This window comes from Myotis nattereri, assembly GCF_964212035.1.
Source record: "Myotis nattereri genome assembly, chromosome: 12".
In the NCBI taxonomy this organism is placed as follows: Eukaryota; Metazoa; Chordata; class Mammalia; order Chiroptera; family Vespertilionidae; genus Myotis; species Myotis nattereri.
The window spans coordinates 55,453,520-55,577,947 of record NC_138087.1 but is presented as its reverse complement, the minus strand read 5'-3'; the positions used below and the strand labels follow the sequence as shown (position 1 = coordinate 55,577,947).

The following is a 124,428-nucleotide window of genomic DNA, read 5'->3' as shown; positions in this document are numbered from 1 at the left end:
TTCCCACTTAGCAGGGCTTGCAAAGTGGCTCAAATGGTCTCCAGTGCCTCCCACCACATCTACGCCTTGCACTCAGCCATATTGGATACCCTTTGCCCCTCTCTGACACTGCTCTTATGTCTCTTTACCTTTGAATGAGCTCGTGGCTACTTCCCCACAGCAAAGGCCTCCTAGCTGGTTTCACTGCCTGCTCCCCCAGCCATCCATTTGCAGACCCCTCAGTGGCTTTCTATCATACTTCGATGTAAAATCTGACCTTCCCAAGGCCTTGCACAGCCTGGTTCCTGGCTGCCCCTCCAACCTCATCTGTCACTCTTACTCCAGCTTGATGTGTTCCAGTCACACCTGTCGTCGTCGTCTTCTTCTTCTTCTTCTTTTTTAATTGATTTCAGAGAAGAAGGGGGAGGAAGAGATAGAAACATCAATGATGAGAGAGGATCATTGATTGGCTACCTCCTGCACGCCTCTTTTTTTTTTTTTAAATATATTTTATTGATTTTTTACAGAGAGGAAGGGAGAGAGATAGAGAGTTAGAAACATCGATGAGAGAGAAACATCGATGAGAGAGAAACATCGATCAGCTGCCTCCTGCACATCTCCCCCCGGGGATATGCCCGCAACCCAGGTACATGCCCCCGACCGGAATCGAACCTGGGACCCTTCAGTCCGCAGGCCGACGCTCCATCCACTGAGCCAAACCGGTTTCGGCTGCACACCTCTTATTGGGGATCGAGCTGCCGCAATCCGGGCATGGCCCTGGCTGGGAATTGAACCGGGATCTCCTGGTTTATAGCTCGATGCTCAACCACTGCGCCACACTGGCCGGGCACACCTGTCTTCTTGAAATGCTTCAAACACACCAAAGACCTTTGGAGATACTGTTCCCTTTTCTCTCACTTTCTCCATGGCTGGCTCCTTCTTATCCTTTAGGTTTCAGCTTAAACATTCTTTCTTCAGAGGGCCTTGACTGATCACTCTAGGTAAGATTGGCTCATCCCACCCGATCTTGGCATTCTCTTCATTTTCTTTATACCACCTATCAGTCAGTCATCTTTTTCTTCTGTGTCTTTATTATAAGTTCCTTGAAGGGACTATATCATGTCGATGATTGTATTCCCAGTGCCACTACACAGTAAATATTTGTTGACAGAATAAACAACTGAGTGATTTTTCTCTTTTCTTGACACATCCAAAACTTATCTTCCTATCTATCAAATCTAGGGCATGGCACACCATAGCTACTCAAAAATATGTCCTGACAAACCAGTTCTAATTAATGCTGCCTCCTACAGGAAACCTCCCCTGATCACTATTCTGCTCCCACCCAACAATGACTTCTCTCCTTTAAGCTCGCATACACTTTATCTGTTCTCTTTGGTTGCCCTGAGCATTACATGCCTTATGTTGTAGGTCTCTATTTCTACATGTCCTTTTATCTCTTGGACCAAGAATACTTGAAAACAGGATCTCTCCCAATTATTTACATCCCTAATCCTGCATTAGGTATTACCTGGCATGGGTGTGCCATAAATGTTTTTTGAAAGACATGAATCAGCCGATAATGGGTGGGAAAAGAAAGGAGAAATGTAAATGTCCAGTAGTTTCTCAGTCATTAAACAACTATTACATTGTGGAGTAGGCAGTCCCACTCTGCTTATCTCATGTAGGAGTTGTGTATTTTAAAGAAAGTGCTAATCAGGGTACCTCCCCTGTACTTTAGCATCTCAACAAGCAATGGGGGTTTCTCAGAACTTCTGGGACTTAACTGCTCCTCATGGAAATTACAGAGCAAAATGCCAGCTCCATACTGTAGCAACCCAAGGAAGTTCATGGATTTGAGGGGAGAGGAAGCAAAGAAAGAAGGAAACCATTATTTGAGTGCTTGTGCTGGAGGCTTCAATCTTCTTCCTATGAATTATTTCCCATAGTAATGCTGAATGTATATTATAGATATAACAACTAGAGGCCTGGTGCACGAAATTTGTGAATGGGTAGGGTCCCTAGGCCTGGCTGGCGATCAGGGCCAATCTGTGGGACGACTGGCGGGGCGAATGGAGGGGGGGGGGGGTACTGGCACCCACCTTGGGCAGCTCCTGCGTTGAGCATCTGCCCCCTGGTGGTCAGTGCACATCATAGCGACCAGCCGTTCTGTCATTCAGTTCATTTGCATATTAGGCTGTCATTATATAGGATGTCTGCTTTAGGGTGTTGTGTGGACAAGAAAGTGTTGTCAGGGCATCTTGCACATTGTGGACCCTCACTAAATGGAGACTAGTATTTCCTTTTGTCAGTGGGGAGACTGAGATTCAAACAAGTGCCTGTAATAACACTGCCAGGATTCAAGCCCTGATCGACCTGAAGTCCCGAGCTCCTTCTCTAAATTTGTGAGCATATGGATGGTGCTCACATAAACAACTCATGTAGCTCTTTATAGTTTTCTGCTGGTAAAAGCATTCAGGTCCTTCTTAACATCATACCATGTTTATTATTTCGGTGTCCTATTGTTCCTTTTTTTCATGGCCATGAAATCACTTCAAATCTGTGTTCAAGAGCCTCATTTAAATTTAATTCCAAGTATTCTGTGGAAAGAAACAGGCCTCTAAGAAAAGAAGATATTTTCCTGGCACAAGTACTGGTTAACTGTTTACTAGTTAACCAGTAACTGGTAACAGGGGATGGGAAGGATGTTTTTCCTCTTCTCCCAAGGCACTGCTTTCCTTCTGATTGGAGAGCACGTGGGTGCGGGACTAAACACCTACAAATCTGCTCCTGCTCTTGCTGGGTGAAGAAGAGGAGGAATTGGGGAGTCCTAGAGGAGAGGACCCACAGAGGCAGCACTGAGCTCACCACTGACCAGGAGCACCAGAGGGGCAAAGGGACCCCCCGGATGGACTCTAGCCGTCCAAGGTGAGTGTCTACACCCCCTTTGGCCTGGACAGAGAAGCCAGGGGCAAACAGCTCCCAAGGTAGCTGGAAATCAGTTTTCCTGGAGTCAGAAGACAAACTCAGGGCAGGATTTCAGACGAGGAGGAGCAGCCACAAAGCTGGGCGTTCGTTACTTCCTGAGTATTTCCTAGATTATTTACTAGGTGTCTACCCTACAGAGCAGGCACTATTCGTGTCCCCATTTTACAGAAGGGAAAACCAAAGCAACGAGAGGCGAAATAGCTTGTCCAAGGTCCCCCCAGATTAACTGGGATTAACGGGCTCAGCTGGGATTGGTGAGAAAGGTACTAAATATATTTTGTGCTAATAGTATTCTCAGAAAGGCATATCTAGCTCAGGGCTTTCATGTTCGCCGTTTAACGATTTAAAACAAAAATAGGACGCAAGATTTAGGGGTGCAGTCAATTTCAGATAAAGCACGGAGCACACCCGAAGAGTGTAGCGACACAGCTAAGGGACTTACTGCCACCTAGTGGCAGTCTAGGCTTATCACAGCGAGGCCGCCAAGATCACCAGGGCTCCTGGTGCAGGTGCTCCTGAAGATGGAAGCCTATCAGATACCACATGTATTCACTTCGTTTGTGAAAGTTATTGCCGAATAGTGTGGCATAAGAAAACTTTGTTTTTTGGTGACCCCCAGCTTCCTTCCTCACCCCTGCTTCTTGGGACAGTTTGTGACTTCTTGGTTCCACACCCCAGGAAATGCTCCTTTTAGGACACACTTCACTGATGGTAATCTACTTATCTGTATCCCACAAGGTCTGTGAGCATCCTGACCTGGGAGGGACTTGTCTTATTTGTCTATAATTACCCTGAGCTCCTCGCATACGGCCTGGCCCAGAGGAGGTATTCAGTAAATGTATGTTGAATGGATCGGAGTGAATGTTTGGACCCAAACTTATGATCATTCTGTCTGACTCAGACCAAGATTAAGCAGCAGTTTATTTAAATACTCTAAATAGTAAACATCTGAGAGGGCGGGTGGAGGGACGGAAGAGGCTTCCCGGGAAGCATCCAGGGCAGGGCCGGGGGTCTGGGCAGCCAGCCTGCTCACAGGGCAGTGGATGCCCGGAACTTCTGGGTCAAACAGAACACGGCAGCCGTGAGGGCCGTGCACTGACGGGCCAAGAGTTTCACACTCAGGTCGTGGTAGCCTCTCTCGCAGGTCAGCTTGGCGGCCTCCACAAACTGGTGGTAGGTGTACACCACGTCCCTGAGGTTCCCGGCTGCCTCCCTGTGCCGGGCGGAGCAGCGGCTGCAGTCCGTGAACTGGAAGCACAGGCCAGCCAGCTGGACCAGGTACTGGAAGGTGTCGCGCACGGCACCCTGCATCTCTTCGGGGGACTGGTCCATTCTGATCACATGCTGACAGCTGGACAGGAGCTTCTGGGAGCCCATGCAGAGGTGGCTCCGGCTTTCAGAAAAGTGCCAGGTGCACTTCTCTGGGGGGTGCTTGTCCCCATTCCCCCAGGAAGCTTCTAAAATGTCTTGTAATTCCAGCAAGCTCTCCGAGAGTCGGATGAAGCCCTCGGGAGTGCTGGCGGGGGCAGCTTTCAACCGCGTCAGAGCCCTGGAGCAGTACTCGGGCCAGATGTGGCTGTTCCTCAACAGGGGCTCTGCGCTGCAGCTGTGGGCCCGAGCTGGCCTCCAGGGCAGGGCCAGCCCGCTTCCTGCAGAGGGCGGTGAGGTGAGGGGGGCGGTGGGGGGTGCCTCCGAGTCCCTGTCTTCTTCCTCTGACTCAGGCTGCAGGCCACGGAAGCAGGTGGCATAGGAGAGCTGGCAGCTGCACTGCTCCATTCCAATCCCGGGGGCCACTGTCTCATTCACCCCCGCAAACCCTAGAGATGTGGCCATCCTGAGACTGGCAGAAACTTTAGGATGGCTTTCTGGGGAAGAGCACAGGAAAGACTTCTCAGCTGGGAGGCAGATGCTAGGGGTTTTGTCTCTGCTTTCTGACAGCGAACATTGGGTTGAACCTTCTGAGTGGGGACATGGGAGTGGGTGTAGCGGAGAAGGCCTGGGAGTAAAACAGACCTGCTGAGGGGTGTCCCTAGGGCCCGTGTCTTCCCCTGTCACATGGTTAAGCGGCTCTGCTTTGCCCTCCTCCAGAGGGGAGGCTGATGGAATGGTCTGGTTCTCAGGCAGGAAATCCGGGTCTAAATCCAGCTCTGCCAATAGTTTTTGTTCTGGGGCCTGGCGAGCGTGGCTTGGGGTTTCTCTGCGTTGCCCTTGGAGTTCGGTGGGGGAGTGTGCTGGGGTCGGGTCCGTCCCTGTTGCAGGAGTCTCCCAGGAGGGGGAGGCTGCTACCCCACCACCTGGAGCACCGACATCAGTCGCCTGCGGAACAGCACTTGACACATCACCCTCAGGGTCACCTGGATCCTTGCCAGGTTCATCATGAAGTAAGTTGGTGCCATTTTTGTTTGTGACTCCTCCATCACGGTCCAGAGATCGTTGTCCTTGTTGCTCTTCCTTTATTGGGAAAGGAGCTGCCTTCTCTCCCGAATTTATTCCACATTCACCACTTCCAGGCCTGTCTCCAAGAGGCAACGAAGGCCCGGTGTTTTGGGGGGCAGTCTCTTGCGTAGGATTTGTAAACAGGGATCCCAATCCTGCTTCCAACAGGACTCCTCCCAGCTCTAGTGTGTCTCCTGGAGCGGCAGTAGGTGGCCCCTGGCTGACGGCCAGGCAGACGCTGCCTGTGTTCGGCTCAGCACTGGAGACGGGGGAGGCGCTGCCCTCGAGCTCCACGGAGAGTTCTTCAGGGGCACTGCCATCCGAGTCTAGAAATGCAGATAAAGTTTGGGAAGACTCCGTCTGAGCAGTGTCTGGGCCAGATGAACCTGGGTTGGGACAGTTAGGGGTGCTTGCTGGGCAACTGGCAACAGTGGCCGGCACAGGGGCACCCCCAGAACTCTCTTTAGGGCCGGGGTCGATCCGGAGGCGAATGGCGGAAATAGAAGACACTCGGGAGTCGATGACCGATTTGGTTTCCATGGTCTCCGGCTCCATCTCCATGACCCGGGCGGCTGGGTTTTTGCTCTTGGCCTCCCTCAAGGGAGCCAGCAGCCCCAGGGCCTTGGTCTCCAGGAGGCCGGGCTCACCTTGCACGTCCTGCAGAGAGGACACAGTTGGGGAGGGTGCACCAAGGGCCAGGTAGGGCTCCCGGTCGTAGTAGCACACGTCGTCCATGTTCTCCAGGGAGGCTGATGGCACCAGGGGAAACGAGACCTGACAGGTGTAGTCGGTCTGTAGGAAAGACCTTCTTTTCCTCAGGGTCTTGGCATACTTTTTCACCCCTCCCCTCCTGCGTGCCTCTCTCCCGTCCGGTCCAGTTCTCAGGCCGTCCTCGGGGCTGCAGGAGCTAGCCTCACTCTGTGTGCGTGTGGCACTGGGTTCTGCAGCAGAAATAGCTCCGGGCCCTGAGGATCAAGAAAGGAAAAAGTACATAAGAAGCAGGAAAACAAAGAGGCACTCCGAGCTTGGGCTCAGGACTCAGGACTGCCTGAGTTCAAACCATGGCCGGGCTGCATGCATAACTTTGGGCAAGTTAAACCTTGGTCTCCTCAATTTCCTCCTTAGAAAGTTGGGGATAGTAACTGTGGCAGACAGTTTGTGATTCTTAGTTGCCCAAGGTCCGTTTCATTGTCCTTCATTTGTCTTTTAGGGACTGGCATCTCCCCCTCCCCCCAACAATGGTTACAGGTGCTGGAACTATCAATGAAGGCACCCCGTCCCCATCAGCCAAGTGGTCAGATTTATGACCCGGAAAGTCAGCCATACATTTCCTAGAACTTTAAGTTGAAACACCGATTTAAAAAAAAATAATAATAAAAGTAGAGGTCATTCTTTATACCCACATTTTCCTGACACTACGACAAGGAATCCTGCTACCCAGCCTCCTGGTCTGGTTGCTGCGTGTGTCGGAAGCAGGTCTTCACCTTTGCTAGCAATTTTCTAAGCTTTCTTACATCCTTTCCCACTTTTCCTTTGTGCTGTGTTAACCCAAGTCAGTCAGCACCAAGGGACCAAGCAGCACGGCCATGCAGGTTAAATGAATGAGTGCGTCTCTGGCACCCGGCACAAGGCCTGTGCCTAACGTGTTCACCGGAGGGAGCTGCTACCGTGGTTGTTCCTGTCACTACGTCTGTGAGGTTCTGAGGAGCCTGCTTTTGACCACGTGGCATGACTCTCAGACGTGGGGAAGGGTCGTGTGCGTGCGGGATGGATCTCCCTGAGCAGAGAAGCACCCTGAGAAGAAGGCCTGGGAGTCAGCCAGAGGATGGGGTCCCAGGCCGGCACTTGAGACTCAGAGGGCTCTCACACTCAGACCGTTGATCCCAACAGGCTGCCCCTTATTAAACACCCGATGGGAGGCTGCTTCTCAGACCTCTTACGTCAGAATCTCTGGGGCTGGGACCCAGGAATCGACAGGCTTGAATCGAGGTCCCTTGGGTGATTTTGAGGCCCAGTCACATTTTGGAGCTGCTGCCTACGCCACCAGCCGCCACCGACCAACACTGTTTCTGAGGCCCGAAAAGGGAGAGGCTCCCTCAGTGAGCTGGGCCAGGAGTCCCAGTTCTGGGCGGTCTCCCCAGGCCCACACTGGCACTCTATCCAATAGGGAATGTCCAGTATGGTCCTATGTCCTTGGCTAGAGGAAGGCCTTGACTGATGGCCTGTCTTGCCCCCATTGTGCCCCCAGCGCAATGCCCAGCCCAACAGGGCAAGGCTGGGGCATGGACGCAGTTGGAGGGCAGTGCACAAGCTGGCCATGGTCTCTCCTTCCCCCAGGGGCACAGTCAATGAACTCAGTGTGGATGGTGGAGAGTTCATTCATTCCCTCAGCAACAACTGCCAGGTGCTATGTGCTGGGACACAGGCGAGTGAGTTTCCAGTGTAGTGAGGGAGAGAAACATCAACACCAGATCACACAAGTAAACACATAATTACAGGCAGTGCTAGGTGCCAAGCAGGAAGCACCTAGGTGCTGTAGGAAGGTGTGACAGGCCTGGGGAGACCCGTCCTACTCTTGGTGGTCTGGTTAAAGTTTCTAGAAAAAGGTGAATTTTTAGAGGTGGTGGTGGAGGGGGTCGGGGTGCTGACAGATGAATGGGCATCAGCAACCAAAGATCAGGGTGAGGAGCAGCATGCGCAAAGGCCAGGGGTGGGAAAGAGCCTGGCCCTTTTATTTTATTTTTTTAAATATATTTTTATTGATTTCAGAGAGGAAGGAAGAAGGAGAGAGAGATAGAAACCTCCATGATGAGAGAGAATCATGGATCGGCTGCCTCCTGCAAGTCCCCCTACTGGGGATCAAGCCCACAACCTGGGCATGTGCCCTTGACCAGAATCAAACCTGGAACCTTACAGTTCGCAGGCCGACACGCTATCCACTGAGCCAAACCAGCCAGGGCGAGCCTGGCCCTTTTAAAGAATGGCAAGGAGGCTTTGTGGCAGGAAGCAGGGAGAGGGCCCAGGAGCAGAGAGGCAGACAGAGGCCGTGTCTCACAGGGCCTCAACCTAAGGCGCTGGCCTTCCTCCCGAGCAAAGGGCAACCGCTGCAGGCAGGCAGCACCTGGAAAGGGCGGGAGCAGAACTGCAAGGGCTCTGGCCTCCCCAGCTCCTAGTGGGTCACCTTCCATGTCTGTGCGTGTAAATGTCCTGGGAGGCTCTCGGGTCAGCTGGGAAGTCACTTGTATGGAAGGACTCGCCCACTGTACAGGGAGGAAGGCAAGAGGAACCTGAGAGAAACAGGACCAACAGGCCCCCCCGTCTTCCTACGTCAGAGTCCCTTAAGGGGCCACCGTAGCCTGTCAGGTGGGTTCTTCTTGCTTCAAGGCCTCATTGAATGTAGCTTCAGGGTCGGTAATGACACATCTGTTACCTTCTGCTGGGCACCCCTGTCAAACCCGTTGCTTTCTATGTAAATTCTGTCTATCTCACCAGTCTCAGCACTTTGCCACCTCTTCTGGGAAGCCTTCCCTGATCCCCACTGTGAATGCCTCTCATCCTTGCCCATCGCTGCTTGCCCACAGTTCTCTGAACCTTCCTTGTAGGTCTGACTTGAAGTCATGATTCCTTCTAAAAAATATATTTTTATTGATTTCAGAGAGGAATGGAGAGGGAAAGAGATAGAAACATCAATGATGAGAGAGAATCATTGATTGGCTGCCTCTTGCACACCCCCTACTGGTGACTGAGCCCACAAACCAGGCATCTGCCCTGACTGGGAATCAAACTGTGACCTCCTTGTTCATAGGTCCACCCGACCCTCAACCACTGAGCCACACCAGCCGGGCGAAGTCATGATACTTGTAATTTAGTCCACGGACCCCAGGGCAGCCTCCTCAGAAGAGGACCATGACCCGGCTTTACTCATGTGTTTCCCCCCGTAAAGCTTGGTCCCTGCCTGCGAGTCTGCAGACCTGCGGGGGGTGAGGTAGGGGTGGGGGGAGGGCGCTCACCTGAGAGGGTGTCTGGGGGTGTGAGCTTGTCAGCTGCATCGTAGTATTCCTCATCCGAGCTGCCCTCCTCGTAGGCAGGGCCCAGGGCCTCCAGCGTGGAGCTGGGCTGGGCCTCAGACCAGCCCTGCTGGCCCCAGGCTGGCGGGCCCCCACCCTGCCGGGAAGCTGTGCTGTCTGAGCTGTCACTCAGGTGCCTGGCCGGGGAGATGCTGGAGCACAGGCTGTAGTAGTCAGTCTGGCTGCCCTCATACAGCCCGGGGTCCAGCCGGGCTGCACTGGGGTCTGGAGCCCAGCCGCAGGTCCCGGGAGCGGGGCTCTCAGAGAGCTCCGGCTTCTGGGGCTGAGGGCTGGCTCTCTGGGCCAGGTCCAGGAGACAGAGGAAGCCGCTGGTCTCCACCCTGCTCCTCTCCTCCTGGCTGTCAGATTCGCCTCTCTCCGGGAAGCCTGGCGAGCCAAAGTGGAAGAAGCCGGACCTGCTGGAGGAGCAGGCGTCCAAGTCATCCTCCTCCAGGGCATCCATGGACTCGCTCGAGCCGCTGGTCCTGCAGCCTCGGCTCTCGGTGTTGGCCGAGTCGGACGCCTCGGACTCGGCACTGTCCGTCACGCTGCTGGCCCCGCAGGCGCTCGGGCCGCTCCCGGCCACCTCGGGCGCGGGGCTGTCCCCGGGGGGCTGCTCCTCTTTTGCGGGCGATCTGCAGGCGCCCGGCCTTGGCAGGTGTTGGTCAGAGAGGGGCTCTAGCACGCAGTCCACTTCGGAGGACTCCTCTGAGTCACTGCACGCCCTGGACTCGTAGCCTGCAACACAGGGGACGCGGAGGGTCACAAAACAGCCCCTGGGGACTGGCACATGCTGCCCCCGCCCCCCACCCCACTGCTGGCCCTCCAGTTTCCAGATTAGAAAGCTGAGGTCCAGGCGGGTGACTGGCCCAGATCACGCTATAGTGACTGGCACGGGGTCCGTGGCCACACAACATCAGGCCTCCTTTCCCACATCCATGGGAACCCCCTGAAAGAGACAGGACTACCTCCACCCCCACTTCCAAGGAGAGCTATCTGTCCCCAGACACTTGGGGGCTGTTTCTTTTTTTTTTTTTTTTAATATATTTTATTGATTTTTTACAGAGAGGAAGGGAGAGAGATAGAGAGCTAGAAACATCGATGAGAGAGAAACATCGATCAGCCGCCTCCTGCACATCTCCCACTGGGGATATGCCCGCAACCCAGGCACATGCCCCTGACCGGAATCGAACCTGGGACCCCTCAGTCCGCAGGCCGACGCTCCATCCACTGAGCCAAACCGGTTTCGGCGGGGGCTGTTTCTTTGATTGGATTTCATTTGGCTTGGGCAGTATTGCACAGGTTTCCTCCCCAAATCTCAGCTCTGTCCTGTCTGGGATCAAAGTCACATGGGAATCATGTTTAAAATCCAAAACAGCCCTAGCCGGCTTGGCTCAGTGGATAGAGCATCCGCCTGCGGACTGAAGGGTCCCAGGTTCCATTCCGGCCAAGGGCACATGCCTGGGTTGTGGGCTCCATTGCCAGTGTGGGGTGTGCAGGAGGCAGCCAATCAATGATTCTCTCTCGTCATTGATGTTTCTATCTCTTTCCTTCTCCCTTCCTCTCTGAAATCAACAAAGAAATATATTTTTAAAAAAATCCAAAACAGATCCTTGACCTTACCCCCGATGTACTGGGTCAAACAGTTAGGGAGCGGGGCCTGGGAATCTGTGTTTTAGCACCTCCGTGGGCGATTCTGAGGCTGCTCGGCTGGCACCACTCTGAAGCCTGGTCTTGGGGACCCACTGGTGCTCCAGGCTTTCGGGAGAGTGACAGCTCATCCAGCTGCTGGTACTCAGGAAGGCGCCATGGAGTGAGGGTGGGGAGTACTGAGCCAGGTCCCCAGTCTCTCCTCTACCATAAGCCTTCTGATCAACATCACACTCTACTTAAACCCTCTGATGGCTTCCCCTGCCCACAGGGAAAGGCCTAAGCTCCCCCACAAGAGCGAAGGCCTCCCAAGACAGCCCTGAACCCTGCTTAGCAGCCTGGCCGCCCCCGCAGCTTTCCCATGCTCCAGCCACTACAGACAGCTTCTCACACTCATGACTTTGCCCTCTGTGTCATGCCTCCATGCTGCCCCCCGTGCTTCAAACGATCTCTCCTCCCTCCTTTGTCTGGCCTATGCCAGCATGTTCTTCGAGATCTGTTTCAAATACTGCCCCCCTTCCCCCAGCATCTTCTCTGACTCTGCCACCTGCCCTGGTAGAAGCAGGCCCTCCCGCCATCTGACCTCTACGACTTCACTGCTCCCACTCTGCTATGTCTCCCTAAGGCATCACCCCTTGTTTTTAAATTGTGTTAAAGGCCAAGTTCACAAATACCCAAAACTCGTCACTGCCTGATCATTTTACTTTATCTTACTATCATATAAGCTCTTGAGATTATTTATGTTTTATCCACATGGAGGAAGGGCTACATAATGATATGCTATTGAGCATCTCTCCCCATCTCCACACAGTGACATCAAGTCGGTAGCTTGAAATTAGCCATGGTGGGAGTGTCTGTACAATGAAAATAGACAACTGGAGAGAGAGAGAGAGAGAGAGAGAGAGAGAGAGAGAGAGAGAGAGAGAGAGAGAGAAACATTGACTTTTCCCACTTATTTATGCATTCATTGGTTGATTCTTGTATGTGTCCTGACTGGGGATCGAACCCACAACCTTGGTGCATCAGGATGACACTCTAATCAACTGAGCTACCCGGCCATGGCTGGCCATCTGAACTTGCTGAACAAATAACTGACAGCACTTTCTGATGGCAAATAAAGACCTGATACAACGGATCTTAGAGATGGTTTTAGGAAATTCTACAGGGACTCAGAGACCTTTTATATTTTTATATTTTTATTTTTTAAATATATTTCTTTATTGATTTCAGAGAGGAAGGGAGAGGGAGAGAGAGAAACACCAATGATGAGAGAGAATCATTGATCGGCTGCCTCCTGCACACCCCCTCTTGGGGATCGAGCCCACAACCCAGGCATGTGTCCTTGGCTGGAATCACCCGGGACCCTTCAGTCCGCAGGCTGACACTCTATCCACTGAGCCAAGCCGGCTAGGGCAATCAGAGACCTTTTATATTTTTAGGGACTTTCAGGTACAAAGAAAGCTTCTCTATTTAGGACTTTGGAAAGATCAACTGTTGCCCAAGCTGGTTTGGCTCAGTGGATAGAGCATCAGCCTGTGGACTGAAGGGTCCTGGGCTCGATTCTGGTCAAGGGCACATGCCAGGGTTGTGGGCTTGATCCCCAGTAGGGGGCGTACAGAAAGCAGCTGATCAATGATTCTCATCATTGATGTTTCTATCTTTCTCTTCATCTCCCTTCCTCTCTAAAATCAATACTTTTTTTTTTTTTAAAAAAAGAAAGATCAACTGTTTACAAAGAAATAAATGGAGAAATAGCTCACATCGACTTGAATGGAAGTGTCAGCTCAACTCAATTCTCCACCTCCCTTTAGGCTGCCCTTACCCACAGGGCAGTGAAACGGGCCCATCCTTACCGGGGCTGCCTCAGTGCCTTACCTTCCTCAGCAGACACTCGGTGCACCTGCTGTTTGCTCCCCGGCCAGAGGAAGATGGAGGTAACCGGGTCGACAAACAGCCTGTAGTACCCAGCAACCAGGCAGGCCAGGTCTTTTGCACTGTTGGATTCCAGCAGCAACGTCAGGACCTTCGAAGGTAAAGAGAGCTCTTAAGCCTGGGAAGGGCGAAGGGACAGCCCGAAGCCTGACAACAAGACCCTATGGGACTGATGAGAAATCCCAAGCAAACCCAGCCCTGGTCCCCAGGCAGGCTTCACGTCCTGTATTCTCACCTTTAAGACTTGAAATGAGCAAAGGCATGTGTGGGTTCCTCTCATCGAAACTCCACAGTATCTCCTGCCTCTCCATCTCTGACCCCTATCCCCGCCTCCCATCCAAACCACCCACCCCACTCTGCTCATTCATGTAATGGGGCCCCTTCAAGACCTGACCTAGAAAAGGAAGCAAAAGCAAACAGAGGAGAGAGAGGGTGGTAAGAATCAAGCACCATCTCTGATCATGTCGATATGAAAGCAAAGAAAGGCAGGACAAATGCAGGACCTCCCCGGGAGGCTCAGGAAGTTCACTACATCATTTACCCATTTTAATTGCTGTCACTCAAAACTCTTGGACAGCCTTTCTGGTCCCATCTGGTGTTCCCATCTAAGTTTCTGAACCCATCAGGAAAGCACAAGGTCAGGCTCAGTTTATACGAAGAAACCTTTCAGGACCTGCCCGGGAAAATGCACCGTGGTTACCACTTTCCCTTTGATGGGACAGAACGGACAAGTCATCCTCTTAAGCAAATGTTGGACTTTAGACTGTAAATATCCACACGCATATAAACTACCCTAAAATAAGGTAGCCCCCAACCCCAGGAGCTGGATGCAGAACCTCTCCCCGGTGTGTTACCTTGATGTCCTGCAGGTACACTTTGACCATGCTCACTTTCTCAGACTCTTCTGTCAGCTCCACACGGCTGATGTTTGCAAACTCGGCCAACGTGGACATGATGTTGAGTTTGCTATTGATAATTTGGCTAATCCCATACTTGGCTCCCACTAGAAGGGCAACATAGGATTCTCTATCCTGTAACTGCAGAAGGGCAGAGGAGGAATTAGTTCCCACTCACAGCTAGTAAAATACACTGCACATGTAAGACAAGATACCTCTCTCCGCAAACTCCGGATTCTTATTTCAGGTCCCCACCGCCACTCCCTGGACTACCAAGTTAGGCAACAGCCTGAACTGGGCCCCAGTGACAGATAAATTAAGTATAAATGATCTCTTCAAGACCCTTCACAACAGAGAGCCAAACCAGGCTATTACCTGTTCCGTCAAAGCAACCTGTATTTTTCTTTTCTTTTTTTAAAACTTTTTATTGATTAAGGTATTACAAACGTGTCTTTATGCCTCCATTGTCCCCTCATCCCCCCAGTCTTGCTCTCACCCTCACCCCCTGTTGTTTGCGTCCATCGCTTATGCTTATATGCATGCATACAAGTCCTTTGGTTGATCTCTCCCCCTTTCCCCACCCTCCCCTACCTTCCCTCTGAGGTTTGAGCATCTGATCGATGCTTCTCTGTCTCTGAATCTGTTTTTTTTTTTTTTTCTGAATCTGTTTTTGTTCATCGGCTTATGTTGTTCATTATAGTCCACAAATGAGTGAGATCATGTGATATTTATCTTTCTCTGTATTTTCATACCTATGTGCCTATTTCATTCCTCTTGGAATCCCTTTCCTGCCATCATTACCTATAGAAATCCTGACTTTTCTTGAAAAGCTTCCATCAAAACCTACTGCAAACATTACAGAAACTACCCGCCTGATCTCTGGCTCCTCAGACCAGAAGAGTCCTTTTCCTCTGTGCTGTTACCACACTACTTCCTGTCTGTGTCTCCCATAGCACTGAGCTGGGACTTCTTATTGTAATTATTTGTACTCAAGTCTCAGATTCCCTGCCAAGTTCCCTGGCGACAGACTGTGTTTATCTACAGTGTAACCCCAGTGGCCAGCAAGCACCCTGAGCCAGCTCAATGTCGTTTCTTTTCCCATTACCAATTATTTCCTTAGATAGTAATGGTAAAGGGGGGCTGGGGACAGCTGGGAGAGGGCAGGGTTGGCCCTTGGGAAAAGTGGGAAGCTTTTCTTGTACCTTCAAGCCTTCCTTTCTGTGCTCTGGTCTCTCTTCAACCTTTGGGTCATTTACTCGTTTAAGAAGCCATCTATTTTTCCCTTCCCCTAACTATCTGACTCAAGTATGTCAAACTCAAAGGCTAACTCGGGCCAAATAAAGGAGGCATACGGCCCGCGGGCCTCGAGTTTGACAGGCTTGATCTGATTGCTCTATCTTGCTCTCAAAACATGGATTCTCTTTTTCTATCTATACTGTTAAGTCAGCAATCTGATTAAATGGACCCATCACTGTAAATGACCGAGAGACGTACTAAATCCACTAAAAGAAGATTTGTTAATGTTTTTTTAAAAAAATCTCTCATTGGTAAATTGCCTGGCTTTGTGCTGGAGCGTTCTGGGCTGACTGAGTGGTGGGGAGCGTTCCCTGCAGCCACAGCCCCATCACTGACGGCGGAGAAGCACACAGCTCTGGGCCTCGGGTCCAAGAAGGAAGCAGGGGGAGGACCGGGTAGCAGAGCAGAAGGCTCCTTTGCTTCTCTTTTCCCTCCTTAGTTCTTCGCTTTTTCTGCATAATCGGGGCCCCAGCCTGGCAGTCAGTCTAACATTCTTATCTTTCCACTTTTCCCTCTCCACCTTCGTATTCCCAAAGCTCCAGAGTCAATAGCTTACAGTACCCTTCCCTCCAAATGCCTTTCCTCTATACGGAAATCTGGCCAAATCCAACCTTCTTGCCTTTCCTTACCCCCTGCCCCTGCCATTCTTGACCTGAAGCTGGCAGTGCTACCTTCTGTCTTCACACCCCACAGCCACCGCCCTGTGTGTCTCTCGTGGCTCTGCTTTGTCTTGTGGCTACTTTGTTCGATCATTGGAAGGTGGAAATCATGTCAGCTCTGCCTCCCCCAGCACCTACCATAGGGCTAGCACAGGGGTGGGCAAACTTTTTGACTCGAGGGCCACAATGGGTTCTTAAACTGGACCGGAGGGCCGGAACAAAAGCATGGATGGCGTGTTTGTGTGAACTAATATAAATTCAAAGTAAACATCATTACATAAAAGGGTATGGTCTTTTTTGTTTTTAGTTTTATTCATTTCAAACAGGCCGGATCCGGCCCGTGGTAGCCGCTAGCACCAAGCGAGGGCACAAGAAACACTCCCCAATATTTTACTTCCCCAAACAAATTCCAGTACTTGACAGAGTTCTCAAAAATGTTAGGCCACAAGGTTCACCGAACTTCAGAGGACTTCTAAGGTCCCTCATAAGGGTGGGATTCCACGGTTCTCTAACACGTACCATCAAAGTAGCATTAAAGATCTTCCCGCCGTATGTCTTGAGTTCCCCAAGGATCTGTAGATAATTTAAACGTAGCTGGGCAGCGGAAATAAGTTGCTTAAATAGAAGAAAAAAAAGACGTAAGTTAGAGTTATTCACTTGCTACAATCAAGGCAATGTTGCAGATGCAGTCCCTAGACAGCTGGGTGGGTCGGCCGGGGCCAGGGCTCCATTACCTTCTGTCGGGGTTCCAGCAGGTTCTGGTTCCTCTTCATGTGGAAGCTTATGGCTTTCTTGATGTCTTTGCCTTTCATGTTTCGGAGTAACGTTGGAGAAATGAAGTTCTCTATGCCCCAATCTTTCCTGCCATGAGACATGGGAGACAAGGAGGCTCATTTTTACAGTGTACTTGGTGGCTCTGCCGAAGAGCATAATTACATCGGACTCGGTACTTAGCGTTCTCAGAATACTGCAGCTGAGCCTCTTTCTCAACAGAAGATACATACACATGTACATTTATGTGTGTATGAATACATAGAAATATATAGAAATATCTTAAATACTTACTAGAGGCCTGGTGCACGAAATTCGTACACGGGTAAGGTCTCTAGGCCTGACAGGTGATCAGGGTCAATCTGTGGGGTGACCGGTGGGGCGATCGGGGGACCCCCACTGGCACCTGCCTTGGCCAACTTGACGCCGCCCCCTCACTGGCCCTTCCCCCACTACCCTCTCCCCCCCAGCCCCGACTGCTGCTAGTTGGTTGCCTCCCTCTGCAGGGCAACCGGCGGGGCAATCGGGGGCCCTGTGGGCACCTGCCTTGGCTGGCCTGGGGCTTTCAGGCTGAGGGCAGCTCCTGCATTGAGCGCCTGCCCCCTGGTGGTCAGTGTGCATCATAGTGACTGGTTGTTCCACTGGTCATCCTGCAGTTTAGCCGATTTACATATTAGTCTCTTATTATATAGGGTATTTTATGTAAGTGCATAATATATATGTTTATAAATATATTTATATATATTTCTTACCCCTCACCCCAACACATATACAAAAGCCCCAGCTATTCAGGAAAACCCCACTGATCTTTCTGGGAGATTATTACTCTTGGCGCAGTGTGATATTTTGTTAATCAGAGCAGGAGACCTTGATCTTTTTTTTTTTTTTTAAAGCTCTTCAGATTATAGTTTAATTTTATTTATCATAGTATTTTTAAAATATATTTTATTGCTTTTTTACAGAGAGGAAGGGAGAGGGATAGAGAGTTAGAAACATCTTTGAGAGAGAAACATTGATCAGCTGCCTCCTGCACATTCCCTACTGGGGATGTGCCCGCAACCAAGGTACATACATGCCTTTGACCGGAATCGAACCTGGGACCCTTCAGTCCGCAGGCTGATGTTCTATCCATTGAGCCAAAATAGTTAGGGCAACCTTGATCTTTTTTCACTACAATGTACTAGTACGTGACAAATAATGACCCAGCATGTATACCACACTCTCAGGGGCAGCACGTAGCACCTGTGAGTCCCTGAGGTCGTGCTTCAGAATGGTGCTATCCTAACAGCCTCAAAAGTCTCCAACAAACTTGTTAAAATACAGATTCTCAGGTCCGGCTCTCTAGAGATTTGACTCAGTACATCAGGGACAGAGCCCTAGATCTGTTTCAATTTTTAAATTTGACTCTCATTTGACTCTGATGCCAGATAGGACAACAGAGCTGAGATTTGGTGAGGGGGTTAGCAAACCTGGGTGATACTGCCAAGAGCAAATTTTCAGCTAAGAATTAGGTGGTGTTGGAATCCCAGGATCTGAAACTTCCTTAGTCAGAATATAATGCAACATAATTGGTTCACACATTAATTTTCAAGGCATTCCTGCCCTTATCGGAGCTTTTCATTGAAGTTATCAAAAGACTTCCCTATGCATTCTCCAGGGAACTGGGAACTTACAAAGGGATCCTGTGTCACTCTATCTGGACTTGGCATCTGCCCCAGAGGGAGCAGCCAGAGTCTGACATCTGGGGGAGCCCGGCTGGGTGGGAGAGGGTGGAGAGGAAATGGGGTAGAAAGACAAGGGACAGAAGGCTAGGTAGGTGAGTCTCAGCTTTCTGTGGAATCTGGCCGTTCTGGCCAGGGGCCAGCAGATTACCCACACGGCACAGCACAGCAGCTGCTGAGGGGTCAGAGAAGCCCCTGCCACTCACTCTATGTACTTCAAAGAGATCTTCTGGGGCTGGGCGCAGGCGTAGATCCGCTCCTGGATGTGCAGGGCCGCAAGTCTCAGCGCAGAGCTGCATTTCATTTCCACAGCAAAGCGCTCCTGGAGCACGTCGCTGCAGCTCTGGAAGAGATGGGATCAGGGGAACTGGGAACCAGCAACAGAGGAACTATGTTCCTAGTTCTCTCAAGCCAAAGGCAGCAGGACCAGGAGCTCAGCCTCGAGCCCTGGCTCTGCCTGTGCTTGGCCGTCTGACCTTGGTTAAGTTACTAAGACGCTCTGAACATGGCTGTCCCTCCCATTGCTAAAGGGGGATAGTTACGTCTACCTTGGGGGGTTTCTGTGGGGTTTAAATTAGATAACGCTTCTGCAAGCAGGTATGAGGGGCACAGTACTACGCAAAAATAAAGTATTGCTGTTATTAGTTGCTACCGTCATTTCTGTAAGACTTTGGGCAAATCAATCCACCTAGTGTGAGTTCCCTCATCTGTAAAAGATTGATGCCTCCCAAATGATTCCTTTTCATCAGAATAAAAATGACATAGTAAATTTCACCTATGGAGGTAGAGGAAGGGCAGCAAAAGGCTACAGAGACCAAGGAAGCCATTTTTGGCTTCACCACTAAATGGGTGACCCAGGCAAATCACGTGACCTTTCATCATTTGTAAAATAAAGCTTTGAAGCACTAAAGCCTCTTTTAGCAATAAAAACTGTAACTCTAAAGATCTTAAATGGCGTTAGGAAATGTAGCATCTACATTGAGGACAGCCTAAATTTCATTAATACATCACTAATCTCCAAAGATCGCAACTCCTTGATGGAAAAAGGAATTGTAAGGGATATTCAGGGCCCATTCTTCTTCAGATAAAGATAATCTACACCAGGGAGTTGCTTAATTGGCTTGAGCTCATGTTCAAAATAACCCAATCTCTAGGTCCATCTAAGCAAAATAAGCCGGGCAGAGAAAGACAAATACCATATGACCTCACTAGTATTTGGAATCTAATGAACAAAATAAAATGATGAACAAAATAGAGCCAGAGGCATGGATACATTGAACAGACTGACAGAAGTCAGAGGGGAGGGAGGCTGTGGGGACTGGTTAAAGGAAGGTGAAGGGATTAGCTAATGAACATATATGCATAGCCCATGGACACAAACTACAGTGTGGTGAAGGCCTGGGGAGGGGGGCGGGGATGCGTGGAGGCGGGCACAGGGGGGCGGGAAATAGGGAACACCTGCAACAGTGTCGACAATTAAAATTTAATTTAAAAAAAAACACCCAATTTCAACTTGAGAACAACCACTGTTATTTTAGGAAGCACAGAGCCAGTCACCTGCAGATAGAGGTATTCAAAGGCCACGGGGTCTTCTTTCAGGAGGTCCAGGGGGTCCTTGGGAACAAAACACACCCTGAAGAGGCAGCGGTAGTCTTGTAACTCTTCCTTTTCCACCACCTGCGATGGGGAAGGGAGATACTATTAATCTTAGCTGCCTTTGTTCCTGCAATTATTCCACACACAAAAAAACTAAAAAACAACAAAAACACCTAAAAAAAAAAAAGACAATGAAAGACAGTTCCCAGAGATTTCAATTTAGTGTTTCCCAAGGCAGCGCAGCCCTTTGCTCCTAATTTGACTTTCCCAGGAGTATAAAATGTAAAAGGCTCAAAAGAGCAAAGTTTCCCACTGACTCCGTTAACCTATTCCCCTTCCCAGGAGAAATTTTTGGAAAGAAATCTCCAGTTTCTTATAAGCCCTTCCAGAAACAGTCTCTGTATAAATATCATACATGCTCCTATTCATGCTTTCTTTCCTACAAATAATAGTATAATCTACATTATATATATATTCTGTACCTTTCCCCCCCACTTAAACTATCTTAGGGATTTAATGTGTTTCTCTTTTCCAATGCTAATAGAACAGAAGTGATTTTTTAAAAGACGTGTGCAGTAATGGGAGGAGGGTGAGTAGAGTCAGACTCCATCTGCAATGAGGAATGCTGAGAGTGGCTTGCACAAGGTCATGTCTTGCTCATGCTGTTGCCCTGCTTAAAGAGCCCCCTTCTCCTTTTCCAATTGTGGAGATCCTACTCCTCTTGGTAAGAGGACACACTCAACAAGGATTTGTTGAACTGACCTGTGTTGGCTTTGAACAGTTGGTACAGCAAATCACTGAATGGCCAAAAGACTGCGTGGTGCAGAGGGACTGTTTGTTCTGTCCTGCCCTCAGGGACCGGCACTGGGGTAAGTCTCACAAAAAGGGCTTAGACACAGCAACAAATGCTTCCCTGACATCTCAGAGGCAGCACGCTCAGGGGAAGTTCATCCGAGCTGAAGCAAAAGATGGGGCTCGACTGGCTGTGTTACCTTGTGTACGTCACCTTACCTCTCTAAGCCTCTGTTTCCACATCTGCAAAATGGGGCCACATGGGAAAATCAGGCCTGACTCTAGTCCTGTTACCTCCAGGCGGAGTGACTCTGTGCCTTCTTGGCACAAGAAAGTGCATCAAACCTGCCGATGTGCTGAGCCCTGTGCCCCAAGGTCCTGGCTGAGGCGCGCAGCTGCCCAGCCTGGATCTCCTCACCAGGAGCAGGAGCCGGAGCAGGAGCAGGTCGTACCTGCTGGATGAGCTCCTCCTCATGCAGCAGGTGCAGCCGTGAGACGTTGTACTGCTCTTCCAGGACCAGCGCAAAGTACTCCGTACATCGGATCGACAGCTTCTCCTTCACCGTGAGGATGATGTCCTGCCACACAGAGAGGCATGGGGGTCACCTGAGGAGCAGGCTGGCCCTCAGGCTCAGGCCCAGAACAGGGAGGCCTTCCCTGGCCTTCTCTCTTCTCCTCGGTGCAGCTGGGGAGAGAAAGGCGGGTGCTCACTGGGTCCACTGCCAAAGCAGGCAGCTGAATCTCGACAGGACACCCATGAGACTGCTCATGCCCCTCCTGGCGCGGCACCCCCTCCTCAGGCCGCCCATACAGCTCTCCTCTCTTGCTTTACTTGGAAGACCACAGTCACCCCTCGGGGGCTGATGCCTCCCTTTAAGGTCAGCGGATTCATCTTCCCTCTGGAGTCTGCATCTTCAACTGCCTACCAGATTGAACCCCAGCACCCACCTGCTCTGTAGCTGTGAGAAATTAACCAGATGCTTCTGAACCTGTTTCTTCCTGAGAAATGGAGGATAGTGATGCCTATTTAGAGTCGCTGATCGGATGGGATAATTCATACTGTGCCGATAGAGCTGCTATGCCACAGCGGCCCCTGGCCATCACCAGGTCTCTGCTGCCTCAAGGCATTCATTCACACATGCTGTTCCCACTGCCGGGTACACTTCCCCCGTTGCTGTTCACAAGGCTGCTTCTTTCTCTTCAGAGAGGCCTTCTCTGGTCACTGTATCTAAATCTGACCGCCCTGCCATTTTCCGTCCTAGGGTCCTGTTTATTTCCCTCATCACTATTTAATATTATTTTCTTCAACATAAGCTATGTTCTTTTTTTTATTATTGATTTCAGAGAGGACAGGAGAGGAAGAGAGAGAGAGCTAGAAACATCAATGATAAGAGGGAATCATTGATTGGCTGCCTGCTGGACGTTGGACTGAGCCCACAACCCAGGCATGTGCCCCTGACTGGAATCGAACCTGGGACCCTTTGGTCCACAGGCCAATGCTCTATCCACTGAGCCAAAACTGGCTAGAGCTAAGCTATGTTCTTCAGTGAAAGACAGTATATTAAAACTAAGTGAATGGGTTCTACAACTAGACTACCACTTACTAGCTGTATGTCCCGGGATAAACTGCTTCCTCTCTTTATGCCTCATTCTTTTTTTGGTCTGTAAAATAATAACAATGTTAACACTATCTCATAGGGTTGTTGTGTACATTAAATTAATTTCCCATATAGGGCACGTAGAACAGTACCTGGCAGATGGCAAGTGTTCAATACACACTAGATTTGGTGTCTTGCTTATTGCCTCTCATCCACTGAACTCGCTGAGAACGTAATACCCCGAACAGGGCAGTGCTCATCTGACTGGCTCTCTGCATCAGTTAACGTGACCCCCTGAGACTGATGTGCCCCCTCCACCCCTACCCCCCAGCAGCCCATTCCCACCTGCTCTGGTTCAATTCTTAGTTGCCCTTCAAAGCTCAGCTCAGATCCAGCTTCGTTCCAAAGCCTTCTCTGGTGTCCTGACCGGATGGAACAGGTGGACTCTTACCCCTACACTGAGCACTTCCTTGTCCCTCTCCTTACAGCCCTTATTTCATCCTGCCCTCAACTACTGGGTGCTCCTTGAATGTCTTTCCTCCCTCAAGTAGGGAGTAAGATCCTGGAATACAGTGCCCACCCTTTGCCTCGCTCTCTACCTCACTCTCTGCCCAGAGCATCTTGTAGGGGGAACGTGTTAAATGTAAGTGAAACTGATTTCAACTCAGGACAGAATATGCAGAGGCCTGGGCCTGCCCTGACATCTCATCTGGGTTTTGAGCTGCTTTATCTTTTGGGTAGCAGATGGGGTGGGGGATCACATACAAGAGGCAGGGAAGTCCAGTGGTTAATGGTGAAAGCAAGTCACTTCACCTCTCTGAGCCCTGATTTCCTCCCCTGCAAGATGGTGATGAAATCTTGCTGGGTGGTTGTACAACTAATGAGATAACACAGTGCTTGGCTTCTTGCAGGTGCTCAGACTATGGTGGTTGTGAGACCACCAAGGCAGCCGCAGGGCAAGATGCGGGGGATCCCGGGAGCCAGCAAATTCTCACTGGGGAAGAGATTCAGGTTTACTCTTAATACCTTCACAGTGGTGTCTGCTTCAAACTTGAAAGCTTTGGTCTGTCCATTCTCCAAGTACAGCTTGAGCACGTTGGGCATACACAGCAGAGAATTTCCCTGGAAAACACAAGGGTAGGGGTGAAGCTGGCCCTTCCTGCCTCCGGCCCTGCGTGGTGCGGAGAACAGGTCCTCCCTCGCCTCCTCCTCATGCCACGGCGTGATTCCTGCATCTGGAGATTTCTCCAATGGGCGCGGCCTATGCCACAGAAAGAGGCTCGATTTGTTCAAGTGACGTGGGACCCGAGAGACGGGGGCATACTGATAGCATCGCACCAGAATCATCAGCTGATACTTCACTGCTGGCTGCCATCCTTAGGGGATGCAGTTTAACAAGTCAGATGACAAGCAGGTACAATGAGATGAGTTCCTCCTGTTTATTGCCTGCTGCAGGTACGACCTGCTCCTGCTCCTGGTGAGGTTGGAGTGAAACCCTTGAGACTCCCGCTCCCCCTGTCCCGTTTCACTGCAGTATTCCCTGTAGGGAAGCATCACCGAAGGGCAGAGGGCTGCTCTCTGCCTCCACTCATCCCAACCATCACCCCATACTCTTGGGATCTCCTAAGGAATCGCCACTCTCGGAGGGCTTTTGGGAAAGGAGGCAGAGGCCTGGTCAGTGTTTGGTGACCCCACGCCAGCCAGAATTCCCGAGGTGGAGCAGGGCAGGGGATGTTCCCTTTGGGTCTGGAGAATGCCCCAGGGCCAGCGCTCATAACAACGGACCTCTGGGTGTTTAATGCAAATAAAGAGCGTCCTTGGGGCTAGCGTCCTCCAGAACCAGCGAGAGGTTCTAGAGCAGGGGTGGGCAAACTTTTTGACTCGAGGGCCACAATGGGTTCTTAAACTGGACCGGAGGGCCGGAACAAAAGCATGGATGGAGTGTTTGTGTGAACTAATATAAATTCAAAGTAAACATCATTACATAAAAGATTACATAAAAGGGTACGGTCTTTTTTTTTTTTTTTTTTTTTTAGTTTTATTCATTTCAAACGGGCCGTAGTTTGCCCGCGGCTGCTCTAGAGTCACCGAGCTCCAAGCCGGAACCAGTGTTGTTAGTGGGTTCTAGCCCCTACGTCTCATCGCTGTGTACTACTCTTAAAGACACATGTTGAGCCCGGCTGGTGGTTGAGCATCGACCAATGAACCAGGTCACAGTTCGATTCCTGGTCAGGGCACATGCCCAGTTGTGAGCTTGATCTCCAGCAGGGGGTGTACAGGAGGCAGCCCATCAACGATATCTGGCCAATATTTCTCATCACTGATGTTTCTATCTCTCTCTCCCTTGACCTTCCTTTCTCTGAAATCATTAAAAATATTAAAAAAAGAGAGAAGGAAATCTTACATTTAAAACAACATCACATGTTGAATCTAAATTTAATGTGATGAAGAGGTTCAACTCATTTTCATAAATGTGAACACACAGAGACTCCAATATTGCTGAGTGACAGATCTTGGGTCTTTTCTGATTAATGCATTGGGCCTCCCATGGGCCCTTTCCTGAACAAATCCACCTTTCCCTCTCAGGTCGAACGTAGTGTGGTCTGTTAAGCAGCAGGACATGTAGAAAATAAGGGCTCTGCAGATGTGAACCTGATCACCCGGATCTCTTGTTTAAATGGCCAGGACTCCCCATTTGCTGGTCTCTATGTGAGAAGATAAGGACAAGCTCTAACCTGGAAATTTCAAAATCTAATAGTGGTTGCTGAATTCAGAATGGCAAAAGCTACAGATGACTGGAGGAAAATGTGTAGATTATGAATGAGTCTTTTATCTAACAGTCCACATTAAAAACATCAAACTTCGGCCAATATTTTCTCTTTACTGATATGTCTTCTGAACCCACAACCCTGGCTCCCTTCATATCAAAGGAGCTAAACAGCATGTCAAGGTAGAACACAAAAGAAGGGAAGTAACAGAGACCTGGGCTCCTGTTGTTTTTTTGTTGTTGTTTTGCGATGTGATCTCAGAGGTTAATTCTCTTAACCTCTGTAAGCCTCGCTTCTTCTTTTGTTACAATACCTTCCTTGCAGAGTATTGTGGTGACTAAGGATTATGCACACAAACAGTTTAGGTTCACACAATAGAGATTCAATAGATGGGCTCTTAAAAAATAAAAAAGCCATTCCTACTACCATCATCACTACCGTTGTATATCACCTTCAGCGGGAATACTGAGTTTAAAGACTCAAAAGCAGAATTTAACAGCTGGAATCTGTTGAATTTCATGGGCGGGAGAATGGCGCCACAGAGTAACAGAGAGCCACACCCAGTGCTTTCCTCCCTGGTCCCCTCCCAGAGCCCCCAGAGAGAACTCTTCCCATGAGTGCTTGCATCTCCCTGGGGGTGCACAGAGCCTCTAGCAAACCCATTGCACGTCCTCTGCATCCTCTCCATGCTGTGGGATTCCAGAGTCTTAGGCTGCTGTGTGCCAAGAGGGCAGCTCACCAGCCTCACGCAGAGTCACTTCAATGCCCTGCCCAGGACGCACCTGGCTGTGTGCGCTGACGAGCACTTCCTCAGCGAAGTGTACCTTCACAGGGTTGGTCTTCAGCCTGGCTCTCTTCTCCTCGGTCAGGAAGGATGACTTGGGGACTCCCTGCAAAGCAGTAACGTGACACGTTTTATTTTTATTATTATCATTTTTTTTATTGTCTAAAGTTTTACATATGCCTCCTTTTTCCCCAATTGACCCCACCCCCCAACCCCAGCCATTCCCATCCTGGGCAAGCCCCCACCGCCCCAGTGTCTGTGTCCATTGGTTATGCTAATATGCATGCATACAAGTCCTTTAGTTGCTCTCGAATTCCCCCTCCCTACCATTTGTCTCTAGATCGATCTATTCTTGTTCATCAAATTCACATGACACATTTTAGAACAGGACTTTCACAAGAGCCACACACACCTTCTCATTCTTAAAAACAAAAACTCCGACAACTGCTAAGGATTCAGTTAACACCCACAGAGAAGGATGTCATTCCATTAAAGATCTCTTTTCATAAAATCTAGGGATCCTAACACACACGATGTTCTATGTGTCTGAGAATGATCAAATATTCAATACAAAAATGACTGTGGTCTGATGAAGACAAAGAGAACTGGCCTGTGACTAAGGGGACCTCAACTGCAATTCGAGTTCTGCTGCTCAGCAGCTGTGAGAACTACCTCAAAAACAAATTCTTATGGAAGGAAACTAGTTTGGTGTGAGTGTGGCTCGTGTGTGTGTGTGTGTGTGTGTGTGTGTGTGCGACTTTGGCCAAGCCATTGACCCTCTTTGGCCTCCAGTCTTCTCTCCAGCACAATGTGGGAAGTTGGACCAGAAAGACCACCTCCAGGGGTCCCGGAAGCTCTCACCCCTGTGATTTACTCTTGGCCCCTCTTTGCTCTTCTCATCTTTTGGTTGGTACCTCTTCTCCTCAGAGGTAAAAAGAGTCATCACAGGTTGGTAGAGTATGTGGTCAAGCCCTTGGCTTAGATCATATCAGACTAAATTGTGACACTTACAATAAACAGTAACTTACATGGTTTAGACCCGTGGTCAGCAAACTGCGGCTTGCGAGCCACATGTGGCTCTTTGACTCCTTGAGTGTGGCTCTTCCTAAGCCTTAGGAGTACCCTAATTAAGTTAATAACAATGTACCTACCTATATAGTTTAAGTTTAAAAAATTTGGCTCTCAAAAGAAATTTCAATCGTTGTCCTGTTGATATTTGGCTCTGTTGACTAATGAGTTTGCAGACCACTGTCTAGACCAGCCGTGGGCAAACTACGGCTCGCGGGCCGGATCCCGTTTGAAATGAATAAAACTAAAAAAAAAAAAAAAGACCATACCCTTTTATGTAATGATGTTTACTTTGAATTTATATTAGTTCACACAAACACTCCATCCATGCTTTTGTTCCGGCCCTCCGGTCCAGTTTAAGAACCCATTGTGGCCCTCAAGTCAAAAAGTTTGCCCACCCCTGGTCTAGACCAATAGGATGTGATCTTCTTGGGTGAAATCATGATATGCTATTTCCCGGTCTGAAATCCCATGTCCTGAACCTGGAAAATCCTTTAGGACAGCCTCGAGAATGTTTACATGTGTAAGAGTCCCAGGATGGAGCCACATTCTGTGTAGCTGAGGGAAGAGACAGAGAACAGCAATCGGGGAAACTGCTGGAAACAATGCTCATAGACTCAGATGTCACTAGGCCAATGCCATGAAACACAGGAAGTGAACACGTGGCCCTGAAGTTTTAATGCAAGCAGATAAATAAGATCTTATGGCAACTAGGGCCTTGGTGTGACAGGGTTCATGACTATGATTCAGTATTTCGAATATATAGTTTTTTTTTTTTTTTTAAAGTTCCGTAGACGGTGAGGGGGGAATAGCAATGTTTCCAGAGAAGAGATACACCCTCAACTGAAGAAATTACTTAACCTCGATTTGCTTTTTTTTCAAACAGAATGATTTTCCAACCAGAAGAGATAGAAGGAATAAAGGAAAGAGAAAATTACAACCCAAAATAGTGATGAGACTACCACACTGCTTTGAATGTATTTAAGACTCCTATCCCAGTGGCTATAAGGGGTTGATGGGCCTATTATATGCATCAGTCGGCATCACCCACAGAACAGAGAATGGAAGAAATATTAAGAAACTAAAAGTGGTTAAGTGTCAAGTTTCCCAGGAAACAAATATGGAAGATTCAAGAAAACACATATTAGTAAGCTTGTTAATTCTTGGCAAAATCCAAGACAAGAGATGGTCAGAGAGCTTTCAGACATTGATCACTAAAAACCAATACCGAGTTACCAAAAACAAGTCAGAGCTAACCAAGGTCATGTTTCTTTTGATGAGAGGACTCCAGATTAGTAGGCCAGGGTCCTGTGGACATAGTAGTATTCCTTCATTCTTGCAAAATATTGGGTAAGGTCTCCTATAATCCCCCTGTGGAGAAGGCCAGATGCAGAGCCATTAGGTGGATTCAAAACTAGCTGACTTCTACTCAAAATTGTTCTGATTTCTAACTAAGCAACTCAGGATCCCTTTGGGCTCAATCTTTGTCAATGTTTAGCAACGCCTTAGATGAAGTCAGAGAAATGGGACTTACCAAGCCTGTGAATGACATGGAGCTGCAAGGTGTCATCAGATCTCAGGCAGCAAAAAATTGGGAGGAAAGGTAAAGGGACTAGGAATCTAAAAAGGGTATAACAGAATCTTGAGGACCAGGGGCAGCTATGGGTCAGAGGCCAGGCAACCATCAAGAACAAATGTAAGAGGGCGTAGGGGGGCAGGGCTGTCAAGAGCTGAAGAGAACAAAGTAAAGTGAGGGATCAAAGCAACAAGTACAACCACCACCACCCTAAAGACCCAAAGGAGTGGGAAGTCAGGGGCAGAACAAGGAGAGATGCAGAAAGAAAAGGCATCTGTGGAGGCAACTGCTATTCTTCCTCACCCTCGGGAAAGCAACCCTGCAAGAGTCAGGCCCAGAGCTGGAGCAGGATAAAGGACACCCACTGGCTGGATAACGGAAGAAGGGGCGGAGACTTGGGAAGCGGCTCCTTGACAGGGAGACTGACCATAGCTGATGACTGTACAAATCAGCCACAACTCCCTGACTGTAAAATGCCAGCATGCCAGAACACTAGGCCGAAGCAATGCGAAGCGTGGTACTGAGGATCAAAAAAATCAATTGCACAGTGTATGATGGGGGCGGGGGACTGAAAAGCAGCTCAGTTTTTGGTCAACCACAAGTTTCACCCAAGCCAAAAACATGATTGGGCCTGCTAAAATGTTAACCCAATCTTGAGCTTCACTAGTATTCTTGGTGCATGCTGCAACTTCCCCCTCTGTTCCCTGTGGTACTCATAAAGGTTGACTAGAGATGGTGCTATTCCTTTCTGGGTGCCATCATTTGGGAGGGTCGCCACAAAACTGGAATCTGTCCAGAAAGTTATCAGAGAAGAGAGAATTCAGAGAAACATGCCATATAATGAAGACGTGATGGGGAAGAGAGGGCCACACTTCCAAAACTTTGAAGAGCTATGTCATACAAGGTTGACTTGTTCTGAGCTAGGACTAGTTGGTGGGAGACACAGGGAAGAAGGGATTCTCTCCCATGTGGAATCATCCAACATGAAACGAGCTGCTGAAAAAATACGCTCCCTGTCATGAAAGCCCAACCCACAGCTCCCGCACTTTATACCTCAGTGTCCACTCGGCTACCTGTGTACCTTGGCATCTCAAGCCACCCACCTGAGCCGTCTGATATTAAAGAGAGACCATTTAAAGGCTAAGACCCATTATTCTCAGTTCTCCCTGGGTTCTAAATTAATCCATCAGAAAGAGGCAGACCTAAGCTGATAAAAGCTCTGTGTGCATGTTTTTGAAGAACTAAGAATTAATGCTTAAAAGAGACCTGAAGGGACAAGTTGGGAAATATTTCCTTATCTTTATGCAGTTCCTCCCGGCACCCTGCCCTGGGTTTGCCAATGTCATTTTATGACAACGGTATGGTTTTAGGAGGCAGAAGAGCATACTGCTAATGAGCGTGGGTTCTGGAGTCTAACTACCTGGAGAATAACCCAGCTCCACCCATTTCTTCACAGGAGATCATGGGTGTGTGAAGCCCCAATGTTCTCATTTGTAAAAAAGGGGGGGGGGCTTACAAATTTATCTGCCTTGTAGGATTTTCTTTTGGTAAAAATTAAATCAGACATTAAATATTAGTGTTAACATTATAACAATATATAAATAACTCATATAAATGCAAATCTACATAATTAAACCCAAACATTTTTTTCCATAAAATTCTATGCATTAGAGAAGCAGTAATTGACATATCAACTTTGGATCTTATCATTCCTAATCAATTTCAAGTTATTTGAGGGCCCTAAGAATCTACTCTGCCAAAGATGAGCGTTCCTTGCTGAAGCAAGACATATGGTCATTTGTCTTATGATCGTAAAAGTTCTGCTGAGAGGAGGGGGCTAGACAATGTTCAGAGCATTTCTGGGAGGCACCGAGGAGCGTTAGCAAGGCTAATATCAGGGCTCCCTGCAGGACCTCCAGAGCACAGCAATCACACGCCCCCTTTCTTGGCACCCTTGGGACCCTCAGGAGTGGTAGTGGAATATGTTTTCCTCTCCCTGTATTTTTCATATTTTAAAGGATGCAGCTATATGCCGTTTCCCTCTCTCCTTACTTAACAAGAGTTATTTTTTTTTGCTTTCATTTCTTGGAAATAGAGAAGAAAAATAACCACCTAATTAAGATTAAGATGTTCTCCATTGAGATGATAATCAGCTAAATAAAAAGAACTTCTGAACACCTGCACAGTCATTTACAGTGAATAGCTTTCATTATACAGTACATTAATATGAGAAAAGCCAATGTATTAATAATAGTCTTCCCATCAAGGAACATGATATGTATCTCCTTTTATAGAAAAAATTTTTAAAGCATCCTTCAGTAATATTCTAGTTTCCTTCAAACAGGACCCACATGTTTCTTTTCCCTTATGTTTTCCTATTTTCTTATAGTCTCCCTTAAAGAACTAGCCCTTGGATCTATTTATCAACTTTATCATTTTTCTGTTTTCCAATGCATCATTTAAATTTTAATTTTTATTATTTTCTTTATTCTGCTTTATGTTTGTTTTATTTGTCTTTTCTTTCAACTACTTTTTTTTTTCTAAATATATTTTTATTGATTTCAGAGAGGAAAAGAGAGGGAGAGAGAGATAGAAACATCAATGATGAGAGAGAATCATCAATTAGCCACCTCCTGCATGCCCCACACTGGGGATTGAGCCTGCAACCTGGGCATGTACCCTGACCAGGAATCAAACCAGTGACCTCCTGGTTCATGGATCGATGCTCAATCATTGAGCCATACTGTCTGGGCTCAAATTCTTTCACTGAATATTTACTTGACCTACATCCCTATTAAATAAAATTATTTAAGGCTATTTATTAATTTTACTGAGTATAGTTTTAGCTGCACATAAATTTTAAGAAGTAGAAATCTAATTTTTAATTATTTTCTAGTCTTACAGGGTGTCCCAAAAAATGCACACACACTTTAACAGCTGATAGCTCAGTTTTGAAAGTGAAATGTATTTTAATAAACACTGCCTTTATAATTATTCAAAGTGTGTGTGTGTGTATACATTCTTTGGGACACCCTATATAATGGTAGTTTTGCTTTTTGACTTGACTCCATCTTTACGTAAGACATAGCATTTTTATTTCCAAATGGGTTGATAGTTTGAATTCGTTTTTGATTATTAATTTCTATTTTATTGTATTCTGGAAAAAGAGACCTATAGAGTTCCTTATTTGGGGAATTTGTTGAGTTTTCTTGGTAGCCTGATATGTGGCCAATTATATTAGATCATTAAGTGCATTATTAAAATTCTCTATGCCTTTCTTTCTTTCTTTCTTTCTTTCTTTCTTTCTTTCTTTCTTTCTTCCTTTCTTTCGTCTTTATGTGGCCAAAGTCTCTCAGAATGAGAATTTTATTTCAACATTTCCTCCTTGGTGGTTTTCTCTTATAATTTGTTCTATACTCTCCCCCATATCACATATGAAGGGCCCCTGGATGTGGTAGTTCAGGATGGTTGTTGCCTCATCTATGCCACTCCTTGACTTGTGAGGAACCTCAGAGCTGATAAAATACTTCACATCCAACACCTTGTCTGGCCCTCAGAACAACCCATTGGCATGGCCATTACTGTCATCACCATTTTTTTACAAAAGCTACAACTGAAATGAAATGACTTGCCCAAGTCATACCACTCAAGTCTGTCTCGAGACCCCTAGCTGGGTGCCCTTTCACTGTCCCACTCCGTATAATCACAGGTCTGCCTCCTCGGCTGGACCTCGAGTTCTTGAAGCCTGGACCCACACCTGCTTCCTCCACAACAGGGTGCATGGGCGACCGGTCTTCCCTGCTTATCCTCTGAGGGATATCTCACAAGGGGGATGGGGTCTTGGGGTTGAGGAGGGTGCAACTGACACACAGGACATAGAAAGAGATTTACCGACGTGCAGCGAACAACTGTTATGGAAAGAGAATCTTCAGCTTCCCTGAAAAAAAAAAAAAAACAACACAAAAAACTTTCGTCATTCTGGGTAATGTGAGTGTGTGAGTGTGTGTGTGTGTGTGTGTGTGTGTGTGTGTGTTAAGTAAAAAAGGCTGGCAGAATTACAGAGCAGCTGCTCTCTCCTCAGCCTCGTTGGCTCAGGAAAATTGAGAAGGACGTGAGGAAAGCAGAGCTCTGCGAAGGAATTTACGCAGTCCCAGAGTGCCCCATGAGGGGATCTTCAGATACCTGCCTCTAGCTAGCATCTAGTCTATGCCTACAGCCACTGAATTAAGTCTCGTAGACTTAATTTCGTCTGTATGATGGAGAATTCTTCCAGTTGCTATGACCACTTGCTAGGTTTATGTTCAGAGAAAGCATAGCAGTAACGCAGATATTTTAGGTTGCTATATCAGAAAATGTAGTGCCAACCATATCCACTCGTTTAACTGAGCACCCACTGTGTGCTTGGTCTCAAGGAGATCCTGTCTAGGCAGAAAGTGAGGCGTTTACACAAATCTCAATGACACCAGGTAGAAGGTGGCAGGTGCCATATCGATGGAAGTACACATACACCCATCAGGCTGTATCTGCAGTAACATTTAAGAAGAGATATCAAAAGGGTGAAAGAAGAACAAAGAGACGGAGGATCAGCTTAGCCCGATCTTTGGCATGTATTACAACCCTACACACTCTTAAAGGGCAGGGCCTACGTATTATTCATCTTTACATTCCCCGCAGCATCCAGCACAGTGTCTTGGCCATAGTGAGGGGTTGACAAATAGCATCCTGTGCCTCCCAATTGCTTCTGTCGGCGGACGAAAGAGAGTAGATCGTAACCGAGATGGAATTCTGAAATGAGGCTGTTGTTGATGCTCTACGGGATGCGGGGTCCTACTAACATCACGGGGAAACCATCCCTGTCATCCACCTCTGCTCTGTGAAAACCCGTGCGACTTTGGATGACGGGAGGCATTTTGTACCTCAGAATGTCCACTGCTCGTTCATAGGAGAGGTCTTCTGCCGGCTCGTTGTTCACTTGGAGGATCTGATCGCCGGGGAAAAGCTTGCCGTGAGCGCAGCCTCCTGTTAGACAGAAAAGCAGTGACTGGTGCTGGCCCTGGAGCACCCACACCCGAATGGCAGCCTGATGCAGCCCCCAGAGCTCTGGATCACCCCTCCCCCATCCTGAACCCCCAGACAGCCTCAGGCCCATGTTGATCTCAGTTTTTCTGTTTATAAATCTTGGATAATGTACCTACCATCCATCATCTTCAAGGGATGACGGGAGACTGTCCTGGGAAAGACGACGAGCAGGACTCCCTGACCAACAGAGCTGGCCAGTAAGTCCACTACCTTCATTTCTAAAGCACTGTGTTTGTGTGAACTGAAATGAATAGATTTTTAACTAACACCAGATCCAACATCAATACATAGCTGGAGTGTGAAAGCAAACATTAAACATTTCCAGCCTGCTTCTCTTCACTGTGATACAGCCTATATTTTACAAAGACTCAAGCGAAAAGAAATCAATAATTTCTATTACTGTCTGACCAGAAACTGTCCCCAGCTTGGCGGGTTCGAAGAGGAGCACTGGTGGATCCAAATACTGTCCCTGCCCCTGAGATGGGCCAGGGAGCAGAGGGTGGGCAGAGCCCTGCTTGAGGCCAGCAGGAGCCTGGGGTTCAGATCAGCAAGTGCACTGACGCTTCCTCCCCTCCTTGCCAGCACCAGAGGAAGGTGCAAAAGCCCAGGAGGGAATTAGGCCAGAATTAGGTGTGCCCTTTCTAACTCCCTGGGGTAGCATTTTCTGCATTGTGTTACAGGATAGAGAGATGGGAAGAGAACCAGGGCTTTTTGCCCCCAGGAAGCCAAACTCCTTTCCAATTTCCCAGCCAGCGCCTACCTGGTGTGACAGCCACCACTGTGAGGGGAAGGCTCTCGGAAATGTGAAACCCATAGTCCTGCAGGAGGGCATCTTTGTCTACTTTTACTGTGTGCTTCACAGGGATGAGGGCCTGGGTTGGGATCCCAGGGGACCCATCGGCTGCAGCAACTTTAGCCCTGGAAGAGAAGGAGAATATAAATAGAGAGGGACAGGGGATCCTAAGTGGTGGCTACAAACCAGGTCAGCCCTAGCATCCTGGGGGAGGAAGAGGCAGAGCTGAAGAGGCAGAGCTGAGTGGACCACTCTCCTTGGACAGATAAGACAGAAACACCCGGAGATAAAACACCAAGGAGCACCATGTCTTCAACGGCTATGGGCACTCAGAGGGGAGAGCAGCTTTAACTTTGTGGGGCAGGGGATAAGGAATCAGGGAAGCATTTGCTACCTGGAAGAGGTGACATTTGAAGGATGTTGAGGGTATACCCTCACGGCCCAGCTCCTGGCATAGTAACTGCTGCTGAGCGGAGGGGTGGGTGGGCGGGTGGATGGATGGATGGACAGGCATTCCAAGCAGAAGGCACCACTTGAGCCGAGGTACAGAGAGGAAAAGCAGGGACCGCGAGCAGGGCTGAGGAGTTGTTTGGCTAGGATGTCTGATGATGCCCACTTCATGCTGTGTCTTTGCTGAGTCTTTTACCTGTTTTGCTTTTTGATGGATTTTGCTTTCCTTTCAACTTTGTAACTGGATTACAGAGCAGCTGCTCTCTCCTCAGCCTCTGTGGCTCAGGAAAATTGAGAACAGGATTTCCAACATGAAACCCCCGACAGTGAAGACTTTCTCTATATTAATTTTTAAAAAACATGTATGTTCTCTATATACCCAAAATCAGGTCAGTTGAAAGTTGTATTTTCTATCTCTCAAAACCACAGAGTGAGTTACAAACGATCGTTTATCGGATTGTAGCAAATGATTTTTCTCCCTCTAAGAGTCAGTGGTTCTTTCTGGGGAAGGTCAAATTGTGCCGGGATGAGGTGTTTATTGTCACTATAAACTACAGAAACGTGGAGAAGGAACAGCTCCTCGGGCCTCTGCAGTTAAGGCCTGTCATTCACTCTCAGCCATTTCCCAAACTCTGTCTGGATCTCTGACTAATGCAATAGGACCTCACCCATCTGAGAATCCCCTCTCCATCATTTATCACAATCTCCTATTTCAACAAGGACCAGGAAATATGAAAAACAGTCTCGTGGAGCCAAAATGGCATGGGACAAGTCCAAGTGCAAAGCCTCCTGCTCATTCTCCACCCAGGAGCTCCTCAGACAGCAAGCGTAGGCTGTCCGAATAGAGGGTGACCAGACCCACACAGCTTAGAAGCAAAGAGAAGATTTCTTCTAGGCGAGCACATGGGTGGTACTGAGAAGTGTTAGCAGATAGACCTAACGAGAGGGAAGAAATAGAAAGCTGTGAAAATTTGTACAGAATCAAACCCATCGCTATTCCTGATTTTAAAAAATAATGCCTTGTAGCTATGAAAGGGGCCTTCTAAATATAATAAATAGCATAGTACACTGATGGCCAAAAATCAACACCTACATCCCTTTAAAAAAGGAACAGGAAGGATGCCTTAGACACTACTCCTATTTAATGTAGCAGGAGGAATGCTTGTAATAATTTTCACAGAAGGAAAAACAATAAGAGGCACAATTAGCAGACGAAGTGGAAAAGTACCACTTTTTAAAAAAACACACAGATGATGATATACACCGAGAAAATGACCAACAGAGAATTGCTAGTGCTAAAAAAATAAGTTTGGTGAAGCTGCACGATAAAAACACAACCACAAAAAGCATTCAGCAAATTCATTAAAAACAGATTAGTTGAACGTGTATTAGGGGGTAGGCAATCTTAATGAGCTGATGCAATAGAGGACGACACAAGTAGTTGGAAGAAGTTATGCTGGATTCCAAACTAGTCTCCCTGGAGTTCTCAAACACATTGGCCTTTGCACAAGCTCTTCCCTCTGCCTAGAATCCACCCCACCCCAACATACATACTCTCTACAGATTCCTCCAACACACCTGACCATGCACTTGACCTGCCCAACTCCTACTCTGTCCTCTGGTTTTGGCAGAAATATCCGCCTCTTGCCCTAACTGGTTTGGCTCAGTGGATAGAGCATCGGCCTGCAGACTTGAGAGTCCCAGGTTTGATTCCGGTCAAGGGCATGTGCCTTGGTTGGGGGCACATCCCCAGTAGGGAGTGTGCAGGAGGCAGCTGATCAATGTTTCTCTCTCATCGATGTTTCTCACTCTCTATCTCTCTCCCTTCCTCTCTGTAAAACATCAATAAAATATATTTTTTTAAAAAAGAAAGAAATGTCTGCCTCCCCCTGCTGAACACACCCACGGAAACTGTACTTTCCTTTTTGAAGCGTACAACATATTTGTAATGACCAGGGTGAAGTCTCTTGTTCGACTATAGTTCGTATGGCAAAAACTATGTCTTTCTCATCCCATGTACTGAATCCAATGCTAGGCATGGAGCAAGGCTTGGTAAATGTTTGGAGAACAGAAGAGAAAACAAACCTTATCCTGTGGTTAAATAGGACCCATTTTGATGCTTTTCCAATGGGTAGGCTTGTCTGACTTGTCCATTTGGAAGGGTGTGTTCCTCAGCAATAGTAGACAAATGAAGCCCCACTGTGTTGACTAATCCCTAGACAGTGCCAGTAGCTCTGGCCCAAAGTCTGGATTTGACATCTTCCCCGAAGGCCACGTTTCAGCTTTTGTTTGGAAAGGGATTGCTTAAGAATATGACCAGACCATGGCCTCTCCTCACACACACAAAATGTTCAATATCTGACGGGAGCTGAAGAAAATGGTCTCTGTAGCAAAATTTTCTTCTGATGCAAAATTTTATAAACGTCAAACTAAGGACTGGTAATCCAAAAACCTATGTCTGCTGCCTTCCCCTGCTGAACACGCCCACGGAAACTGTACTTCCCTTTTTGAAATGTACAACTATTTGCAATGACCAGTGTGAAGTCTCTTGTTCGACTATAGTTCGTATGGCAAAAACTGTCTTTCTCGTCCCATGTGCTGAATTCAATGCTAAGCATAGAGTAAGGCTTGATAAACGTTTGGAGAACAGGAGAGAAAACAAACCTTATCCCATGGTTAAATAGAATCCACTTTGATGCGATGTAATAATTTCAAATCGTAACTCCAAAATCGTTCCTATGATATTACATTGGAACAGAAATAAGACCTGTGGTTACACTAATGGAATTCCTGTCCTATAATTGAATCTAGCCTAAGGTAGAACCAGGAAAAAAATGTTAAATTTATCATGAACATAGTCTCATGTAGACCAATTCCATATTTTATGGGCTATCAGTTCATACTGAGCTGATCAATAACACAAAAAAGGAAAAATACCAGATTATGCTTCAAATATTCTCTAGCTTTTTATCTGCTTTTTATATTTTACCTCTCTGTTGTAGCAACAAAGAATTCATCTTTGAGTTCTAGCAGGATGTGGAGAAACTATTTTGAATCTATGTTTAAACACTGTATTATGTTCAGCTCAAGTGACTTAAAAACTAAAGTCTGGTATAAGCTGGATTTTTAATCTAAAGTTTATTCAAGGAAAGAATAAATAGAGGTAGCAGCACCCTATCCCAGAAAGAAATGCTTGTGGCTGTGACAGTTCCTAGGGGGTCGTTGAACATATGTATTGTGAGTAAGTGCTATATGTATTGTGAGTAAGTGCTACAGTAAAGAGAAGGAGAAGTTATTCCATTATTACTTTTAAAAGGAAATTCGGGAGACAATGGCAACTCTGCACATGCAGTGCAGAGCCTCTCAGCCTCCTCTCCTCAAACCTTTCCACTCTTGCCCATGGGTCAAAATGCAATAAAAACTGGAACCATTATTGGGATAGTAGAAAGTCTAATAAGGCCATCCCTATCATTAGCAAACAGACGATGGTGGTAATGAGCAGGTCAGTTTGGAAACCAACGGCAAGGGCAGAGACACTAAGCTGCCATGGTGCATGTGTGTGCACACGTATGCCTGTTTGTGTGCACATGTGCACAGGCATGTGTGTTCATTAGTAGTAGGATTCAAGATAAGTTGAAAGAAATCACCTTATTCAGCCCTGAGGATGAAACCAAGCACCAAGAAGAAGACATCAAGTTGCATTCAGCTCTTGGTTTCTTTAAATCTCACTCTATAAAAGTAACATTTCCAGATTAAGCATAAGAAAATTCAGTAAATCTTATGCTGAATTGTTTTAATGATAGAATAAACTTATTTTAAAGTTCACATGGAAAAATAGGCAGGTAAAAAACTAAAAACAAAGAGTAATAAAAGTCTCACTTAATAGATAATAAATGTAAATAAGTTTAATACAGGCGTGTGATACCAGGCAATTAGACCAATGGAACAGAAGAACTAGCCTGGAAAGAGATCCAGTCTTCCACTCACAGACACAGGGGTTTCCGAGATGATAAAGAGGGGTCATAGGTCAGCAAAGAAAGGAAAGATCACTCACAGTTACTGGTAAGTCAAACTACTTGCTACTTTGGAATAAATCAAATTAGATCTTCATCTCATAGCCTATACTAAAATAAGCTCCATATAAAATAATTAAATATAAAATATTTTAACTATTAAGTTGAAAATTAATTAACCTAATTTCATTAATTATCGGATGAGGATTTTCTAAGCTTAGAAGCAATCAAAGAAATTGCCAAGAAAATACCATTTAACTACATAAAAAAAAAAATTTTGCAGGAGAGAAAAAGTTGGTATAATTAAGGAGATAAGTATACTATAACTCTTTCTCATTTTATCACTTCTACAGTTATATAAAGCTGTTAAGAAGATGACAATGAGCCGAAACCGGTTTGGCTCAGTGGATAGAGCGTCGGCCTGTGGACTGAACGGTCCCAGGTTCGATTCCGGTCAAGGGCATGTACCTGGATTGCGGGCACATCCCCAGTGGGAGATGTGAAGGAGGCAGCTGATCGATGTTTCTCTCTCATCTATGTTTCTAACTCTCTATCTCTCTCTCTTCCTCTCTGTGAAAAATCAATAAAATATATTTAAAAAAAAAAAAGAAGATGACAATGAAATTCAAAGCAAAAGGCTTACAAATTAGTTTGTGATTTAATGTCACTGTGCTGCAGCTTTTACTAAGTAGTCTGCATTGCATTGTTTATGCAGAAATTCAAAACACGTCACAGAGACCATTTGGGGCGTTAGCTATTTCTAAAAGAGCACTGATACAGTAAATGTTATTTTTATATTGGAATGTGAAATTATGTAATGAGAGAGTAGTCATCTTCATCATATCTGAATAATTTTGCATCTGAATAATTTTGCATCTAAATAATTTTGTACCTGAATAATTTTGTATCAGATATGATGAAGTTGACTACTCTCTCATTACATAATTTCACATTCCAATATAAAAATAATATTTACTGTATCAGTGCTCTTTTAGAAATAGCTAACCCCCCAAATAGTCTCTCATTCAAATTGAGTACCACTGTCTGAATTTGACTAGTGATTGTAAATAGCCACCCACTGAAAATTAATTTTAAATGTAAGCAATCAAAGCAACTTTGGAAGTTGACACTCTTCCCCAGAAAAGCACCATTTTTGGATGCTTTATAAAGTCCTAACATTACCCAGGTTCACAAAAGTTATCAATTTGTTTAGTGAGTTTTGGAAATGAACAGTTATTTTTAACTAATTTGCTCCCAGATGACTCAATTACACTCTGACATAAGGTTTAACATTTATGGGGAAAAAATGGCAATTATAAGTAAAGTACAACCAGCTGAAGTGAATGGGAGATTTTTAAAGTCTGAAAAAAATAACAGGATTGCTACAAGATACATGCAAACTTATAGGGCTGCAGATGAATTTGTTTCCTTTTTCTGGACTTTAAAAACATTTCAATGTACTTTTTAAATTTCTTGCCCTGGCTATCAGGAAACTCAGAGTCAATTTTTGTATTCAAATGTGAAATCCTACTTCTAATTGGTTTACCATTTACTCTACTCCAGGGAAATTGCAAAAATTGTAATTATCCACCTCAAACTTAGCTTTTCAGTTCTTAAAAAAAAATTTTTTTTATTCTTACCCAAGGACATGTTCACTAATTTTGAGAGAGGGAGGGGGAGAGGGAGGGGGAGGGAGAGAGGGAGGGGGAGGGGGAGGGGGAGGGGGAGGGGGAGGGAGGGGGAGGGGGAGGGGGAGGGGGAGGGGGAGATGAATTGGTTGCCTCCAGTACATACTTTGACCAGGCATAGAACCCAAAACCTAGGTATGTGCCCTGACTGGGAATTGAACCCATGACTTTTTGGTGTATGGGGATGACGTCCCAACCAGCTGAGCCAGGGCAGCTTTTCAGTTCTTGGTCATCAAGTAATCTGAGGGCACAAAGAACCCAGACTGTATCGAAGGTTCAGGGTTAGAGATGAGAAGCAATTTAAATAAGGCTACTTGTGGTTTATCCTAGAAACACAGAAATTATGTCTTCCATGGACAGTGCTATGAACCTGTCCCTCTTTTTTCTTCTCTTTCTCAAGCACTTGGCAAACAAAACTCCCTAGACCAGTGATGGCGAACCTTTTGAGCTCGGCGTGTCAGCATTTTGAAAAACCCTAACTTAACTCTGGTGCTGTGTCACATCTAGAAATTTTTTGATATTTGCAACCGTAGTAAAACAAAGACTTATATTTTTGACATTTATTTTATATATTTAAATGCCATTTAACAAAGAAAAATCAACCAAAATAATGAGTTCGCGTGTCACCTCTGACACGTGTGTCATGGGTTCGCCAGCAATGCCCTAGACACATGGGAAGATGCTCAGCATCATTAGCCATCAGGAAAATGCAGGTCAAAACCAGAGGAGATGCCACTCTACACCCACCAGGATTGCTACAATAAAAAAGACAGATGATAACAAGTATTGGCAAAGATGTGGAGACACTGAAACCATAATATTCTGCTGGTGTGAATGTAAAATGGCATAGCTGCTTTGGAAAACAGTATGGCAATCCCTCCAAAGGTTAAACATTGAGTTTCCCTATGACCTAGCTGTTCTACTCTTAAATATTTACCCCAGAGAAATGAAAACATGTTTAAACAAAAAGTTATTGACAAATGTTCATAGCAGCATTATTCATAATGGCCCCAGAGTGTAAACAACCCAAGTGTACATTAACTGCTGAATGAACAAAGTAAATATTCCATAATGAAATGTTATTTGGCAATAAAAAGGAATGAAATGCGGATACATACTATTATATGGATGACATGCTAAGTGAAAGAAGCTAGTCACAAAAGACCGCATATTCCATGATTCCATTTAATGTGAAATATCCAGAACAGGAGATTCTATAGAGATAGAAAGTAGATGAGCAGTTACCTGGGGGCTGAGGGAATGGCAAGTTGGGAATGACTGTTAGTGGGTACGGAGTTTCTTTTTGGGTTATTGAAAGTCAGAATTCTAAAATAAAAATTCTAAAACTTGATTCTGGTGATTGTTGTACAATTCTATATAGACACTAAACATGTTACCTTTTATTTATATTCTGTGAGAGAAGCTGGATATTAGAGAGTTCCAACGTCAACTATTTAGGCAACATCAAGTTAAAGTTATACAAATCTCTTTCCTGCAGGAGTTCTCAGAGCCTTTACTGTGCTAAAATGAATCACCAAGTGGTGGTGGGTTTGAGTGGGATATAGGCTGTATCACTTCCCAAACAGATCTGACCTTTCTTAAGGAGCAGCATAACACTAGGTTTTGCAAAACCCACTTTCGAAAACAATGGACCTAGAAGTTTTCCCATTTGTTCATCAAGCACTACTTCACCACTTGCAATCGCCTGGAACTCAATCCTCTGGGCTATGAGATGGGGCTGATGCTTCCCCTGCCCTCATAGAGCTTATGCTAGAAGAAAGAAAAGGAATATGCTCGAATAAGTTGAACACATCAGAAGAAGCACAATGGCAATTCTACAAATCAAATACTATGGGGCCCTGTGGGAGAAATTAATTCTGACTGTGGGCCGGGGACCACTTCATGGAAGACAGAGCACTTTAGCCAGACCTTGCACTGTAGGTGGGTTCTGGACACATGGAGATGGGGGGAAGGGATGTGACACAGAAGCTTGGGTCTAACTACAGGGTGGAAGGGAAGGTGAGGTGGTTACAGCAAGGGAATAATCAGTAGGTCACGTTAGCTGGAGTATGCTGTGAATGAGGCAGAGTAATAAGACAAAAAGCTGTAGAGGATAGTGGGTTGATCATGGAAAACCTTGAATGTCAAACCCAAAATGTTTAAACTCATCCTATAAGAAATGAAGACCCATCAGAGGTTTCTGAACAGGGGAAGGGGGGTTGGTGATGGTCCTATACAAGTCACTCTCTGAGACTTGGCTGTTTCATCTGTAAAATGGGCTAACCCTACCAGCCTTATCTCATCGCAGTGTGTGAGGATCGGAGCCCTTGGCCGCAGTGCAGCCCTGAGCAAGGCTTATTGCTCAGCAGTACTACAGCTGTTTCCAGTTCCTTCGGAAGAGTGTGTCTCAGAAACACCTGACACGTGATATTTCATCTCTGTGGCAGGGCCAGATGGGAAATCTGAGATGGAAAAGGAACACTTTGAAACAGAACATATTTTAAGTTCTCTTGTAGCAGTCAAATCAGATCTGTATTTGATTTCATTTTGTTTTGTTTAGAAAGAAACAGGGACTGCAAGGAAGGAACAGCTGCCAGAAACAAGGACTGGGAAGGAGTATCAACAGCAGATTGTGTGATCTCCTCACATCAAGGATGAAGACAAGGGGTGTGTGTAAGACAGAGAGCGAGCATGAGTGAGGGTGTGTTCGAAAGTGTGTGTATGAGTGTGTGTATTCCAGAGTGCACATATGCACGCGTGTGTGGGTATGAGTGTGTTGGTGTGTCAGTGTGTCTGTCTCTGTAAAGGTGTGAGTTTGGTGTGAGTGTGTCTGTGTCTGGGGGTACACGTTTGAGGGACACAGCGGGAAGCGTTGAAGGGGGACAGAGAGAAAGGCACTCCAGCAAAATTGCTGACCTGTTTACACCTCTCCCACCATGTGGGGTACAAAGAACAAAGCAAGCCAGAGACAGTGATCCCCAGGCGCTGCCAAGACTGGCAAAACCTCCTCCCACAGGGACACCAGAGCTTTACAGACAGAAATCACTGCCAGCCCAGGAGCCTTACCGGGCTGAGCTGTCCCGGGAGCGCCGAAGCCATCTCGCCACCATTTGTTCTATTCTGTGGGCTTTCCGTGTCTCCAGCTCTTCCATTTACCTAAACGGAACAAGAGTTTCCTTGAGAAGCTAGCCCACACATTTTGAAGAGGATTCCGACAAGTCACTCCGATGCTTCCTGTATTTGCCCACTTTGAGACACGCTCATCACAGTGTGAGGGCCCTCCTTCTAGCTGGAATGAACACACACAGGCGCTCCGGGGCCACCTGAACAGCGTTAGCAGCCCTCGGCCCTGAGGAGCCCTCGGTCTCATGGTAAGCAATCGGCTTCCCAGCTAAACAGTTAAACATCAGGATGAGGGAATAAACTAGATAAGGCTTCTCCGGCTGTGACTGTGACCTCCTGGGAGAGAGATACCTTACTGCGCGACACGGCCCCCGCCCCCGACTGTGTGTGCACCCCGACAGACAGCGCGGCTCAGTGCTGCCAGCATCAGCAACTGCACGCCGCGCAGGCCTGTTCTTCTGAGTGCTGCTTCTTTTGCTCCGTGTTTTATATTTAATTTTTGAATAGGTGATTCACTGGCATAATTCAAACCCTACACCGTAAAAGGATATACAGTTGCTGTATCGTGCACTTAGAATGTTGTTAAGAGGGTAGATCTCATGTTAAGTGTGTTCTTACCACAATTTAATAAAAAGTACAGTGAGAGGTCTCTCCGCTACCCTTACCTGCCTTCATCCACCCAGTTCCCACACCCCTATGTCATCACTGCTCTCCTCCTCTATTTGTCTTTCCAGACTTTCTTTATGCCGACACAAGCAAATATAGGTTTCATATTTCCTCCTTTTAACATAACACATGTAGTACACCATACACATTGTTCTGCACCATGCTTTCTTCTCCTCAGAATATAGTATAATCATGATAACTCTCCACATCAATACATAGAATGCTTCTTCATTCTTTCTGACAACTACTGAGCATTAAATTGTATGAATGTACTGTAATTTAAAAGTAGCCCTCTCTTGATAGATGTTTGGGTTACTGCCAATCTTTTACTATTTCAAATAATATTGTAATGTATCGTTTCTGCATGTATGCAATTATATAGCTGGATAAGTTCCCAAATATTGATTTGCTAGGCCAAAAGTTATATGCATTTGTGCTTTGATAGATGGGTATTGTCAGATTCCCAAGAAAAACAATACATGTGTTGAGATTCCAGTTCATAAAACAATATATATTTATATTCTTTTCTAGTCTAGTCTATTTCACTTTCTTAAAATACTGGTCTCAAATCACCAAGTTAATTTCACAACACAATAAATAATCACACAAAATAAGATATGACATTGGGAAATAACGAGGAAACAGAGAAAATATGAAAGGAATTTTAAGAGGTTGCATTACTTAATAATACACAAAGACATTTGAAAACCTTGATGACAAAGATGGTTTTCCAGGAAAATACAAAATGACCCTAAAAGAAATAGAAAATCTAAATAAACAATTACCATAGAAGAGAAAGGTGTTAAAGAGCTATCCCTCCTGTCCCCCCCAAAAAAGGCCCAGACACAGACAGGTTGAAAGGTGAATTTTAAATCTATACAATGTACCTTATTCCTGATAATCTTTTTGTTTTATTTTAAATATAAACTTATTATTTTGGAATAATTTTAGATGTCTAGAAGGTTTCAAAGATAATATGGAGAGTTCCCATATATACCCATTATGAAATTTTCCCTAATATTAACATCTTACGTGATCATTGTACCTTTGTCAAAACTAAGAAATTAACATTGGTCCAATAATAATTGACTAAAATATAGACTTTATTCAGGTTTCACCATTTTTCCCACTAATGATCCTTTTATGTTCCAGGATCCAATCCAGGATAATGTTGCTTTTAGCCAAGTTAGTTTGTTTTCCCCCAAATGCTATTTTAGCTATTCTAGAGCATGAAGAAGGAAAGCTTCCAAGTTCTTTTTAAGCAGCCAGTACAATTGTTGATACCAATTCTGTTAAAAACAGTGCAAAAAGGGCTCTGGCTGGTGTGGCTCAGTTGGCTGGAGTGTCATCCCATGTAGCCACATCCTCATAAACTCTGGATATTATAATTTAAACATATTTGCTAACTGGATGGAACGTAACATCTAATTATTGGTTTAAATATATATATATTTAAAAATTATGTAAACTAAAAATTATATAAAATAAGCATCATATTTTAAGCATCTAATACAGTCCCTCAGAGATTACCACTGTTTGGTGGGTATTCACACTTAACTTTGCCCTAAATCTGTAGAGACCCAGAGTATGTATATTAAAATATTTAGCCCACAAACATAGAATCATGCTATACTCAGTGGTCTGCACCTTGCAGTTTTTAACCTGTGAATATATCAGGACATCTTTCCAAATTTGAGCTCATTACTGTTTTGAAATTATTTAATAATTAATACATCTAAAGATTTGTCATTCACTATGGCCATTTGCATTTATTTTTTCCTACTTCTGATTTTCCCTTATTTTCCTACTGGAATGTTTACCTTCTTGTTATTGTAAAAGGTCTTTTATAATATCGATTATTTAATGTCCCTTTCCCAAGGACACAAAGCCACATCATATTTCTGTGAGACTTAGTATGGAGGGTCAAGGATGTAGATTCTAGTGTCCTGACAACACAGAGACTGATCACAACGTGTAGAAAAGGACAGCCGACTGAGTCCACAGGATACTGTCTTCAAATAGTACCAATTGCCTCATCAGGCCCTCAGTGGGAGTAAATGAACTGGCAATCTAGGATGTGGGCATTAATCAGGTTTGTTTTATGTCTGAGCATCACATTTTCAGCACCTTTTCCTAGGGGACTAGGATGGTAAGGAGATTAAAGCCAATTCTTTGAAAAACCAGAGAATGTTTGTTGGACAATGGCCTGTGGGATCATGGTTCACAAACAGCCACCAGGCCACCAGGTGGAAGAGACATATCCCACATAATTGTGGGGAGCAGAGTCAGGACTAATGGGGGTAATGCCACAGAGAGGGAGACTTCAGCTTGGCTAAGGCTACGCCTCTTTGCTGTTCCTAGGGATCCGAGGACGGAATGAGTTTTCTCAAGAACTAGCAAGATTGCCCTAGCCAGTTTGGCTCAGTGGATAGAGCACTGGCCCTTGGACTGAAGGGTCCCGGGTTCAATTCCGGTCAACGGCAGGTACCTCCGTTGCAGGCTCTATCCCCGTGGGAAGCAACCAATCGATGCCTCTCTCATGCCGATGTTTCTCTCTCTCTCTGTATCTCCTCCTCCCTTCCACTCTCTCTAAAAATCAGTAGAAAAACATCCTCCGGTGAGGATTAACAACAACAATAAAAAAGAATTAGCAAGATCCAGGTCACTGAAGGCAGTCACGCAGGGGTTGAATAACTAGCTGCACTACGATGGAACACAGGGACACGACACCGGAACACAGCGGCCGGGTGACTTCTGCAGTTCCTCCCACCCATGCAACTGGAGGTCTAAGAACCAGGCCAGATGATATTTGTTGTGTTTTGTCTTGAAATTCCAAGACCCACATCTCCTGGAGTTTCTGGGAATCCTGAAGTAACCATGGCAGTGGAAGACACAAAATCTCTGATCTCTACGTTCTTTCAATCTCCAAATGACTGCAGAGGTGTCAGGGATCTCAGACATATCCTTAAGGACTACAGACTGTCAAGCCTGATATGGCTCAGTGGTTGAGCATCGACCTATGAACCAGGAGGTCACGGTTCAATTCCCAGTCAGGGCAAATGCCCGGGTTTCAGGCTTGGTCTCCAGTGTGGGGTGTGCAGGAGGCAGCCAATCAATGATTCTCTCTCCTCATTGATGTTTCTATCTCCCTCTCCCAATCCCTCTCTGAAATCAATAAAAATATATTAAAAAAAGAAAAAAGAAAAAGACTGTCAAGCCTTTCCGTTGCTTTCGAAGGTCACCAAACTGCAATGATTACTTAAAGGGGATTGTTAGGAAGTTGCTGCCAAATACAATTTAGCTAATTGATTTCTATAAACATATATAACTCTAATTAAGAGAATTAATTTGCATTATATATCTGGCCTGTGGGTAGGCACATGCCTTCATCCAGGGATCCCCAAAGACCAAATAAATAACTACATCAACCGAGCCATTAGAAGTGCTCCCTGACTCAGCCAGGTCTGAGCAGGAAATTTTAAAGTCAAGAAAATGACCTTCTAATGGTTTTAGTATTAGCCTCTGAATTGTTAGGCTAATGGAAGAAAATAAGAGCCAAGATAATCCCCAAACATTTGACTCTTTTCTACAATTCCACTGCCAAGAAGTCATCTGGCCTCTAATTGTTCTGTCACTCACTGTTGGACCTATTGCTAGAAAGCTTCTTTACATAAAGCTGAACCCCACCTCTCTGCAGCTTCAGTCCTCCACAGCAGCACTGCCCCCGGGCCCTCCCACCACCACCATCCAGAATAAATCAGCTCCCTCTTTCATACATCAGCCTTTCTGGACTTGAACATAGCAATCTTTTTTTTTTCAATTAGTTTACTTTCTCCTTTTTTAAAATATTTTTTTTGTTGATTTCAGAGAGGAAGGAAGAGGGAGAGAGAGATAGAAACATCAATAATGAGAGAGAATAATTGGTCGGCTGCCTCCTGCACACTCCTACTGAGGATTGAGCCCACAACCTGAGCATGTTCCCTGACTGGGAATTGAACCGGTGACCTCTTGGTTCATGGGTTGATGCTCAACCACTGAGCCACACCAGCCAGGCTGGACACTGGTCATTTTTAAAGACATTTCCCAACCCCATCCCCAGTGATTCCAATGTACAGCAAAGTTTGAGACTCACTGCACTAAACACTTGCCAGGTGATGTCATTTACTCCCACAGTTTCAGCTGCTTTAAGAACCAACTGCCTCTAAGACAGTGTTCTCAACCTTGGCTGCACGTTAGAATCACCTGGGAATCTTTTTAAAATCCTGATTTCTGGGCCCCATCCTCCGGAAATTCTGTTTCTTTGTTACTAATGTGTGGCCCCGCCCCATAACAAAGAAACAGAATTTCCGGAGGATGAGGCCCAGAAATCAGGATTTTGAAAAGATTCCCAGGTGATTCTAATGTGCAGCCAAGGCTGAGAACCACTGCTCTAAGATAGCTCCACCAAGATGTGCATGCAGTAAGCACTTGAGCCGATTATATTGAAAACAGAATTCACTGTGCTGTTGTTTTTTTCTCCACTCTTCAAATTTCCACTCGAAGGTGGAACATTTTGTTGAAGGAGACTACCTTTTCTAACTTCCCAAGTCAAAAATTTGGGAATCATTCTTGACTCCCCCCCCCCCATCCCCCCCTTTCATGCCCCACACTGAGCCAGCCACCAAGTTCTACTGACTTTGCTCCTGGTTATCTTAACCTCTCCCCTCCTCTCCTTTCTTAGGGCTAGTACTATAGTTCAAATGTTGATTCTGTCTGAGATACTATAATAACCTTCTAGCCAGTATCTTTACTTCTAGAAGCACTCTTCATCAATCTGTCCTCCACAGGCTGCCAAAGTGATACAACATGTCATTCAAATCATGCCACTTTTATTTGCAAAATCCTTCAGTGTTTCCCCTTCATCTTTAGGATAAAGTCTGAGCTCAAGAATTACAATAATATTACTAATAACTACATTAACAATATACTGCTTGCTGTGTGCCAGGAATGGGCTAAGTAATTTACATGTGTTATCTTATTTAATTCTGATTACAATCCTCATTTACAAAAAGGAAACTGAGGCATAAAGACGGTACGCATTTTAGCCCAGAAGTGGAATTTCAAATCAGGCTAGCTGGCTTGTCTCTGGAGCTGGATCAACCTTTCCATCCCCCTGCCTCCCTCTGGGCCTTGGGATTCAAAGCCTTTTGTGATCTGGCCCCTGACTATCTGTCTATCTCATCTCCCTCACACTGTCCACTCCCACAGAACTGAGTGACCTACTGTTCCCCAAACAGGCCCTGATTTCTCACACCCTCATGCCTCTCAAGATGCTTTTCCTCTGCTTGTCCTTTTTATACATCAAGTCCTATTCGCTCTTCATGAGCACTCAAGGTAGTGCACGGGACTAGCACAGACCACTTCTCTCTCCAGCTCTCTCTCTAAAAACTGACAATGCTCCATGCCCAGCTGTGCTCCAGGGCTGGCCTAAGGCTTACATTCCATTATGTTGTGACAATTCTTTAAAAACTATAAAGTGCTATGCAAATGAGCCCCCCAAAAGTCAAAAGCTAAATGAAATTGTTTTATTTTCGTTCCTTATTTTGGATCGACACCACACATCATCCCTGTTCCTCCTCTGCCTTTCCTTTTAGCCTCTGCCTCCGACAGGAATCCCCTTTTTATAGAAAGGACATGGAATGTCCGAAAGGAGGTTTATCATGGACCGAAGAACAACCAGTGTCTCACAGCTGTTTCTCCTGGTTTTCTAAGACCCTGGGGCATGTAAAGGAACTTCTGGCCATCTTACATTTTTACAAGGAAAGTACCCTAGATCATCATCACCCCAGAGTGACAGCCCCCAAATGAAACTTGACCTCAACCTGTCCTTATGACTTTTGCCATGTCGGCAAACTGCCAGACTGCCACACCTGTAACGTACATAGCCTCTGTAAAAGGATTCTACTTTAGCTTCACCCTAGACCCGTGGTCGGCAAACTGCGGCTCGCGAGCCACATGCGGCTCTTTGGCCCTTTGAGTGTGGCTCTTCCTAAGCCTTAGGAGTACCCTAATTAAGTTAATAACAATGTACTTACCTATACAGTTTAAGTTTAAAAAATTTGGCTCTCAAAAGAAATTTCAATCGTTGTCCTGTTGATATTTGGCTCTGTTGACTAATGAGTTTGCCGACCACTGCCCTAGACAACACTATTCATTAAATCACAGGTTTGATCATGCTGGAGTTTTCCTTCCCGATACACATTAAAATAAATATACAACTATTTAAACAAAAATGTTCATCCATGTATCACCTAAAATCATCTTGTGCCATGTGGTACAAAGACAAGCCTCTGGGAAACATGGGTTCAGGACAACATCATGCCACTCAGATTTCATATCTGCATAACAGGATTTGATGTCTGTCAGGAAGGGCTTAGCTTCTTATCTAGCTCTGTACAGATGGCCTCTGCATGGCCCTCTGGGAGCTACAGGGCAGCACGAGGCACAGTCAGCACTAATGGGGCCTAGGCTGTGCCTTTCTCTTGCTAGTAATCTCAGGACATAGGGACCCAGGCCACCCCAAGTAGGAGACTAGAAGCTGATCACACAAGCCACCCACTTTCTCAGATGGACAGTGAACTGGATGTGGGAAAGGGTTGATGCTAACAGTGATGCTACCTGCAAGGTCTCACCTCACCACAGCTATACCTGAAGGGGCCCCATAAGTAGCCTCAAGGTCAATGGCAGAATGACATTGCTTGGTCAGCTGTGGCTACTAAACCCCTTGTGTCCACCCTACGCAGGAACAGAGCGCTGTACAGGGAGACAGAAGATCTGAAATCAGGTTCCTGCTTTGTTACCAGCAGGACACATGGCCCAAGTCATTTCCCTTTCCTCCCTGAGCCTCAACTTTCCTATCTGTGAAGTTAAGGGGTTAAGCATGGATAAACCTTGAAACCATTATGCTAAGTGAAAGGAACAGTCATCAAAGACCACATACTGGTGGTCCCTTTCACTGAAGGAGAAAACACAGGGAGAGGGCAGGTTGTGAGGAAAGATGAAGGGTTTGGTTGGGAACAGCTGAACTGGCGTACTGGAGGACCATTCATGGATATGTCCAGTAGACCATTGGAGCTGAAATAAAAACTAGATGGTCATCAGGTTGAAACCATGAACACGAATGATTATCCTGAGAGGAGCTACATATCCAAATCACTGAGGTCCTTTAAATGACACCAACGCCCAGTTCCACATAGGATTTCTTTCATTTGGAAGTCCAGAATAGGCAAATCTATAGTGACAGAAAGCTACTAGTGCTTGCTTAGGTCGAGGGAATTGGGGGATAGAGAATAACAAAATAGACAAAGCTGAGTACCCTCATGACGCTTACATTCTAGGGACAACTCTCACTAGACAAGAAACAATAGACATAATAAAGGAAATTAATTAAGAATATTAGAAAGTGATAAGGGCTAGGAAGCAAAAAGAATCAGATTATCCGTGCCATGGAACAGGAAGTCAGAGGTTGGGCTGAAGTCCATTCCCTTGGAGATCTTGTTATGGGTTCTCCCACTCATATCTCCAGAGAACCCCAGAGTTCCTCTCTTTCTTTCCAGTTCTCTAAGTCAAACCTCCAGGGAAGTGCTTAGCTGTGACATCCCTGGACAAACACCACCATGGCTCCCACTTTCCGTTCTTCCTCCCTGAGTCAACTCTAACATCCACACTTTCATTCAAGAAACGCTCATTGATTAGCAGCAAGGTGCCAGGTACAGGGGCTGAGGGAGACACTGAGATAAGCAAGCACAGTTCTCACCCTTAAGGAGTCCGGAATTCATCCGGGGAATCAGAGATATAAACACCTACCTGTAATTCGGAGCAGAATGGAAGAGGAGGTCTGCTAGAGACATGAGCAAAGGTTGCAAGGGATCTGCACCACCCTCTACAGCAGCGGTTCTCAACCTGTGGGTCGCGACCCCTTTAGCGGTCAAACGACCCTTTCACAGGGGTCGCCTAAGACCATCCTACATTTCAGATATTTACATGACGATTCATAACAGTAGCAACATTACAGTTACGAAGTAGCAACGAAAATAATGTTATGGTTGGGTCACAACATGAGGAACTGTATTTCAAGGGCCAGAAGGTTGAGAACCACGGCTCTACAGTTTTCAAAGCACTCCCATAGCATGGATGATCTCAGTTGGTGGTCACATCTGGACCCGCCTCCTTCCACGCTATGACAGTGCTGCTGGGCTCATGGCTCTTCCCCAGGGACCTCTCACGTCAAGAGCACAGGCTTTGACATGACCTGAGTTCCAATCCCAACTCTCACTAAGCATGTGCTAACCACCATTCTTGACAAGTACTTTAGCCTCCCTCAACCTGTACTGTCACATGTGAAGTGGGCTGCCTTCACCTACCTCACACTAAATTAGATTCTATATACATATGAAGTATTACCAGAATACACTGGATGCACAAAGAAAGTCCTCATAATGGTAGTTATAATAATGTTGCTGTCAATTTCAGGTTATCCTCTCATCTATATTGTGACTTATGTGTTCCATCCATGTCTTTTTTGTCATCCTAACATAATTCCTAGGCTGCATGTCCCTCCAATTGCCCTCGGTCCTAACGACTGGGCAATAAATTATTGAATAAACGAATCAATCAAAGGGAAATTGGAATAACAGAGAGAGAAAAGGCATAGATAAGTCTCGAGTGTCTGGTCTGGATGCCTGGAGATGGTGGTCCCTTTCACTGAAGGAGAAAACACGGGGAGAGGGCAGGTTGTGAGGAAAGATGAAGGGTTTGGTTGGGGACAGCTGAACTGGCGTACTGGAGGACCATTCATGGATATGTCCAGTAGACAGCTGGAGCAGAAATAAAAACTAGGCGGTCATCAGGTTGAAACCATGAAATGAATGATTATCCTGAAAGGAGCTGCATATCCAAATCACTGAGGTCCTTTAAATGACACCAATGCCCAGGTTCCATCAGCCCAGAGACGGGCATTTAACTGGTCTGGGGTGGGTCCTGGTCAGGGTTTGTTAAAGGAACTATCATTGTAATGTGCAGATAGGGTTGAGCACCACTAGGGTAGAAAGAGCAGAACTACGGAAGGAATGAACAAACCCTGAGTGGCACTATCCTTTCTGGGCCTGAAAACCCAAGAGAGTCATGAAGCAAACTGAGAAGAAATGGTCAGAGAGAACTGAGAGCTGGGGAGAAGGAAGGTTAAAAAAGGGGTATGGAAATACTTTGGTGGTTCTCCCATAAGTTAAACTATAGTTATCATTGATCCAGAAATTCCATTCCTAGGTATATACTCAAAAGAGTTGAAAGCAGATGTTCAAACAAAAACTTGTACATGAATGTTCATAGTGACACTGTGCACATAGCCAAAAGAGGGAAACTACTTAAAGGTTCATCAATGGATGAATGGATGAACACATTGTGGCATATCCATACAATGGAATATTACTCAGCCATAAAAAGCAATGAAGTACTGACACATGCTACAACATGGACAAGCTTCAAAAACATTATGCTAAGTGAAAGAAGCCAGACACAAAAGGCTACATGTTGTATGATTCCATTTATATGAAATATCCAGACTAGGTAAATGCATAGAGATAGAAAACAGATTGGTGGTTGCCAACTGCTCAATGGAGGAGGGTATGGGGTGTGTCTATTTAGTGGAATTAGATAGCGTTAATGGTTGCACAACATTGTGAATGCACTTCATGCCACTACATTGTGCACTTTAAAATGGATTTTTAAAAATAAATTTTATGATATATACATATATATATATTTACCATATATTTACATACACACAAAAGAATATGTGACCATTCATGCCAAGTCAGTCAAGATAACCAAAAGATCCATCCTGAAAAGGGACCACAGCCTTGCAATTGTGACCTCCCTGGTGCCACTGATGGCTGTACAGCCACACCAACCAGGGTGGTACTGGAAGCCTATTAAGGCCCTTCCAGTCCTAGAGGTCCTTGATGGGCTAACTGGTTTCCTCTGTGCCAAGGGCAACACAGAAAATGACGCCCAAGGTCTCACGAGGCGTCCATTTTATGGTTGTCATATTTATTCTGTGCCCCATCTCCAGCCGGTTCTGTCCAGCCATCTTTGGTTAAAGTTAATAGCAATGGCATTAAGTCAATAAGCCTCAGAGCATCCCAGGGAGGCAGGTCACCCTCAAGCACATTATCCCCCACCCTTAACAGATGGGGAAATGACGCCACAGGAAGATTAAATAACCTGCTCAGCCTCAACAGCCTGCCACAGGTGGAGCACGAGCCAACCCCAGCCCTCATGCCCTCTCGTGAACGTGAACGGAGAATGCCCTGGATAAAGGGTCCCATACAGTGTGGGTGATTTGCACAACAGAGGAAAAAGAAATAAGCACAGAGGTGACCCTTAAAAACACTCCAATGTCCCTTTCCCTATGTCTCCCCAGAACGCCATGAGAGAAGGGTGGTTTTTAATACACAAGTCTTAGATGAGAGCTGGTGTGGGTGTGGGAGTGGTCCTCAGAGGGTGTGGGTATGGAGGCAGTGAGAGGTCAGAACAGGCCTGTAGGCAGCAAGTGGCCTCAGTGACTCGGATCAAAGGAAGGGCCAGGCCAAGCAGGGTTCTATCGGTGACCTCTATCCTCTGTCCCCCACAGGGCTCTGCACAAACTGGTGAACTCTGGCCTGAAATTATGTCCATTTCATTCCTTTACACAAGTGAGTGCTTGGACATCTAACATGGGCAAGTCCCTGAGAAACACATACAGATGAATTGGACTATCCCTGCACTCAAGAAACTTGAAATACCATCAAGGAGTATTCATAAATCTCTAAAATACAAAGCAAAAATTAGTAAGGACCACAGCAGAGAGGCTGGTAGAATATCTGGGGATTGGACGGTGGGAGATCACATCAGCTGTGGACACAGTAGGGTGATACCGGAGCAGGCCTTGTGTAAGAGGTGACCAAGCTGTGAAGAAGAGGCAAGTGAGACCTGCAGGAGTGGAGAGAAGGGCACTGGGGCAGTGGCTGGGGAATGGAATAGAAAATGCAAAGAAAGGAGACGGCACAGAGCTACACTGAAGACAAGTTCAGGATTAGGGCTGAGGGGGACAACGAGTCTGTGAAGCAGGGTTGAGAGATTTAGTGTAGGAATGGCAGGTAGAAGCCATAACATCAAAGGTCTTAAGTGTGGAACTAAGGAGGTTAAATGTCCCTCCTAGCGACATTGCTCAGCACTGTAGCTTGTTCACAGTAGGCACTCAAATGTTGGTAGAGAAAAATGCAGAAAGGCGATTTAATTTGTGGGAAATACAGGACAACTGTGGAACAAGACACCAAAATATTGCCTCAGTTTTTAAAAACCAATTAATATCTAGTCAGTACAACGCCTAAGTTTATTTTAACTATCTAAAATATATGTTTTATTCCGCCCTAAATGGAGACCATAATAGTTGCCATCCGCTTCTCACCCAAGAACGCTGTGAAAATTAATGATGAGGTAATGTCTGTGAAATGTTCAGAGCTCTTTGGAGATGTGTGGCAAAAGGCATCGCTAGAATTAATATTTAAAGAGATTCCACCCAGCTCTGATCTCTTTTTCTGCAGACTAATGTTACGTCCACGGGATAAGGTGGATGCCAGATTGGCCTCTAAATAAACCTTTCCAACAGACAGCGCCCAGAGCAGGTGCCTTCTCCTGAGTCCCTTACATGTGGCTGATGCAACCACACCAACAAAGCAGGAGAGGTTTCCTATTGGGCCATCCAGGTTTATCCAAGGCTGTGGGGGCAGAGAGCATCAGACAGCAAAGCAAAGTAGATTTCAAACGGTGGTCTTTTTTGGGACCCCACTGATGAAGCATGAGTCCAGTGAAGACTTCAAGGGGAATTTTAGCAAAACCCACATCCTAAGCCAGTTAACATTTTTAGGTCGAACGTAGTACCTAAGAAAAGAAGAAATGAGAATAGCTCCGTGGGCTCAATTACAAATGGAGTGGCAAAAATAATTTCAAAAGTTCAAGGGGAAAAAAAATCAATCTATTTCCTTCCCCAAAGCTTTCACTTCTATAAATACACTCACACAAATGGACCTAAGACCACTCTGCCTTCTGAAAACACTACCTGTCTGGAATTTGCAAGATAAACAATGTGTCTGAATTGCTTTCAACCCAATGAGACTCCAACAATGCTCTCCAATGGCTTCTCTCTTCTTCTTACATAACACTCATTCTCCCCCACCCACCCTCCCCCACCCACCCACCCCCACCCCTGATTATAAAGGTAATATATGTGCTTGGTAGAAAATTTGGAAATTTTTCTTCCTGGAAAAGAAGAAAATAAAAACTTATCCACTATACTCCACAAGCTGCTAATTACACTTCTAGACTTTTGGGTGAAAATACACATTTTCAACATAATTGGGAACTTACTGTATGTACTGGTTTATAGCCTGATTTTTCTCTTAAAACAATTCTCCTGCCTCTTTCTTGTTCTAAAACATTCTTTTTCATATCGCTAGGAGGGTCGTTTGTAAAGCTATCGCTGGACAATTGGTTTACTTTAGCAATGTCTGTATTACAATGTTGAGATAAGCATCTTTGCATAATACATCTCTAGTTATTCGCTGAGGATGGATTCCCAGGAGAGGCACTGCTGGGTGGAAGACTGCACAGGTTTTTAAGGCTTTAGATATGGCCAAATTGCCCTCCAGAAAAGTTAACCCAGGCTCACTCCCTCAGACAATGGGAAAGTTATTTCCCCCAACTGCTCACTGACCCCTGATTTAGTAGAGTTATTAATGAAGTGCTGCTGCTTTTATTTGCAGCCTTTTGATTCCTCTAGACTAGAGGCAGGTTTCCCCCCATATGTTTAGTATCTATAGATTTCCCCCCATATGTTTAGTGGTTTTTCAGAGTATTCTTTTAATTGTGTGCATCTATTCATTGGAAAGCCAATATCCTATTCCCTCTCCAAAGAGTATTTACCCAACCCCGCCAAGAGCAGCCCAGTGCCCCCCACCCCCACCACCACCCCCTCAGCACCTGCCACCCACATTTTCACCTTGGTGCCCTCCACTCCTTTCTTAACATTTCACAGTCCCAGTAGTAAGTCAGACTCAAAAACCAATAATCAGTAATTTGTTTTCTCATCCTTTTATTTGCCTGATAGCTCTTGGGGGTCTGTAATGCTCCAGGCGCCATACTAAGACATAAACAAAACACGATGAAAAGCCCAGAGCGGGAAAGTTAATGAGGACCAAATTGCAGAAGACTTGAATTAAGGGAAAACGTGGAGTTTTACTGGTAGGTGAGGGTACAGGGCAGACTAGGCAAAGGTCCTGAGACATGCTAAAGTGTCATCTTTTGAAGGACTATTTTCATTATTAAGGCATGAGAATGAGGGGCTAAAGATGATGAATTCACCTGCTGTTCTGCTCTCTTCCCTGCACCTCCACTCTGCTTGCAGTCCCTGGCCCTTCTCCAGTGCAGACTCCTCCAACAGCCTTCTGGAGAACCATCCTCACCATCCATCTCTCCACACTTCTCTGCCTGGGGTGGGGGTGGGGGGTGGGGGAGGGGCAGGAATCCTGGCACTCACACCAATCTACTCAGCAACCCCCAATGAATAGATGGTTTTGTTTGCTGATTCCTGGGTATATGTTTGATCAGTCCAGCTAGAAAAGAAACTTCTGGATAGTGATACATTCTCTCATACCCCTAGCCTCTCAACATATGGCTAACTTATAATAGACAATCAATAAAAGCTTATGGAATCTAACCAAATTAAATTGGGTAGAATAAATACAAGAGAAAGCACGAGAGTGCACAATTTGTAACTATCATTCAGACAACTGGGGAAATGGAAACTGTCTTTGAAAATTAGCTCTGAACAGAATCGTGGCAGAGGACAGATTAATCCTCTTTGGGCATGTAATTCTACGTCTACCTAGACATTTCTCAGTGAGGCACACAAACGGCACTTGTTAAACTGTGCTGCACATCCCAAGAGCTTTGTGAGCAAAGGTCAATATATTCTGGAGATTTGGATTTATTTTTTTCTTTGCAGAAAGGCAGGAGGAGAAGAGAGGAAACAAGGCCCCTAATACCTGCATCTCTGCTGGGATTTTCCATGTTGATAATTCCAATTCAAAAAGGAAAAATTCGAATGCCACCTGGGGGGAACTAGCCTCATCATTCATTCTTTCATTCAGGCAACAAGCGTTTGGGGGTAATTCTTCCCTGAAGGCAAAGAGCCCATTCATTCCTCAAATGGCTAGTCTCTCCCTGTTGTGGGTTGGATTCCTCCAGCTCTGGATTCAGCCCCTTCCATAGCATTCATCACAATGCTTTACTTGTTTGTTCTCACACTGGGCTGTGACCACTACAAGGCCGATGACTGTTCCTCTATCCCTATGTGCCCTGGGGCCCAGACCATCACCCTCCAATTAGTGGATGATCAACCTATGTTGTGAAATTAAATGTAGTGCCAGGGCTATAAACGACCTTAGAACTAACCCAGTCCAGAGACAGGGAACTGAGGCCCAGCCACGGGAAGCGACCTCTCCAAATACACACAGAGTTGCTAGCAATGAAAGAAAAGAAACCCAGGATGCTAGCAATGCTGGAGGAGTTAGGAGGCTGAGGGGCTTAATGGAATTTAGGAAGGATGACGACTTGGGGGAAAACCAAGTCTGAGTCTGGACAGTCCCTCAGGCATGGAACAAGCCTTCCCTCTCTTCTCCATGACAACCCTTCAGATAATATAAGAAGGAAATGAACATTTATTGAATATTTACCATGTGTAGGTGGGAAACAGCGATCCTATCCTCCATGTGTCTTCTGTAAGTTGAACACTCAAAGATAATCAATTAAATAAGCAAGTAAATAATGTGCCTCAGGTCATGCAGCTAGAAAGCCCAGGTTTGACAGTAAAAAGTCCAGTACCTTCTCCTGCACCTCAGTGCCTCGCTGACCCTAGTCCTGAGGCTGCAAGGTGCTAAGGAAGAGCAGCTGGACCGAGTGAGAAAGCTCACAGGTGAGCGTGGCCATGACCCACTGGACCTTAGTTCAGCAGCCTTCCCATCCTCTGAAAGTTAGAGAGCAGGGGCCATCCCTCCTTAATACGAGGCTGACAGATCAACCCTCCTTCAGAAGCAGGCATAGGACAGAGAGACACAGAGGCCCACATTGGCCCTTGACTTAGCTAGGACACCACTGGTGACTGCGAAGAGCAATGAGGGCAGCTGGGAGCTAGATGCAAGTAAGGCAGTCATCACAGCCCCAGGCCTTCATTTCTTCAGTCAACACTGTATGCTCAGGACTGAGCCAGCAGCAGGGCTCAGCCCAAGAGAAGCTCAGAGTCAAGTGGGACTGGTTCCACAGAAACACCCTGTGCCCACACGGCCTGGAGAGGTTATCCTGGAGGGATGAGGGGGCAGGAGTGGGAGAGCGTCCCCGGCCTGGAAAAAGATCTCCCAGACAAAGCAGGACGTTTTGGTGTGGGGATATTTCCAAGCGGCTGCATCGGACAAGCCTTGGCAAATGGGAAAATCGCTGTTCTTTAAACCCAGAAGCAAAACGAGAAGCAGAGATCTCTGAACTGCTCCAGTTCCCTGTTCGTGGGGCTCCAAGCAGTGCAGCTGGAATATCTGCCTTACTAGGTGATCCTTATGGTCCCTTTCAAACCTGAGGTCCTTCCAGTTCAGCTCTGGTTGGATGGCCAGGAAGAGGGCAACCATGGGCCCTGGTGGGGATACAACTGAGGGCACCTCTGGGTGTACTGCTTCACTGGACTTCCCCTCTTTCTCTATCTTACTCACCCACTAGGGCTCAGTTTAAATGTCAGTCCCTCCTGGAAGCTGCAGACAGGGCAGGGTCTGATTCACCTGTCTTCTCCCATCCCCTCCCACCCCCATCCCTAGGCAGGCCTTTCTTAGCAAAGCATATTGAACTCTGTGGAGCAGAGTCCAGGAGGATGCTCTGGACAGGTGTGAGGCAGTAATCCTGGAGCAGCAGTGACAGCCATGAGCAGAGTTGGGAGCTGCTCGGTGCCAGACCCTCTCAGGACACTGGACTCCGCCTACTCCCCCCCCCCCGCCCCCCCGCTCCATCATCAGCTTCACCAGACTCAGGAAAATCAACTGCAAACCAGGTGGTGCCCATGCTTTGCATTTGGAGAGCCCATTAGCCAGCAGCAGACTGAAGATCCCACTTAAAGAACCATGGGCCCAGCCAGTGTGGTTGAGTGGTTGAGCATCAGCCTATGAACCAGGAGGTCACGGTTTGATTCCCTGTCAGGGCACATGCTCTGGTTGCGAGCTCGATCCTCAGTTGGGGGAGTGCAGGAGTCAGCCAATCAATGATTTTCTCTCATCACTGATGTTTTTATCTCTCTCTCCCTCTCCCTTCCTCTCCAAAACCAAAACAAACAAACAAAAACAGAACCATGGGACTTGCCCTAGCCAGGTGGCTCAGTTGATTGGAGTATCATCCTGAACACCAAAAGGTTGTAGGTTTGATTCCTGGTCAGGGCACATACCAGTATCTAGGTTTCCGGTTCGATCCCCAGTCAGGACGCATAGAGGAGGCAACTAATTAATGTTTCTCTGGCACACTGATGTTTCTCTTTCTCTCTCCCCCTTCCTCTTGCTTTATAATCAATAAGAACATTTCCTCCAGCCCTAGCTGTTTTGGCTCAGTGGATAGAGCATCAGCCTGTGGACTGAAGGGTTTCAGGTTCGATTCCAGTCAAGGGCACATACCCAGGTTGAGGGTTCAATCCCCAGTAGGAGGCCTGCAGGAGATAGCCGATCAATGATTCTCTCTCATCATTGATGTTCCTATCTCTCTCCCTCTCTCTTCCTCTCTGAAATCAATAAAAATATATAAAAAATAAACGAATTAATTTTTAAAAATCATACCCTCGAGTGAGAATTAAAAAATAAAAAAGAACCTTGGAACTTCTGAAACAGACTAGTTAAAGGGCAAGAAGGTCACACTACAGCACACTTCAGGTCAGCAAAGCAGCATTTCCTACTTTTTATTATTATTATTATTATTATTATTATTATTATTATTTTACAGAAAGAGATATGTGTTTGGGCACTGAGAATATAAATAATTTCCCTCAAGTCCAATGAGCCAATCTCAGACTAAATTAGAGGGGAAACTCAAGGGCATTAAGTCTTCCTCTGTGTCCCTTCTCTGGCTAGAGCACGTAATCTTCGGTATCTCCCTTAAGTCTAAGAACTGGTAATGAATATTTTAATAGTCACAGCTTCTCCTTCCCATTGATAAAAACTCCACTGACTAGCTAGAGCAGCCGTGGGCAAACTACGGCCCACGGGCCGGATCCGGCCCGTTTGAAATGAATAAAACTAAAAAAAAAAAGACCGTACCCTTTTATGTAATGATGTTTACTTTGAATTTATATTAGTTCACACAAACACTCCATCCATGCTTTTGTTCCGGCCCTCCGGTCCAGTTTAAGAACCCATTGTGGCCCTCGAGTCAAAAAGTTTGCCCACCCCTGAGCTAGAGCATGCTGGTGAAAATGAGGGAGTGGTCCAGCAAGACCTGTGTTTCCTTGGGCAGCCTAACCCCTGAGCCCCCTCCCACATCTGTGAACAAGATGATCAGAGCAGCCCGGCATCTGCACAGCAGCAGCCAGGACACTAGGGGAAGAAAGAGACATGACACATGCAGAATGAAGACCTGCGCTAGTGAGTCCAGAGAGCTGGGTCCAACCAAATACAATTGAGAGAAAAGGCAGTCACGTAGGTGGAGAGAAAGTGGAGCTCCCAAAGGCTGAAGGGCAGCCCCTAAAAAGTATGCCCACACCCTAATCCCAAGAACCTGTAAATGTTATCTTATTTGGAAAAAGGATCTTTACAGATGTAATTAAGTTAAGCATCTTCAGGCAGGAGTTTATCCCAGGTTATCCAGGTGGACCCTAAGTCCCAAGACACGTGTCCTTCTAAGAGTGAGGTGGAACGAGATTTGACACAGACTGAAGAGAAGGAGGCAATGGGACCAAGAAAGCAGAGATTGGAGTGATGTGTCCACAAATCAAGACATGCCAGAAGTTGGAAGAGGCAAAGAAAGGGTTCGCCCCTAGAGCCTCCAGAGGGAGTGTGGTCCCGCCAACACCTTGATTTCAGATTTCTGGTCTCCAGAACTGAGTGAGAATACATTTCTGCTGTGTTTTTTTTTTAAATATATATTTTATTGATTTTTTACAGAGAGGAAAGGAGAGAGATAGAGAGTTAGAAACATCGATGAGAGAGAAACATCGACCAGCTGCCTCCTGCACACTCCCCACTGGGGATGTGCCCGCAACCAAGGTACATGCCCTTGACCGGAATCAAACCCGGGACCCTTCAGTCCGCAGGCCGACGCTCTATCCACTGAGCCAAACCGGTTTCGGCAATTTCTGCTGTTTTAAGCCAAGATTGCAGTGATGTGTAATAACAGCCACAGAAAACCAACGCACCACCTTAGAAGTAATTGGACTGATGAGGGATCTGAGTCCCAGGGATGCGGCTGAGTCACCCAGAACCACTCCACGTGAGCACTGGTTCGGGACACCCTCCTCCACAGCCCACCAGGTCTCTATGACACCTACATGCACGCAGCTCCCCATAGAGGGCTTGACAGCAAACTCTAGGCCCTAGGCTAGGGGGACCACCGAGAGCCTAACTGGGCCTCGGCTGTGCTAAACAAGGGCAGACTCTGACGTGAGGCTGCTGCGGGCCTGCGGGCTGCCTAGCTCCACCTGCACAGCGGTGTCAACGCTTAGCCCTGTCCTTTGCAGAGCTCTGCATACACTGGGGCATTCTGACTGCAGAAGTGAAGACGTGGGGACCTGGCCCCTGTCTTTGAATGTCCCCCTGGCTAAATGGCTGTCCAGGGGAAGAAGACATGGATTTCTGTGTGGGGCTTCAAAGGGCGGAATCAAGGCCAACGGGGCAGCCACTGCCTGGAGGAAGGATTTGGTTGAGCACAATGAAGAACTTTCTAATAATCAGAGCCCATTGACAATGGCATAGGAGTGCCTCGGGGCCTCCGCAGAGAGAGGCTGGCTGTGCTGGGGGAATTCCTGCACCAGACAAAGGCGGCTCTTCATCCTCTCCAGGGCTGGCAACCCCATTTGAAGATCCACGACTGTCAGCTAAAATATCCTGTAAAACATCCTGCGTGGATCTAGGTTTTTGGAATAGAGGCAGGGAATGCTCTAAGAAACGTACTGCAAAGCTTTTGCGAAGAACTAAGTGCTGCAGCTACCCAGGAGCGAGCTCAGGAAAGAAGTAATAACTCCTTCTTGCCCCTGTATACAAAATGCCCCTGCCCCCAGGAAGAAAGGAAGAGGAAGAGCACACACCTTCATGTGAACGCCACCCTCTAACCTGAGCAGGAGCCACAGCACATGTCTCAGAAGCAGAGGAGCCCTGGCAGCCTGGGCTTGGGCTCCTTCTCCAGGGAAAACCAGAGAGGACAGAGACTCCAGCTACCCACTGAATCATTTCCATAAGAAGAAATAAGTGGCACCTCATCTTTATTTCAATCATTGCTTTTCCTTTTGCAGCCTTCTGGATTCTACATTTGGAACAAAGGAAACAACAAAGCAGTTAACCCAGAAGCTTAATTACCTGGATGCTCACAAGTTAGCCTGGGAGAGGCTGTTTTTTGGGGGTGGGGGGCTGGATTACTACCGCTGGTCATGACCAGGTCTAGCCCACCCGCTACGTTCTGGATGCTCAGAGAACAAGAAGCTCATTTCTCATCTGCCTGCTCATCTGTCTTCTCTTAAGTCAGAACCTCAGAGAACTAAGCACCGTTGCATCCGGATGAATTCCTCTGAAGCGCCTTCCGTTCAGGATTTTGAAAATTTGCCATGTTACCCTTTTCACTGAAGCGGCCGAGCTCAGGTCATTCCTCAAGAGAGTTCAAAAGCACATACTTTCATACTTCAGCTTTACCGCCATATCTTTTCTAGCCATAATTAGTGCTTTCTCTCCCCCTCCTTTCGTCCCTCCTCCCCCACCCCCACCCCCAAATAATCAGTGTTAAGCACACATGTCATTCAGCAGCAGCTTCTGAAAAGATCGGAGGCCTGACCATTTCTAACCATTGGCCGAAAGGTCTCCAAAGATCAGGCGGGTCCTTGAAAAACAGTGCCATTCCCGTGCAAAGAATGGCTTACTGCCCTCCCATCAGCTGGCCAGGCACCAAATGGAGCTTCCCACTGTCCTTCAGGCAGAGAGTTAACTTTATATCATCCGAGCTGCATAATGCCATCTGTAGTTACCCAAACAAATTTAAGTCTGTGTTATCCTGCCTCCGTGATGTATATTACGTTTGGTGTATATCTTCGACTACAGTAGAAATACAGCCACAGCAGCTGTGCATAAATCAAAATTTTACATACCGAATGGTGTTAAGTACACAAGCATGCTTGGTATTTGAAAGCTTTCCATACCAGACCTTTTGGTATGGTGAAAAATCCTTTTATGATATGAACAATTATTTCCAAGTTTATCTAGCTTGAAGATTCAAATTTTTATATATTTTTAAAAATAGGCCTTATTGGCCTGAGCAGATTGGCTCAGTGGATAGAGCGTCAGCCTGCGGACTGAAGGGTCCCAGGTTCAATTCCAGTCAAGGGCATGTACCTTGGTTACGGGCACATCCCCAGTGGGGGGTGTGCAGGAGGCAGCTGATCGATGGTTCTCTCTCATCGATGTTTCTAACTCTCTGTCCCTCTCTCCTCCTGTCCGTAAAAAATCAATGAAATATTTTTTTTTAAAAAAATAGGCCTTATTGAAAAGCTAAATTCAAAATTCAGACCCATCTCTGGGGTTGCATCAACTCTTCATCAGATGAAGGACCTACATTCCGAGGTATCTGGATGCTGCGAGTGAGTTCAGCTGAGAACCACAACCCCTGAGCTTCAGCATGTTGTTTCTGGCTGGACTCGAACCAGATGTCAGGGAAATCACAGGCTTTTGTCAATCCAATGCAGCAAACACATACTGAGTTTGCACTAGGGCAAGGCTCTGTGAGAAGGGCTGCAGGGTGAATCCCGCCCTCCCAGGGACTTCTCAAGGCCATGGCCACATACACAGGTGACCGCACACAAAATCCTTCAAGGTTAATGGTGATGGTGTCTCCATGAGAGGTCCTTAGTGTAGTGGGAGATCAGGAGAAGATGAAAACCCTGGGACAAGGGCATCTGGAAGATAGTTCCTAGGCCAGATAGGATATGAGCTGAGCCTTCAGCAAGACCACCAGGGCTGAGGCACATGCCTGGCAGAGGGGCCAAATGGAGAAGCAAAGGCCTAGAGACCTGGGAGTGGGAGGGCATAAGTGTGGTGGAGTGGGTGAGGGAGGAGGGGGCCTGAGGGACTGAGAGAAGGGAGGGAGAGAGCCCATCACATCTGCCCAGCTGAGGACTCTGGACTTCATTATCTTTACACAAGGGACCCAGTGAAGGTCTCTGGGCTACACTTTAAAGAAAACAGAAGCCTGAGGTTTAGAGAGAGGATGGAAATCTGAGGAGATGTTTGAGGAAGATTTAAGAAGTAAGAATGACATGACTAAGTGAGCGACTAGATTTCAGTAAGGAGGGATCCAGCGAGAGGGTAAGTTCATAGGTGACTATGCTCCCCTGCTATGGAGTTTCCAGCCTGGGACTGGGAGGGGGACGCTGGCCATCAGTCCCACAGTGAGAGGGCATGGCTAGCTTTGGTGGTGGCTCTATGGGCTCAGCCCTACCCATGCTTCCCCTTTGCATATTGAGCACCTCCAGGGACACTACTCTTCAAGCCTTGTCAATGAGAAAAGGGATGAGGGAATGGGAGAGAAGGGGAGGGAGGGAGGGGGACAGAGTGGAAAGGTGGAGGGGTGAGAGAGGGAGGGTAATTGAGGGAAAGAGAGATGAAGGGAGAGAGGGAAGAGATCCTGAAGTGTCTATAGTGGAACGCCCCTAAAGCAGCAGCAGCAGCAGCAGCAGCAGCAGCTCACCACACCACTCGGGGCCTGATTTTGCAGGTGAGAGTGCTAAGGCTGAGAGTTCCCCTTTTCAAAACTGCTAAACCACAGTATGAAAGGGGCAGGTAATCTGCTCTACAGTCTCCCCAAAAACCATGGGGATAATGTCTGTGCAGACAGCCTGTCTGGTCCTGTAACACAGCAAACCCTTTCAGGTCTCCAGGCCTTCACATTTGCTGTTCCCTCTGCCAGAAACAGTTCCACTTAACTTTTATTTGGTGCTTACTACATACCTGGCACTATTCTAAGTACTTTACTTACATCAACTTACTTAATACTCATAACAGCCCTGTCAGGTGGGGTTATTATTCCAAGTTTAGATGAGGAAATTGAAGCCCAGCCTGCCCGGCGTGCCTCAGTGTTTGATTCCCAGTCAGGGCATATGCCCAGGTTATGGGCTTGGTCCTCAGTGTGGGCAGTTGATCAATGATTCTCTCTCATCATTGATGTTTCTCTCTCTCTCTCTCTCTCTCTCTCTCTCTCTCTCTCTCTCTCTCTCTTCCTCTCTCCCTTCCTCTTTGAAATCAATTTAAAAAAAGAAATTGAAGCCTAGAATATTAATTAACCTGATCATTAATATATTTAGTCGTTGGAGGGACCAGTATTCAAGCCCAGGTGGTGTGGCCCCAGGGCCTGCCTTCTCACACATGAAGCTATGCTGCCTCTTGCAGAGCTGGTCCGCCCCTCCCTCAGCTCTTGTCATGACTGGCTCCTTCTCTCCTGTGACTCTCAATGACTCAGACAGGCCTTCCCTGCTCCCTCAAAGGGAGCACCCTGCCTTATCTTCTCTCACATTACCCTGCTTTTTTCCTTCTTCGTCCTTAGCACAACCTGTAATTATTTATGTGTTTACTTGTTTATTGTGTTTCTCCAACTAGAATATAAATCCAGTAAGGCAGGGATCTTCCCTTTGCTTCCGTGTATTCCTGGAGCACCTAGAATAATTCTCTGGCACAGAGCATGTGTTCTATAAATAGCTGTTGAATGAACAAATGAAGTACAGGATCATGGATGCTATGTGATGTTACACAGGGTCATAAGGTATTGCACCACCGTCCTTTACATCCTCTCCTATTCTCCTCCCTTGGCTACTGCAAATCCCCAGCAACGTACACAAGGCCAACGGGAGCCAGCGCCTCACTCCCAGGATATATGGACAACGCTGATATATTTATAACTGTGTCTGACTGTCTAATCCCCTCGCCTGGGTCCTTGAACATGTAGTAATAAGCTTGTGGGAGGCAGGGACTGCGTATTCCAGTTAACCCCTCTGTGGCCTTCTAGCACCTAACAGTATGTACAGGGCATTGGCTGCTGTTGATGTCAGTGTCTGATCTGAGCACTCTCCAAATTACAAAAAGCCCCTGCCCCTTGCATCAGGAGGCACCTTGAATACAGGGGACACTGTCACGGGAATTTTATGCTGATGGTGAGGTCGCTAAAACAAAAAGGACCATTTGATACCCCAATGGTGTCTAGCAACATGTATGGAGCTTGCCCGAGAACACACTAATAAAAGGTGTTATCAAACACCCATTGTAAGCAAACACTCAGGCGCTTTTACAAACAGGATCTCATTTAACCCTGTGAGTTTGGAATTACCAGTATTCCCCTTTTACAAGTGAGAATGGTGGGGCTCAGAGGCGCCATCTCCCAAAGCCAGCGTGGCTTCACGGCCAGGCTCGGAGCCTCCTGCACCTCTGCCCACTGTCCTCTGCTTGGAAGCAGACTCGCTGTTCTCCACCTGGGCCCGGCGCTCTCCAGCCTCTGTAGCTTGTCTCGAACCAGGTCCTTGACCTACAAAGGCCTTTCCACTTTCCACCACCTGTTGAAATCTACTTCCTTCTGCCTTTCATGGTGCAGGCTTCCTCATCTCCCCCTTTGGAATTCACCCTCCTCCGTGTTCCCAGGGGTCCCACGTGTTACTAATTCCTGCAACGGCCTGTGATCTAATCCTCTTTATCCCTCCCTAGATCTGAGCTCCTTGAGAGTAGGGCTGATTGGTATTTCCCCTGTTTGTGCCCTGAATGAGTGCCGAGCCACTGCTTGCTGAACCACCAAAAAATGAAGTACATGAAGACGGGTGGCCTTCGAATACATCTGAGAGATCAAAGTTCTCTGGGCAAATTAGCCTCAACTACGGAGTCCGGGGCAGGAACCTAGGCAAACATGGACCACAGCCCTGCATGTTCCTGCCCCAGTCCCGAAGCACTCTCGCAAGTGTTCTGATTTCAAAAAGCTTGAAACTGAAAACCAGGAAGTCAAGGAAGGAAATAAAATAATAAAATCACTTCCATACGAATCCTTTCATAGTAATGGATTTCTCCCACACACTGGGGAAATGGCTGTTGCAGCACCAGGAGGCTGTGCCATTGGGCAAAAGAACGAAGTTCACCTCCTGGGATGAACTAACCTGGCGCTTGATCCGCTGTGGCTGCACCAGCGCTCGCCTGTCCTGCAAAACATGCACTTGCGACACTGAAGGTGGCTCCCACCACACCGATGTTGAACACCCACCACAGGATGCCCGCGGTGGAGTGACTTTACTAGTATATCCGCTTGACTGGCAAACATCTCCACCGTCGCTTTAGACTAGAAACCAGTAGATGCTGGCCCCTGTGTCAGGACTCCCAGAACTGTGCGTTATCTCCCTCCCCCCACCCTACCCCCCAAGCAACTATTTTGAGATTTTTATTAAAATAACTGACTCACAAACAGAAACGCTTCCTGATTTATAAGCCACTTTGAAAACAAATCATTATGCCGTTGAATATTTTATGATAGCCCAAAGCACTAGCATTCACAAGTACTTGCCCTATCTATTTCGGGATTCTCAAAGTAAGCTGCAAATGCCTTCTTTATTTTCTACACGACCGTAAACGCGCGCCCGTTTGCAAGTTCTGGGTGGGTCCTTGTTGAGATACTGCCTCTACCCAACCTGACCCTAACTACGGAGACCTGGCGATCCTGCCTCTCCGGATCTACAGCGGAAGGACCGCAGCCAGCACCGGGTGCACCCTCCCTCCCTCCCCCGCAACACCAGTGGGGGTACTCGCCCAAGGTCACACAGTCAGGGCATGGCAGAGAAGCCACCGAGAGCCAGGGACCCGACGCCCAGCCCCGGGAGCATCGACTATTCCCAGAGGCTGACTCAACACCCTTCCTAACGCTCAGCCGAAGCGGCGGCAGGTTTGCAACATGACCCCTGATGCTGACTTCCGTGGGTCCGTCCCAACGTTCCTCTCCACCGCCAAGGAGCCCTGGAGCGGAGACAGCCCTGGACTCACAAAATGGCAAGACAGGCATGGCGCTTCAGGCGATGTCCCTGGCGAACCCCTCCCGGTCCAGGTGCGGTGGAGACCCGCAGGGCAGGCTGGTCGGAGGTCACTCAGAAAGTTGGCGCGGTACGTGGCCGCACCTGAACCCAGGTCTCCTGCCTCCTGGTTTGCCGCTCTTGGCACTACATCATGCAGATCTCGAAAACTTAAGCAAAGCACCGATACTGTGTACAGACTTAAAACCGCTGCAGGCCCCGAACGAGCCCGCAGAGGCGCCCCCGCCGAGTGGGGACCAGACGACTGGAAGTGGTTGCGGGTCACCCGGGGCCGGTGGGGCCAGCAGAGCGCGCGGAGGCAGCCGAGCGGCAGGCAGTGTGCAGATCGCGCAGGCCCGGGGCGTGGGGACCAGCAGTCCCCCCAAAACTTTGCGGCGCAGGGACCTCGCCCTTACCTGCAGAGGCGGCGCCGCCCGCGCGGACGCGGACCCTGTGCTCTGGGCGAGGGGCGGCCCCGCCCCGGCGGCGGGCTCGGACGCGTGCGAGGCTCAGGCAGCGGCTCAGCTCCGGATCGGCTCGGGCTCCGCCTCCCGCGCCGCGGCTGCAGTCAGAGGAGGAGGGGGGACAGGGCCCCGCCGTGCCCGCGCCCGCGCCGTCTGGCCGCGGCAGGTGCTGAGGCTGCAGCTGCGCGGCCGCCAGCTGCCGGCGCCGCGACCCCCGCCCCGGGGGAGGAGCCCCGCGCGCACAGCCCCGCGCGCCGCCCCCGCGGGCCCTGGAGGTCCCGGCCCGCCGCAGTGGGCGGTCCCGCTCCCACCCGGGCCCTGCCTCTGCCGGCCTCCCCCTGCTCCCCGCCTGGGCACGCAGCGTCCGCCTGGTACCCACAGGGAGTCTGAGGTCGGAGAGAAAGAGGGCTCCCCAAGGTCACCCAGACCGGCGGCGGTGGGGCCAGAACTGGATCCCCAAAGAGTCCCAAGGAACGGCCCTCCTTCGCACGCCCCCCTCCCCTTGGCTCTCCTACCCCAGCGCCTTCCAAGGGACTCTGGGGATGCAGATGAGCCGGAGGGAGGTGGATTCGGAGGGCCCACAACTGGCACTAAGAACCACTTCCCCTGCAAACTCTTTCTGCGCTGGGACGCTGCACTCGGTGGGCTTTCCTTTGGCCTCTCTGGCTACTCTTTCTTGGTCTCCTTGAGCGCTCCTCAAACCCCCACCCCCTAAAATTCTGGGGTGCCCTAGGACTCTGCACTTAAGCCCTCCTCTCACTCCCTGGGCCATCTCACCACCCCTCTGGTTCCAGTCCCACCATCTCTCTATCCGTCATACCCAATGCATGCCTCTGTCCAAGCACTCTTCTTCCTTGTTTTCCGTCCAGGTCCCTGCCCTGTGTTAGACACTGGAGATACAGCCTGGAATAAAGCGCAGCCCCTGCCCTCATGGAATGTACTGTCTAGCGGACGGTCATACAGTGCAGTTCCTACAGCAATAGCATGAGGCCAGCGTGCCACGGGGGCCGTGACAGGTGCCTGCCTTGGCTGAGGGAGGAAAGCAGGCCTCCTGGAGAGGAGGCCCTCTAAACAGACACCTAAAAGGCCAGCGGGGCTGGCCAATGGAAAGGGGGAGTGTGAAGAGCGCCTTCTAGGCAGAGGCCACCGGAGCAAAGACCCCAGGATGAGCTGTCCCAGTGAGGGAGGGGCAGGAGCTGAGAGCTGCAGCAGGGGCCCTAGGAGGAGTTTTGAGTAGGGCAGGGGCACCATCAAACTGGCCTGTTAGATCATTTTGGGGATGGAATGGAGCACAAACCTAAGTTGACAAATGTGTTCTTCGCTAAAAAAAAAGGGGGGGAGGCAACATTGATTTCAGCACATTGGAGCGTACCTGGCCTAGGACCTATTGCCTCTCTATCCTTCATCCCCACATTCAGGCCTCTATCCAAACCTCTCCTGAGAAGCTCTGTGTTTGAAAGGCCTCCTCGGTACCCAAAGCTCCTTCTCTCTCGGTGCCCCAGCCCCTCTGCCTCCCACATCCATGGCCGCGTTGGCCCTTCACCCCTTGGAGCCTGCTTCCCTATCTCCACTCCAGATGTAGCGTCCAAAGTTCTGCCCCCGATAAGCACCAGAAGGAGACACGGACAGACATGACGAATTCTGAAGCCCTGGTGGAAATAAAGGAAGCTTCTAAAAACTTAAGTGTTGTGCCTCTCTACATGATTTCTTACAACCGCACGCGCATCTACAACTATCTCTAAATAAAGTTGAATTTTTAAAATTGTGTTGTAGCTAAAGATTAATAACCAACTTACTCTTGCTGATTAGACTGAAGAGGGCACTTGTCAGAAAGGAAAATAAAAACTCAACTCTCTTGTCCAGTGCGTTCAAATTCTGCTTGTGGAAATTTGCCCCGTTTTTTTTTTTTCAATTTCCCAATGGCGCATGCCAGAAGCATATAAAAAAATTATATATTTATGTGTAAAGAATTTCACATGTGGCTCCTGGGTCCCCACTCTGCCCATGCTCCCGTTCTGATTGCTCTTCTCTCTCAGCCTTCCTTTCTCTGCCATTTGTTTAAATGCCCAAGTTCTTCATGTCCTCTCTTGGTCTCTTTTTCTCTCTTCACCCTCCCTACGCAATTCTATTGGCTGCATGGCTTCAGCCCAGACCTTCTTCTGTTCTCCAACCTTAGAGACACAACTGTCTGCTGGACATCTCCTGAAGGTCCCTCACGTGCCCCAGTCTCAACAGAGCCAAAACCCAACTCATATCTCTCATTTAAATTACCCCTTTTGCATTGCTCCCATATCTCAGCTGGTAGTGGCACTTACCCCAGAAACCAATGGACCATTCTAGACTCTTCCCTGTTCACGACTGCTCATGAAGTCCAGTCATCTCTATCTCTGTAACAACTCATGTACATGCCTCCTCCTCCTCCCCTTGCCTTAGCTGGAGCCTCACCATTTCTTGATGAAGCTGCCATAAATGCCCCCAGTCTTGCCCATTTGCAATCCATCCGCCACATGGTACCAGTGATCATTTTAAACCACAATCCAACAAGTCACTCGCCTGCTGAAGATACCGCCATCGTTCCATCTTGACCTTGCTATAAAGTTCCAACTCTTTATCCTGGCATGAAGCGCTCAGGGATATGACTTATTACTGCTACAACCCCATCTCCACCTCACCCCATACCTGCACAATAAATACCTATGTTCCTAGGGCATATCATATTTTATAACAGTAAAAATAGCTATAATTTATTAATTTATTACTATTTGTCAGGCGCCATGTTAAGTGCTTTACATACAATATTTCATGTAATGAAAGGCATAGAGCAGTGGTTCTCAACCTGTGGGTCGCCAACCTGTGGGTCGCGCCCTCTTTGGGGGTCGAACGACCCTTTCACAGGGGTCGCCTAAGACCATCGGAAAACACATGTAATTACATATTGTTTTTGTGATTAATCACTATGCTTTAATTATGTTCAATTTGTAATAATGAAAATACATCCTGCATATCAGATATTTATATGGCGATTCATAACAGTAGCAAAATTGCAGTTATGAAGTAGCAACGAAAATAATTTTTATGGTTGGGGGTCACCACAACATGAGGAACTGTATTAAAGGGTCGCGGCATTAGGAAGGTTGAGAACCCTGGCATAGAGCAGAGCGCTAAAAAATAGCCTTACGCCAAACTGCCTGGGTTCAAATCCCAATGCAGCCACTCATTAACCTGCATATCTTGGGAAAGTTCCATATCCTCTCAGTTCTAGGTTTCTTCCTGTGCAAAGGGAGCACAAAGAAACCTGCAACCTAAGAATGTTCTAAAAAGAGTTACTAGAGATGGAACAGTCTTCATTACCTACCAGATGGCACTGTTAGTCCTGCTTACAATCAGTACATGCCGTGGGGATTACTATGCTCCTGTTAAAAAGAAGGATACGGAGGATCCAAGATGTGAGGTCATTTACTCAAGATTCCACAGCATTAAAGTCGCTGCACTGGGATTCATATGTGATTCTAAATCTCATACTACCAAATACTTTGCATGAGCTTTTACCTTGCTCACCTTTACCACAACTGCTAGACAAACTCTTCTTCCTCCTTTAAATTCTGGTAAAAACACAAAAACAAAATGTTTTCTCCTCCAGGTTTTCCAGACCCTCCTTTGTGCCTGTGCTGTACTTGGCTTATTCTTCAAATAAAGCACCAAGCACAGCACAGTATAATGATTTATTTACATGGTTGTCTTCTTGAGACCTCCTTGAGAAAGGCAAGATCTTATTTATTTTTGTCTTCCTAGAACTCTATAGATATTTGTTGAATGAATGAATAAATCAATAAATAAAATACACATAAGATTCTCAAAAGAATTTTACCCTAGCAACTGCCATCTCAATATAGATCACTTTTAATCTCTATTTTTTGTCACTCTGAAGTCATTTTTGATTAGAAGATAGCATCAAGTGATCCATTATTAATATAGAGCAAGATAGTCCAGCCAGTGTGGCTCAGTGGTTGAGCATCGACCTATGAACCAGGAGGTCACGGTTCGATTCCCAGTCAGGGCACATGCCCGGGTTGTGGGTTCGATCCTCAGTGTGGGGCATGCAGGAGGCAGCCGATCAATGATTCTCTCTCATAATTATTTCTATCTCTCTCTCCCTCTCTGAAATCAATAAAAAATATATTTAAAAAAAATATAGAGCAAGATACAGCAAGACGGAAATTTCTCATATTGCTATTTGGCCATGCCTTGTCCTTCTCCTTTTTCAGTGACACTGTGTAATAACCCATAATGAGAAGCTGTGTTGCATCCTAATGAGACTTCCTGACTCAAACATCTGAGGTTTGAATTTATTTCCCATAAGTACTATTTCAGCTAAAAGTTTGCTTTCTCTATGGCATGAGTGTGCCATTTGTCATCTGCTAAATGCCCATACCTACTCCTTATCCGCATTAATCTCCTTTGCATTCAAATATTTCTGAGAGCTGACTTAATAGTTAGCTTTTCTATACAATTTTCTTCTTAGAATGCCTAACTCTTCCTGACTTCATATCTATTGTTCCCAAAATAGAATAGTTTACTGCTTCAAATTTCAGCTTTACAGTCTGCAGTGATTTAGGACATGTGTCTGCTCTTCCTCGGAATGGTCAAATTCCATATGGCTAAAAAAATAAAATAAAATAAAAACCCTCACCCTGTCATTTTGTATGGAGTAGTGTTTTTAAATTAGATGTTAGAAACATTTATTTTGCAAACCAAAACAAATAAATTGGCAATTTAGGGGAGGTGGTTCTAGTACTGTCTGCCTCTTGCCCAAGTCCCCTCACCCTTCAGGCAGCAGAAGAGAGGAGAGGGACACCATGACCTTCAAGGCCTCTTTCAGATCCAAAATGACATGATTCCTTCCTGGGCCCCAAAGTGGCCATTCATTCAGCATTGTTGAGTGCCTACCGTGGGTTTATTTTAAAGCGCAGTGATTTACATATAAATCCAGATTGGATGGGGAATGGAATGGTTTGGTTAAGAGAGGGTTATTATACCATATAAGCTGATTACATGTTTTTAATATTTAAGATTGACTTAATACTGAACGATAATGATGGTGGTTTCATTGAGTCTGTAATGAACCAGGACTCATGGACCACTGGAGTGTTATAGGAAGCCCATTAGGAGCAGCCCCGGCTGAGATCCACGCCCCCACTGTGGTGAGCTGCTCTTAGAAAAGCAGTGCCCTAGGGTTCGAGGACCTACTTCTGTCCCTACCCTGCTGCGTGGGACATCACCTTTCTAGGCTCTAGCTTACTCTTCTATAAAAGGAGGAAATGACACTTAGGACAACCAAGTTCTCTTGAATTCTAAGCTGAGATGTACAAAGCTAAAGAAAGTACTGTCCAGTTAGAAGGAGAGGTTCTGCTGTTGTCTGCAAAAGGAGCAGGGTGCTTACCATGCGGATTATATTACCTCTCGAGGACAAATAAATTGTTGCTTTACAGAGAGAAATGACGATGCAAAAACAACATGTTCTTACTCCCACAATTCTAGGACACAGACGCAGACATTCGCTGCTCACTTCTTAAAAATGAATTATCCAGTTAACTGCAAAATACTAAGAATAGGGAGTTGGGCTAGGCAGTCTATTATCTGTGTATTCGTGAAGAGAGATCAGTCTCCCAGTATTCTCCAAACCTTGTTTGATCACAGTCATTCTCCCAAAGATGACCTATTTTCACTTTTGGGGAGGAGGGGGATAGCGTTAAAGTTTGAAAAACGTGTCTCCTTTGTAGATTGCTTCTTTTGCTCTCATATAAGCCTTGTCTGCTTAAGCATCTTTTCCTGTTTCTAATCACAGTCTCTGCTCCTTGATGAAATCTGGTATTCTAATCAATTGCTAATGCAATGGGCTTAATGACTTGGTTGGAAACAGAGGGATGGGATGGGATATTTGCATAGATTTGGAAATGATTATTACATAGAAAAATATATTTGTGCTCATTCTGTCTCCTACCAGGCAAGTTTTTATCTCATTCCTCAAATGATAAATCTTTCTGTGTTCTGAGAGACAGGTACGAAAATATGAGTGGCTTTAGCATTTTTTACTCTTCTCTTTTTATCTCTTTTTAAAATTCTCTTTTTTTTCCCTCTGTTGGTTCAACTTTTGAGAGACCAGCTCATAATATCAGCTTCAAAGACATGTGCTTGAGGTTGTGGCCAGTGTCTTGTGTGACCCTACTTTGGTGGTGCTGCTACATCTGCTCTAATTCCCACAGGCTCAATTCTGCTGTGAATCTTCCAGGTGACCATAGCTGCACACTACTGCTTTGGTCCCCACAGCCCCAGGGGCAGATGCCACCTTCTCTCCATCACCACTTTCTTCAGATAAACCTAAATTTGGATCCCCGTTTATACAAATCATTTGCCTTCTCTGATCTTGTCTCAATTTCTTCATCTGTAATATGAGGGATCATAATGTTCGTCCTATGTAACTCAATTTGCTATTGGGAGAATAAAATAAGATGACTTCTCTCTCTGGTGTTTTACAAACTGTAAAGTGCTATGAAAAAGTAAAGGAGATGAAGAAAGCTAAACAACTAGAAGAGAGAACTCATGTTAACATCTATTTAAGAAAAGAAAGTAGAGAGAAACCAAGATGGTGGCATAGGTAAACACTGGAAATTGCTGCCTCCCACAACAAATTCAAAAATACAACTAAAAGACAAAACGGTCATCATCCAGAACCACAGGAAGGCTGGCTGAGTGGAAATTCTACAACTAGAAGGAAAGAGAAAAGCACACTGAGACTCAGAGGAGGTGCGGAAGTGCAGAGGGTCAGAGGCACACGTGGCAAGGGCTGGCAACTGAAGATGCAGCTGCCTTTTTGAATCGGGAGGGAGTCACAAGCCCCCGACTGCTCTGAACTCCAGTTCCGGGTGAGTCTCTGGGGACCCAGACTCATATGGGGAGAAACTGGACTGTCTGGCAGCAGGCAGAACTCGGAACTCCAGGGTGGCTTTCTCTCAGCGGTTTACCGGGACAATGAGACGCGGGGCCCCTTAGGGCAGGGCTGAAGATCAGCCATAGTTGCTTGCTCCACCCTGTTGATTCCCTGAGACACCGCCCCACCCAGGCTGTGGCAGAGGCTTTTGCATATGAATGCCCTGGCCCTTTGCAATCTGAAAATTACCTAACAAACTGCAGCTGGGCCTCATTTGGGCACCTCCAAACCCCAAACAAGGAACGGGAATCTGCAGATATCTTTGTAGCTCCCGCTGGGTAGCCTCAGGCAGAGGCTATCTTAGCACCTCCTTAGATCCAAGAGTCAGTGTACGCAGTGGTCAGAGTGGGACCATCCAATTACAACTCCTCAGATCCATAAGGGACACACTCAGGGGGCAGACTCAGTGAGCACCAAAGCCCCACTGAAGCAAGTCTTGCCTCATAAGGGTTCAGCACAGAAGTTCTCCCACCATAGACACAGCTGATTCTCACAGCCAATTGGCCTGGAGGTCAATTCCTCCCAGTGATACCTACAACAATCAAGGCTTAACTACAACAAGACTGTGCACAAAGCCCACAAAGGGGTGCACCAAGAGTGTCAACCTCAGGTAATTGGGCCCTATAGGACACCTAGCACAGAAAGCCACTCTATCAACACAGGGAAGCATAAAAAATGTGGAGACAAAAAAACAGGTCACAAATTACAGAAATGGAGGAAAGCAAACGACTGGATATAGAGTTCAAAACCACACTTTTAAGGTTTTTCAAGAACTTTCTAGAAACCGCCGATAAATTTAGTAAGACCCTCAAAAAGTCTGGTGAGACCGCCGATAAATGTAGTGGGATCCTCAAGAAATCTAGTGAGACCCTCAAGGTTATGAAAAAGGACCAACTAGAAATTAAGCATACACTGACTGAAATAAAGAATATTATGCAGAGTTCCAACAGCAGACTAGAGGATCGCAAGAATCAAGTCAAAGATTTGAAATACGAAGAAGCAAAAAACACCCAACCAGAAAAGCAAAATGAAAAAAGAATCCAAAAATACAAAGATAGTGTAAGGGGCCTCTGGGACAGCTTCAAGCGTACCAACATCCGAATTATAGGGGTGCCAGAAGATGAGAGAGAGCAAGATATTGAAAACCTATTTGAAGGAATAATGACAGAAAAATTCCCCTACCTGGTGAAAGAAATAGACTTACAAGTCAAAAGGAATCCAAAGAGGACCACACCAAGACACATCATAATTAAAATGCCAAGAGCAAAAGACAAAGAGAGAATCTTAAAAGCAGCAAGAGAAAGACAGTCAGTTACCTACAAGGGAGTACCCATACGACTGTCAGCTGATTTCTCAACAGAAACTTTGCAGGCCAGAAGGGAGTGGCAAGAAATTTTCAAAGTGATGAATGCCAAGAACCTACAACCAAGATTACTTTATCCAGCAAAGCTATCATTCAGAACTGAAGGTCAGATAAAGAGCTTCACAGATAAGGAAAAGCTAAAGGAGTTCATCACCACCAAACCAGTATTATATGAAATGCTGAAAGATATCCTTTAAGAAGAGGAAGAAGAAGAAAAAGGTAAAGATACAAATTATGAACAACAAATATGCATCTATCAACAAGTGAATCTAAGAATCAAGTGAATAAATAATCTGATGAACAGAATAAACTGGTGATTATAATAGAATCAGGGGCATAGAAAGGGAGTGGACTGACTATTCTTGGGGAGGAAATGGGTGAGGGGGATGCTGGAAGAGACTGGACAAAAATCGTGCACCTATGGATGAGGACAGTGGAGGGGGGTTGAGGGCGGAGGGTGGGGTGGGAACCGAGTGGAAGGGAGCTATGGGGGGGAAAAGAAGAACAACTGTAATAATATGAACAATAAAGATTAAAAAAGAAAAGAAAGTACATTTCTTAAAATAAGAATTTTAAGAAGATTCAAGTAGAGATCGAAAATTATAAGTGAGAAAAAGAACAGTTTTGGGGAATTAAGAAGACAATTTCTAAATTTAAACATTTCAATTGTGGAAGTAAAAAATAGAATGAACACCACTGAAAACTGATTGAATGGTCTGAAAGATAAAGGAAGAGAATAATCCTATAACACCAAGCCAAAAATACAAATAAATGAAAATTATGAGTAAAAAGATTTAAAAACATGGATAAGAAAAGCTAGAATCTATTCAAATAATAGGAGTACCAAATGGAGCGAAAATAAGCAGGGAGCAAAGCAATAAAGAAATAATAGAATAAAATCTTATGGACTTTAAAAATAACTTGCATTTTCAGATAGAAAAGACTTACTGAATTCTATACATTGTAATTTAAAAACACAGACCTAGGACTTCCAGTTCTGGAAATGATACAGGAGATACATTTCTCCCCAATTTCCTGCTAAATACAGCTGCAACCCCTAGACATAATGTATCAAACAAATGTAAAAAAACAAAAATCAAACTCTTATGAATGATGGAGAGAGAAGGAAGACCAGCTAGGGACCTCGGGACTTAAGGAACAACATGGAAATGAATTCCCTGTGGTTTCTTTCAACCTCCAAATATCCCAGACTGGGCACTGGAGAAGCCCACAACTAGGAAATGCTAATGGGCACAGACTGGTCTCCATAGCCCAAAGAATGGGAAAGGGCAGCCTAATGAGACAGAAGCCTTTGCGACAACACCCACCTTATTCCAGCCAAACACCACAGAAAAATAACACACAACACTCCCACTCTCCCGCCCCTGCCGGTACAGGCTAAGTTAAGTGGGAAACTTGGGCTTCCACCCATGCCCTAAGGTAACAAGACACACCTTCCACTCCACACCAAGGTGGTGATAGCAGAGGCTGAGTGGTGAACTTGGACATCCATTCCCACCCAGGGGTAATGAGGCAGTGTTCCCTTTCCCACCAGTACAGCATCAGTTGAGGCCTGCTAAAATAGAAAATTCAAAAAGGATCCAGAATCTCATAACATAATATCCAAAATTTCCATCATATCAAGAAACAAAAATTTCACCTTGAGTGAGAAAACAACAGTCAAAAGATGGCAAAATGGACAAGCTATAGATGTTGGAATTATCTGACAATGCTTTTTTAAAAAGCAGCCATCATAAAAATGCTTCAACAAGCAATTATGAATTCTCTTGAAACAAATGAAAACAGAGAAAATATCAGCAAAGAAATAGAAGTTATAAAAATAACCAAATGGACATTACAGAATTAGGACACACAACTAGAGAAGTTAAAAGCTCCCTGGATAGGTTTACTAGAGATAACAGGACAAAAACAGTGAACTCGCCCGACCGGCGTGGCTCAGTAGTTGAGTATCGACCTAGGAGGTCATGGTTTGACTCCTGGTCAGGGCACATGCTCAACTTGCGGGCTCGATCCCCAGTGGGAGGCATGCAGGAGGCAGCTGATCAACGATTCTCTCTCATCAATGATGTTTCTATCTCTTTCTCCTTCTCCCTTCCTCTCTGAAGACCCTGCTGAAATTTCTATACTGTAAGAATAAAGAGAAAATGGTCTGAGCTTCCAGACAATGTGAATAACTTACCTATGAAGGGAGGAGAACCCTCCATAATGGTTTTGTGGACTCCATAAACAGTCCTTGTTAAAAATGTACTGAGACCTAATATTGGTAGACACTGTTCTAAGCAGTGTGTGCTATTTCATATTAACAATTCTCTGAGGTACATATTATTAGTATCCCCATTTTATAGATAATGAAACTAAGGCTAACTTTCCAAGGCCACTTAATTAGCAGAGCTTAGATTCAAACCCAGGTTGCCTAAAGAAAGAAACTAAAGAATGCGTACCGTTCTCTAACTGAATAGGGGAGTTCCCAGGCAGAGAGAACAGCCCCTGGGAAGGTTCTGAGGATGGGAAGGAACACCTACTATATACTGGCTTTTTAATATATACTATTAAGTACCACAAACTCCAACAGGCAGGTATTAGGGAGGCCATTTGGCAGATGAAAAGATTCAGCAACGTTCAGTTAATTGCTCAACATAACCCAACTAGTAGGTGATGGAGCCAGAATTTAAATCTGGGTCAGCCACCACCCCCCCCCTTTTAGATCAACGGGCCGGAAAGGCTTTTAGAATGTATTTCCCATGGTGGTTGTCTTTGCCACCCCAATAGTTTCCCTGTTGTGACCCAGCAATTAAAACCTTAAAGAGAAAGGGATCAGCCACCTTTCTGCATGTTTTTGGTCAAACCTTCCCTGGGTCTGAGGGTCTTCATCTGTAAAACAGAGAATCCGGCTACGTCAGTGTTTTTCTAACTTGGCAGAGGGGAGACCAGTGGAGTCTTCTATTCATTTCACATCCCATTAAACAGAAATCCCATGTAGAAGACAGGTCAAGGCAGAGCAAAGCTGCCTGGAGGAAACCAGGGCGTGCAGGGTTGGTGCTAGCTGGACCCTCTTCAGCTGAAACGCTCTCTTGCAGCACTACATTCCGGAAATAGTGGGTGGAGAGGCCCTAGGCACAGCGGAGAGTCTTGGAGGCATTCTCTCCCATCTTCCTTGTAGGCTAGGGGGGGAGATGGATGGCCTAGATTTTCTTAAAAACAAGGCTTTATTCATGTTTCGTTACGACGTACTGTGAGCTGCAACATTGTGTTTAGTCTTGTCTTTGAATCAGAGGGATGTTCTGGGAAGGGTTTGGGCTGTGGAGTCAGACGTGGCTTGAATTCCTGCTCTTCTCCCCTTTGCCAGCTTTGTGACCTTGGACAACTAGTGTAACGTTTCAGTTTTCTTATAATAACAAAGAGATAATACTGCCCTGGAAGGGTGTTGTGAGGATTAAATTAAATAATAAGGACAAAGTACCTAGTGTGTGAGCAGGGTGCTGTGTAGACTGTCCACAAAAGGCAGCTATTATTATGCACTTGGAAACGCTGACATCTTGACACTTTGCCTTTTTTTTTTTTTTTTTTCAATTTGTAGAGCTTGGGTCTTTGGTCTTTTTTGTTTTTTTCTTTTTTTTATGCAGATTGATTGACATGGAAAGAAATGATACTTTTTGCAAAGGAATGCTGAAGTATCATAAATATAAAGAGGTGAATTATGAAAATCCACTTACTTATTGAACTGGAGAAATAAGGTATTTTCATAATGTGAACCCTGATTAATGCCTGTTGTACATACTGAGTAGCTTGAAACCCAACAGCAAGAGTGTTCACAAAATAATCCATTATGAAAACATACATTATTTTTTCAAAAATAAAAGATGCCTTTAGGATCCTAGTATTGACAGACAAGGATAATCTGACTTTACAGACTTTCTGTCTTAAAGTCAGTGACGTTTTGTGCATCATCGTGTAGTTCAGACATCGCCTAAACTTCCAGAGCCTAGGCAATCTGGGAGTATGTTTTACTAGGGGCTAAAGTCATGGCAGATTTCCTATAATGGACTATGAATTCCTGCCACTTCCCATGAAGCTTAATGGGAGAGCATTTCAGAGCATATGGTACTTTTGTCAACTGATACTAATGTGTCCATTAGTGTGGCTCCAGAGGGAATTTTGGTCTATGCCTAGAGAATGGTCACTTGAAGAACAGAAATAGCTACTTATATCCCCACCTCTCCCATGACTCTGTCCTCCGTTCAGCCTCCCCTCTCCTTTCAGTTCTACCAGGAGGAGACATTAGAAGTCTGCCATTAATGGCAGCTGCACTATCCATACCTGAACCATGACCCCTTCAGGCACACCACCTTGATGTCCTTCAAAGTCCTAATGCATCTCAAAACTGCCTGGTACTGGCACAAGAATAGGCATATAGATCAATGGAATAGAATAGAGAGCCCAGAAATCGGCCCGAACCAATATGCTCAATTAATATTTGACAAAGGAGGCAAGAACATTCAATGGAGCCAAGATAGTCTCTTCAATAAATGGTGTTGGGAAAATTGGACAGATATATGCAAGAAAATGAAACTAGACCACCAACTTACACCATACACAAAAATAAACTCAAAATGGATAAAGGACTTAAGTGTACGACAGGAAACCATAAAAATTCTAGAAGAATCCAAAGGCAACAAAATCTCAGACATATGCCGAAACAATTTCTTCACTGATACAGCTCCTAGGGCACTTGAAACTAAAGAGAAAATGAACAAATGGGACTACATCAAAATAAAAAGCTTCTGCACAGCAAAAGAAACCATCAACAAAACAACGAGAAAACCCACTGTGTGGGAAAACATATTTGCCAATGTCATATCTGATAAGGGCCTAATCTCCAAAATTTATAGGGAACTCATACAACTTAACAAAAGGAAGATAAACAATCCAATCAAAAAATGGGCAAAGGACCTAAATAGACACCTTTCAAAAGAGGACATTCAGAAAGCCAAGAGACATATGAAAACATGCTCAAAGTCACTAATCATCCGAGAGATGCAAATCAAAACAACAATGAGGTACCATCTCACACCTGTCAGACTGGCTATCATCAACAAATCAACAAACGACAAGTGCTGGAGAGGATGTGGAGAAAAAGGAACACTTGTGCACTGCTGGTGGGAATGCAGACTGGTGCAGCCACTATGGAAGACAGTATGGCGTTTCCTTAAAAAACTGAAAATGGAACTCCCATTTGACCCTGTGATCCCACTTCTAGGAATATATCCCAAGAAACCAGAAACACCAATCAGAAAGGATATGTGCACCCCTATGTTCATAGCAGCACAATTCACCATAGCAAAGATCTGAAAACAGCCTAAGTGCCCATCAGTAGATGAATGGATTAGAAAACTGTGGTACATCTACACGATGGAATACTATGCTGCTCTAAAAAGGAAGGAACTCTTACCATTTGCAACGTCATGGATGGAACTGGAGACCATTATGCTAAGTGAAATAAGCCAGTCAATGAAGGAAAAATACCACATGATCTCACTCATTCATGGATAATAGAGACCATTATAAACTTTTGAACAATAATAGATACAGAGGCAGAGCTGCCTCAAACAGATTGTCAAACTGCAGCGGGAAGGCCGGGGAGGGTTGGGGGGCAGGAGGTAGGGGGGTAAGAGATCAACTAAAGGACTTGTATGCATGCATATAAGCATAACCAATGGACATAAGACACTGGGGGATAGGGGAGGCTGGGGGACTGTCTAGGGCGGGGGGATAAAATGGACACATATGTAATACCCTTTGTAATACTTTAAGCAATAAAAAAAAACAAAAACAAAAACAAAACAAAAAACAAAAAAACAAAGTCCTAATGCAGATACCTCACTCAACCCTCACAATACTCCTCTGAGCTATTTATTATTGTCCCATTTCACAGATGAGGAAAACAGAAGCACACAACGGTTCAACTGTTTGGAGACCAGAGGTAAATGGCAGGACTGTGCTTCGTCCAATGCAATGGCTTATCTCCATGCTGGATGTGTAGAGGCATCTGCTTGGCTTGATTGGATTCTATGAATTGCTCTTCTTTGATTGTCCAAATCAAGATGTGGCCCAAAATAAGTATATGCAAATTTATTCATTAAAATAACATTGACTGGGATCCCATGGGGAAGGCTATAAGGGGATCCTGGGCTATGAGGGGGTGGTCGTGTCCTGAGAAGTGTAAGGGTTTTGTAGCACATGGAGGTAGGAACATCCTGGTCTTAGTAAGTGCTCATTAAGTGCTAGTTGTTATTAGTGAGAGGTGCTATGGAGGACACAGGGATGAATCAGACATGGTCCTGACCCTCAAAAGACTCTAAATTATAAATGCTATATGGCCATCTAAAAAAAAATTAAAAGAGCTGAATCCCTATCTTACTTCCTATATCTTACTCTTTATTCCAAAAAAAAAAAAATTCAAATAAATAAAATATTTAAGTGGCAAAATCATAAAAGTACTAGAAGAAAATTTGGAATAATTTAATCTTGGAGCACAGAATGTCATAAGCATTAATTAGAAGATTAATAGATATTATTACATAAAAATAAATATCCTTCATGGGGGAAAAACACTATAAACATAGTCGAAAGATACATAAAAACTAGAAAGAATTTTTGCTATACATATGGCAAATAAATGGATAATATCCTTATGCTATATAAACTTTCTAAAAATCAATGATTAAAAGACCAACAGCTGAGTAGAAAACTAGGCAAAAGATAAGAATAGATAAATTATAGTAAAGCAATTATAAATGGCTCTAAACATCTACAGAAATGCCCAACCTCGTTCATCAGAGAAATTCAAATAAAGGCAACATTGAGATGTCATTTGTTGCCTATTAGAACGTCAAAGATTAAAAAGTTTCACAATGCACTGTGTTGTGGAAGATGTGGGGAAACAAACTTTTATACTTTGTTGGTGAGAGTGTAAATTGGTACAATCTCTATGAAGGGCAATTTGACAATGTCTAAGAAAAGTTTTTAAATGTGTACCAATAGCAAAACACTTTAAACAACTTGAGCCCTAGCCGGTTTGGTTCAGTGGATAGAGCATTGGCCTGCGGACCAAAAGGTCCAGGGTTCAATTCCAGTCAAGGGCATGTACCTAGGTTGCAGGCTCCTTCCCAGCCCAGCCCTGGTCGGGGGCTCGTGCAGGAGACAACTAATCGATGTGTTTCTTTCACATCGATATTTCTCTCTATCTTTTCCTCTCTCTTCCACTCTCTCTAAAAGTCATTGGAAAAATATCCTTGGGTGAGGATTTTATAAAATAAGTAAATAAATAAGCAACTGGAATGTCCATCATGAAAGAACAGATAGATTATGGCATATCCATTTAATGGAAGGCCATGTCATGATGAAAAAGAAAGCCCTTTGAGTACTACTGATTGAGAACAATTTTCATGCTACTGCATATTAAAAATTTTTTAAAGCAAGGCACAGAATCATGAATATAATATGCCACCACTTATATTTTTAAAGAGGGAAAGAGCCCTAGCTGGTTTGGTGGATAGAGCGTTGGCCCACGGACGGAAGGGTTGTGGGTTCGATTCCAGTCAAGGGCATGTACCTCAGTTGCAGGCTTGCTCTCCGGCCCAATCAATGTGCCTCTCTCACATCAATGGGGATCATGGTCCTGCCATTTACCTCTGATCTCACATCTTTCTGTCTTTCCCCCTCCCTTGCACTCTCTCTAAAAATCAATGGAAAAATATCCCAGGTAAGGATTAATGAAAAATAATAAAATAAATAAATACATTTTTTTAAAAGGGAAGGAAATAGTTCTTTAAGAATACACATGAACTGATAATAGTGCTGACTCAGGGACTAGAACTAGAAGGTTGAAGAATAGGAATGAAAGTTAGACTCTTCACATATACCCTTAGTATCTTCAGAGTTTTTAATTAATAGTATTAAATATTTTTTAACTTGAATGTTGAAAAATATCTTTTAACCCAGAAATTCCAGTTATAGGAATGAACCCTATAGATGTATTTACATATATGTTCCATATGTACAAAGATACTCATTGCAGTGTTTTATATAATGGCAAAAGATTAAAAATATTCTAAATGCTCACTAACAGGGTAGGGCTTAATAAATTATAGTACAGTCATACAAAGAATGAAAAGAAGGGGATGATATAGAAGAGATCAGTGAGGGGAAGTGGGACATATGTAATCCTTTCAGCAATAAAGATTTTAAAAAGAATATTCATTAAAAAGAATAAGAAAAAATGGCCGAAACCGGTTTGGCTCAGTGGATAGAGCGTCAGCCTGCGGACTGAGAGGTCCCGGGTTCGATTCTGGTCAAGGGCATGTGCCTGGGTTGCGGGCACATCCCCGGTGGGGGATGTGCAAGAGGCAGCTGATCGATGTTTCTCTCTCATTGATGTTTCTAACTCTATCTCTCTCCCTTCCTCTCTGTGAAAAATCAATAAAATATATTTTAAAAAAAAAAGAATAAGAAAAAAAAAATGAAGTTAGTAGCACTATTTGGAGTAATAGAGAATAATCTTAAACAGTTTTGAACGAAAAAAAGACTATATGCACAACAGCCTATATTGTGTGTTTATAGTATGCTTTATATAGACTATACAAAACTCTAAACTATTTCTGGAAAAATATACAAACTGCTAATATTGGTTGCTAGGGGGTAGAGGGGTTGGGGGAGAGACAGACATGGGAAGACAACTCCCTTTTCACTGTATAGCCCTTTGTAGCTTTTGAATGTTTTACCCTGTGCAAATATTAACTAATCAACAACAACAAAATTTAGACATGTTATGTTAAAAAAAAATAGGGGATTTTGTGTATTGAGCTGAAATTTGCCTCCCTGTGGGTTCCGCCTGTTGATTCAGGTTCTATCATTAGGGTCACATGTAAACTAGGTTTAACTCCTCTCCTACTTCAGTGATTCTCAACCTGTGGGGTCTCGACCCCTTTGGCGGTGGAATGACCCTTTCACAGGGGTCGCCTAAGACCATCCTGCCTATCAGATATTTACATTACGATTCATAACAGTAGCAACATTACAGTTATGAAGTAGCAACGAAAATAATTTTATGGTTGGGTCACAACACGAGGAATGTATTTAAAGGGCCAGAAGGTTGAGAACCACTGGACTAGATGCTCTTGAGATATTTGAATCTGAGCCTTCATTCATCCAGCCAAGCTCCATCAGAGTTCCAAACTGCTTGCTGTAGGAGAGGTCCTTCCTTAACCTGGTCTCCATCTTTGGACCCTCTCAGATCCCGGGATTTCTTGGAAAGAGCATTACCTAATGCTGAGCAGGCTGCTGCCTTCCTGCATTGCCACAAAGGCCTTCTCCCTTCTGGGATTTCTGCCTGGGATGGGGAGGAGTTAGGCCAGTGGGAAGTGGTGGGAACACATCCTCCCTAAGGAACCCCTGCCTCCAAACAACTGAGGCCGGGCTACCTGGATGCTTTTCCTTCTTCTGGGAGGTCATCCTGGGCCTCGCTATATTTTATCTGCAGCAGAATCTGGATTTAGAGTGGCTGAAGGAGGGCATGGATTGGAGCACAGAGTGACCTGCTTGGAAACGTAATTTCAGGAAACATTTAAGAATGTGAGACATGCCAAGGGGGTTCAGTGATGGGAGACTGTGCTCATGAAAGCAGCCCCAGGGGTCCTGGGGGAGAGCAAGATGAGGCTACTGGCGAAAGATGTGCTCGCCCATCCTGGACTGTTTTGCCCACGGTGGCTCCGCATCAGTGATAAGGAAGTCCTCCAGCTGCTCTGGGACGGCAAGGGGCCCCCATGTCCTCTCCAAGCACTTCTGCTCCAGACACCATCATGAATTTACCTTAGCCCTCTTGGGCCTTCCTTTTCTTTTTAAACATAATACTTATTTCTTCTGATTATAAAGATACTATATATCCATGGTATAAAATTTAGAAAATACGGAAATGTTTAGAAAAGAAAACCCATAATCTTACCACATACCACCATTTTTTTCTGTTTATATTTAGTTGTTTGTTTGTTTTATAAAATTCACTGTCTGACATACAGGTTTGCATTCTATTCTTTTGACTGAACATTTTAGCTTAATGTTTTTCCATGTTAACTGTTTTCAAAAGCATGACTGGTCATGCTTCAAAATGCTCTTCCCTGAAGATGCACTGTAATTTACTTAATCATTCACCTATTTTTAGACATTTTATTTCCCATTTTCCCCAAATAATGCTACGATCAACGTCTTTGTACATAAAGCAACATCTGCCTCCCTGATTATGTTTTAGAATAAATTTCTAAAAGTGGAATTCCCAAGTCAAAGCGCTCTTGACATATAACTGTTAAATTGCATTCCAGGAAGAATATATCCACTTACTGTGCATATGCAGGTACCCATTTCACCTCACCTTTGCCAAACTGGGACTTCTCTCTCTCCCTCTCTCTCTCTCTCTCTCTCTCTCTCTCTCTCATATACACACACACACACACACACACACACACACACTTTACTAATTTTATAGGGAATAAAGATACCCCGTTACTTTTTTTTTTTTAAATATATTTTATTGATTTTTTACAGAGAGGAAGGGAGAGAGATAGAGAGTTAGAAACATCGATGAGAGAGAAACATCGATCAGCTGCCTCCTGCACATCTCCCACTGGGGATATGCCCGCAACCCAGGTACATGCCCCTGACCGGAATCAAACCTGGGACCTTTCAGTCCGCAGGCCGACGCTCTATCCACTGAGCCAAACCGGGTTCGGCTACCCCGTTACTTTTTAAAATGTGTTTGCATTTATTTGATTGCAAGGGAAGTCACTGTGTTTTCATGTGCTTATCAATATTTAAAATTCTTATTCTATGAGTCCGTAGTTTAAGTTTGTGTTGCTATGTAAATGTTGCTCAGATTTCAGGCGAGTTGTATAAAGTGCCTGCCCAATATTATTGCTGTCAGAACCTAAGTCAATCAAGCCACATTTTGATTATGAATATTGTTTTTATATAAGCACCTCTAACACGCACTTGCTTCTCTCCTGGAGCAGCAATACAAAACAAACAAAAGGCGTCTAAACAACGACCTGTTTATTTAAACATACAGACTTCGTTGCCCTCCATTATCTTACACGAGGCTAATTGAGCTAAACAGGCTCCTGACGTGGAATATCAGCATTACCGAAAATGAATCCTCATGTTTAGTAGTAAGTGCTCTCTGTAGTAATCAGAATAATCATGTTCCATGGTTCTGAAAAGGCAAGGATTCTTTCTATTTCACTGTGTGGGGGTGAGACCAGGAGAGGAGGCCGTGGCTGAGAGTTAAAATGCCTGGATCCTAGTCCCAGCTCAGTCTCCAACTCTCCCCTCACCTGTCCTGAATCTTGAAGCAGGTGCTAGACATCTTGAGGACATCCCCCTCCCCTTATCTCCCAGATAAGGAGATCAAGGTTCTGAGAGTAGAGACATTTAGCCAAGCTGATAGGCTTCTTTTCCATGGGAAACGACTATCTTGAGAAGAGAGAAGAACAGGCTCTTGACCTGCATGGCTGGTTAGAGAGAGCAGAAGTGGCACTAGAACAGCAGTGGATGTAACCATGCACTTGCTCACCCACCGAGGGGCCCACGTGAGGACCCCCGAGGTTTCTTCCAAGCTCTGATACAATGTGAGTCATTGCTGGGAAAGTTATCCTTGTCTCCTGGGCACAGACTGAGTCCCAGGGTGGGCTGGTTGAATATAGCTACTCACCATGACCAGAACGACAAATGGAAGTTTCTGCTTGTCTCATGGTAGGCCACCCTCACTAACTGTCCTAGAACTTTACATCTGGACCTAAAGCGAACCTGTCCAACAAACCCAGAAAAGCATGGGGCCCTCCCTCCACGGGCCTTCATCTCCTGCAGTGGCCGCGGCAACGGAAGCAGCGTCCCTTTGTGAGGATGTGCTCCTCGGAGGCAGGGCGGCTGTATTTCAAACGCTCCAGGGGCTGCTCGTTCTGCAGTGGACAAGTGCAGGTACCCTCTGTTCCAGACAGGCCTCGCTTCCGAGAAGGGAAATCAGACATATGAGGGAAGATGAGGCCTGTTTTCAACCCTCTGGAGGCCCAAGACAGAAACAGAGCTGGAATCCATGGAAGGAGGAATTTTAGGAGTCAAGTCAGGTTTTGATGTTCCCCAGTGCCTGTTCCTTGATGGGACACATAGAAAGGGTAGTGTCTTGCCCCCTGAGCTTGGCGCTCCGACACTAATTGCAAGGCTCTGAGGGTGGGGGCTAGGCTAGGGTTCCTCCTCTCCTAGACTGGCAAGGGTGGTGGTGCCTGACTTTACAACCGATGAGAGCAAAACTGGGTCCCATCAAAACTGGGCCCCATCAAATGTCATGTTGGTAGACACAACACAGTATTAACTGTAGAGAGCAGCAACTTGATCTGTATCCAGCTGTACTCAAACCTGAATCCCCAAGAATCCTTGAGTCCAGTATTTCCTTGCCTTATATTTCCAATACCAGTTTTATCAATGCTATCCCGAAGATGCCTTGCTGGCCATTCCCTCTTTTCCATCACACTGCTGTTACCCTGATAAAGGTCCTCATTACTGCTTGCCCGAGGCTCTAGAACAATTTCCTAGCTGTTTTTCCCACCTCCCATCTCACCTGCCCTAGGCTATTCACCAAGCTAGCAGTGCCTACCAAAACACAGCTCTAACTGTATCACACCTGCACCAGATCTTTTAGTAAATCACTCGCATTCATTCATTAACTCACATTCATTCATTCAACGAATAAAGACTGATTACCAACTACGTGTGCTGGGATATACAATGGTAAATAAAGCAGGTATTTCTGTGATCTCATGATGCTTACAGTCCGTTGTCCACTGAATGATCTGGCACTCAGTGACCCTCCACAATATGGTCCAATTCACCAAACTGATCCTCTCCCCTCTCACCTCGTTATGCCTCACGCTCTGGGCACCCCAAACCACTCAGGTGTCTTGAATGTGGCCCACATATTCCAGTCTCCCTGGTCATGTCAATGCTGGCCCCTCTACTTAGAATCTGCTTCACTCCCTGTCTCACATGTGTCTGAATCTTATCTATCATTCTAGGTCAGAGTAACATCACATTTTCCATGAACTCTTCCTTGATTCTCTCCATGCATCGCCCAACCACAGTGAATATAATCTCCTCCTTCTCTGACTCATACCCATTTTCGGGCACTGTAGTTGTTCACCTGTGAAGTCTACTCGTATAGCACCTCCTAGGCCAGGGCTCTGGAAGGTCAGAGTCCATACAGGTGGACTGTGCCTGAGGATCCAGGCACTGGTGCTTTTTAGACTCCCAATTTGGCTTATTCTGTCTCCTTCTCCTCCCGTCCGTGGTCAGAGCTCCAAATGGCATCGAAGGAAGTTCATAGAGACCATGTTTTCTGGAAACAACTGGAAAGAGGGCCTGCTCTAAAGCCGAGAAAGGAAGTAAGTAGCAGGACTGTCAGGAACAAGCATTTACTCTGCTAGTGATTCCAAGGGGATGTCATAAAAGGCAAATTAGCTTCCACTTGGTTCTCTCTCTTAGGATATTTGTCATGGAACTCAGCCACCAGGCCGTGAGAAATCTCTGGCCACATGAGGAGGAACCAAGGTCCCTAGTCTCTAACCTGACTAAACTCCCAGCTGACAGCCAACACTGCTTGCCAGCTATCTTGAAAGTGGCTCCTCAGCCCTCTGTCCAGCCATCCAGCTGATATCCCATGGAGCACATGAGCTTTTCCTGCTGAGCCGGGTCCAAATGGCAGAGTTGGAAACAAGATATCTGATATTTACTGTTTGAAGCCACTTTGTTCTGGGCTGGCTTTTTATACAGCAATGGAAAACCAGAACTCCTTCATCTCACAGATGAGGAAGCTGTGCTTCAGGGAGCTGAAGCGACCCTGCTCTCCTATGGTTTCTGATTAGTCCGTAGCAGTTATCCATGCTCAGAAAGATCACTGACCTTTACACTCCCTGAGACGCTAGTTTACCAGTCAGGCAAATACCCCAAATCTCATTTACAGTGATAGCAATAATTTCTTAACTATTTCTTTATTCTTTTGAATATCTTCATTTTGATTCGCCATTTAACATCTAATTCTAAAAATCTTTCAGAATTTAAGTTAGTGTGTTACTTGGACACACGTGGTCCAGATCAGTTGAAGTACAAGATGTGGATAATGTTAACATTTGCCGGAAAAGACTGGCCCTGGGGCAACCCCCAGAGAAAGAGTTTTTTTAAATATTTCATCACACGTTAACTTCATGAAGAGTTGTGGTTATTTTTCTTCACATGAGTAACACGCCTCTAAGAAACACAAATGATGAAAGCCTGTTTTTTCTTAAGAGGTTAGAGTTTAACCCAAAACTCAAGGGATTTTGTCGACAACATTCATCTATCACATCCTTCAGTTCAGCTGGTTTTCTGACACCAACCCAGAAACCTAGAATCCTAGTCTTGCTCTTCCTCTGGCTAAGCTGGAGATTTTTAGGAGTGTTAGTTAAATCCATGGGGCCTGTTTCCACATTTGTAGAACAGGGGGATTTGACCTGCATGTAAAGTAGCTGCCTCTCCAAAATATTTTCTATCTGCTTTGCCTGCTTCACAAGGTGTCTGTGTAGAGATACTATATAAGGAAGCACACTCTACAACTCAAGGGACGGTCATCACCACCATCATAACCCAGCCCCAGGCCCAGAGCCAGGTCAGCCCCTCTGAAGGGAACCCTGCAGCAACACCAATGGTGCAGATGGAGTGAGAGGAGGCCAGGGGCGCTGTCTCTCTTGGTCTCCTTGCGAAGATTCTCTCCATGCCTACAGTGCTCACTTTCATCAGCTTTCCCCGTGTGGAACCTAGGGCAGCACAGCCTGAGATAGGTGTCTAGTGATCCGGAGTTAGGTGACAAAACTATAAAGACTTGCAAAGAAATGATCATTCTAAAGTCGGGAGAGTGATTACTTTCAGATGAATGGAGCTGAGACTGCCCACCGAGGGGCCCCTGGGTTGGCTTGACCTAGAGTACAAGAATTCATTATATATAATCCGTGTAAGAACTCTTTAAAAAAACACGTTTGTGTACAGTTTTCTGTTTCTAGGTGTGATTTCGCAATGAAAAGAGGTTAAAACAGAAGCTAGACAAAAACAGTACACACTAATGATTTCATTTAACAAAGTTCAAAAACGAATCTGTGTGTTAGAGGTCACGCTAGTAGTGACCTTTGGGTAGAGCTAGTGTCTAGAAGGAGACACGAGAGGGCTTCTGGGTAATGTTCTGTTGTTCATCTGGTTGCTGGTCACAGGGGTGAGTTCACTTTGTGAAAATGCGTGAGACAGAATTCATCCGTTATGTGTCAATGCCACTGTTATTTTGGATTGTCTGTTATTTGCAGCTGAACCTAATCCCAAATCCCATGATGACTTAATTGCAGTGTCCTCTCTCCGCCACTGTCAATGTGATGCTGCCTACCCTGTGGGACCTTAACGACCGAGCACAGCACCCTCTCCTCTCCGGGAACCAGAGGGCCCTGAGCACGGAGCCTCCTCCTGCCTCTGAGTCTCCCAATCATTCCACGAGTATTTACTGAGCCCCGACTTCTAGACTTACAGAGAGGAGTCCCATAGGCGCCATCCTCATGGACTCAGGTGTTAGGATGAAGAGATGTGAAATTATGTTACACCGTGGTGTCCAAAGACCCTGATATTAAGGGGCACATGAGAAATTCCTTTGACTTGAGAGCTAGGAAAGTAATTTGTCTCTTTTGACAAATGGACATGCTTCCCTTTGTCAGTTAATGAAAGCTATCTGATTCACCACACATTATTTTTTGCCCATGCTGCCAAGAAAATCAGAGTCACGTATCGTGCTAAATGACAGCAACTTTTTCTGGCTGATAGCAACAAATCCTACAGCTTCACAGTCCGGCCTGCCAACTTCCACATCTGTTTTCTACTCCGCGCTCTCTCCTCAATTTCTGACCACTTAAACTCCTCAGTAGGACCCACAAAACTTCACAAGCTGGCTGCAAGCACACCCTCTTGCCTTCTCTGTCACCGCTCACACAAACACCTTCTCTGCTGGTCACAAAGATTTCCTTGTCACTTCTCAAATGCAGTTTGCATTTTAGGCTGTAAGCACTTTCCTTTAAAAAATAAAAATAAAACACAGCTTTACTGAGGTATAATTTACATACCATGAAAGTCCCTCATGGCAAGTGTTCCCTCAGTGCTTTTGAGCGGGCCATGTTTGCCCTCCTTTTCCCCTGAGTGATTTCCTTTTCTTCCAGGCCCAGGAGATGCCACCTCCTCTGCAAAGTCACACCCAACAAACCCAGGGGATAGTTTTCCCTTCTGTAGAAGTTCACGTTTGCCTCCATTACGGCATTTAGCACAGTACATTCTTAACATCTGTTGATGTTTATATTGTGTCCACTAGAATGTCCAGCTTCCTATGTGCGTAGACACATAGAGGGCACACTACGTGCCTACCCACCCACTACACTGTCTTTCAGAACATTAATCACTGCCAAAAAGTAGTCAGGCTGCCCGGAGGAAGCTGCTTGTCCCAGCACTGCATGGCCTAGAGCCGCCATAACCACGGCAGCTCTACGAGGAACCAAGTAGATGCCTCCTGCTTGCGTTTGCCAGAATGCCTAACCACGCGCACACTGCCCCTGACCGCTAACTCCAGGCAGGGGTTATAAGGGAGTTTAAGACTTCAGGACAGGATTTGGCTGAAAGCCTGGTATAGAATGGCTTCTAAGGAACATCAGCGGTGCCAACAATATAGCATATTTCGCTGGATCTAAGGCACCATCTATGGTGATCGCCGAGGTAAAAAAGATGTGCTTCCTAGTCTTCGGAGCGTGGTACATGACTTACTCGGTACCTCACGGAAAAGCAAGGAGAAAGGCAGGATGGAGAACTGTAAATACCCTCAACTTTGAAAAGGTTATAGCGTTCCCACTGTGTCCCCACCCCTGCCTTGGGGATTTTAAAATTGAAGAAAAAAAGAAAGCACTAAACTAGAAACTAAATATAAAGACGTCTAGCAAAGTTCTGATTTTTCCTATGAGAACCACTTTAATGATTTTTGGGAAACATCAGGTATTAAAATTGTTTCCATGCTAAGATAATGCTGGTGTGTGGCCCTGCCTTGCTGGTGCCCTGGGAGGGCGCTTATTGTCCCGACAGTGGGTCATCTGCCCTGGGACTCAGCCCACTCCAGCAGCCCACGGCCCGAGCATCTGTAAATTGGCGGCCTGGAGCACAACACCAACCTCTGCCTCAGTTTCCTACATCTGCTGCAATTACTTTATTTATAGAAACACAGAATGGGGCGGAGGGCGGGCTGGAGGGGGCCAATGGGAGAAAAAGGGAGACATACGTAATATTTTCAATAATAAAGAATTATTATTATTTTTTTTAAAAAAAAAAAAAACAGAGAGAAACACAGAATGACTAGTCCAGTGGGTCTCAAACTTGAGCATGCATCAGAACCACCAGGAGGGCTTGTTAAAAGACAGGTTGCTGGACCCCACCCCAGAGTCTCTGATGCAGTAGGAATTTGCATTTCTAGCAAGTTCCCAGATGCTGCTGATGCTCTGATGTTGGTTCAGGGACCACACATTTAGAACCTCCGACCTCGTCTAAACTACTCATTTTACAGACAAGAAACTGGAGCACGGAGAGAGGAGGGACTTGCCAAAGATCACACACTATGATTACGGTGAGGCTGGCCTGGGCCTAAGTCCCTTCTCATCTTGCCTCACCGCGTGGCCCCCCCTCAGGTAGCTACATTAGTTGCCAACCCAGAGAGGAGCAATAAAGGGTCTGATAAGTACTTCGTGCCTACAAAATGTTAATTTTATATTTAAATTTTAAGTATAGTTGCTATATTTAATGAGACTCCTTGGCTCAGTAGGTTTTTTTTTTTTTTTTTTTTTTTTTTTTTTTTTTTTTTTTTTTTTTTAAATATATATTTTATTGATTTTCCACAGAGAGGAAAGGAGAGGGATAGAGAGCCAGAAACATTGATGAGAGAGAAACACCAATCAGCTGCCTCCTGCACACCTCCCACTGGAGATTTGCCCGCAACCAAGGTACATGCCCTTGACCGGAATCGAACCCGGGACCTTTCAGTCCGCAGGCTGACGCTCTATCCACTGAGCCAAACCAGTTAGGGCGGCTCAGTAGGTTTATTAGTGACACAAACCCATCCAATCTAAGCTGTAATTTCTGTTTGCTTTTCAAACTTGATTTCTCCTTCCTCGCTCTTTCTTTCTGACTGTCCTTTTTCTCTCTACCTCCATTCTTCAGAGCAATTTGCAGTAAGATTTCCCCAAAGACCAACATGTTTACAAATTCTCTTTTGTCTTGAGTCCAAATGTCTCCTTCACATTTTCCAGTAAAACTCCATCCCGCCAATGCCCTGTCCATTATCACAGAATCAGAGGGGAGACAAGTAGGGCTGGAAGCATGGGTGCACCACCCCAATTCACTGCCATTCGGTGAAAAGACATACATAATCAAAGGCATGCTAGTCTGAAAATCATTTTCTTTGTTTAACAAAGAGTTTCTTAAGTGTCTACTAAGTGCAACGGAGCATGCCTAATTAGTCATCGGGGTCTGCCAGTAGAGGGTTTTCCTTTTTGTTGGAGGCTTATCCTGCTTTTAACTGTACCATTATATGTCACAACCCTATTTGTGAGCACCTGGTACTCATCCCAGTCAGTGTTCAGAAGCTCAAAAAAATGTACATTGAGTTGAGCTGAGTTTAAGGCTGTTTGGATCCTGCTGATCACTCTTAGGAACCTCCATTCATTCTACCCATTACTTTGTAGCCAGAATACGCTATATTTCCCCCAACCAAAATCTGGCAACTTTATCATAGTACCTGAGTACATATGCTCCTCTACCCAGTATCCCAAAACTAAGGAGATTAGGAGTAACCCACTCTGGGGAAAGGCCTGGTGAAATAAAATTGAGTTGTCTAAAACGGAAACCCAGCGATGACTGGAGATGAAAGGAGAGGACCCTCCATCTTAAAACTCTTGTGGACAGTGATGTGGGAAGATGCCAGAGACAAAGAGTAAGAAGTAAAACGTTTGCCTGGCCGGCGTTGCTCAGTGGTTGAGCATCGACCTATGAACCAGGAGGTCACAGTTTGATGCCAGGTTGCAGGCTCAGTCCCCAGTGCGGGGCATGTAGGAGGCAGCCAGTCAATGATTCTTTCTCATCATTGATGTTTCTATCTCTCTCTCTCCCTCTCCCTTCCTCTCTGAAATCAATAAAAAAAATTTTAAAAAAGAAATAAAATTTTGCCAGGAGAGTTATTTTTCAATCAGAAGAAGGTAGAGAATAAAAGCAAGAAAAAGTTTTCAAAAGGGGAGCAGGGAGGTCTCTTGGAGATTTAACATGGCCAGGAAGGAGAAAGACCAGAGAAATTCCATAACTTGGGGAACTGAAGTAAAGAAATTGGACTGGGCTTCTGACGGCCTTGAAGACTGCAGTTTCAGACTGGAGCTGGAAGGACAGGGAGTGAAAGAACTGTGCTTCTTTGGGACCGACAGAACTGAAATAAACAACTCTGGGCAAGTGTAAGAAAAAGTGGATGAGGAAAGGTGGCGTGCAAGATGCAGGACCTGGCAGTGACTATAAAAGCCCAATTCTGTGAGCATCTGTTCCGCCAAAGGGAATGAAGACAAACTTACAGTCGCCTCTCTGCATCTGATTTTCCTCTCAAGATCTTCACATTCTTCAGCGAAGCCATATCTGTATTCTAAACCAGTGCCTCTCAAACTTCAAAGTGCACACAACTCCCCTAGGGGCCTGACGAAAACACAGATTTCAGATTTCAGCACAAGCTCCCCCCGCCCATTCTGCTTCAGCAGGTCTGTGGGCAAAGCACATAATTTGCATTTTTCACAAGCTCCACGGGGATGCTTCTGCTGCTGCTCTGCGGACCACACTTTGAGTAGCACTGCTCACACAGCCCACCAGGTGGGGAGGCGCCCCCTAGGCCTGCAGGGGCAAAGCCGTGGACACCAGGAGGCGTCCTCTCCGGAGGAGACTTCCCCCTCACTGCTGAAATGGCCGAAGGGTGACCCACACCACGCCTCCCACACCAATGATCTTGTCTCCACACCTACAGTTCCTTTAGCTGCTTACACATTTTCCCCAGGTCGTTCAGCTCTGGAAGCGATTCTGTGAACAGACCCCTGGGGACAGAAAACAGCAGACCACTTAAACATGTAGGAACTGCCCAGGGTTCGGGAGAGATTTCCTCGTGCTGATGTCTGGGACCAGCAAATCGGAGCACTCCCGAGGAGAATAGAGGCATCTCCCTGTGCTTGCTGCAGCAAGCAATACTCAGAACTTTCCTCAAATGACTTCCCAGCAGGGAGCTCTCTGCCTGCATTTCATCTAAGTACTTCGGCAAAAATCAGAGATCTGAATGCAAAAATCATAAGTATTAGAGATGGAACCAGCCTCCTATCTCACTTAGGATCCATCCCTAAGGGCCAGACTGAGAAAGGCAATTACAATACAAGAACTGAGTCTTTTCACACATGGGATTTAGAGATTTCATACAGTTTGCAACTTGGATTTTCATCTTTCAAAATGCTACCTCCTCCAAATCACAGTTGTGCATGGCAATTTTAAGCTGTGAATGGAAGCTAGTAAGTTCAGGAAGGAATCCCACGTATAGACCTGGGATACTTGGTCAAAGCTGCTACCAGTGTCTCACTCTAAGAACATATGAAGGAACTTTCCCTCGATAGAGTGAAGTTTAATGGTTCCCAATTATTTTCATTTTGAATGGTCTTAATTTTTTCCTGAGGGGTCATGAGAGGGGTGGAATATGTTGGAGAAGCTGTACAAAGCTGATGGAAAAAGATTGTGTATGCATGGCGGGGGGGGGGGGGGGGAAGGGTGTAAGTGTTCAGAACTCAAATTAATTCACTGCCACAAACATGGTCTGAGCAGCCCCCTGGTGGGGGTGGAGAACACCCAAACTAATATCTGACAATAACATTCCTTCACATCTTTCTCTTTTTTTCTTTTTTTATTGAGTTCAGAGAGGAAGGAAGAGGGAGAGAGAGATAGAAACATCAATGATGAGAGAGAATCATTGATCGGCTGCTTCCTGCCTGCCCCCTACTGGGCATCGAGCGCTTGACCTGGGTATATGCCCTGACTGGGAATCGAACCTTGACCTCCTAGTTCATAGGTTGTCGCTCAACCACTGAGACACACTAGCCGGTCCCGCTTCCCACTCTTGCTACCCTCTGGTGCCTCACCACCTCTTGTTGGTTCCCGTAACCCCACCCACACCTTCTGCAAATAGGTAGATTCTGTTTCCCGCCTGGAACCCAGACCATACTAACCCCTCTCCCACACAGCTCTAACAAGTAAAAATAAACCGGATGCCCAGAGGAACACAGCCTAAAACATCCACAGTCACAAACTCATTGATTTTTCCCTTTTAATAATTAATGTTTGTTTCTCCAGTGCTATGTGCTATGATCCTACCTTGGGCCCTTGTTTATCCCTGGCCTGAACTTCTGTGATCGTTTTTCTAAGTGGACTCCCATCTCTAAAGCCTCCCACCTCCAATCAATGCTAACCACTGCCTGCTACTGGATTAAATTTTCTGGCACACAATTCTGATTGCCTGATTCCTGCGATGGCTCCCAAGGGGCTATAGCACAAAGTTCAAAGCCCTTAGCCCAGCAGGCAGGTCTCTCACCTGTGTGCTCAGCCTGACCTGCAACTTCCCTGTGTGGGTCTGTGCTCTCTGTTCCTCAGCCCCTCACCAGAATGTATGATCTTCATTTGGTTTACACCATCCACTTAGCCCAGGAAGGTCTTAACTTGGAAAATGCTCACAGAGGTTAAGGTCCAGCCCAAATGTTGCCTCTGGCCTAAAGATCTCCTTACAGAGATAAACAACCACTTGCTCTCCTAAACTCTCACGAGTCTTTTTGCATCTCTTTTTTATGATGCTTGGCATGCTGAACCTCTCAGTATAGTTATCTGTGTCCATCTTCTCCAACGCCCCATTCTAAGCATCTTTCCCAGCCAGATGCTGTCTGGTTCCTTGTGGTATCCACAACAATGAGCACAGGACATAGCACAGAGTATGTGTCAGACGAATACATGCATGAATCGATTCAATTAACATCCCCTCGGGACCTAATACTGTGTCTATAGTGTGATTTGACTTTAAAATAATTTGAGCCCGGCTGGTGTGGCTCAGTGGTTGAACATTGACCTATGAACCAGGAGGTAAGGGTTTGATTCCTGGTCAGGGCACATGCCGGAGTTGCAGACTCTGTCCCCAGTATGGGGCGTGCAAGAGTTAGCCAATCCATGATTCTTTCTCATCATTGATGTTTCTATCTCTCCCTCTCTCTTCCTCTCTGAAATATATATATATATATTAAAAATCATAATTTGAATGATCAGCTGAACCAGCTGGATAATGTATGCTAAATGTTATATATGAGATGCTACAAGTAAAAATATCTGCATATTTGTGTATTTGTATGACTGTCTCTTAATATGAATATACTAGAGGCCCGGTGCACGAAGTTCTTGCAAGGGGCTCGGCCCTCGCAGCCTCGGCTTTGTTCGGAAGGTCATCCAGAAGGATGTCCAGAAGGACGTTTGACTATCCAGTCTAATTAGCATATTACGCTTTTATTATTATGGATATTATTTTATCATGTCATTTTTAAAAATACATCTTTTGAGGGAAAGTAGAACCACACACATAAGCATCTTTAAAAAACACAACTAAATGTGGAAGGCCCTAGAAGGGGTTTCTGAAAGGCAACTGGATGCATGCAGCTTTGAAATGTTCTACTTCTTGCTCATTTCCTATCAGTCAGCCCCATCCAATTTTGTTTAATGAGGCTACTGCAATGTATTTATTTTGGGTGATTGAATTTAGAGAGACATTCATCTAACACACAATTGCTGCCACAAGCTGAATAGCTGAATCATAACAGGCATGATGGCATTAATCTGAGGACAGCTGTTTCTTACCATTTCTAACACACAAAAAGTTCACACAGGCATGGGGTTTTGCCTCAGTTACAAGATGGGGCTGATAGGATCTGAAGTAGAAATGCTTGCTCCTGGACTGGTGAAGCAGCCAAGCAGGAAAAAAATAAATAAATGCCTTGGAGGGACTAACCTTTGATTTTAGAACGCTGTTTGTCTGATGTGTGAGAGTTGCTTCTGGCCCTTTGGGATGTCCAAGGAATTCCAGTTACAAGGAGATAGCTTCATAAGGACAGCAGAGGCATCTGTGTGGGTAACTAACCTCTTCAGAAGAGCTTACAAATCTGTTTTGGGTAGTTGCAGCTATTAAAGAATAATGATAACAATAATGGCTCACACCTGCATGGCACCGTTATAATTGACAGCATGGTTTCACATTCTCCATCTCAGGCAAGTAGGCAAGTTAAGCTGGAGTGTGGTATACACCGGGCAGCCACCCAGGTGCCCAGTGCTCGGGGACATACCAAGCATGATTTCCAGGGAACTGGGAAGCCCCTTCCCAAAGAAATCTCCACTGACGTTGGCTTGCTGCCGATGCCCAAAATTCACCACAAAAGCTTCGCTTCCTGGAACTCAGGCACTTTTACTGTTAAAAGCAAAAATGTCCATGGGAATAAGCATATAGCCAACTCTGTAACTCATTTACACCTGAATATGAATGCACTCTCAGCACCTTCTCAGCAGAACAGCTGGCTAAGGTTTAAGCAGATCACACAAGTAGTAAGAGAGTAAAAAGGAGGTTAAGGGCCTAACAAATAGACATTGCTAGCGCTCTTCGCTTGCTACAGCTTTTGAGGTAGCAGGGAACATGCAGAGTGGTGTTAATTCAACATAGGATTTTAACATAACTAAGAGCTACAGAATAACCTGCCACCTACAACTACTTATCTTCTGAAGGTAACAAATGTTACAAGAATTAAATTTTGAAAAGGTGGAAGTTTGAGTCACAGTGCTTCCTAATATCAACAATACTCTTTCATTTATCTGTCCCCATTCATTTTTCTGACCCTCTCCTAGAGAAAGTGAGGGGAGGGGAGGGAAGGTGGGCAAAAAGTGCTTGTTTGACTGGGACCCTGGTAAGAGGGTGTCACACTCTCTCAGCCTAGCGGTTCTCTAAGCCTGACTTTCTCTTATGTGGTATTACTGTGAGCTCCTCAGAGACCTGCCCCCTCCCCCAACCCTGGTGGTCTCTCATTTGAGGATCCCTGAACCTGAGCAAAAAAAGCATTCTAGTTCGGCAGAAGCTTCCACCCCAGGCCCCAGAAATCAATCACCACGGCCCTCATCCAGCTTCCCCTCCACTGGGGAGCAATGCACTGCCTATGAAGCCGATCTAAGGGGCTTCCCACAGGGGCTCTCCCCGGCTGAGGCCCCTATCTATCTGCTCCTTGGAGCATTCTTCACCTGAATAAATTCTGGGAGTGTTGGCCAATCCAGAAGCAGCAGCAACCTTCTTTGCTCTGCTGCCAAAGCATTAGCCAGCCCTGCTCGCGTTCCATAAATTTCCTGGACGGGAGTTGAACCCAGTTCCCAGGGTTCCCAACTGCAGGAGGCTCAGCTCAAGCTCTGAGTGGTCCTGTTTCAGTGAGATCGTCCTCCCTCTTTCTCTCTTCTTCCCTCTCCACAAAGTCCCAGCTATTACGGTAGATACACGTGAAAAAATGTTTTCACTTTCTGTACCAGAATGGATAACAAGCCAACTGAGAAAAGTTAAAATAAAAAGCCAACAATAAATAATGAAGATAGCCTGGGTCAGTGGTTGAGCGTTGATCTATGAACCAGAAGGTCACGGTTTGATTCCCAGTCAGGGCACATGCCCGGGTTGCAGGCTCGATCCCCAGTGTGGGGCGTGCAAGAGGCAGCCCATTAGTGATTCTCTCTCATCATTGATGTTTGTATATCTCTCTCTTCTTCTCCCTTCTTCTTTGAAATCAATAAAAATATATAAAAAAATAACAAAGACATTGGATGTCAAATTATCTTACAAGCGTAGTAGTTTTTTGTTGTTGTTTTTTTAACCCAAAAGCATAGCATGTTGTCTATGTGGACTTGGGTTCTGCAAAGTTCTTGCAGAGCTATTGCAAACACACTCTCTTTAAAAAGTTGTATTAAACAAGGTGTGTTATGTGTTCCTAGTACATAGGAAACAGGCTGATGACAGAGGCCAGTAAGGAATTTAACTATCGCTAAGGAAGCAGCATAGCTATGGAATGCTTTCTGTAGCATATAAATATAGGCATGTGAATGGGATAAAATAAAAGCAGGAGTTGTAAAGGAATACCAAGTGCTCTAACACTGCTCTACCAGACAACTGGAGCATCTAACAGGATTTCTGAAATATCAAAGAACAGCTGTCTACTTTGCTAAGTCCTTGAATCCTTATCCCAAATATTTTTCTTAAACAATCATGGTGATCTATAGCTAACCTTCACTTAAGACTTTCTCTATGCTGGGCCCTGGATGAAATTATTTATGGTGCTTGTTATTTAATTCTCTCCTATGAAGAAGATGGTATCTATTCCCATTTTATAGATGAGGAAAATGAGTCTCAGTGATCAAGGCACTCGTCTTAAGTTGTGTGGGGGAAGAGGGGGAAGAAAGGATCTAGGAACACAGGGTGGTTGTTTTTCTTACTTACTCAGTGCTACCTATAAACAGCAGTACGTGGTGAGTGAGCATCTTCCACCAAGACAATATGGCAGGGTCCCCACATATGACTGTACCTCTTTGGATTCAGTTTCTCTGTAGCCTTCACCCGCCCCATCTCTACATGAATAAACCCTCCTTCCTTTCCTTCCACCCTGTTTTTCCTTCTCCCATAAATATTTGTTGAGCACTTACTATGTGCCAAGCATTAAACTGGGTACAAGATTATAATAGGGATTAAGGCTTGGTCCCTGCCCTCAATGATCTTCTAGTCTAGTAGAGAAATCAGACATATCTCTCTATATAAAACCCTAATATGCAAATAGACCAAACAGCGGAACAACCGAACAACCAGTCTCTATGACGTGTGCTGACCACCAGGGGGCATGTGCAGAACATGGCGGGCATGGGCAGCAGGTGGCAGAGTGTGGAACATGGTGGGTGTCAGCTGCGGCCGAAAGGTGGAGCAGGTGAGCGGGGGGCCACCAGACCAAGGCGGGGCACCGGTCGCTGTCATCAAGGTGAGCCTCTAGTGGTTACTGAAAATTCTTTGCTGCTGTGCGCCATGGTCCCACCCAGCACTCACACCTGCTGCCAGCGCCGGCCCCAATTGCTCTGTGCTGTCAGCAGATGCAAGCAGGGCCAGCACCGTCAGCACATGGGAACAGCAGCGGCAGGAGTGGGGCTGCAGGGGGACAGGGCACTGGGGGGGCCGCAGCAGGAAGGGCCAGGCGGGGGCATGGAGGGTGGGCCAAGACCCGCCCCTGTGCCCACTGCAGCCTCATGGCCCACAGTTCCTTTCAAGGTGCACGAATTCATGCACTGGGTTCCTGGTAAGTATATAATTACAATACTGGGTTATGAATCTCCCCTGGGGGCAGGTATAGGAGGAACCTATGTCACCAGGGAGGATAAATCAGAGAAGGTTTACATGAAAAAAATGAAACCTTTCCCAGTGTTTCCTGTTTGAAATATATTCATCCCCACTCCAACCCGAATTCTATTCCACTGGCATTCTGGTTCATATTAGTCACTTTGGGCTGGTTCTGGGATTGGGTTTGTTATTTTCCTCTCCCACAGCATAGCTAATACAATACTCATGTGGAGTGATTACACTGAACAGAATGTTGACAGGGGCTAGAATGCTCTAGTCATAGATAGGACCTGAGCATTCGATACCTTCAGCAATTTTAGTTTTCCTTGTAAATTACTAAATTTAGCTTCCTGGTTATATATAGTAGCCTTGTGTGCTTAGATCTACCCATGAGTGCTGACAAGTCAGATTTCTGAGCCTGGCAGGCAAAGGGCCAGACCTGGACCCTGTAAGACTACTGTGGTAACACCCCATTGTGAAGGCCTTTAAAGAGACAGCCAACCGGCCTTCTCCTGGAGTCATCCAGCCTTTGTTACTGTTACACCATTTCTTTTGGAACACTACAGAAGTAACTGACACCTCCCCCTTTCAATGCAGGGATCCCTTCTACGGCAATGCCTGCCAACAGATAAGTCAGCCCAAAGTCTTTATCCTGACTGTCTCACTGGGATACTGTACTGCCTTCCCCATGCTATGTCTCATTACTACCCTACACACACTCTGAATTCCAAACTTGATATGTTTGCCCACACTGTCCATTTTTTCCCTCCACCTCTCAGCCATACGTGCCAAATCCAAATCCCATCTTTGATTCAAGACCCAGGTTAGGTGCCCTCTCATCTCTAACCACTTCTATAATTGCTATTCCATCTCTGAAGCCCCATAGCTCATTCCTATTCATTCACATCTTTTGTTAGGATTCCGGCATAAGAGTGAGGTCTCCAAGAATTCCAGAAATATAAGTCATCTTTCTACTCAGAGCGCTCTTCCCAAATAGGAAAAGTTTCCTGGAACATCACATTCATTCAGCCTTTCGTTTATTTATTCAGCCATTTGACAAATACTAGCATTTACTGAGTGCCTCTGTCTGCCAGGCAATGGGATACAGTGGTGAATGAGACTGACAGGGCTTCTACCCTCATGCAGCTTCCAGTCTAGTGGGGAAGACAGAAACAATTAATAAATTATTGAAAGAGAATGAGTTGAATGACCTCAATGGCCAGTGTCACTGAGCTACGAGCCCGATGTCCTCAGTCCCTGGTTGCCTAGCCCATCTTCAGATAATGCTAGGAACAGAGCACAAATATTTTTCATCTGACTCCCTGTCTCCCAGCTCTAGGCAGACCACCCCTGTTACACAAACAGTTGTCAGAGTTGCCAAAGAATAATATGATTTGTTATGCTTAAGCTTTCTTAGTGTAATTACATCCCCATTAGCCAAATGATTGTGTTTCATGTTAAAGTTTCCTAATTTCATTCTCAAAGGGTGACATTAACTTCATGCTTTAGGGATTCTTATTGCCAGCCTCATTTACCACCTGTGAGAAACAAAAATCTTTGTTTTGCTCACTGCTGTATCCCCAGTGCTACAATGCCTATCACGCAGTAGATGCTTAATTTATATTCATTGGAGGGATGGGTGGGTGGATGGATGGGTGGATTTTACTTTCCCCCTTTCAGCAGAAATGCTCTAAGAATATAGTACCTGCCTAGTTGACGTTCGGGCTCCTCCAGCCCTGCACAGGGAGGTAATCAATCAATAAATTATTCTATATAATAAAACTCTAATATGCAAATTGACCAAACAGCGGAACAACCAGAGGAATGACCGGTCGCTATGACGTGCACTGACCACCAGGAGGCAGATGCTTAACGCAGGAGCTGGCCCCTGGTGGTCAGTGTGCTCCCAGGCTCACAGCTGGTGAGCACAGTGGCAGTGGCAGGAGCCTGTCCCTCCTCCGCAGCAGCGCTAAGCAGCAGTGAGCAGGCAGGCAGTAAGGAGCAAGTAGTCCCGGACTGCGAGAGGAAGCCCAGACTGCGAGAGGGTGCAGCAGGCCAGGCTGAGGGACACACACACACACACACACACACACACACACACACACACAGCAGTTCACAAATTTTGTGCACCGGGCCTCTAGTTTGAAAATAAAAACTCATCTAGCTTTGCTTGAATTTTTTCATGACTAGAATGAACTCCTTGCTTTTTCAGGCAGTTAGTTCCATAGTTGAACTGCTCTAGCTGTTAAAGTCCTTCCCACTTTGGGTCTAACATTTGCCTCCCCACTGGTCCTAGTCCTGCCCTTGAGGCCCATGAAAACGAATCTGCATCCTCTGTCCCATGGCAGTCCTTCTGGTGTTGTGGACAGTGACTGGGTTCCCTGCCGTCACTTACAAACAGGACGCTTCTCCCGTGTAAACGCAGGTCATTGAAAATCCTTTGAAGCACTCCCAACAGAGTTCAAAGGAGGACACGTCCTCATCGGTGTGTGGAGTGTTCTGAACTCCCACAGAGGCCACTGTGCCAGCACGTTCTCTCTCCAGGTCAGGGACCCGGACCGGAACGGATGGTGACAACAATAATTAATGTTTACTCTGCAATTAATTATGGTTGACTGGTTAATCCACATAACACCCTGGGATATAGGTCAGGGTTTCTAGGCCTATTAATGGTCAAGATGATGAGGCAGAAGACAAGGACCAAGGCATATTTTTGCATACGTGATGGGGAGTAAAGGGACAAAAGCATACAGAAGACAGGCTTTGAGGGCTTGCTGTGTGCCAGGCTCGACAGCAGGCTCTGTGTACTGAGATATGTTAAAAATGTTTCCAGATACAGCACCTTACACACAACAGATCCAAAGCTGTGCACAAAGGTTTGATATTATTTGAAATAAGGGAACTGTTAGCTGTAGGTGCAAACATCTTTTTGTTACACAAAGATTTTATTGTAGTAGGATTTAGTCCAAATCCCCTGAAAACTGATACACTTGGGCCACAAAAGTCCACTAAAATCAGTGTGTATGTTTAATTTCACTGTATTGTAAATGCAGAAGACATTTTAAGTGATTCGTTTCATCAAATAAAGAATCCTCTCCAAATTATTTTATCATTTGAACAAGCGCCTCCTTAAAACTGGATTTGTAAGTATGAGACTTTGGGGAGATTTTGAGTCCTTTGGGAATCTGGTGACAGCCACATGGGCTTTCCCAAGAAGTGGGGACAGATTCACATATGCACAGAGATTGAATAAATTCAGAGTCTGTGAAATGGAGGTAGAGATCAGAACAGAAACTGGCCCCTGGTGAGGCTTTGGAGGCACTGTGAGGGCTTTGATTTTCATTCTGAGTCAGATGGGAAGCCACAGAAGGTTTTGAACTTGGATTTTAACAGGGGCCTTCTGGCTACCGTGATGAGAATAGACTTGAAGGGGGAGAGGGCCAAAGGAGGTTATTGCAAACATCCAGGTGAGAGAGGATGGCAGTGGAGGAGTGAGAAGTGGTCAGATTCTGATAGAATTTGCTGACCAGATTGAATGTGGTATGTGAGTGGAAGAGGTGGGTCAAGCTGACTCCAAGGGTTCTGACCTGAGCAACTTGAAAGCTGGGGTTGTCATTACCTGGGATGAGGAAGACTAAAAGGTTGCAATTTTGGTGGATGCAGGGGAATGAGAAGGGAAATATTAGGAGCCAAGTTTGGAACCTTTTAAACTTGAGATCCAATTGGGAATGCTGAATAGACCATTGAATGTCTGGTCAGAAGTCTGGAGAGAGTTTGGGCCTTAATACTGTTTATCTATAAAATCGAAAAAAATAGTATAATAATGTCTACATAGTAATACTTATTATTGGGGGGATTAAACAAGACAATGCATGTAAAACTCTCAGTTCAGGACTTAGTATGCAATATGCCCTCAATACATTTCAGCTATTATTTTATTAAAACTTAAACGTTCTCGGTCAGTATTCCTATCATTACTATAAAGTTATGAGCGTGGTCGCTTTTAAGATTGATAAGTTGTTTCTGGTGTCAGTTCCTGGGCATGATTTGTAAAAGAAAACGAAGTCCTGAACAATGGCAGTGCCTTGGGAATTAGTCCCTAGCGCCCAGAGTTTAAGATTGTGAAGGCTTCTGCCCCCGTTCAACAGGTAGGTTATGTTACATTTCTTCAATAATAGGTATGTTATTTCATCAACCCAGAGTTCATTTCAAGTTTCAGAGAGGGTTTGACATGGAGAATGAGGCAGTTTATCCCAAGAAACTGAATACCAGCAAGGACCCTGCAGGGAGGACATTCCCAGACCATTCGTGTGGCCTGTGTGACACAGGAGGTTTCAATGGAAGGAAGCATGAGAACTCATCGACTACCCTGCCTCGATTTCCATAGCTCCAGATGTGATTGCTGGCCACAAGTCTATCTGGCTCCTTTTAAAATCGATTCACAAAAGCCATGACCCATGTCTTCCTGAAATCGCAAGCTTCTTAGAGGAACCTTCCGTGAAAAAGCACACCCTTGCCCTCTGTTATTAATGTATTCAGTCATCTTTAGCTGTTTTATGTGGGGAAAGTGGAAACAAGAGCTGGTGTGGCTTTATTACACCCTTCTAGATCTTTGAAGCAATGAGTTTCCAACATCAAAACCTAAACAATGTTTGAGGTTTCTCTCTTTTCCTTTTTACATCTCTTTGAATTTTGACTATAAATCCTTGACCCTGTAATTCTCTTCAACATCTATAACAGGCCTAATGCTCAATAATCGCCTGTTAATAATCCTCCTTATCTCCATTTGTACATAAAGGGAAGAGGTGATGAGTCAGTTCAAACAGTCCAAAATGCATCTGCAACAGATAGATGATTAAGGTCACAGACAGTCACAGATCTCGTGTGGTGGGTTTAGCAATGGAAGCACAACGCAGAACAGGTTGATGCATCACTGAGGGGGGAGAGAGAAAAGGACACACAAAAAGGCTCTTTTCTCACATCCTTGTTTCCTTCCCTCTGTGAATGAGGCCACATAACTGAGCTGATAGATGCTAATGAGCAGGGCCATGCTCAGTTAAACTTCATGAAACACCAGTTTCTTTCCTTCTCCTTGATTCCTTTGCGAGTTTCTAATAATTGCTACATTCACTGTGACTGTGCTTCAAGCATATCTCCAAGGCTGACTCCACAGGAGAAAACAAGTCTTCTCCCTCCCTGCCCCAGGACTCAGGAGAGAACCCCTCCAGGACTAACACCTCAGGGTCCCCTAGTGCAGCAGGACATGTGAGGGGCTGAGCTAGCCCCTCCCACATCATTGATGTCTCTCTCTCTCTCTCTCTCTCTCTCTCTCTCTCTCTCCCACTCCCATGCTCCCTCCCTTCTTCTCCCTTCTCTGAAATCAAATATATATATATATATATATATATATATATATATATATATACACAACAAAAAAGAACAGGTATCTTTCATTCCTTCTCCTTTCTCCTCTCTCTAGCCATTTTAATTGCAGAGTTCTTTTGCAAGCTCTATCTATTCAGCCTTGCCATCATCTTAGCCCCCACCCCATTGATCCAGAAAGTTCACCCCAGGGTCTGAAGATTATACAGCTCATCTCCTGAACCCACTTAGTGGACAGTGAGCCAAACATGTAAAACGCCAGGAAAGAGTCAAAGGGGGTTAGAATTAATCTTGTCTGCCTTTACAAAGCAAGGACAGGGGTCCTAAGGCAATTTCTGGGATCTTGTCAGATAGGCAGCCCTTCCCAATACTAGCAGGGGGCTCTGTGGGGCCAAGGAATGAGCACAATCCAACCCTATCTGGGCAGTGGCCAGTGCCCAGCACAGGGGTGAGTTCTCAGTACCTGCTGTGGCATGAGCACGCCGCTTCCTCACATCCCTCCGCTCCCGGCTCCTGAGTATCCAAGGTTTTGCTCTTCCTTTCTGTGCAGTGAGGGGAAATCCTCCCCAGGATCCCTCGTCAGCTGGCTGGACTGGGCCGCTGCTGCCAAGTCCCAGGGACGCCCTAACATTCCACTTCTCAAGTACTGTGCTGAGTCAAACAGCCTCCCACACACTCCAGCTTCAACACAGGCTGAGTCTGCTTGTGTCTGTTCAGTTCTGGGGCAATCAACAAAGTCTATTACCTTCTCAGACCCAGGCTGGATGCGGGAGGTACAGAACAAGAGTCGTGTGCAACCTTGAAAGGTTATATATGCATCAGAGCACGGGTGGTTAACAGCAACCACTTGCAGCCCCACTGCCTGGGTTGTATCCTGGCTCTACAACTTGGGTGAATATTTAACCTCTCCCTACCTGAGTTTTCCACTTAGAAAATGGAAATAACAGCATGCCTCAGAGAGCTGAGAACGATTAATATAATTCTGATTATGAGAACTATGATTTAGAACCCTGCTTGGCACAGAGTAAATACCCAATAAATTTAACTATGACTATTTTTGCATTTGAGCCTAAAGTTTGGCCCATTTCTCTTCATTCTCTCTGCATCTGGCTGGTTTCCTAGTTTCTCAGGAGGGGTTTTTCTTTGCTTCTGGCTCACCTCAATCCCAATGGCCAAAAATGACACTTCTCCACACCAACGTCTGGCTGTTTTGTCCACTAGGATTCAAATACAAAACCTTCAATAGGTGAAGCAATCATCTCCCTTCTATGAACCCAAGTGAATTATTACGTAAGTATTCTTCTAAGGAAACTCTTGGTCAACACAGAAGAAGGACCAGATATGAAAGGAGTCGCCCTGAGCTAGAAGCCTGGTTCCTAAGCAACCTTATGCCCACATCTTCCTGTTCTTTCAAGGTCAAAGGCGGGGGTTTCCACATACCTTTCAGAAATTCTGACACCAGTGAACAGTGAGCAAAGATAATATTCCCAGGACTTAAAAAAATCATAATGTTATTTTCTTCTCTGCTCACCCTAAGTTCTCTAACTAGAAACAGTTGGTTATGATGTATGTATTCAATTAGGCAAATACATACTTTTCCTCATGCCTCCCGAGTTGCCATTAATATAATTATTAAAGCCACAACTGCCCATTTAAGACATGTAAACTTCAAAATAAGTTGGATTTTGATCCAATTGGCTAAGGCAGTTACGAATTTCCATGACTTGGTAGTCCGTAGCCTCAAACGCCAAATAATTTCCATTCGCCCATTTAACAGTTCCATTAAAAAACAAGGCATTGCTGTCATGCCTGACCCAGCCAAGTTCCAGGTGGTATTCTTTGCATCATTTCCAGTGCTTAAATTTTGGATAATTTCAATGCAAAGAAAATAATAACAACTATTGGCCAATAAACATGAAAACTTCTCCCAAGTGGGTCATTTTCTTATTAAGTAAAAATTACCACTGCTCTGCCACCCACCTACCCCCACCCCAATCCTTGGAAATTGCTTCTTCTGCCAGACCTGAGCTAGATGCTCAAGACATAATGGTGAGCTGTGGTGCCCCAAGGTCTCCGTCCCCCAGGGTGACTTAAACAAATCTCCCATAGTTTAGTTGCCCCATGTTCCTGCTACACACTTACCTGCTCCCTTCCGCTGGTATTCACAGTCTTCACACTGATGACAGAATCCCAGAGCATCAATCTGGGAAGGGACATTAGAGACCAGCCAATCCAAGCCTTCATCTTACAGATATGGACACGGGAGCCTGCGAACAGGAAGACACTTGTCCGAGGTCACATAGCTCATCAATGAAAGAGCTTGGATTAGAATTGCTGAGCTGGAGATTCATCTCCCCTTGCTGTCATTCTTCTTCCAACCGGTTCTGGTGCTCTCCGCCCTTGTTGGCGTTTGTGCTCTCAACACACAGTCCACACCCTCGTGGGCTGTGCCAGCAGCCTGCAAGGCTCCGCCGGAGTGAACCAACCCAGCTCAGCTGGCCCGGGACTCTACCTACCGAGGAAGAATTGTCACGTGACTCCCTTGGAAACACACACAGCGTGTAGGGACACATGTGATGTTCAGGTGTATCCATTATTGCATCTCTGCCAAGTCCATCACGCTGAGAAGCAAGCACAGCCTACAAGTCATTTATAATGCCTGCGTCTTTAAAGTTCTTTTCTTCCAGGCCTATCATTTCACATTACCCTACCACAAAGGCTTTGGTACTATAGCCCCAAATCCATTTATCTACCAACAAACACTTACTTAGGAGATATTTGTTCAAATTCCCTTTGCTAGGCACTCTGTTAGCATCAGGGATGCAAAAGTGAGTAATAAGGGATTCCTATCATTTTTCAGTGGAAAAGACAGACACATGGACAATGGCAAAAAATTGTGCGAAGTGCTTTGACATTCTGACAGGAGTAGGCACAGGTCTTGTAGACACACAGAAACAGTAGCTAATCAGGCACAGGAGGATCAGTGGAGACTTTTTAAAAAATAATCTTTTTATTTTGGAATAGTTTAAGCAAAGCTGCAAAAATAGTGCAGAGAGCTCCCAGATATCCCTTGCCCCAGTTCCCCATCGTGTTAACATCTTATATTACTGTGGTACACTTGTTACAACAAAGAGACCAACATTGGCATAGTACTTTTAACTCAACTAGTAGATACTTGTTGAAGAAGGTGAAACCTAAGGTGATTTCTGAATAACATTAAGAGTTTGCCCAACAAAGAGGCAGGAGAAAGAATTTTAACTAGAAAGAAAGGCATGTGCAGAGACCCAGACCTGAATTTGGTGAGTTCAGGAAGTAGCCAATTGCAGTGTGTGGGGGATGGAGGCGGGAGATTTGGAGAGAAAAGAGAAGGATAGAGGAAGAGTGAAGAAGAGGCACCAGACGGGGGAAGAGGAGTGGGAAGGGATGAGGTTAGTGAGGAAAATAGGAGCCAGATCAATAAAAGGCCTTTTAAACAGGGTCAAAGCATTTGAACTTTTTCCTGAGGGCAACAGGAAATCAACCAAAGCATTTTATATAGTAGGCCAACATTATAAAAATTCTATTTGGAAAGATCACTTAGACCACAGGGTGGAAAATTCACCAGCAGTGAAAAGACAGGAGAATGAACACCAGTTGGTGGATGGCCTGAGTGAAAATAATGGCAGAGGGGGTGGAAAGAATGTAATGAACATTAGAAATATCAAAGAGCCAGGTTTGATAGGACTCGTGGTTAATTAGATTAGAGCCTAAGGGAGCGAGGAGAATCAAGATTGACTCCCAGATTTTTGGATTTAGCAACTGGAGGAACTGGATGGTGGTGTCAATCATCAGGCTACAGAGCACAGGAGTTAAGACTGATGGGGAGGGGAAGACGATCGGTTCCACTTTGAACAAGTGGAGTGTGAAGTACCCAAGGGACATTCCAGAAGACCATAAAGTCAGGAGGTGAAATGGTTGTACAGGTCTGTGTTTCTGGAGAGAAATATGAGCTGGAGACATATGGGGTGAATAACCAGTCCAAGGCTTGCAGTTGATGTCAGATTAGCTTGCCCATGAGTATAGAGAAGAAGAGGGTACAGAAAAGAATCGTAAAGAATGCTGCTATTTAGAAGTCAACCCTAGGAAGAGGTATGGAAGCAGGCTTTGGGGCACCCGGAAGGGAAAACCAGAAGAATGTAGTATCTCCAATGAGGCGAGAGCTTTCCTGAAAGGGTCCTGTTCCCAATAGTGACAAATACTGTAAAGGGGTGGAGGCCCACAAGGGTCCCTTGGATCTGACCATAGAGAGGCATTTCAGAGAATATTTGGCGCCAGAAGTCCAATATGTCCTTGGGCTGCAGAATGAATAGAAGGTAAGAATAAGAGGACTATAGATATGGATCATTCTTTTAAAATGATTTACTGTGGCCCTAGCTGGTTTGGTTCAGTGGATAGAGAGTCAGCCTGTAGACTGAAGGGTCCTGGGTTTGATTCCAGTCAAGGGCATGTACCTCTGTTGCAGGCTCCTCCCCGGCCCCTGCCCTGGTCGGAGTGTGAAGGCAACCAATCAATGTGTCTCTCTCACATCGATGTTTCTCTGTCTCTCCACCTTCCACTCTCTCTAAAAATCAATGAAAAAATATCCTCGGGTGAAGATTAAAAATTAATTAAGTAAGTAAATGATTTACTGTGATAGAGGCCAGAGATCACTTAAATGGGGCTAATAAATGAAAATAGATACTGTGGTGGTTAAATATATATATTGTTCCACTTAGGGTATGACTAAGCTATACTTTTTCTAGTGAAAAATTATTTCTTCTGATTAGTAGTAGCTACCATTAATAGAAAATCTACCATAAGCCAGGCACTTTAAGTACAATATCCATTTTAGCCCTTAAAACAACACTTTAAAGTAGATATCAGATATCAGTAGATATCTTCATTATAGGTAAAGAATCAAAAACCCAGAAAGGTTAAACATCTTGTATAAGGCTCAAAGCAACTTCACAGAGGAGCTGGAATTTAGACCTCACCTTCACTCCAAAACCCAGGCTTTTTCTTCAGCAACGACACTGCTTTTCCTGAATATATAATTCCTACTGCTGGCCTTTATTTCCCAGTGCAAAAGCCAAGGACTAAAATAGGTGATCAGGGAATTCCAACCACCATGGTGAGAGACCTGAGGGAAGAGATAGATAACTCAGGCACACACTTCTTGTTCAGGCACAATCTTTGAGTAAGGAATAAAGAGTCTCTGGCTTTGATTCCCAAGGTCCTTGCCGAGAACCCAATATGTTCCCTTGGTGTGTGTTGGGAAGGAGACCGGGAGATGTAGGGCCAGAAAGCGTAGAATAAAATCAGCCCACCTCTGCTAACTAGAAACGTTAAGTTTTGGGTAAGGAAAAATGAAAATTTTTAAGAGAATTTTGCAAAAATTATTTTTAGTCTGGAGAAAACAGGCATTAAGGAAGACCCAAGCTTCTCTTACACATCCATGAGGAAGAATCATCAGGCTTGCTTCTGACATTCTGGAGGACATAACTGGGACCAGTGGGAATATGGTATAGAGATTTTGGCTCTAACAATAAGAGCTGCCTATTCAAAGACTGATGGAACTGCCAGGAAAGTGGTAAGTTCCCTATCACTGGAGCTGCTCAAACAGAAGCAGGGATGTTGGTGGTAGAGGCCAAGCATCAGAGAAAGCTTGGATGGCCTTTCAGGCCACTTCAGGCCTGAGATATTTGAGAGAACCACTAAAGAAAATGGCTAGGGTAAGGTTTCACAGATTAAGGCCTAAATGAATTATAAATATTATGTAATGGGAAGATTGGCATGTTCCTTCATTCACAATTTGGCATGAAGTTCATTCATTCATTCATTCAGTCACCCACTCAGGGAGTACTTCCTGAGGTTTTACTGTGTATATAAATACCCATATTCAGTTGTTTGGAAGGTTAAAATATATGCTCCGTGAACTTGTGATGCATACAGTCTACTTGGAAAGAAATCCAATTTTCATGAATCATCCAGACAACAAAGCCCTAAAAATTAGAACAGAGAACAGGATAATATAGAAAGAAAATGCCAGTGAGTAAATGTTACCAAATTCTACTCATCCTTTATTGTTCAAAAGGTCCCTCTTCCTGAAGGTGCCTCTTATTGGGCAATAGTTTTTAGAAGTAAGTTTCCCATCTGCTAGGTGAGGATTCCCCCAATTAACATCTAGCACAGAGCAATACTCATTGAGGGCCCAAGTGTCCTTTCTTGTCCTGATCTTTGTTTCATTCATCATGGGTCCTGAATGACCTTCAAAGCCAAGTTTATTTTGGGAACTCCAGACCATGTTCATCTTCTGAAGGAATGAGGAAGGAGAGGGTGGAGCTGGAAAATAACACAGCCCAGATTAACTACGAGTGATGTGTGTGGAATCATGGAAAGAAGGGCGGCCCTCCGCCTATTGACAAAATAGCATCTACCCCTTATCCTGTCCCTCCCAAAATGGGGTTGAACAATACCTCATTCTTCCAATCCTTATCTCTGAAGGGAGGGTTATCAATGAGAATATTTATAAGTACTGAGAGCTGCAAGGTATGATTGGAAAAAATGCTGATCTAGGAGCCCTAGTGCCAGCTAACTCTACCTTTAATTAGCTTCCCTCTGGGCCTCACTTTCCTCATCTGTCAAATGAAGGGGTTGAAGTGTTCAATACACAAAGCCTGTAGCTCCCTATAAATCAGAAACCAAAGGTTCCTGTGATTATATGTTGGAATTATTCCCCAGTCTTGAGTCATCTGTCAATCTCTGACCTAGCAAATACAAATTCCTCCCCAGTGATAGAAGTTAAAACACTGAATTCTTTTACGGGAAGGTTGTTCACATTGAATGTTTGTGTGCAGGACTGTCTGGGAAGTCGAGGCAAAGCAAACGGCTCCTAAATTTCTCCTGGGATTGAAATGGAAAGCAAGAGAGACTATGCGATCAGCTCCCATTTCTTCTGTGATCAGACTAAAGGATACAAACATCAATATTAAATTATGCATGCATACTTTTTATGTTTGCCTTTCATGAGAAGTCACAGGGAATCCTTTGCTTTTAGTCTTTAGTGCGAAGTTATGGAGAACTGGAAAAAGGAACACATACTTGCAGCATTTTAGAGCCGCAACTGATTTTAAAGATTAGACCCAACCCCTCTTCATTCCAGTAAGGAAAAAAGTAAGGGGTCCAAGATATGAAACAGCTCACATCAGTGTTAACTTCCTGAAGTATGTTCTCTCAATTTGCCTCACCTAAATCAACGGTAATTGGACAATACCACCACCAACATGAAAAAAAAAAAAAAAAGACAAAGAAAGGAGCCTAATTTCTTTTAATGAGTTTCCTCTATTACAATTGTTGGAGCCATGCAAGAGTTCATCAGGATAAACATTTCTGAGATAGGATCAGTTCACCCTCCTAGACTATATCCAGAATCAAGTCCTCACCTCAAGACACAGCTGCTCTATATTTCCATCCACTATCTTCCTGTCTCTCCACTGGTAGTCAGGCAAGCACCAGAACTTTCTATGAGAATAATGTTGCCCTTTAATAGGCCAGCCATTTGCCACCACATCACCTATCAACTAAACAGGTGCTGCTTAGGATTGAATAAAATTCAAATGCTAAAAATCTGTCCTTTTCACCAAGAAATATGATGTTTTGCTAATTCCATTCTCAGTGAAACCAAGGAAGTTACTCAAAAGCATCTTAGTAGAGAAAAAAACAAACCAACTGGTAGTTCTATACGAGAATTATTTATCTAAACTTGGTCAGGTTTAGGGATCTAAGTTACTGGAATCACATAAGAATTCATTCCTCGCCAATCCATTTTGCCTCACTTTTCAGCTGGATGAGATAGGCCTTATTGTTACATTCTTCCTACCATGGAAAACACACACACTGGCTGTTTTGATAACTGACCACATTTGATAATATTTTGATTATCTGTACTCCAGACCAGAATGTCCTAGAATTCAAAATGCATACATGGTTAGAACTGAAAGGGACTTTTAAGAGCATTTAACCACATCTCCCTCCTTTACAACAAAAGAAACAAAGTTCCAGTGAAACAGACTTGTCCCTCTTCACGTGGCAAGATAGAGGCAGTGCCAGATCTAGAGGCCATGTCTCCGGTCTTCCTGTCCCGGTTCTTTCCAGGGCCCCTGCTGCTTTCCAGCCTTGGTGCAGGCTTTCTAAACACTCTGAAGGGCTGGGTGGAGGCTATTCCTTGGGAGCCAGCCCCTCCCACTCCAGAGCTGCCTCTGCTATTCCACTGCATGAATTATAGATGCAAGAGGTTACTAAAGCTGGAATAAGCAGATGTGTTCCGTTTCTTGCACCAATGTCTTACATTCTGTCAACGAGGAAGGTGGGTGGCAATTCCTAGAGTTATCAGTTGCTCCCATAGTAAATTACCATTCTAATTTTTCCAAAGTCGATTGTTGCTATGCAGTCAAGAAGGAACATTCCATTCTGGTTTTGAATTATGTGAGCAATTCAGTCGTCTGGTTCATGTCTAAGAATTATACATGGCTAGTTGGCATGCATAATTGGGGGCAGCACTGTTCTGATGATTCTGTGACAGGAAGTCTGGTTGCACTAAAATCCTACTTTCTGACCAGTGATGCCCATCCAGGCAGGCACTACCTGTGAAAGACTAAGAGAGGAGTAGTAGGGTGCAGGGGAAAGAGATTTCAGCTTGACATTATAATTATCTGCATTAGAACCCTGCCTCTGATCATCACTAGCAGAATGACTTTAAGCAGTGCACTTGGTTTCTTTTCTTTTTTAAAAAAATATATTTTTATTGATTTCGGAGAGGAAGGGAGAGGGAGAGAGAGATAGAAACACCAATGATGAGAGAGAATCATGGATTGGCTGCCTCCTGTACACCCCACACTGGGGATAGAGCCCCCAACCTGGGCATGTGCCCTGACCCAGATTCGAACCCTGACTTCTTGGTTCATAGGTCAAGGCTCAACCACTGAGCCACGTGGGCCAGGCAGTGTACTTGGTTTCTGACCCTCCCTCTTCTCATCTGTAAAATGTTGAACAGATTTGAACTTGCTTTATATATACTACCAGAGGCCCGATGCACAAAATTTGTGCAAGAGTAGGCCTTCCTTTCCCTGGCTGCTGGCACCGGCTTTCCTCAAAGCCCTGGCTTTCCTCAAAGCCCTGGCTTAGTCCAGAAGGTTGTCCGGAAGGACGTCTGGACTAATTAGCATATTATGCTTTTATTATTATAGATATTACTGGGCCAATATTATAATTTGTATGGACCAGTTAACTCTATAACTGGTCATCAAGAAATGAGGCTACAGCAACAACATGGAAAATGTTAAAACACACACACACACACACACACACACACACACACAAAACCTCTTGTCTTTGGGGTTCCAAAGGCCTAACCAGGTATAAAGCCCAGCTCTGCATTTACCAGTTGGTTAATCTTGAGCAATTTCCATCCTTTGCTTTTTTGTTTTAACTTTTCATGAAAAATTTCAAGCACACTCAAAATAGAAAGAAAAAATAATTTAAATTATGTACTAATGGCCAGCTTAAGCAATTACCAATATTTTGCTAATATCGTTTCATCTCTCTTCCTCAAACTTTTTTTTACCCATGAGGTATTCTAAAGCACATTTGGGCAAATTGTTGTTTTAAAGATTCCTGTGCTTCAGTGTTCTCATTTAGGAAATGAAGATTATAACATCTAATTCATTGGGCAGAACTGTACTGAGTACCCAATAAATGTTAGCAATTACCACTATTTATGGCGGCACCAATGTGCTCCAGGGCGTAAAAGCACTTCACAGCGTAGCGCTCCCAGCTCCACACGGAGGTTATTAAGCAAACAGCCTGCAGGAGCCCACGCCTGCGTTGCTAAGATTGCGGCCGCCCCCTTTCGGCAGCCCTCTGAGAGCCTCTAGGTTCGGACGAGGATTGTCCCTCGCAGGCTCCCGTTGCCGCGCTCGACCATAAGGGGCGGGGACCGGAAATAGGGTTGAGCCTCCTTCCGGGCGCGAGGCTACGGCTGAGAGGAGCCGAGCGTGGCTGGTGGAAGCCGGTGAGGCAGCGCCGCGATGTTCCGTATCGAGGGCCTCGCGCCGAAGCTGGACCCCGAGGAGATGAAACGGAAGATGCGCGAGGATGTGATCTCCTCCATACGGAACTTCCTCATCTATGTAGCCCTGCTGCGAGTCAGTAAGTGTCCTCCCAGGCTGTAGCAGTGAGACCGGCAGGGAGCTCGCCGACTCCTCCCGCCCAGCTCTGGGTCTGCGAACCTTTGGGGGCCCTTGGACTGAGTTCAGCGACCGCCGGGAGCGAGGGACCGGACCGTCCAGGGCCGCGGCGCATGCGCGGCTTGGAGTCTGGGGCTCGGAGTCGGGGTACTGCACTGCACGCGGTGGCGCGGACGGCATGGCTAATCGTCCCGCCTCGCCCTGCTTTGAAAGCATTTGAATCAGCTCCAAGGGTTATAACCTAGAGCATCTCCCTCGTTTTGCAGACAGAAACTGAGATCTGCCGCAGAGGAATGGCTGGCTCAAGGTCATTCAGCAATTCAGTGAGTGATCTTGACCTGGGATCCAGACCTCTTAACGCAGAATCAGGATGGCTTACTTCATTGCTGACCTTGTTATCCAAACAGTTTGGCTTACTTGTACGTAAAAATTGCTTTTGGGGGGGAAAGAGTGAGAAGAAAAGGGTATGAGTCTATAGGGTTTAGTGATAATACCTGAGGGTTTATTTGATTTTATAGTTGGCAGAAACTTGTCTGCATTATCTGGTGTTGGCTTTAACCCTTTGAGGGAGGCGGGGCCTGAGATTCTGTGTACCCCGTTTATTAATTTGAACTCGACTTTCGGGGGGAGGGGCTTATGACAAACATAAACGTTGCAGGGGCACTGAATATTAGAGCTAGAATTGACGTCCCCGGTTTTAGATAGGAATCTCGGAAGTAACTTGCCCCCGCCTCCCTCTCGGTTCAGTGCTCTTCTTTGCTCCTTGTCTATGGCTGTTAGGTCTGCACGGAGAAGCAGAGACGATTCGGGTAAACGAAGGCCATCCCAAGGTCATCCTGTAGTAGACACTCGTTTGGGGCCTCGCCCACAGCTCCCGGAGGCCAGGTGTACTCTCACTGTCGGTGGTACTGTTCTCTTTCCCGGGGAGAGGGAGCCGTGGTGAACAGAAACTCCCAAATAATGTAAATCACCTGCTTCTTCAACAGCTCTTTGCGGCTCCCAACTTGTTTCCTCCGCTTACATTTTTTTGTTGATTTAGCTGCCAGTAAAATATTTGCTTCTCGATGACCTTTGTATTTGATATGAGACAGCTTTGAAAAAAACATACAGAATACCGTTCTGTATTAATCACTTTTTAAATTGAAATACAATTAGCATATTATACAATTAACCCATTTTAAAGTGTACAATTTAGTGGTTTCTTAGTGTAGTCAGAGTTGTACGACCATCACCACAATCTATTTTAGAACATTTTCTTTCCCTTTAAAAGAAACTCCATGCCCTTAGCTGTCATTCCTCATTTAACCCCTCCCCCAGCCCTTGGCAGCCGCTAATCTACACAATACATGACCTTTTGTATCTGGCTTATTTCACTTTGCATAATGTTTTCGAGGTTCGTCCATATTGTAGCATGCATTATTTCCTTCCATGTGTTGTTATTTCCTTCCTGTTCATTGCTGAATAAGATTCCACTGTATGGACATACCACCTTTTGCTTATCCATTCACTTGATGGATTTTTTTTTCTGATAAGAATGAGTAGAAAAGATGACAGACAGCTGTCAGTTTCTGACCACTCTCACCATCTTCAGATTGATATTAACAAGATGCTTTATTGCCCTGACCAGTTTGGCTCAGTGGATAGCCTCAGCTTGTGGACTGGAGGGTCCCAGGTTCGAGTCCGGTCAAGGGCATGTACCTTGGTTTCGGGTACATCCCCAGTAGGAGGTGTGTAGGAGGCAGCTGATCGATGTTTCTCTCTCATCGATGTTTCTAACTCTCTGTCCCTCTCCCTTCCTCTCTGTAAAAAAATCAATAAAATATATTTAAAAAACAAAACAAAACAAGATACTTTATTATTTTAGTATGAGTACTGAGAAAAGATTCTGGCAGCTTTTTTCATCACAGCTCTTTTCCCCCCAAGTTTTTAAAGATGGTAAAAGGCACATAAAATTTACCATCTTAACTATTTTTTAAACGTGCAGTGTAGTGGCATTAAATACATTCATAATATTGTGCAACCATCATCATCATCCATCTCCAGAACTCTTGTTTTTGTTTTCTTGTTAATCCTCACCTGAGGATATTTTTTTTAATATATTTTATTGATTTTTTACAGAGAGGAAGGGGGAGAGAGAGAGAGTTAGAAACATAGATGAGAGAGAAACATCAATCAGCTGCCTCCTGCACACCTCCTACTGGGGATGTGCCCGCAACCCAGGTACATGCCCTTGACCGGAATCGAACCTGGGACCTTTCAGCCAACGCTCTATCCACTGAGCCAAACCGGTTTCGGCCCGAGGATATTTTTTCCATTGATTTTTAGAGAAGGGGAAGGGTGGGTGGGAGAAAGAGAGAGAAACATCAATGTGAAAGAGACACCTCGAGCCAAGCTGGTGTGGCTCAGTGCTTGAGTGTCTACCTGTGAGCCAGGAGGTCACAGTTAGACTCCTGGTTAGGGCACATGCTGGGGTTGAGGGCTAGATCCCCAGTAATGGGTGTGCAGGAGGCAGCTGATCAGTGATTCTCATCACGGATGTTTCTCTCTCCCTTCCTCTCTGAAGTCAATAACAATATATTTTAAAAAAGAAAAGAAAGAGAGGCATATATTGGTTGCCTCCTGCACATAGCCCCACCAGGGCCAGGGATGGAACCTGCAATCCAGGTACGTGCCCTTGACCAAGAATCAAACCCACAATCCCTGATGTTCTAACCATGGAGCAACTGGCCAGGGCACTCTCCAGAACTATTTAAATACCCCATATAAGTAGACTCATACAGTATTTATTTTTTTGTAACTGGCTTATTTCATGTCCTAAAGTCAATCTATGTTGTAGCATATGTTCATAATTTCCTTCCTTTTTAAGGCTGAATGATATTCCATTTTATACCATATTTTGCTTATCCGTTCAAACATCTTTGGACACTTAGGTTGCTTCTATGTTTTAGCTACTGTGAGTAATGCTGCTGTGAACATCACTGTACAAATACCTCTATTTTTAATTGTTTGAGGAACCACCACTGTGTTCCATAGCAGCTATAACCATTTTACATTCCCACCAACAGTGACTACAAAAGTCCCAGTTTTTCCACATCCTTGCCACCAGTTTTTTTTTATAGTAGCCATCGTAATAGATGTGAGGTAGTATCCCCTTATAGTTTTAATTTGCATTGCCATGATGATTAGTTTTGTTGAGCATCTTTTCATGTGCTTATTTGGCCATAGCACTTTTATACAGAACAATAATATTCTTTAGATACTTATGACACTTACTAGTTTTCTAGACATTTCTACCAACACTATCCTAATAGGCCCTTATAATTGAAGTAGGGTTGTGGTCTGGTGGGGGAATCAAAATGTGTGACTGGCCCTGGCTGGTGGGCTCAGTGGTTAGAGTGTCAGCCCCAGCACCAAAGGGTCTCAGGTTCGATTCTGGTCAAGAATTGCAAGTTCAATCCCCAGCCTGGTAGGAGCACATGCGGGAGGCACCCAGTCGGCGGGTGTGTGTGTGTGTGTGTGTGTGTGTGTGTGTGTGTGTGTGTGTGTGTGTCTGTCTCCCCA

The 124,428-nt window shown here is 45.5% G+C and overlaps 2 protein-coding genes across 2 annotated transcripts in view; one reads left to right on the top strand and one right to left on the bottom strand.

The window, feature by feature from the left end:
* Window positions 1–3,866: 3,866 nt before the first annotated feature.
* Window positions 3,867–70,224, bottom strand: FRMPD1 (FERM and PDZ domain containing 1). The gene is made up of 16 exons (XM_081102881.1): window positions 70,181–70,224; window positions 43,667–43,756; window positions 34,417–34,574; window positions 33,494–33,596; window positions 32,469–32,514; window positions 25,932–26,039; window positions 23,408–23,503; window positions 21,236–21,361; window positions 19,953–20,072; window positions 18,602–18,738; window positions 16,638–16,764; window positions 16,423–16,518; window positions 13,907–14,089; window positions 12,996–13,143; window positions 9,414–10,208; window positions 3,867–6,368 (listed from the first exon to the last, which is right to left on the bottom strand). Exons 2-16 carry the CDS (start codon window positions 43,750–43,752, stop codon window positions 3,997–3,999), a joined length of 4,701 nt encoding a protein of 1,566 aa, XP_080959007.1. The 5' UTR covers window positions 43,753–43,756; window positions 70,181–70,224; the 3' UTR covers window positions 3,867–3,996.
* Window positions 70,225–120,654: 50,430 nt separating this feature from the next.
* Window positions 120,655–124,428, top strand: part of TOMM5 (translocase of outer mitochondrial membrane 5) — a 5,200-nt gene continuing 1,426 nt past the window's right edge. The window contains exon 1 of the mRNA XM_081103805.1: window positions 120,655–120,829. Within this exon, the coding sequence (XP_080959931.1) occupies window positions 120,709–120,829 (121 nt within the window). The 5' untranslated portion in view covers window positions 120,655–120,708. The remainder of the gene's footprint in view (window positions 120,830–124,428) is intronic.

Excerpts from the sequence above, each read along its gene's own strand:
- FRMPD1 (XM_081102881.1), bottom strand. The coding sequence starts at position 43,752 with ATGGAAGAGCTGGAGACACGGAAAGCCCACAGAATAGAACAAATGGTG. Across the intron at positions 23,504-25,931 it reads TCGTCAGCGCACACAGCCAG|GGAAATTCTCTGCTGTGTAT; the intron begins GTGCGTCCTGGG and ends TGTGTTTTCCAG. Across the intron at positions 20,073-21,235 it reads AGGAGGAGCTCATCCAGCAG|GTGGTGGAAAAGGAAGAGTT; the intron begins GTACGACCTGCT and ends TCCCCATCGCAG.